The sequence below is a fragment of the Salmo salar genome, chromosome 20 (genome assembly GCF_965601325.2).
Source record: "Salmo salar chromosome 20, fSalSal1, whole genome shotgun sequence".
NCBI classification, from domain to species: Eukaryota; Metazoa; Chordata; class Actinopteri; order Salmoniformes; family Salmonidae; genus Salmo; species Salmo salar.
The window spans coordinates 78,978,639-79,091,334 of NC_138310.1; the positions used below are offsets into that span (position 1 = coordinate 78,978,639).

The 112,696-nt window shown below is 44.0% G+C and overlaps 3 protein-coding genes and 2 pseudogenes across 8 annotated transcripts; 2 read left to right on the plus strand and 3 right to left on the minus strand.

The window, feature by feature from the left end:
• Window positions 1-15,673: 15,673 nt before the first annotated feature.
• On the plus strand, window positions 15,674-21,946 carry LOC106581377 (short transient receptor potential channel 2-like; annotated as a pseudogene).
• Window positions 21,947-22,151: 205 nt separating this feature from the next.
• On the minus strand, window positions 22,152-31,238 carry si:dkey-24p1.6 (protein sel-1 homolog 3). 3 transcript variants are annotated; one of them, XM_082966751.1, is made up of 23 exons: window positions 30,922-31,238; window positions 30,301-30,772; window positions 29,896-30,022; window positions 29,663-29,784; window positions 29,454-29,569; window positions 29,303-29,364; window positions 28,889-29,012; window positions 28,662-28,797; window positions 28,437-28,577; window positions 28,099-28,310; window positions 27,791-27,970; window positions 27,561-27,680; window positions 27,334-27,474; window positions 27,161-27,223; window positions 26,889-27,062; window positions 26,656-26,783; window positions 26,485-26,568; window positions 26,304-26,394; window positions 24,715-24,802; window positions 24,509-24,618; window positions 24,268-24,395; window positions 22,608-22,713; window positions 22,152-22,534 (listed from the first exon to the last, which is right to left on the minus strand). In XM_082966751.1, the coding sequence occupies exons 1-23, from the start codon at window positions 30,973-30,975 to the stop codon at window positions 22,391-22,393; spliced, it is 3,123 nt and encodes a 1,040-aa protein (XP_082822877.1). In that variant the 5' UTR covers window positions 30,976-31,238; the 3' UTR covers window positions 22,152-22,390. The 3 variants fall into 3 exon arrangements, with proteins under 3 accessions (XP_082822877.1, XP_082822878.1, XP_014018889.1); XM_082966752.1 differs by having other exon boundaries at window positions 22,152-22,515; window positions 28,880-29,012; window positions 30,922-31,237; XM_014163414.3 differs by having other exon boundaries at window positions 28,880-29,012; window positions 30,922-31,237.
• Window positions 31,239-31,611: 373 nt separating this feature from the next.
• stim1a (stromal interaction molecule 1a) lies at window positions 31,612-78,204 on the minus strand. 3 transcript variants are annotated; one of them, XM_014163419.3, is made up of 13 exons: window positions 77,616-78,204; window positions 76,957-77,080; window positions 71,463-71,593; window positions 67,299-67,413; window positions 63,891-63,999; window positions 63,668-63,783; window positions 50,408-50,585; window positions 42,486-42,663; window positions 41,061-41,228; window positions 39,169-39,269; window positions 38,666-38,898; window positions 35,137-35,200; window positions 31,612-34,095 (listed from the first exon to the last, which is right to left on the minus strand). In XM_014163419.3, the coding sequence occupies exons 2-13, from the start codon at window positions 77,066-77,068 to the stop codon at window positions 33,561-33,563; spliced, it is 2,040 nt and encodes a 679-aa protein (XP_014018894.1). In that variant the 5' UTR covers window positions 77,069-77,080; window positions 77,616-78,204; the 3' UTR covers window positions 31,612-33,560. The 3 variants fall into 3 exon arrangements, with proteins under 3 accessions (XP_014018894.1, XP_014018893.1, XP_014018892.1); XM_014163418.3 differs by having other exon boundaries at window positions 35,077-35,200; XM_014163417.3 differs by having other exon boundaries at window positions 34,807-35,200.
• Window positions 78,205-80,331: 2,127 nt separating this feature from the next.
• rhog (Rho-related GTP-binding protein RhoG) lies at window positions 80,332-84,709 on the plus strand. Of its 2 annotated transcripts, NM_001141308.1 has the most exon segments (3): window positions 80,463-80,576; window positions 81,686-82,289; window positions 82,507-83,007. In NM_001141308.1, a coding segment is annotated over 1 exon segment (576 nt). In that variant the 5' UTR covers window positions 80,463-80,576; window positions 81,686-81,711; the 3' UTR covers window positions 82,288-82,289; window positions 82,507-83,007.
• A 5,804-nt stretch (window positions 84,710-90,513) lies between these two features.
• On the minus strand, window positions 90,514-91,569 carry LOC123729189 (acyltransferase PGAP2-like; annotated as a pseudogene).
• Window positions 91,570-112,696: the final 21,127 nt, after the last annotated feature.

A 112,696-nucleotide genomic window follows, 5' to 3' on the forward strand; every position in this document is an offset into this window, starting at 1 on the left:
TGGGTGAGACACACCACTACTCTGGCCATGGGTAAGGTGTAGAATCTACTCTGGCCATGGGTAAGACACACCACTACCCTGGCCATGGGTAAGGTGTAGAATCTACTCTGGCCATGGGTAAGACACACCACTACCCTGGCCATGGGTAAGGTGTAGAATCTACTCTGGCCATGTGTAAGACACACCACTACTCCTGCCATGGGTAAGACACACCACTACTCTGGCCATGGGTGAGACACACCACTACTCTGGCCATGGGTGAGACACACCACTACTCTGGCCATGGGTGAGACACACCACTACTCTGGCCATGGGTAGGACACACCACTACTCTGGCCATGGGTGAGACACACCCCTACTCTGGCCATGGGTGAGACACACCACTACTCCTGCCATGGGTAAGACACACCACTACTCTGGCCATGGGTGAGACACACCACTACTCTGGCCATGGGTGAGACACACCACTACTCTGGCCATGGGTAAGACACACCAGTACTCCTGCCATGGGTAAGACACACCACTAACCTGGCCATGGGTGAGACACACCACTACTCTGGCCATGGGTAAGACACACCACTACTCTGGCCATGGGTGAGACACACCACTACTCTGGCCATGGGTAAGACACACCAGTACTCCTGCCAAGGGTAAGACACACCACTAACCTGGCCATGGGTGAGACACACCACTACTCTGGCCATGGGTAAGACACACCACTACTCTGGCCATGGGTGAGACACACCACTACTCTGGCCATGGGTAAGGTGTAGAATCTACTCTGGCCATGGGTAAGACACACCACTACCCTGGCCATGGGTAAGGTGTAGAATCTACTCTGGCCATGGGTAAGACACACCACTACCCTGGCCATGGGTAAGGTGTAGAATCTACTCTGGCCATGTGTAAGACACACCACTACTCCTGCCATGGGTAAGACACACCACTACTCTGGCCATGGGTGAGACACACCACTACTCTGGCCATGGGTGAGACACACCACTACTCTGGCCATGGGTGAGACACACCACTACTCTGGCCATGGGTAGGACACACCACTACTCTGGCCATGGGTGAGACACACCCCTACTCTGGCCATGGGTGAGACACACCACTACTCCTGCCATGGGTAAGACACACCACTACTCTGGCCATGGGTGAGACACACCACTACTCTGGCCATGGGTGAGACACACCACTACTCTGGCCATGGGTAAGACACACCACTACTCTGGCCATGGGTGAGACACACCACTACTCTGGCCATGGGTAAGACACACCAGTACTCCTGCCATGGGTAAGACACACCACTAACCTGGCCATGGGTGAGACACACCACTACTCTGGCCATGGGTAAGACACACCACTACTCTGGCCATGGGTGAGACACACCACTACTCTGGCCATGGGTAAGACACACCAGTACTCCTGCCATGGGTAAGACACACCACTAACCTGGCCATGGGTGAGACACACCACTACTCTGGCCATGGGTAAGACACACCACTACTCTGGCCATGGGTGAGACACACCACTACTCTGGCCATGGGTAAGGTGTAGAATCTACTCTGGCCATGGGTAAGACACACCACTACCCTGGCCATGGGTAAGGTGTAGAATCTACTCTGGCCATGGGTAAGACACACCACTACCCTGGCCATGGGTAAGGTGTAGAATCTACTCTGGCCATGTGTAAGACACACCACTACTCCTGCCATGGGTAAGACACACCACTACTCTGGCCATGGGTGAGACACACCACTACTCTGGCCATGGGTGAGACACACCACTACTCTGGCCATGGGTGAGACACACCACTACTCTGGCCATGGGTAGGACACACCACTACTCTGGCCATGGGTGAGACACACCACTACTCTGGCCATGGGTAAGACACACCACTACTCTGGCCATGGGTAAGACACACCACTACTCCTGCCATGGGTAAGACACACCACTACCCTGGCCATGGGTGAGACACACCACTACTCTGGCCATGGGTAAGACACACCACTACTCTGGCCATGGGTGAGACACACCACTACTCTGGCCATGGGTGAGACACACCACTACTCCTGCCATGGGTAAGACACACCACTACTCTGGCCATGGGTGAGACACACCACTACTCTGGCCATGGGTAAGACACACCGTTACTCTGGCCATGGGTAAGACACACCACTACCCTGGCCATGGGTAAGACACACCACTACTCCTGCCATGGGTAAGACACACCAGTACTCCTGCCATGGGTAAGACACACCACTACCCTGGCCATGGGTAAGACACACCACTACCCTGGCCATGGGTAAGGTGTAGAACCTACTCTGGCCATGGGTAAAGTGTAGACACTACTCTGGCCATGGGCAAGGTACAGACAGCGGTGCTGTCAGACACACTGTCAAAATGCAATTATGTAGGAGCCCTCCTGTGCCACTGAGGACAAATTAAGTCTGGAACGCATACTGTTGTCACCCTATGCAAAATATTCAGCAAGCTGTCTCACACATCCAACATCGCTCACTATCTTGTGCTGAAGCACAGAATGCCATTATCAAACTAAACAGCAGGGGGCCGGAGATAAAAAAGCTTTTACAGGGTAACATTGTCACAAACCAATTATGGCTTTCTCAGTGGAGGTGAGGTGATTAAAAAGTGTTCCATGCCGTGACTAGAAATATTCCACCTCTCATTTCCTCAGTGGCCTCTTGGTATCGGCATGCCATTAAACATAGTGGGAGGCATTGCTTCAGCACCAAATTCAAGTTAGATTTTACAAAAACCATACATTGGCATTGATTATGTAATTTACCTAATAAAGGTAAGGTAAAGCCAAATAAATCACTGCTTACTGTAGAGATTAACATGGTGGTGGTGTGGGTATAGCTCTATTGGTAAAATGCATTCAGAAAGTATTCAGACCCCTTGACTTGATTGACATTTTGTTACATTACTGCCTTATTCTAAAATGTATTTAACTGTATTTTTTCCTCATCAATCTACACACAAGACCCCATAAGGCCAAAGCAAAAACAGATTTTTTTTTACAAAAAAAAATAAACACATTTACAAAAGTATTCAAACCCTTTACTCAGTACTTTGTTGAATCACCTTTGGCAGCGATTACAGCCTCGAGTCTTATTGGGTATGACGCTACAAGCTTGGCACACCTGTATTTGGGGAGTTTCTTCCATTCTTCTCTGCAGATCCTCTCAAGCTCTATCAGGTTGGATGGGGAGTGTTGCTGCACAGCTATTTTCAGGTCTCTTCAGAAATGTTCAATCGGGTTCAAGTCCGGGCTCTGGCTAGGCCACTCGTGGACATTCAGAGACTTGTCCCGAAGCCACTCCTGTGTTGTCTTGGCTGTGTGCTTAGGGTTGTTGTCCTGTTGGAAGGTAAACCTTCGCCCCAGTCTGAGGTCCTGAGCGATCTGGAGCAGGTTTTCATGAAGGATCTCTGTACTTTGCTCCGTTCATCTTTGCCTCGATCCTGACTAGTCTCCCAGTCCCTGCCGCTGAAAAACATCCCCACAGCATGATGCTGCCATCACCATACTTCACCGTAAGGATGGTGCCAGGTTTCCTCCAGACATGACGCTTGGCATTCAGGCCAAAGAGTTCAATCTTAGTTTCATCAGACCAGAGAATCTTGTTTCTCATGGTCTGAGAGTCTTTAGGTGCCTTTTTGCAAACTCCAAGCGGGCTGTCATGTGCCTTTTACTGAGGAGTGGCTTCCAGCTGGCCACTCTACCATAACGGCCTGATTGGTGGAGTGCTGCAGAGATGGTTGTCCTTCTCCTTTCTCCACAGAGGAACTGTAGGGCTCTGTCAGAGTGACCATTGGGTCCTTGGTCACATCCCTGACCAAGGCCCTTCTCCAGACTGCTCAGTTTGGCTGGGCGGCCAGCTCTAGGAAGAGTCTTGTTGGTTCCAAACTTCTTCCATTTAAGAATGACGTTGGCCACTGTGTTTTTGTGGACCTTCAATGCTGCTCTATGGACAATTCCTTCAACCTGATGGCTTGTTTTTTGCTCTGACCTGCACTGTCAACTGTGGGACCTTATATAGACAGGTGTGTGCCTTTCCAAATCATGTCCAATCAATTGAATTTACCACAGGTGGACTCCATTCAAGTTGTAAAACATCTCAAGGATGATCAATGGAAACAAGATGCAGCTGAGCTCAATTTCGAGTCTCATAGCAAAGGGTCTAAATACTTATGTAAATAAGGTATTTATGTTTTTTTTTATATATATTTAATACATTTGTAAAACCCTGTTTTCACTTTGTCATTATGGGGTATTGTATGTAGATTGCTGAGGATTTTTATTTATTTAATCCATTTTAGAATAAGGCTGTGATACAACAAAATGTGGAAAAAGTCAAGGGGTCTGAAGACTTTCCAAAGTCACTGTATCAGGTTGGACAATAAAGAACAGTCAAAATAAACTTGACTGAAATAAAGCAGAGATTATGTTTAAATTGTACAAACACAAACATATGGCAGTAACAACGACAGTCCTTACTCAAAACACTGTTGACTGATTTTGGTGCCCTAAACGGGTATTAATCAACCTAAATTCATACATCTAGCATAATATCACACACAATGTATTTATCTCCAACTGAACAGTTCTTCAATTAATCAATATCTAATTTGAGAGAAAAGCAGTGGCATTTGAGGACTGAAAGTGATTCTCGTGCTTCCAACGTTCCTACTAATACAGACCTGTCCAGAGAGGGTAACCATGAGCCTACCCTACTGTGGTAAACAAGTTATATACAGTACATCCTTACAACCACACACACACACACACACACATTTGTCTTACCTGGATCTGTGGGCTCTGTGGCACCACAGGACTGTGTCACTGCTGTATATCCCACAAGCCTGAGAGAGAATCAGGACTCTCGTTCTGCCTGACAGAGCTTGGAGTTTCTTCTCTCTGCCTCTCCTGCACACACACAACTGGTAAAGCGCTCTCCCGTTGCCCAAGTACAGCAAAGAGAGAGGGAGGGAGGGAGGTAGGCAGAGGGGGAGAGAGAGGGGAGAGAGGGAAGAAAGAGAGAGAGTGGGAGAGAAATTGCCTTGATAATGCACATTGCCATAGGAGGGTTGCATTCCTGGTAATCCAATCCAAGTGGAGTAAAAGCCTCTGTCATCTCACCAGACTTAATTAAACTGATTTGATTCTGGTCTCCCTCCATTAAACTGCATGGCTTCTTTGCCATTCATTTATTCATATTTTGGCTCCCCAGCTTTTGACCACAAATTAACCTGCCCTGCTGTGAAGTTAATGTGAGTTAAAGTCCAATTATTTCTCTCCAATATCTTCAGGTACAATACTGTCGAAATATAGCATGTGGTCTGGTGCAGCTACCGTGTACAGCACATATTGAACTTCAGTATGTCTAGTGTGACTGAAGTGTATCTTGACCGCTAACTCTGTCTGTTTGTCTGGTGGTCATTTGTGGCAGTTATGATAACACACAGACTGTGGGATGTTCCCAAGACAAAGGTTCACTGACTGCCAAATAGAACTGAATACTGTACATAGTGTAGTAGTATTGCTGTACTATTGCTGAACCTGTTGCCGTTATCTGTGCAGTAAATCTACTTCCATGACATGGCAAATGTATCCTGCTTGAGCTGTAAATTATAAGCACAGGACACAAGCATGTTTTTTGTATTATTGTATATTATCAGCAGATTTATACAGTGAATGAAATGTATACCTGTCAAAGGCTGACACAGCGTCTCTCATTTGAATTGCGAAGGTAGTGCAGCTCAGCCCGGCCAGCGTTCCAGCTTCCTCCGGGCGCTCTGGAAAGTCCACTGGAGTCCATCAGCGTAATTAATATGCCACGCTCCGGAAGACACGCGGTGTACTTCTCAAAATTAGTCTGAAAAAATGTGTCAGAAGGTCACGGTCATTTGATTAATATGGCAGCTGAAGGGAAGACAGTTGTGCCTCCTGTTTTAACAGCCAGGCTGCATACTTTTCATTGTGTCCTAAATGGTTTCTCACTGGGCCCAGCCTCCCATGGAAACTTTATCTCCAAATCTATAGGGGTTTCATTTGAGTATGCACTTTAAATTCAAACTAATAAATGTGGAAATTGCTTTTGTGACAGAGCAGTAAAATACAAGGTGCTGTTTCCTCAAATATCAATGAGGCCCGCAACATTCCTCCAATGGAATCATATTAGCAGATCTCACTGAAAAAATACTGACTCATTTTGGGCACTGGGATGTATGTCTCTCAGCACAAACCTGTCCTGCTTATTGGATTGTGTTATGGACAGTACATTAAAGGCACAGTAATAGGCTATATAATTTGTTCTCAGTCAAAAGGCAGTCACCCCACTGGGTTGTTTTGGCGTGTCTTTGGCATCATTAAAGACGGTTATTTTATCAAATCAATGCTCTGTAATTATTATTACGTGATTAAACTAATCATGTAAATTTAATTAACTAGGAAGTCAGGGGACCACGGAAAATCTTCAGATTACAAAGTTATAACTTTCCGAATATAAATCTTCCGATATTTTAATCTGATCAATTAGTCTTCTATTAATTAATTATTCTTTACCTTACGTCAGTCTCATTCCAAATGTCGTAAATTGTTGGTTATCTGCATGAACCCAGCCTAAACCATGAATCATCCATACACCAATTGGCTTAATAATTTATTTACGAACCAACTAAATAATCACAGAAATGCATAACAAACAAACAGTAGATATTGGTTACTAACAATGATAGGGAAGATTCCCTAGTGAGATAATCTGATATGACGGCTTGGTGGACAAAGGAAAGGGGTGTAGACCGATAAAGGAGCGGAAAAGACAAAATGGCTTCACTAATGGATCATTATATTCATTGAAATGCTAATTCTTTGCACATGAACACTAATTGCAACCAATATATTTACACCCATATGTCGTTGTTGTCTTCTCTGTTGGAATCGTCGGTCCGTCTGCTGGAGAGTTAGTTCATCAGAGAGTGGTTGTAGGTCTATCGGTGGCTCCTGATAGTTTCTGTTGTAATGGATATGTCAGGCGTCCATTGTTCTTAGATTAGATGTTTCGGCGGTTGTCGGTGTTCACATGCCAGGTTTACATAATTTCTAGCTGCAGACTAGTAATTAGTATCTAAGATTTGCTCTTATTCTGTAGGGATGGATAGTCTCAGAGTTGAACCATTTCCAGCCCGATGCTCCACATGGTGTGGTTTTCTAGTTTTGGGTATCAACTATTCACAGTTAACCTCTTGAGGATACCCTAGGATAGGGGGCGCCACAGCGCATTTTGAAAAAAAATCGTTCCCATTTTCAACGGCCTACTAATCAAACTCAGAAGATAGGGCATGCATATACTTATTATATATGGATAGAAAACACTCTAAAGTTTCTAAAACTGTTTGAATGGTGTCTGTGAGTATAACAGAACTCATTTGGCAGGCAAAACCCTGAGACATTTTCTGACAGGAAGTGGATACCTGATGTGTTGTATTGAGTTTAAACCTATCCCATTGAAAAACACAGGGGTTTAGGAATATTTTGGCACTTCCTATTGCTTCCACTAGATGTCGCCAGTCCTTTCACAGTGGTTTGAGCCTTATAGAGTCAAAACTCAGTGAATGACAGGAGTTTGAAATTGGTCACAGGGGATGGGCCATCACCATTATGACGCCGGCGGCCATGTCTGCCCCCACCTTTGGAAACGGTTTTAAAGGCAATGAAATCATCCCCCTCGAATCTTATTGGCTCTCTTGGTGTTAGAGGCCCTGAACATTTATTTTATACAACGTTTGACATGTTTGAACGAACCTACATGCGCGAGGATTGCTTTCAGTATGAAGTGCAGAGCTGCGTTTGGAGAGAGCCATAGGACGCGCTACCAACATCAGGCTAATGGAACGTGAAGTATGGACTTTTTGACCGAAAATACATCTGTTGTGGACCTGGGATGCTTTCTGATGAAGACAACTAAAGGTAGGCGATTATTGACAATATTATTGAAGATGAGATGGTTCATACTGTTGCGTCCAAGATGGCGCCGAGCACTGTATATTAGCTGATTTTCTGAGTATCGCATCTCCTTTTATCGCAAAGTGTGATTACCCAGTAAAGTTAATTTAAAATCTGGTATGACGGGTGTTCTCAAGAGATATTCATCTATAAATGTTAGATTGACAATATACATTTAAAAAATCGTTATAGTATAGCAATTTATTGAAACGTAGCATTGTTTACCGGGACGCTTTTGAGGGGAAATTAGGTAGTCAACGTCAGACAGAGATGTAAAATGCTGTTTTTATATATAAATATGACCTTTATTGAACAAAAGAATGCATGCATTGTATAACATGATGTCCTAGGGGTGCCATCTGATGAAGTTTGTAAAAGGTTAGTGCTACATTTAGCTGTTTATTGATAATATGTGATGGAAGTGGTTGGTCGGAAAATGGCTATGAAGCTGCTTTTTACGATGGACTCATCTAATATAATCTAATGATTTGCTTTTCCTGTAAAACCTTTTTGAAATCGGACGACGTGGGTCGATTCAGGAGAGGTGTATCTATAAAAAAAAAAAATATATATTTTTTATTTTTGTAAAAAATTATGCTAATTTTTTAATGCTAATTGGCGATATGATTTTTCGCTGGATTTTGATCCCGCTAACGGGATCAGATGCTCAAGAGGTTTTAACATCACATTACATCATTTCACAAATAGTTTCATCTTTACTCATTCACTTTATACAAGAATTAGATGCAAACCCCATAATTGAGAAATGTACACATTCAGATATATAGTTATGTGTGTTTCCTGTCCTCCATGAGGTCATTAAATGAAACACACTCAACATAACTGTCCTTTAAGTGTCCAGGGACCATTCCCACACTCTCAAAGGTGGACATATTGTTTAAAACTCCCATTTTGGGGATTTAGGAGCTTGGCCAAGTGAAATCCCTTGTTCTCTGTGTTCTCGCTCTCTGCATGACCAGGGGGAGAGAGTGTCCAGCAGGAATTTATGGCCTGAGATAACAGAACCTGGGTGTAGGAGAGAGTGAGAGATGGGGGAAGCCACGATCTACATCCAGAAAGGACCACGTCATGACAGTTTGAAGCTGGAGATGGGGCTGAATACATAACTCAACGCAAAGATGGAGATTAGGATGTAAATTAATGAATTGTAGCGAACGGAGAGGCAGGGCAGGGACCCTGGTCGCTGGCATGAAAGGCAAACACCCTATCATCAAGCCAATAGGGTTAACCCTATTGTAACCTATTGTAACCCTAATTGTAACTTTGCTCATATTACGAGGATCGCTACAGTATTAACAAGCTATAGGCTACATTATTTTTACAAGACATGGTTAAAACAATCCAATGTTTCAGATCATGATGGGGTAAGACAGGTGTAAAGTATTAAACTCATGAGTAGGCCAGGCCTAAACGTTTTCAATCCACTAAGTATTGAGATTTTACCAAAAGTAGCCTGATTGCACGAGAGGCCTACTGCAAGGACTCAACTAAGCTTTTGTTCTTTAAAAGCCATCTCTGTTGCTGAAATGAGTTTATCAAGTCGGCTGTAGTTGCTGAAGGCCAAATTGAAAATATTGCGACATTTTATATAGCTTGTTGTTTAATAAGTTTTAACGAGTATTTATACAGTCCAAATGAAAGATAGCCAGCCATTTGTAGCCATGGGGATTCTTTAAAGTCCAAAATAAGTCAGAATTGTCCAAACCAAAACGGTCACAATCAAAACAATTAACACAATAGAGATATATAGAGGCTTCATCTTTGTAGCTGTGCCATTATGGAGTCTGTGACAGCACGGGCCACGCCATTGAGGCTATCTCCAATTAAAAGTTGCATGCGCCATCATCAACCATCTGAGCCACAGAGGACCACCAGGTGGCTAGTGAACTAGTGCACACTTCAGGAAGAAATGTAGAGTATTGAGATGTATAGCCAGCAGGGGGGCTCCAACTCTCCAAGAGCCCAAACACTGACATCTGTTTTGCCAAAACATAGACGTCTATAATGTGCTATACTGTACTGTGCTGTGCTGTGCTCTACCGTACTGTACTGTGCTGTGCTGTGCTCTACCATACTGTACTGTGCTGTGCTGTGCTCTACCGTACTGTACTATGCTGTACAGTACTGTGCTTTGCTGTGCTGTACTGTACTGTCCCCTATCCTCCCGGCCGGCTCGGTCCTCCCCTCCTGCTCCGTGGCTCAACGACTCATTGCGAGCTCACAGAACAGGGCTCCGGGCAGACGAGCGGAAATGGAGGAAAACTCGCCTCCCTGCGGACCTGGCATCCTTTCACTCCCTCCTCTCTACATTTTCCTCTTCTGTCTCTGCTGCTAAAGCCACTTTCTACCACTCTAAATTCCAAGCATCTGCCTCTAACCCTAGGAAGCTCTTTGCCACCTTCTCCTCCCTCCTGAATCCTCCTCCCCCTCCCCCCCCTCCTCCCTCTCTGCGGATGACTTCATCAACCATTTTGAAAAGAAGGTCGACGACATCCGATCCTCATTTGCTAAGTCAAACGACACCGCTGGTCCTGCTCATACTGCCCTACCCTGTGCTTTGACCTCTTTCTCCCCTCTCTCTCCAGATGAAATCTCGCGTCTTGTGACGCCCGGCCGCCCAACAACCTGCCCGCTTGACCCTATCCCCTCCTCTCTTCTCCAGACCATTTCCGGAGACCTTCTCCCTTACCTCACCTTGCTCATCAACTCATCCTTGACCGCTGGCTACGTCCCTTCCGTCTTCAAGAGAGCGAGAGTTGCACCCCTTCTGAAAAAACCTACACTCGATCCCTCCGATGTCAACAACTACAGACCAGTATCCCTTCTTTCTTTTCTCTCCAAAACTCTTGAACGTGCCGTCCTTGGCCAGCTCTCCTGCTATCTCTCTCAGAATGACCTTCTTGATCCAAATCAGTCAGGTTTCAAGACTGGTCATTCAACTGAGACTGCTCTTCTCTGTGTCACGGAGGCTCTCCGCACTGCTAAAGCTAACTCTCTCTCCTCTGCTCTCATCCTTCTAGACCTATCTGCTGCCTTTGATACTGTGAACCATCAGATCCTCCTCTCCACCCTCTCCGAGTTGGGCATCTCCGGCGCGGCCCACGCTTGGATTGTGTCCTACCTGACAGGTCGCTCCTACCAGGTGGCGTGGCGAGAATCTGTCTCCGCACCACGTGCTCTCACCACTGGTGTCCCCCAGGGCTCTGTTCTAGGCCCTCTCCTATTCTCGCTATACACCAAGTCACTTGGCTCTGTCATATCCTCACATGGTCTCTCCTATCATTGTTATGCAGACGACACACAATTAATCTTCTCCTTTCCCCCTTCTGATAACCAGGTGGCGAATCGCATCTCTGCATGTCTGGCAGACATATCAGTGTGGATGACGGATCACCACCTCAAGCTGAACCTCGGCAAGACGGAGCTGCTCTTCCTCCCGGGGAAGGACTGCCCGTTCCATGATCTCGCCATCACGGTTGACAACTCCATTGTGTCCTCCTCCCAGAGTGCTAAGAACCTTGGCGTGACCCTGGACAACACCCTGTCGTTCTCTACTAACATCAAGGCGGTGACCCGATCCTGTAGGTTAATGCTCTACAACATTCGCAGAGTACGACCCTGCCTCACACAGGAAGCGGCGCAGGTCCTAATCCAGGCACTTGTCATCTCCCGTCTGGATTACTGCAACACGCTGTTGGCTGGGCTCCCTGCCTGTGCCATTAAACCCCTACAACTCATCCAGAACGCCGCAGCCCGTCTGGTGTTCAACCTTCCCAAGTTCTCTCACGTCACCCCGCTCCTCCGCTCTCTCCACTGGCTTCCTGTTGAAGCTCACATCCGCTACAAGACCATGGTGCTTGCCTACGGAGCTGTGAGGGGAACGGCACCTCCGTACCTTCAGGCTCTGATCAGGCCCTACACCCAAACAAGGGCACTGCGTTCATCCACCTCTGGCCTGCTAGCCTCCCTACCTCTGAGGAAGCACAGTTCCCGCTCAGCCCAGTCAAAACTGTTCGCTGCTCTGGCACCCCAATGGTGGAACAAGCTCCCTCACGACGCCAGGACAGCGGAGTCAATCACCACCTTCCGGAGACACCTGAAACCCCACCTCTTTAAGGAATACCTAGGGTAGGATAAAGTAATCCTTCTAACCCCCCCCCCCCCCCTTAAAAGATTTAGATGCACTATTGTAAAGTGGTTGTTCCACTGGATATCATAAGGTGAATCCACCAATTTGTAAGTCGCTCTGGATAAGAGCGTCTGCTAAATGACGTAAATGTAAATGTACCCTACTGTACTGTACCCTACTCTACAGTTCTCTACTGTACTCTACTGTACTCTACTGTACTGTGCTCTACTGTACTGTATCATACTCTACAGTTCTCTACTGTGCTGTACTCTACTGTGCTGTGCTCTACTGTACTGTACCCTAATCTACAGTTCTCTACTGTACTGTACTCTACTGTACAGTACTCTACTGTACTCTACTATAATGTATTGTACTGTACCCTACTCTACTGTACTCTACTCTACTCTACTGTGCTCTACTATAATGTATTTTACTGTACTCTTCTCTACTGTACCTACTCTACTGTACTGTGCACTACTATAATGTATTGTACTGTACCATACTCTACTGTACTCTACTGTACTGTGCTCTACCGTAATGTATTGTACTGTACCCTACTCTACTGTACCCTACTCTACTCTACTGAAGTTTACTCTACTTCAGTTTCTTTTAATTGAAGAATGGACCCATGAACTCTTGATCTAGTGGTCTTGGTCCTGCTCTGTGGACCACTCAAGACCACAAATTCATTCTTTAACCTTTTACTGCAGTGAGCTAAATCAGGGTCCTACGGAGTGTTTCTTGCTAGTCTTAAGCAAATCTACTTTGAAATAAAAGTATACACCTTACACATACATTATGGTTATGGGCTTAAAAAAAGAAGACACCTGTACCATGTCAGATATAGAGATGAAATGTATTCAATTTGGATCCCAATATTTCACTTTATACACATCACAGTAGATTAAAACATAACAAAACCGTTTTAAATAGAAACACTGGATTTTATGAAACTTTTTCAAAATAATGGCAGCTTTTTTAAAAGAATGTTTATTAATTGAGGCCACTAGGTAATTTGACTGCAGGAAAAGGTTACCTTGTCATGGTCTCAACTCGGTCTGGGTTTTAATCTTGGGACCAATGTCCTGATAAAAACCTTGGTCTTGGCTCCTGGAAATTAGCTTAGTCTTTGGTTTTTACAACATAGGCAACCCAATTTCAAGACAATGCTCTCTGGTCATTGGCAGATCCCTCCCAACCCATAGGAATGCCCACCCAGTTGACAACTTTTAAATGGTGGAAGCCCTCAATGGAAATATCTATACCAAAACAAATTATTTCCATCTAGATTCCGCTATTTATCTCTATACAACACCAAAACATCTGTTATTTTGCCAAAATAAAGACAGTTAAAGTGATAATTTAAACATCTAACATAATCAATTTGATGCATAAGTAATACAATCAATCAACAAGTTTTAGATTCACACCACCAACATTGAACATTTTACAGAGAACAATAGATATGATATTTCTCTAAATGCAAATTACATTTAAAAAATGTATTGTAATAGGTTAATTAAAATGATGCAACTTTTTCCACTATGTTTCAGTAGTGACACATTTAGTGGGGTGGGAAGGAATTCAGGTAAATATTTCAAATATGTAATACAAAGGGTGTGAGTAGTATACACTGAGTGTCACGTTCTGACCATAGAAAGCTTTTATTTTCTATGGTAGAGTAGGCCAGGGCGTGACAGGGGGTTTTGTCTAGTTTATTTATTTCTATGTTGGTTCTAGTTTCTTTTTTCTATGTTGGAGATTTTGTCTAGTTTCTGTATTTCTATGTTGTTGTTTTTTAGATGATCTCCAATTAGAGGCAGCTGGTCATCGTTGTCTCTAATTGGGGATCATATTTAAGTTGTTGGTTATCCCACTAGGTTTTGTGGGACATTATTTTGAGTAAGGGTATGTTGCACCGCTTTGTCACGTTTTATTCATTAGTTTATTTGTATGTCTTGCATAGTTTCACAGTTATAATAAAATGTGGAACGATACACACACTGCGCTTTGATCCCATTCTTCAGACAGCCTCGACACTGAGTGTAAAAAAATAAAACATTAAGAACGTCTGCTCTTTCCGTGACACATATACCAGTGCCAGTTGTAGTAAACTCCTGAAGGATAAAAGTTCAGTGTGCATAATTCATTAAAATGACAATTGAACAGTTAAAGAGATAAGCTTAGATGACTAATGCAGAAAATATATGTTTTTAACATAGAATTGGGTATAATGATTATGGATCTAGATTGCAGGAAAAAACTGTTTCAGGTGTTTGAAAATGCTAAATTGAAATGCTAAATTGCAGAGAATTGCACAACCCTCCTCCAGAAACCCCTCCGCTCTATGACGTACTTTGTGCCCCCTCTATAATAATGGCTGTATGACGCCTCTGTGTCAGACATTTCCCTCCATCAAAATGTACTAGCACAAACCGTCAAGTCTAGATGTTTGCTACAAACATTGCTATCTGACGTATCTATTCTACCGATAGTCCCATCAAAGATGATTTGTACATTATCAGTCATATAAAAGAACAAACACCAGTCTGGTTCCCAGTTATATAGAAATGTTTATATTTCTTTTGGAAAAACACCAACCTGTCTCCACTCACCACCCCTGTGAACTTGCTCCACCTCCTATGTGAGTGCTCCGGTCAAGTGCATTGCTTTTATGCACAAGATTAGCGCCTCTCAGTAATTGGTTTCTCCTGTTTTCATTGTGTATCAGAAAAATTGATGTTTATGCAAATTATGTCTTTATACTTTTTAACTTTACATTTTTCATCATTTTGCACATATCCTGTTTTTGGAGATGGTGACCTGAAATCCATGTGAATATCAGCCGATAAATCAAGCATTAGGCTATAAGCAACTTTACAAGGCCATGGGCCCTTGATGTGATCTAAAAGTTCATACGTTGTTGATACACCACAGATACTCATTTCCAGGTCTGAGTTTGGAATGAAAATTATATATAAAAATGTTTGACCAAAATTGATCACAATAAGGCGCTGTGTGATAACTGGTGAACACCTCTTGGGAGGCGTCTGTTATTGGCTCCGGTGGAAATCCGGGGGAAATTCCCAGTGCTGGTCTATGCAGAAACAGAGATAAAAGCAGAGGTAGGCAGCACAGAGGCAACAGGTCTCTGCACTGCCTGTCTGGAGCATTATGTCTCAGTCTGCCGTCCAAAAGTACAATTTAGCGACCATTATACAACAGGTGGGTCTGATCCAGAATGCTGATTGGTTAAAAGCGCATTCCAGCTGGTGTCTATTCCACAAGTTACAACCGGCTAAATCTATGACATTAAAATGCCTATTTTCTCGACTTCGTCTCGGACCTAACAACACCCGTGCCAATTTATCTTCCAAACACCGGCTTCTCTGGCATTATCACTTAATTATACGTTCCCGGTCTTACATTATGCATTACAGATGAAATAACTTACAAGGAGGACTTAATTTCTGTTTCCCCCGCTAACCAACATGGAAAATATTATGGTAAGACTTCCTATGCTCTAATATTGCTGTACCGTTTTATGTAAAGGAAACTTTTGGGTTCAAACTTTTGAATATTTCAATAACTGATTACTCTAATATAACTGGCCTACTATGACATGAAAAAGACAACTATTGAAGTTGATATGTAATAAAGATGGTGAAAGTATTCAAATCAAATCAAAGTTTATTTGTCACATGCGCCGAATACAACAGGTGTAGACCTTACAGTGAAATGCTTACTTACAGGCTCTAACGAATAGGGCAAAAAAGGTATTAGGTGAACAATAGGTAGGTAAAGAAATAAAATAACAGTAGAAAGACAGTGAAAAACAGTAGCGAGGTTATATACAGTAGCGAAGCTATAAAAGTAGCGAGGCTATATACAGTAGCGAGGTTATATACAGTAGCGAAGCTATAAAAGTAGCGAGGCTACATACAGACACCGGTTAGTCAGGCTGATTGAGGTAGTATGTACATGTAGATAAGGTTAAAGTGACTATGCATATATGATGAACAGAGAGTAGCAGTAGCGTTAAAGAGGGGTTGGCGGGTGGCGGGACACAATGCAGATAGCCCGGTTAGCCAATGTGCGGGAGCACTGGTTGGTCGGGCCAATTGAGGTAGTATGTACATATGTACATGAATGTATAGTTAAAGTGACTATGCATGTATGATAAACAGAGAGTAGCAGCAGCGTAAAAGAGGGGTTGGGGGGGCACACAATGCAAATAGTCCAGGTAGCCATTTGATTACCTGTTCAGGAGTCTTATGGCTTGGGCTAAAATCTGTTGAGAAGCCTTTTTGTCCTAGACTTGGCACTCTGGTATCGCTTGCTATGCGGTAGTAGAGAGAATAGTCTATGACTGGGGTGGCTGGGGTCTTTGACAATTTTTAGGGCCTTCCTCTGACACCGCCTGGTGTAGAGGTCCTGGATGGCAGGCAGCTTAGCCCCAGTGATGTGCTGGCCGTAAGCACTACCCTCTGTGGTGCCTTGCGGTCAGAGGCCGAGCAATTTCCGTAGCAGGCAGTGATGCAACCAGTCAGGAGGCTCTCGATGTTGCAGCTGTAGAACCTTTTGAGGATCTCAGGACCCATGCCAAATCTTTTTAGTTTCCTGAGGGGGAATAGGCTTTGTCGTGCCCTCTTCACGACTGTCTTGGTGTGTTTGGACCATTCTAGTTTGTTGGTGATGTGGACACCAAGGAACTTGAAGCTCTCAACCTGCTCCGCTACAGCCCCGTCGATGAGAATGGAAAGGAAGTCAATAACAGTATTGTGAGTAAAGATGTTCATTCATAGCAAAGCATTTTGGCAAATTGTATTAAATTACTGTACATTAAAAGATGTCATATTAAATCCCCTCTCAGCCGGACCAATGGCTGGTGATTGTGAACAAAAAGCTACATTTCCGCCTGGAGCTGATAGCAGTCATTCAGAAGGAAAACTCAATTCTGGTGGGAAGCCTGCTGTCCACAGGGGATGGCATCATCTGCCAGCTGGCTGAGTCTGAGGACCGTCTGTGGAGAGAAGCTTGAACCTGTCCATCCGCTTGGGCGACGAGGACATTGTCTCCGCTCTGATGCTGGGCGTCAGTTTGACTTCAGGCAGATCTACGTGGCGCTGCTGGTGGCTGTGGACACCAACTGGAGGAAGTGGTCAAAAGGCTCCTGGACTGCCTCGATCAGGGAAGGGCAACAAGATGGATGTGGGCTCCTTCTCCATGGCAGTATTTGACCATTACATTGATGACTCCTAGTTTGCCCCTGACTTGACCCCGATGACCCTGGCCTATCAGAAGGACCTGTATGACATCGTCACCACATTGACTAAGAAGGGCCATGCCATCCCTCTGCCTCACTCCATCTCCTGTACCTGTCTGGAGTGCAGGAATGGCCATCAGTATGATCTGCTGAAGTTCTCTCTGTCTCGTATCAACACCTACCAGGGCATGGCCAGCCGGGCATACCTCTCCATCACCGCACAGGATGCCATGCTCAGTGCCTTGAAACTCAGTTGGGAGGTATGCAATGTTTGATGTTTGTTTGATGTTTGATGTTTGATGTTGTGTGTAAATTACAACATAGTACTATATTTATTTACTGGATTTTACCAGGTAAGTTGACTGAGAAAACATTCAAGCTCACAGGAAATCAATGACAGTAGAATGTTAGATCATATGAAGTCAACTGGAGTAGAATGTTATCTCATATGAAGTTAATAACAAGTAGAATGTTAGCTCATATGAAGTCAATAATAGTAGAATGTTAGCTCATATGAAGTCAATAATAGTAGAATGTTAGCTCATATTAAGTCAATAACAGAATAATGTTAGCTCACAGGAAGTCAATAAGAGTAGAATGTTAGCTCATATGAAGTCAATAACAGTAGAATGTTAGCTCATATGAAATCAATAACAGTAAAGTGTTAGCTCATATGAAGTCAATAACAGTAGAATGTTAGCTCATGTGAAGTCAATAAGAGTAGAATGTTAGCTCATATGAAGTCAATAAGAGTAGAATTTTAGCTTATATGAAGTCAATAACAGTAGAATGTTAGCTGATATGAAATCAATAAGAGTAGAATGTTAGCTCATATGAAGTCAATAAGAGTAGAATGTTAGCTCATATGAAGTCAATAACAGTAGAATGTTAGCTCATATGAAGTCAATAAGAGTAGAATGTTAGCTCATATGAAGTCAATAAGAGTAGAATGTTAGCTCATATGAAGTCAATTAGAGTAAAGTGTTAGCTCATATGAAGTCAATAACAGTAGAATGTTAGCTCATGTGAAGTCAATAAGAGTAGAATGTTAGCTCATATGAAGTCAATAAGAGTAGAATTTTAGCTTATATGAAGTCAATAACAGTAGAATGTTAGCTGATATGAAATCAATAAGAGTAGAATGTTAGCTCATATGAAGTCAATAAGAGTAGAATGTTAGCTCATATGAAGTCAATAACAGTAGAATGTTAGCTCATATGAAGTCAATAAGAGTAGAATGTTAGCTCAAATGAAGTCAATAAGAGTAGAATGTTAGCTCATATGAAGTCAATTAGAGTAGAATGTTAGCTCATATGAAGTCAATTAGAGTAGAATGTTAGCTCAAATGAAGTCAATAAGAGTGAAATGTTAGCTCATATGAAGTCAATAAGAGTAGAATGATGGCTCATGAAGTCAATACGAGTAGAATGGTAGCTCACATGAAGTCAATAAGAGTAGAATGTTAGCTCATATGAAGTCAATAAGAGTGGAATGTTAGCTCATATGAAGTCAATAAGAGTAGAATGTTAGCTCATGAAGTCAATATGTGTAGAATGTTAGCTCATGAAGTCAATTAGAATAGAATGTTAGCTCATATGATGTCAATTAGAGTAGAATGTTATCTCATATGAAGTCAATTAGAATAGAATGTTAGCTCATATGAAGTCAATAAGAGTAGAATGATGGCTCATGAAGTCAATAAGAGTAGAATGGTAGCTCACATGAAGTCAATTAGAGTAGAATGGTAGCTCATATGAAGTCAATAAGAGTGGAATGTTAGCTCATATGAAGTCAATTAGAGTAGAATGTTAGCTCATATGAAGTCAATTAGAGTAGAATGTTAGCTCATATGAAGTCAATATGAGTAGAATGTTAGCTCATATGAAGTCAATAAGAGTAGAATGTTAGCTCATATGAAGTCAATAAGAGTAGAATGTTAGCTCATGTGAAGTCAATTAGAGTAGAATGTTAGCTCATATGAAGTCAATTAGAGTAGAATGTTAGCTCATATGAAGTCAATAAGAGTGAAATGTTAGCTCATATGAAGTCAATAAGAGTAGAATGATGGCTCATGAAGTCAGAGTAGAGGAGCCCTGAGCATGGTGGTAGCTCGAGCGAGTGGAGAGCTCGAGCATAAGAGTAGAATGTTAGCTCATGAAGTCAATTAGAATAGAATGTTAGCTCATATGAAGTCAATAAGAGTAGAATGTTAGCTCATATGAAGTCAATTAGAATAGAATGTTAGCTCATATGAAGTCAATTAGAGTAGAATGTTAGCTCATATGAAGTCAATTAGAGTAGAATGTTTGCTCATATGAAGTCAATTAGAATAGAATGTTAGCTCATATGAAGTCAATAAGAGTCTAATGTTAGCTCATATGAAGTCAATTTGAGTAGAATGTTAGCTCATATGAAGTCAATAAGAGTAGAATGTTAGCTGAAATGAAGTTAATAGAATATCTAAAGGTCTGATAATGTATGTAGTTGTTTCAATCTCTGTATGTCTCTGTTTGTGTTCCTCAGCCCCAGTACCCGAGTCTGGAAGAGCTGTGTCAGGAGTTTGCAGTGGAGATGCTGGCTATGTGTTGCAACCAGAGTGAGGTAACAAAGATCCTGAACAAATGTGATGGCGAGGATGAAGATGAACTGGACGAGCAGACCTTCGAGAAGGGGAATCCAAACCTGTCACGGTTAATTATAATCAGAAACAGGTAACAGTCTACTTTACCTACCCCATACTACCTTTATTATACTCAAACTAAATTATCTTCAAAGTAATAAAAATTGTAACTTTTAGAACTTGTGAGCATGTTATTTTCACCTCTTTCTTCTCCTCTTCTAGTTTGTGGGTCATCCCATCTGCCAGCAAGTGCTGTCATCCATTTGGTGTGGAAACATTTCGGGGTGGAGGGGCAGCAAGACGGTCTGGAAACTCACGGTGTCTCTTGGGATCTTCTTCACCATGCCTCTCCTCTGTATGGACTACTGGGTTGCTCCCAAATCCAAGGTGAGCTAAGAGTAGGGGCTGGGCTCAATCCATATCGCAGAAGTATTGCGGAAGATACACGTTTATAGCTTGATTTAAATTTAAAGGCAATGTTCCCTTTTTCGCGGAGACTACATTCGCAGTAAACGCTTCATATGCCGGCTCAATCAGAAATTGCCTTTACATTTTACATACTTCCCGTGAAACAGATTGAATCAGCCCTAGGGGAAAATACATTGCCTGACTGTTTATTTTCAGATGTGTTGTAAGGATTGTGTTTCTATTTTAGATTGGAAAGACTTTGAAAATACCTGTGGTTCATCATTTCCCTTCTAGTTTAATCTATTTTCATGGAGCTGTATATTGATGAGTTTGCATCCTGCCAGCAAACATCCTCTACAACTCTCTCCATATGATCTGGGTGGTCGTTAGGTCTATGTTATGTTGTAATTGTTTACTATCAATTTATAAACCTTTCATATCACAAACCCTTTACAAATCGTTTGTAAAGTATAGGCTACCTTTATACACTGTATACAAAACATTCCATACGGCTCTTTCCATGACACAGACTGAACAGGTGAATCCAGGGGAAAGCTGTGATCCCTTATTGATGTCACTTGTTAAATCCACTTCAATCAGTGTAGATGAAGGGGAGGAGACAGGTTAAAGAAGGATTTTTAAGCCTTGAGACATTTGAGACATGTATTGTGTATGAGTACCATTCAGAGGGTGAATGGGCAAGACAAAAGATGTAAGTATCTTTGACCAGGGTATGGTAGTAGGTGCCAGGCGCACGGGTTTGAATGTGTCAAGAGCTGCAACGCTGCTGGGTTTTTCACCTTCAACAGTTTCTCGTGTGTATCAAGAATGGTCCACCACCCAAAGGACATCCAGCCAACGTGACACAGCTGTGGGAAACATTGGCTGTACCATGGGACAGCATCCCTGTGGAATCCTTTCAACACCTTGTAGAGTCCGACAAATTGAGGCTGTTCTGAGGGCAAAAGGGAGTGCAACTCAATATTAGGAATGGGTTCCTAATGTTTTGTCCACTCAGTGTATAGCCTGCTGTAAATATTTAAAACACCTATGCTTGCTTATGTACGTTGCCAAATTCAGAGTGAAACCTACCACACTAACTTATTTTTTGTTGGACTGATTATGCATGTCATAAAAATGTAGCAATTAGCAAAAGCATGTTTATGAGTAGAAAAAACAAAATAATTGCATGAATAACCTGATCATCAGTATCATATAGTATTTACATTTACTGTACCTTAACATCTCTATACAGAGAACTCTGGTATGAGAAAACATGTGCTACACAGACAGAGTAATGTACAGCCTGCTTATGAATGTATTGCGAGATCTGACTGTGACGTTACCACAGACCACACTCTAATAACAGACAACTGACCCAGCTCATGATTCAGTCATTTCATGTTGTTTCAATTAGAAGGGTAACTAACTGTGTGCTTTCCAGTCTCCAGTTTGTCTGTGTATAGGTGACAACTTGCTGTTCACCTGCTGTTTGTGCCAGGCCTGGTGAACCTCAGGTGCATAACTAGACATTCATTACCAGGAGCCCAGAGGCCCACAGCACGGTTCTCCATGGGCCTGGAAAATGACTCTGTTCAGGGACACCACGGTGCTAGTCAATCCCCACCCCCTGGATGATCTGTTCTACACTGGAGCCCCAGTCAGTAGAAAATAATGATTTTCAAATCAGTTTGCTTTATTAATACTGCTCACTCAATAGACAGTTTTATACCATGATCATACAGAACATTGAAATAACTTTATACATTCAATTTAAGAAATTGTGCTTAATTCCAGATAAAACAAAGATAAAAACACAAAAACAATTTACCTTTAGCTATAAAAACAAAATCAGTCAAATAAAAAAAATCTGTGAAAAAAGTTTTTGCTCCCGATACAATCAAGTCGTCTTCCTCATAGTGCTGATGGGTTTCCTGGTCCTAGTGATAATAAGACATGATGCCACGCCCCCTCAGAACACGGAGGATGATGAAGAGGATTGGTGGAACTGCAACTGCCATGACCACAGTACCAGAGACCTGAGGGAGAGAAGACAGCCTAATATCAACGCTCATGGCATACTGTATCAATGTTGAATACTACAAGTTCAATGTTCAAACATCATACATACCTTGATAGTAGCACTGTAGTCCTTTTGGAAAGACTGCAGATAGGCATGGAATAGGGCAAGGCTGCAGGGTAAGTAGGACTCTGCTGTGCTGTTGGAGTCTCTGCACCTATGGAAAAGTATAGGAATTGTACAGTGAGAACAGCCTAACCAGTTGACAATAATATACCAGACTGGATAAGGGGAGGACTATCCTCCTCAGTGAATTTCATAAAAATGTAAATAGTGAAACATTATAAATGTTATCCTTTTTAGATAAAACTATACTAAATATATTATTGTCACCAAATAATTGATTAAAACACACTGTTTTGCAATGAATGTCTACAAAAGCCTCAACAGTAAGGTAGCACCATGGTGTAGCTGGAGGACAGCTGGTTTCCATCCTCCTCTGGGTACATTGACTTCAATACAAAACCAAGGTGGCTCATGGTTCTCACCCCCTTCCATAGATTTACACAGTAATTATGACAACTTCCAGAGGACGTCCTCCAACTTATCAGAGCTCTTGCAGCATGAACTGACATGTTGTCCACCCAATCAAAGGATTAGAGAATTAATCTAGTACTGAAAGCATAAGCTACAGGTAGCTAGCACTGCAGTGCATAAAAGGTGGTGAGTAGTTAACTCAAAGAGAGAGAAAGACAATAGTTTAACAGTTTTGAACAAATTCATTTATTCAAAAATGAAGGAGAAGCGCGCGAGAGAGATTTTTTTTACACTTACTTAGCTAGCAAATGCAGCTAGCTAGTTAGTTTAGCCTATTCAAACACCCAACTCAAACAGAAAGGGATGCTATGTTACCTAGCTGGCTATGGCTAACTCCTCCAAGTCAAGGTAAGCTTTTGGTTTTATTAATTTATTGCCAGCAGTGTAACCGCTAAACTGCTTTCTAACTGTACACTGTACTGCATGATAGTAGTGGATTTACTAACGCATTAGTTCTAGTAGCTATGTTGTTGACTTGACGTTAGCTAATATGGTGACAACGATGAAGGCTGTGTGTAGCGGTTAGCAGTTTTGATATAAAGGTTAAAGATTTTTTTCCCCAGTCACAGACAGCTGATATGTTGTGCACTGATGTCCACAAGTGAAGGGAAAAGGTGAGAGAGCTTGTAGATGCGAGAAGGTATTATACAATGATATGGCTGCTATGAAAGTGAACTGTGTTTACATGTGATCAGGGGTGTATTCATTCCGCCGATTCGGTTGAAAAAGGTTTCTTAAACGGAAGCAAACGGAACGAAGCGGGGATAAACATATCTGAATTCTTCCAATACAAACTCTCATTTGCAACTCTTGGACTAATGATTACACCCTATATCAGCTAGATGCAGGCAAGATTGTGTAAGGCAGTATTGAATGTTTCAATGTCTGTCACCTTGATTACTAAAATGTATCACAACTTGTGTGCACCTATGTTGTAAACTTTCATTCATAGGCTAGGTTGTAGCAACCTCATGATAGGTATGGGGAAAATTAGAATATCATGTAGTAGTCTAAACCTATCCATGTTACATTGAGCTGGGTACAGGGAATCTTAATGACAGTCATCCAATATGCTGTAACAGAAATAAGGCCAAGATCCTAAAAAAATCATATCCTCAGGTAGTGTGCATGGCATTCTCCTGTTGTTAATGGTGTACAGTACCACAGTACACACCTGCGGTAAAGTGTAGTCGCCAGCTCAGTGTTATCTGCCATGTAATGCTGTGTCAGACCCAGTTCAGACAGGACGGACAACGGTAACCCCTGTTCCTCTTGAACAAGCACACCAAGACTGTACCAGCCCTGTGAGAAAAAGCATGTAGAGACACACACACACAAGTGTTGCAGATGAGTGGGAAGGCATTTCTTTAATGAGATGGCAATGACATCACACGTATGTAACCAGGCTGGCATACCTGAGGGTCACTCCTTAGTGCTGCCTGTTTGTACATCTCTGCTGCTGCTGCCACATCTCTCGGGCTCCGCTCATGTCCTTCATACAGCAGGTCACCCATCCTGATCAGGGCTGGAGAGGATGGATGGAGGTAATATTAAAATAATCTTTCTGAGAAAAGTGCAACGACGGAGTCAATGCAGACTATTTATGTCAAAGACAATTCACCATAGGGATCAGGATCTTGTGCCTGGCTGGTCAGGTTGTAGTGTCTCCTCATACACTGCACTGCAAAAGTGGGATCCAGGAAACCTCCCTATTGGAAAGGTCAGTTATAACTACATGTGTGTCACGTATTTATATATACTGAATAAAAATATAAATGCAAAATGAAGTGTTGGTACCATGTTTCATGAGCTAAAATAAAAGATCCCCGAAATGTTCCATACGCACAAAAAGCTTATTTCTCTCAAATTGTGTGCACAAATTGTGTACATCCCTGTTTGTGAGCATTTCTCCTATGCCAAGATAATCCATCCACCTGACAGGTGTGGCATATCAAGAAGCTGATTAAACAGCATGACCTTTACCCAGGTGCACTTTGTGCTGGGGTCAACAAAAGGCCACTCTAAAATGTGCAGTTGTCACAACACAATGCCACAAATGTCTCAAGTTTTGAAGGAGCGTGAAATTAGCATGCTGACTGCAGCAATTCCCACCAGAGTTGTCGACATATAATTTAATGTTAATTTCTCTGCCATAAGCCAAGTCCAACATGTTGCAGAGAATTTAGCAGTACGTCCAACCAGCCTCACAACTGCAGCCCAGGAACTTCACAGCCAGCTTCTTCACCTGAGACAAGCCACCCGGACAGTTGATGAAAGTGTGGGTTTGCACAACTGAAGAATTTCTGCACAAACTGTCAGAAACTCTCAGAGAAGCTAATCCGCGTGCTCATCGTCCTCGCCAGGGTCTTGACCTGACTGCAGTTCAATGTCGTAAACCAACTTCAGTGGGAAAATGCTCACCTTCGAGGGCCACTGGCACGCTGGAGAAGATGAATGCTGGTTTCAACTGTGCCTTGCAAATGGCAGACAAGGGTGTATGGCATCCTGTGGGCGAGTGGTTTGCTGATGACAACGTTGTGAACAGAGTGCCCCATGGTGGTGGTGGGGTTATGGTATGGGCAGGCATAATCTACAGACAACAAATACAATTGCATTTTATTGATGGCAATTTGAAAGCACAGAGATATTGTGACGAGATGCTGAGGCCCATTGTCGTGCCATTCATCCGCCGCCATCACCTCATGTTTCAGCATGATAATGCACGGCTCCATGTCGCAAGGATCTGTACACAATTCCTGGAAACTGAAAATGTCCCAGTTCTTCCACGGCTTGCATACTCACTAGACATGTCACCCATTGAGCATGTTTGGGATGCTCTGGTTCGATGTGTAAAACAGCGTGTTCCAGTTCCCGCCAATATCCAGCAACTTCGCACAGCCATTGAAAAGGAGTGGGACAACATTCCACAGACCACAATCAAAAGCCTGATCAACTCGATGCGAAGGAGATGTGTCACGCTGTATGACGTGTCACCTTTTTTTAAGGTATCTGTAAACCCAATGCATATCTGTATTCCCAGTCATGTGAAATCCATAGACTAGGGCCTAATAAATGTATTTCAATTGACTGATTTCCTTATATTAAATATTTTCGCATGGTGCGTTTTATATTTTTGTTCAGTATAGTTATAGTTATGCATTGATATACTGTATCATCACTGTGGAAACAAGTTTCATCAATCAAACTCACAGGGTTTTGTTCACATAGGTACGCCACATTGAACTGGGCGGCTGCAAATCCTGACTCAGCTGCCATCATGTAATACAACAAGGCCATTAAGCTGTAAAACAGTAGAGACATTAGGTTCATACAATAACAAACATTAGAAATTAGTGTTATCATGTAATGTTCTAACAAGAGAGATGGTCACCTATCCCCTTTAAAATAGTAATCCAAGGCCTTCCTGAGGACCATTCCAAGGTGTCCGTTGTGCTCAGCTGCCCACTTAACCCATCTGTAGTAAAAACAGAGTGATTGGCAAGCAATGCAAAGTAATGTTTTAATCAGATTCATTAAAAAACAAATGAATTTAGAGACTAACAATACAGCATCTGCTGGACGCCTCTTGACTCGGCCAGGGATCCCTGTGGTCCACACATCAGCCAGATGAATGGAGCCATCGATGTTTCCTCTTTGGGCAGAGTTCAGGTAGTAGGTATAGGCCATGAACTGGGAGAGACAAAACACTGTTGGTTCATTATCTCAGTCCAATAGATGCCGATCAGTGTGTAAGCTACGTAGGAGACCACAGGGTATACTGACAGTCGACCTGACCTTGTCTGCAGCTTTCCCAGGATACAGGCCTTGGGAGTACATGACACCCAGATTCATAGCAGCATCTGAGCTGCCTTGTTTATCAGCCTGTTCCCACAGCTGCACTGCCCGCTGGTAGTCTTTCTCAAACTGCTCATAGTACCAGCCAAGGGCGTTGATCGCTGGCGTGAAACCCTGTGGGATCAAATGGTATGATGAGCAATTTTGAAGGTGTCATTGTAGTCCTACAGCCCATGCATAATGATAAAGTCCTGAACATAATATTGACCAACCTGCTCTACTGCTTTCTTCAGGAAAGTGACTGCCCTTGGAATGTCTTTCTTGACTCCTTGGCCCTTAAACATATTTGATGGTATTGTCAAAATAGGCTAGACATTATTATCATTGAACTTAGAATAACTATAGAGACTGACTGTGTCATCAAACTGAGTAATTGACCTCCGACCTGCATGAGGACTATGGCATAGTCATACATGGACACTGGGTCCCCCAGACGGACAGCTCCTCTCTCATAGTGTCTCACAGCAGTCTGGATGTCTGGAGACACGCCCTGCTGGCCCCAGAACAGCATACGGGCCACAGCTTGCTATAGAAGAGCAGTTCAACCATTATCACAAAAGATTTAGTGAGATTATGTTTAATACTGAAAACAATCAGACAGATGTATAGTACCTCTGCATCTGCGGCTCCATTGCGGGCCTGGAGTTTTAACCAGTGAAAGATATCATGGTTTTCATTGGTTTGGAACCTAAGCACTTCCTCGTTGTTCAGGTAAATAGATTCTACAAACATCTACAAAACAGACATACTAGATGAGGAGCAGTTTCATTAAATGACATGTTTTAGGATTGTATAATACTTGCATTGACTAAGATTATCTTGCTTCAGGCACAAAGGCCTACCTGCTGAGGTGAGGGGTTGTGATGGTCGGAGGATGTCTGCTTGGCGATGTTAGAGTAGTAGGCATAGGCCAGGTCAGAGTCTGGGGGGATGCCATGCTCACCTAGCTGGTGCAGGTGCCCCAGACGCAGCAGGGCCAGTCTCCAGTCCTTCTGGGCTGACAGCAGGGACAGTAGCCATGCCTGGAGGATGAGGGGAATAAGAGACATGCAAAGTACAAATAGGAGGTCTGGAGTTTCTCCTGACCATGAAAAACTCCTGGCCGTAGTCATGACGACATACACCTGAACACACACACTCATCCACCCACCTTATTGGGCTGCCTCTCCACTCCTACACCACTGCTGTAGAGCACTGATGAGAGGTGTAGAGCTCTGTTGTTCCCCAGACAGCCAGCTTGCAGCAGAAGGGCCATTATCTTGTTAACTACTCCAGTGGATCCTGTGCTCTCTTGACGCAGCTTACGCAGAGACAAGGAGTACAGAGCCCTTCCCACTGATGCCAGATCAACCTTTCTGCCACCTGGGTATACAGTATAAACAATAACATTAGAGAGATTGCAACATCCTCATGAAATGGTGTTAACTGGTGGGACACCGTCGGAGGTTAAAATAATTGTAGAAGAGTATTATTATGACCAGCTCTTACCATGCTTGGTGGCCAGTATCTTTGCCAGATGAATTGCATAGCGTCTTTGAGGGGCATTGGGTGCCTCCCAGGGTTCACAGTGTGGTGTCACAGCTAGACGACATTTTAATGTCCACTCATGATAAGCATCCATACAGTTCTCTGGAAAACAGAGGTAGTTTCAGTTTGGATGGAGTGATATTTTATACACCATCATGCCATCTAGTGGATATTACAAGTCATTACCAGACTCTTGTTTCTCTCTGGCTCTCAGTAAATATCCAGTCAATTTGACATGAAGCTCCAACTGAAATTCCTGACAGGACTGTAGCCATCCAGTCAAATTCAGAATCCTAATAGGGTCTGGAACAATGACTTCAGACTGTGGGAGACAAATGAATACAGGTGTAACATGTTTTGTTGAATTACAGATGGATTTGGATGTGTCTGAATGTGATTCTTACCGGCCTGACCTCAGGTATTCTGTTTCGATAGTACACCAACGGTCCATAATAACCTTCAATTCCTCTCATAAATTGACCTCCACTGACCACAAAGTAGCCCTCCGTGTCATCCAGGTGTATAGGATCTCTGAACCTGTTGGAAACCAGTTCCATATTCAAAATGATTCTGACATGCTATAGCAGGGGTGGGCAACTCCAGTCCTCGAGGGCCTGATTGGTGTCACACTTTTCCTCCATCCCTAGCAAATACAGCTGATTAATCAAATTTCATTCTAAACTGAAGATCGTGATTCGGTGATTATTGGATTGAGGTGTGTTAGCTGGGGCTGGGGCAAAACTGTGACACCAATCAGGCCCTCGAGGACTAGAATTGCACACCCCTGTGCTATAGATTTCTTTATTTTGTTCTGTGTTCATCCTTACATGTGTTTTGCAGTATGAACCAAACGTTGCTGCCCATCTATGCACACCATGGTGACATCCACCTAAAAAGAATCCAGAAGAAGAGACATTACTGGTTAGACTCCTGAAACACTGATTTCCTGTCTACTGTGGGTATGGGTTTAATACTGACCATTCTTCCACGCAGCTCCACATTGATGTGGCACCACTGGGCCAGGGGCACCTGAAACGGGCAAAGGAACGCTGAGGACCTCCCAGTCTCCCCATGCATCTGGACATGCAGCTGGCCTGCAGAAGACGTTATAACTAAGGAATAGGCATTATACTGGTATAATAATGCATCTGGCCATTTGAGAAGTGAGAATAGAAGAGCAATGTTACCTGATCTTTTAAGGAACAAATTGGGAGTGGCATAGTTATTTTGATAGTCTATGTGGTGAAAAACGGCACACAAGTTTTCCTGGCAGGATTGGGTCAGGAACACCCAGATGGAGAACATACACCTGGCAACAGGAGAGAATAAAAGTATCAAATATTATCCTATGTTAATATCCCCAACATGAAGCCCACGTCTTTTAGCATGCACATACAGACTATGTAGCTAGTGGTCTTACCATGGAAAAGAAATATCTTGGAGTCGCAAGTACTCCAGGACCTCGTTGCTATAGGCATTTAACGTCTTGGTGATGCCAAAGTTCTCTCCAGTTGAGGCATACATGGACGACAACAAATGGACTGTCTCTGAATGGGAGATTATTTTGTGATAAAATGAGAAATGCTAGGATATAAAGGTTTGTATGAAGTTTGTTATAGTTTATAGACTAAATATGTTGAAAATGAATTACTGACTGAGCTGTCTTACACTACGAGACATTGTTTGACTATGACTGCTTTTAGTGTCTCAATGCTCTACCACAACCACAATGTGGTTTTTAAAATCTTTACTTTGTATAGTCAACTATTGTATCATTGTGGACTCACATTTTTCTAAATAACTAACTCTACACTACAGTAATTACCTTGTTCCACAGGGCATTGTGAGGTGGTGGTCCTGCGGGTTAACCACAGCATCTGTGTAGCCCAGCCAGGGCAGAGTTGATGCTGCTTCATGGGGCGACTGAGAGGGGACGTGGGCTGCAAGCTGACCACCGCAGTGGCCTGGCCTGACCTGTAACCGTCCTCAGATCCCTCCTCACTGACTGAGGCACGCAGCATGCCACTGAGCACCCACTGAGTGTCAGGCACAACCCAGTCAGGCTGGTACACCAGCCAGTCAGGGAGGCTCAGTAGCAGAGTCCTAATCCGGTCTGGACCCGGCTCACAGCTCCAGTGTCTCTGGAATACCGTGGAGCTTACTCCAGTGTCATAAGACACCAGACACTCCACCAGCACCACAGCTGGTTTAGAACAGGAGTACAACACTTTCAGAGAGTAGCCAGGCACTGGCTCAGCTGGTGGGTTCAGGAACATCACATCTGAACCCCAAACCAGCTGTGTGGAGGGAGAGGAGGAAAGCCACCAAAATAGTATGTACATCGAAAGTTGATACATTTCTTTAAAATTAAGCACCTAAATTGAAACATTACTGTGTGTGCATATGACAGGTATTTTGAAAATAGATATAGTACAACATAGCCTACCTGTAAACTGAGATGAAACAGTAATAAACACTTATCCAAGTAATGCTGGTTCATGGTCCGACTGTGGGGGTGTTTAATTCCTTTAAGATGATGGCTGCTCAATAAAAAGTCGGTTTAAATGTTTTCATGCTGAGAAGCACACGAAAGACAAACACTAAAATATGTCAAATTAAAAGGTTAGCAGTAAAAACGCCAATAAAGGACCATATAGTCAAATCTAGTTTAAAAAAGGTGCGTTTGCTGTCGTTTTGACTGGAAGAAACCTGAGAAAGTTTCAATGACGAGAACCCGGACTAATATCCTGCTTTGTCCACAAGTGAAACAAGTGCTTATGTAAATATTGGAATAAATGCACACACAGCTCCACCTGTTAGCTGCGCAATCAGACGCATGACGTGACTAATAGATTGACGGGTTATTTGATATACGGAGCAGTCCAACTCGCCTAAATTCCCTCAATGTGTTACGGCATTCGGAAATGTTTACACATTTAATACATATTGCGCTTGTGTTTTACTGTGAACTAGAGGGATAATAATGTTTTAAAAAATGTACATAAAATAAATAGCAATACCCAAGTCTGTTCATTATTCAGTGCCAATTACTCCTTGCTACTGTTTTGTGTGTTAGTATCGCCACTTATAGCACACCAAACAGAGCTCTTCGTATCTGATAAACAAAGGCCATGTCTTTCATTCAAAATAGTTTATTGCTATCATGCAGGAGTGCCATAAAAGTCTAGAGAACGTCACAGAAGGTGCAACATTTTCTGTCTCTGTACAAATATATGTATTCATAAATAGAAGCTGAAAAGGAGGAGTCGGGGTTAAAGTAGGGGAGGAGAGAGTCATGACGCTCGAGCTGACCTCTGCCTCAAGCCCATTATAGACGTTAATACAGTAGCTGACATGCATCAATACAACTCAGTGCAGTATCCTGGCAACAGACAGACACTCACAGATAGACGGCATAATTCATATTACAGCTGCATCGTGCAGAAGAGGTACAAATTACACTTTAAAAAGTACCAATAGGAAGTTCATGTTTTCAACTGATCAATGAAAGAAAATAATTCCATTTTTCATCCATACCATCAATCGCACTGTGTGAGTCCTCCATTGGGGGGCGATGGCGTCGTCTGGAGAACTGCTGTGGTTATTACAGATTCAGGAGCAGTCGAGCAAGTCAATTGTTTAGGAAGTTATAGGATAGTCCCTACTACCAGAATGTATCGTGACATCCTTTTCTAAACCATGTGTGCCCTCAAAACCATTAATGCAAGTGAGTTTATAATTGTGACCAGTAGATACCATTACTGTTATTGTGTGCTTGACTTTGGATCTGTATACTGTGAATATAGGTGATCAGGGTAGTCTACAGTACAAGCTAAAGTAGCAAACACACCTCCAGAATGCTCTAAACAGCTTGGGAGTCTTTGAAATACAAACGCTGCCTGAAACTCTCTGTCACCCACATAATTTCAAGCAATGTCAAATTGATCACCTTATTTTAGTTTGGAGTCCCCAGATAAAAAAATGGAAGGCAGTGCTACTCATTCTAAAGCGGCCTCTAACGTACAGTACATATATAGCTGATGAGAAGAATAAAGGCCACTGGACCAGAGTCTTTGTTTTGGCATCTCCAACATCCACCTACAGCACTCCTAATGATTCACATGATATCTCTTACTCCTAATGATTCACATGATGTCTCTTACAACTGCAAAGTAGATTGATACAATTGGCAATTTGCAAATGTAGACATTTACTTCAATAAACATTTGACATTGATATTACATTCATATAGTTCAAGTAGTCCTTTTGAATAACTTTCCCCTCTATTAGGGAACTTAGATCGTGGACAATTACTTCTTGCACTGTGACACAGGCTACCTAGCTTTGTATGTGCTGGGGGGTCTTCGAGGGGTTTAAATCAAGCACTTCTACATCACTTCCAAAAGGTGCACCATCCTAGGGAAATGTTTGCCTAGTGTGTTGCTGTGTCTGCAGTTGTACTGGAAGAGTTCTGCCAACATTGGTTGCTAGATTTCTTGTTAGCACAATTGACTCGGGAGGTTTTTGCAAGTATTGTTCAGCCCTTTTCAGCCCCCCTCTCACAACTGACCAACACTGACTACCATTAAGTACTTAAAAGGTCCATCTGACACCATTTTCTGTCAAACACATAACAAGGTGGTTGGAGATTAACCAAAAGAAACAACTGAGTTACGTGTTGTCTGAGCAGAATAGGGATAAGAACCAAGCAAACACCTAGAAGCATTCAGAGAATATCAGTCAAACAAAGGTGAAGACATGCAAACTGATACAGGTTGAAGTAAACCAAAAGACATCCACCCAGGAGACTTGTTTCCCTTTGAGAGACTGGCACCCTTTCCTACTAAATAAATAGTGCTTTACATTCCACTATACAATACCACCCATTCCCAACATAATCAGGACAAAAATCATATAATCAGATAGCTGGTTGCTCCCACAGTTCCTCAGGGAAAGTACCTACAAATCCATAAAGCCAAAGATTTGTGCCATCGAGTGTGACCAGTGAACAACCCAAAACAACTTCTCCAAAACAGAAACAATAATAAGTGAAACCTCTTTAATAGTCTTTAGTAGCCCTCGTTATTATTTCTTCTGTTTTTTGAAGATCTTGAAGGTGTGTTTCTTACGGCTGGCGACGGAGTCTGTGTCTTCTCCCGTGGAACCACTGTCTTCCTCCAGAGGGCTCTTCTTGGAAGAGAGCTGTGGGATGCGGCTGCTGCCCTTGGTCCCTGCGACCCCAGGCTGGCCCCCCGTGGGGGAGGAGGTGTCAGCGTCAGTGGAGTTGGGGCTGAGGGAGCGGGAGGACTCTGACATAGATATACCAACGAGACCAACATTCATCTCTCCCAGGCTGGCTGACTTCTCGATGCTGTACACCTTCTTCATCAGGATGGGGCTCTCTGGGACTGGCTCGGCCAGGGCTCCTCCTTCATGGACACGGTTCCCTCCGTTAGGGGTGTGGGCATGCAGGGAGGGCTCGTCGGAGGCGGAGCGGACGGGTTGGCCATACAGGAAGGAGGTGGGTTTCACCAGGTGGCCCTTGGAGCTGTAGGCGGACAGACGATCACCGATTTGGGAGAGGGACAGGGAGGAGTCTGAGTCTGAGCGGTTCAAATCCCTGTGGAAGAACAGAAGAGAGTCGGTGGAGGAACAGAGGTACAGTGAGGCCCAGTCCAGAGACATTCTATAGCCTCTACCCCCTAGGCACTTCAAGTAGACCTGAAAGAACTGGACAGATATAAGCAATGGTAGTATCTCCATTTTCCCCTCTGATAGGCTAGGTGGATTTTTTACCATCAGATGGAACGCCTACACATTTCTAATCCTTTCAGAACTATGGGGTAGAGGCCTATGGGGTACAGGCTGTTCTGGACTGAGCCTGACTGAAAAGTGCATCCAAGCTAAACCACTGCATGCTTGAAGTAATCTATCCAATGCCTGTAAAGCCAAGGACACAGTGGGCTCTACTCGCCAACAGCAACTCCACATCCTGTTAGTAGTGCAGGCAGAGGGAAGGGTTGTTTGGGCTATCGAGAAAGACAAGAGTTGGGAGTGGATGGCAAAAACTAAAATATGAAATGATGAATTAGGCAGAAAAATGTATTTAACGAAAAAGTAATAATGCATAAGAATGTACGTAAAATGTCACAGGTTGCAAAATGGGTGAGTTATAGTTAGATGAAACAATCGTTTATGAAAATGAGAACACTGCAACCCAGATAAGAAAAGAAAAATATATATATATGAAACTATGGGGGGTGAAAACATAGGCGGAGAGAAAATCCCACGCGCATGCGGTGCGTGTGGAGGGAAGAGAGCAGAGGGGTACCCGAAGCTGCTGCTGCGCTGGAAGTCTGGGATGGTGTCCATGGGCTGAAAATAAGACGAGTGATAGACATGGGAGGAATGAGGAGCGGAGGAGTGTAAGGAGGAGGAGGAGGAGTGGAAGTGGGAGGAGTGGGGCTGACGGTAGGAAAGAGGTGGGGAGGAGGAGCAGATGATCGCGGGGTGCGAGACAGCCGAGGACAGGGGAGGCAGGGGGAGGGCCTCAAACTGTTGGAAGGACTGGCTGTGTGACTGTTGGAGGGTGGCCCTAGACCTGGATGAGTAGGAGGTACCGTCTCCCTGCTGCCCCGCCAACAGGCAGGTCTCTACCAACCTCTGGGAGCCCATGGCCAGCTGGGAGTCCATGTGGCGCTGACGCAGGGACATCATACTGGGAGCTATAGAGACAACACAGAACACCACCATTATCAACAACCACTCTCTGATTATATTACACACACAACACACACAACACAGGGTGAGGGACAAGAGTAGGCTGGAATTGGACTGGGAGGGCACTAGCAGAAGACATGGGTGTTTGAGACATTTCAGTATTGAATTAGTGTTGTTGACCTTTGTGTTGAGCAATTCAGTAATGTTCGGCTGGGAGAAATGCAAGTGATGGATGAAAAATATCTGATGTTCAAACACCTGGGCCTTAGCTATGCCAGTATTGACAAGAAAACAGGAGGGATGGCACTGTCTGGTGAGAAGTTTGTCTGGTGAGGATTCTTGCAGGGGGGACGAAAGTTAAATCTTTCATCATAACCAACCCTTCCCCCTTCATTGTAGATCATTATTTGTAAAATCAGTCAGTGGCAGTATGTTGTGAGGGGGTCTAAGAACATTAGTCACTGGTGAGTGGAAGTGTGCTCTGGGTGATGAGGAAGAAGATTGAGGATCAGGCTAAGGAAGAAGAGCAAGTCATTGGACAGCTGGAGACAGTACAGCCAGGAGTATGTGGACGCAGCATGGAGAGTTTGCCTTATCCATCTACAGGCCCTGTCCCAGGCCAGAGTGTTACAGCTATATCCATCTACAGGCCCTGTCCCAGGCCAGAGTGTTACAGCTATATCCATCTACAGGCCCTGTCCCAGGCCAGAGTGTTACAGCTATATCCATCTACAGGCCCTGTCCCAGGCCAGAGTGTTACAGCTATATCCATCTACAGGCCCTGTCCCAGGCCAGAGTGTTACAGCTATATCCATCTACAGGCCCTGTCCCAGGCCAGAGTGTTACAGCTATATCCATCTACAGGCCCTGTCCCAGGCCAGAGTGTTACAGCTATATCCATCTACAGGCCCTGTCCCAGGCCAGAGTGTTACAGCTATATCCATCTACAGGCCCTGTCCCAGGCCAGAGTGTTACAGCTATATCCATCTACAGGCCCTGTCACAGGCCAGAGTGTTACAGCTATATCCATCTACAGGCCCTGTCCCAGGCCAGAGTGTTACAGCTATATCCATCTACAGACCCTGTCCCAGGCCAGAGTGTTACAGCTATATCCATCTACAGGCCCTGTCCCAGGCCAGAGTGTTACAGCTATATCCATCTACAGGCCCTGTCCCAGGCCAGAGTGTTACAGCTATATCCATCTACAGACCCTGTCCCAGGCCAGAGTGTTACAGCTATATCCATCTACAGGCCCTGTCCCAGGCCAGAGTGTTACAGCTATATCCATCTACAGACCCTGTCCCAGGCCAGAGTGTTACAGCTATATCCATCTACAAGCCCTGTCCCAGGCCAGAGTGTTACAGCTATATCCATCTACAGACCCTGTCCCAGGCCAGAGTGTTACAGCTATATCCATCTATAAGCCATGCCCATAGTGTTACAGCTATATCCATCTACAGGCCCTGTCCCAGGCTAGTGTGTTACAGCTATATCCATCTACAGGCCCTGCCCATAGTGTTACAGCTATATCCATTTACAGGCCCTGCCCATAGTGTTACAGCTATATCCATCTACAGGCCCTGCCCATAGTGTTACAGTATGTGCTCTGTGGTTTTGACAGGGGTGGGTGACTCTAGGAGACAGAGGGTTGAGGTCAGGACGAGGGGTAGCTAAAAGGCCAACCAGAGTATTTCCTGAGGGACTGGCTGGCCGAACCCACAGACCACAGATCACTTGCTCGCTGGTCCTTGAGCCAATTGGTGTCTGGGGGTCGACCAGAGACACGGACGGCCGCCGCAGCCAAAGAGAAGTGTTGTTGGAGGGAGAGGGGTAGTGAGGGAGGAGGGGACGTCATTAGTGTGGATTAGAATACTTACTAGAGGACTGCAGTGACAGAGGTCTAGAAGGAGACTTCAGAACTAGAGCTCAGCTTACCGCTGCAGTTAGTATCAGCCCTTCACTCTAGGTCTGCTATAATCAGAACTCAGACAGTATCAGCCCTTCACTCTAGGTCTGCTATAATCAGAACTCAGACAGTATCAGCCCTTCTCTCTAGGTCTGCTATAATCAGAACTCAGACAGTATCAGCCCTTCTCTCTAGGTCTGCTATAATCAGAACTCAGACAGTATCAGCCCTTCTCTCTAGGTCTGCTATAATCAGAACTCAGACAGTATCAGCCCTTCTCTCTAGGTCTGCTATAATCAGAACTCAGACAGTATCAGCCCTTCTCTCTAGGTCTGCTATAATCAGAACTCAGACAGTATCAGCCCTTCTCTCTAGGTCTGCTATAATCAGAACTCAGACAGTATCAGCCCTTCTCTCTAGGTCTGCTATAATCAGAACTCAGTTACTGCTCAGTAGAGCTGATTACCAGGATACCATAGAACACAATGTTGACCAATTAAGTCAATAAACATGTTCCAATAAATATAATAGATTTAGGTTGCCAAGACAAGGACTAGAAATAACAACTAAAGTACGCTGTTCGCATCATAACTCCCTTTGAGATCGTAACTGGTTAATAAAAGCTGTAGTTCTCCATTTCAAAAGAAGAAACCCTGAGTAGTTCATTCCTTAGTGGCTGAAACAAGGTGATAAATGTGTACCCCCAGGGGAATGACTTGACAACAATAGAAAGCAAGGCTCTATGTAAGGAGAGAAAACTAAATGGTCTTCCAGGCAGCACTATGAGAGACTTTTAATTGAGTGCATGCACCATTGTGCCTTCCTCTTTCCCAAATTGGTCTAGATCAAAGCTAAACCTTATGAAGCTTATAGGAGGACAATGGCCTTTCATATTGCTTACTATTACTTCATGTTCAGTCCTTCATTTCAGCCGTGTCCAAACAGCACATTCCATTGGTCAGACTAGGAGACAACTGCTAAAAATAGATCAGCACAAAGATTTGGTGTCATGAAGTATGTATTTCTTCAGAGGTTCAATTTCCACAGCAATGGATATCAACATTGTGCACCTTGTTCTCATCTTACACTCCATCCCAGAAGTGAAATTCCCATATATCGAGGCACTCATTTCAAAATTGAGAGAAAATAAAAACTCCCCAACCAACTGTTAATATGTATATGAAAAATACCAAAAAAATGTGAAATTACAATTCATACATTACAGATTTACAAACACGGATCAAATTTTGGGGTATTTTATTAGGATCCCCATTAGCTGTTGCGAAAGCAGCAGCTACGCTTCCTGGGGTCCACTGTGGGGCTCTCACTGTGGGACACTCTCAATCACAGACAAAACAACCCAGACAAACACCCCGAATCCCTTCACAAACCGGGCTGCTCATTTGAATAAATTGAGATGATCGTTGATAATATTTTGTGTCTGTATGCTAATTTTCATATGAGGGTTGACTTTTGGATTTCCCCAGGAGGCCCTTGGTGTATTTAGGAGAAATTTTGCTACAGAGTACCACAGTGGGGCCGAGGGAGTCAGACCAGCCCTTACATTGCAGAGTACCGGGCGATATGATGTCCTCGTCCATGTCGTCCATGTCATCAGACATAATGAAGTGCTGGGGTGTGGCCCGGCCGCCCATGAGGCTGGGGTCAAGGTTCAGGGTGGAGGCCAGGGAGGAGAGCCCAGGGTTATTGACGATGGTGAACCCAGTCAGAATCTCAATCTGCTGCCAGCGATGCAGCCTCTCCCTCAGAGCAGCAGTCACCTCACCCAGGGCTTGTCTGGATCCGAGGAGAGGAGGGGGCAGAGGAATACAAGCACAGATTACATTTTTACATTTACATTTTAGTCATTTAGCAGACGCTCTTATCCAGAGCGACTTACAGTAGTGAATTCATACATTTAATTTCATGCATTTTTTTGTACTGGCCCCCCGTGGGAATCGAACCCACAACCCTGGCATTGCACACACCATGCTGGCGTTGAACATAGATATAGAACATATTGGCTGTAGACAAATCCTAAAATACTCTATCTGTAATTAAACTCACTTGGCTGTCAGAATTTGGTGATCTACATTGTCCAGACAGGAGCTGTGTGCCACATGGAAGGTCCCAAAGATGGTGTTCCTCTTCTTCTTGATCTTCTCTGCCTGCAGTCACACACACGATAAAACATTACTCCCAGGTTCGGTCAACTCTGTCACACTAAGGGTCCAGAGTTTCTCCTGCTCACATTGTCAGATAAATCTCCTGGCCCTACTCATACGGTATATCTAGTCCCCATACTGTATACAGTGCGTTTGGAAAGTATTCAAGCCCCTTCCCTTTTTCCACATTGTTACAGCCGTATTCTAAAATGGATTAAAAAAATGTTTTCCCTCAATCTACACACAATAACCCATAATGATAAAGAGAACAAGTTTTTAGAAAATGTTGAAAAATTATTAAAAATAAAAACAAAAATACCTTATTTGCATAAGTATTTAGAACCTTTGCTATGAGACTTGAAATTGAGCTCAGGTGCATCCTGTTTCCATTGATCATCCTTGAGATGTTTCTACAACTTGATTGGAGTCCACCTGTGGTAAATTCAATTGATTGGACATGATTTGGAAAAGCACACACACCAGTCTATAAAAAGGTCCCGCATGTCAGAGCAAAAACCAAGCCATGAGGTTGAACGAAATGTCCGCAGAGTTCCGAGACAAAATTGTGTCGAAGCACAATGGGGAAGGGTACCAAAACATTTCTGCAGCATTGAAGGTCCCCAAGATCACAGTGGCCTCGATCATTCTTAAATGGAAGAAGTTTGGAACCACCGAGACTCTTCCTAGAGCTGGCCACCCGGACAAACTGAGCAATCGGGGGAGAAGGGCCTTGGTCAGGGAGGTGACCAAGAACCCGATGGTCACTCTGACAGAGCTCTAGAGTTCCTCTGTGGAGATGGGAGAAACTTCCAGAAGGACAACCATCTCTGCAGCACACTCCACCAATCAGGCCTTTATGGTAGAGTGGGCAGACAGAAGCCACTCCTCAGTAAAAAAGGCACATGACAGCCCGTTTGCCAAAAAGCACCTAAAGGACTCAAAGACCATGAGAAACAAGATTCTCTTTTTCTGTTGAACCCAGGTTTGAACTCTTTGGCCTGAATGCCAAGCGTCACATCTGGAGGAAACCTGGCACCATCCCTATGGTGAAGCATTGTGGCAGCATCATGCCGTGGAGATGTTTTTCAGCGGCGGGGACTGGGAGACTCGGGAAAGATGAACGGAGCAAAGTACAGAGAGATCCTTGATGAAAACATTCTCCAGAGCACTCAGGACCTCAGACCGGGGAGAAGGTTCACCTTCCAACAGGACAACGACCCTAAGCACACAGCCAAGACAACGCAGGAGTGGCTTCGGGACTAGATTCTGAATTGTCCTTGAGTGGCCCAGCTAGAGCCCAAACTTGAACATCTCTGGAGATACCTGAAAATAGCTGTGCAGCAACGCTCCTCATCCAACCTGATAGAGCTAGAGAGGATCTGCAAAGAAGAATGGGAGAAACTCCCCAAATACAGGTGTGCCAAGCTTGTAGCGTCATACCCAAGAAGACTCAAGGCTGTAAATCACTAACAAAGGTGCTTCAAAGTACTGATTAAAGGGTCTGAATATTTATGTAAATGTGATATTTCATTTATTTTAATACATTTGCAAAAATGTATAAGAACCTGTTCCTGCTTTGTCATTATGGGATATTGTGTTTAGATTGATGAGGGGGGAAAAAAACAATTTCATCTATTTTAGAATAAGACTAACGTAACAAAATGTGGAAAAGGTCAAGGGGTCTGAATACTTTTCAAATGCACTGTATCTAGCCCTCATGCGGTATCGCTATCTCTAGTCTTCATGCGGTATATCCAGTCCTCATGCGGTATACCCAGTCCTGTGGCATCTCACCCCTTCTTTAGCCACCAGTAGCTGCTTCTCAGCGTTCTGCTTCTTGATGTTGTAGTACTGCACCTCCACCTCGTGGGTGAGCTGCAGCCACTTCTGGAGGGACTCTGGTGGGGACCAGCTGCAGCGAGACTCCAGCTCCTTCTCTGCCTTCTTGAGGGCCATGCGCACCTGCACACACACACACAATGTCAACATACAGCACATAACTTCTTATTGACTCCATACAGCAGCGAAAGGAACACACCAAAGCCCACACTTTAAGGTCAAAGTCCAACACACAAGTTGAGTATTCAGGACAAATGTGTCATTCCCACACTGTGACAAGTCTCTCTGGTGTGGATGTGGAGGTGGGGATGAGAGAGGGAAACGTGATCTCATTGGCTCGTGAAAGCTAGCACTCTCTTTGTCTCCTGACAGCCTCATTAAGAGCTGTGCAAATGAGCCCAGAGCCACAGAGGCATCCAGCCGCCCTTAGACTCAATCACTGCCAAGCCTTAATGGATCAGCACTGGGCCAGCCAGGGGAGCAGAGGGCCTGTAAGCCATGTGCACAGGGAGAGTTAGGGCTGTATATGGGGCCATGTGACATCAGAGTGGTTCTCCTGTCTGATCAGGCAGGCACGAGGGCTGACCTGGTTTGACCTCCACTGGGACACGACAACAAGAGAACAAACCTCCAGAGAAACCCTCCAGATGAAATGAGCATTCCAAATCCTCTGAAGAACTAGGCCATGGTTTAGGATATGGTGCAATGGGCCCTGCAGTCAGGAGCTGTGAATCTAATTGTTATGTCATATGAAAGCATTCAGAGCTGATTCAAAATATTCTCTGGCTGATTATGTGTGAAAACGGAACAAGAATATTAATGCATTTTTTGATTTTCCTGAAATTTAGCACAGTGGTTCCTTTGCAGGAAGTAGGCTAAATAAAATAAATCCTCTTCCTAGGCATGCATGATAAAAAAAGACTAAAAAGAGGGAGCTATCTCAGGCACTTTCTCTAGTCATATATTGAGAACTGAAATCAGATAAAGGAGTGACTATTGCTTCCTCCAGCAGACTGCTGGTCTCAGGAGACCATAGTGATAGTAGCAGATTGATGAGAGAGTACACATCATGAGCCCTCTGCTCACCTGCCTTGTGTGGGCTGACCGCTGCTTCCTTCCCTGAGCTAAGTGGGAGTTATGCCTACTGATCGCATTCGGCATCTAACCCACCTAAATATATAGCTGGTCCCTAGAATATAGACTGGTTAACAGGGTTCAGTCAGTTGGAGTGTCTCTCCTCTTGGGCTTTACTCTACAGGTTTCTGTTACTGGCCTCAACCACATCTCGTCTCTCAACAAGTATCCCACAAGAATAATTCCCCCTCAACCACATGCATTGGTTCTCCACCCGTCTCTCTCCAAAGTGGTACAGCCCAGTACCTGGTCCAGCTCCTCCTCGGCGTATTTCTGCCGACTCAGCTCGTTCTCGGTGCCCTCGCGGAGCTCCTTCAGCCGCTGGGCCTCCTGCTTGGCACAGTTAATCTCATCCCTCAGCTTCTGTTCCAGGTTCACCTTCTCCACCTCCACCGTACGGTGCTCCTCCTGGGCTATCTGCAGCCTGGGGGAGGGGGAGCGAGAGCAAGAGAGAAATAATCAGACAAGGAAAAGCATGAGATGTAATCTGTTATTTTCCTGAACACATGGCCTGACAAGGAAGAATTCTAGGGTCTTGTTACAGGTGCTAGTAATCAGTGACTCAGCAATGACAGGGGCAAACAATAGAAGTGCCTGTATCTTTTTACTACTAGATGCCAGGGAGACTGGCATGTCCACATAGCATCCTCCAAACAGCTGTCCTTGGACCTTGATGCTCCTGGCTATAAAGAATGACCACTATAGAGCCCAAGGAAGGCAGGGATCCATCACTGGAGAGCTAGGAGTCTCTGTCGTCCTCTGATTTATATGCTGCATGTAGTTGAGATTCCCCGGGCAGACAAAGACATGGTTTGTTTTCCAGGCAGGGTCCAGTTTCAAGAGCTAGCTACAGTAGTGGAAGTACAAGGCAACAGGCTGCTGGAGGCAGTGTAACTACATCAAACAGTTGAGCACTAGTTTGTTGTTCCGGAATGTAAGCCTATCACAGGGATTTCCACGCTTCCTTGACATTTCACACACACACACACACACACACACACACACACACACACACACACACACACACACACACACACAACTGAACAGTCATTCATGAAAAACTACAAAATAACATAAATGTATTATTCAGTGGAACTAAAGCAAGGGAGATCACAGATCATGCAGTCAAGAGAGAGAGTCTACTCACTCTGTAGACAATGCCATGAGGCTTAACACCAGCCCAGCAGTAGGCTAAGTATGTAAGTGACTGTGTGTAACGATAAAATGAGGGGCTTGCATCTTACAGTACGTGGCTGAAAACAATGGCTAACGTGTAGAGGGCAGCTGTCAGACCGCTGAATGACATCAAGGCTTGGAAAGGCCAGGCCAGGAATGGGAGCCCCAGTTGTGACAGAGCCCAGTACTCTATGGCCTTTCTGTGTTGGGATTATGGTGCCCTTCTTCTGCCACAGTAGAATGAGAATGTACTGTATTACCGTCATAAACATGTGGTCCCCAGCGCCTCAGACATTACTATATCAAGACCAACATGGAGTCCATTTGTGGGATGGCTGGCTTTGTCATGCTGGGCTAGTGCAGTGTCACGTCACACTATCCTGTGAGGTCTGTCACAAGACCACAGTTCAAACACACAGAGGGCCCACAGGGAGAGATAGGACTGTAGATATTCGTGTTATCCACAGGGAGACTGCTTTAGCTTGTACACAACCTAGGCTGCTATGTTTTAAAGAGATCACATCATATATTTCAGATTATCAATATCTGATTAGAATTGGTGCATTGAAATTATTAAGAGAATTTCAATTTATATAAACTAACCTGAATTCATGGAGTATCTATCCGCAAGAGTTACAAAATCAATGAGTAAGAGTGATAACAGGTTTTACACCACCAGAGAGCAGCCTCCTCCCACCAGAGGTAGAGGAGGTAGAGCTGCAGTCAAGAGGAGCCTGACGAATCACCCTGAATTGAATTATGCTGCTCTATTACATACATTGTCTGAATCTGCCATCCTATATGTTGTTTGTGTGACTTCATTTCAAAATGCGGGGAGTGTTATGCAAAAATTCATCAGTGATTCGATAGCCTAACAAATCTAAGTATCGAAGTTGACAACATGACCATGGAGGTTGGCTCTGGCCCAACCCATTAGTTTCTGGGGCCAATCAGAATGTGTTGCACATTGTAGAAATTGTCAGGGAGGGAGGCAAATCCAGACTGATCATGGAGAAGAAACATCTGTTGGCTGGAATGATGTGGATGGGTAGCTAGGCAACAGTGAAAGGTGATCCTGGGGTCTGAGGATGGAAAATGTGGGCAGTGGGCCCTCCCACTAATGCTCTCGACCCTGACCTCTACCATTCACTAGCCACAGCAGCAACAACGGCAGGGCAGGCAGGCACTCCACTGAGAGAAGACCAATGCGGACACTCAGCCCCACTGCACTGCACTGCAGGGTCCAACAAAGGACTTATGTACTGTACAAGCGAACATCATCAAAGCCTATTTGCAGGACCAGCTCAGTACCTACAGGCTGTAACCGGGCTGATATAGATTTGCATGAATAGCATTCCTACGAGTGAGACTAGTTTTAAATCAATGTCATTTATGAGCAACTGGAAAATGAGCAGCAGAATGCGGAGATATATATACATCTGTTTATTCAACGGGTGGGTCTAATCCTGAATGCTGATTGGTTAAAACTGCATTCCAGCCTGTCTATTCCACAAGTTACCACCAGCTAAATCTATGATGTTAAAATGCCTATTTACTCTGTTCCATCTGACTGCGCAATCCACTGTCTCATCAGCCCAGCCAGGCAATTTATACACTTGATCTCCACTATAAAAAGCATCTAGACATTATCTTACATTTCTTTTAGAGTAACATTTCGTTTTCAACAGTGGAGATTTGTATAAACCTTTGTCTCTCAAACATTTGCAACATTGTTCTAATATTCAAATTTGATCTCCAGCTGTCCCATAGTAATGAACGTTTCGGGAGTGGGGACGAGACAGACTGGCTAAGAAATGCTGCCTGTCTAAATTATGGATCAGCTGGCATCATTTTCATGGATACACTGCATTTGGAAAGTATTCAGACCACATGACAGGCTGTATTTGAGGAGTTTCTTCCATTCTTCTCTGCAGATCCTCTCAAGCTCAGGTTAGATGGGGAGCGTCGCTGCACAGCTATTTTCAGGTCTCTCCAGAGATGTTTGATCGGGTTCAAGTCCAGGCACTGGCTGGGCCACTCAAGGACATTGAGACTTGTCCCGAAGCCATTCCTGCATTGTCTTGGCTGTGTACTTAGGGTCGTTGTCCTTTGGAAGATGAACCTTCACCCCAGTCTGAGGTCCTGAGCGCTCTGGAGCAGGTTTTCATCAAGCATCTCTGTACTTTGCTCCGTTCATCTTTCTCACATTCCTGACTAGTCTCCCAGTCCCTGAAAAACATCCCCACAGCATGATGCTGCCACCACCATGCTTCACCGTAGGGATGGTATTGGCCAGGTGATGAGCGGTGTCTGGTTTCCTCCAGACGTGACGCTTGGCATTCAGGCCAAAAAGTTCAATCTTGGTTTCATCAGAACAGAGAATCTTGTTTATCATGGTCTGAGAATCTTTTAGGTGCCTTTTGGCAAACTCCAAGCAGGCTGTCTTGTGCCTTTTACCGAGGAGTGGCTTCCGTCTGGAAACTACCATAAAGGCCTGATTGGTGGAGTGCTGCAGGAATGGATGTCCTACTGGAAGGTTCTCCCATCTCCACAGCAAAAATGTATACAAACCTGTTTTCGCTTTGGCATTATGGGGTATTGTGTGTAGATTGATGAGGGAATACATTTATTTGATACATTTTAGAATAAGGCTGTAACATAACATTTTGAAAAGTTGAAGGGGTCTGAATACACACTGTATACTGTATGAGGACTAGATATACCGTATGCACTGCATACAAAGAAATGTCAATTGAAAAAAGATAAAACGAAATGGAGTGCAGCTAGTTTGCAGTCTTTCCAGCTTCAGTTTGAAGTGATTGTGTTAGCTGTGTTGTTGGCTAGCTCCTCTGAACAACAGTGTCCTGACGAGAGAGCACATTTTCTATGCCAAGCGAAATTGCACCTCATTAGCTCATTGTTATGGATGTATCCAAATAATTATCATCATTAAACAGCTTAAACAAATGCAAATGTAGCTACTTTGCTGTTATTCTGGCTGCACTATTTGACGTGACCGTAAATTAGCCAAAGTTGGTTAGCTAGCAAGCAAGGGATAAGAACGTTGCCAGTCAGTATCGCAATGGAACATATAGAACGAACGCCTGGGTCGCGTCCATAGATACAGAACAAAAAGACTGAACGAGTGGGTCGCGTCTCTGGCAACGGAACCAATAGAATGAACAACTAGGCGGTTTGGGTAGCAACCCTAGATTTGTGTTGGGACTATATCTTGGGGAAGGATGAAATAGTATGAATAAATTCCCACCCAAAAATGTAAATATGTCAATCATTATTTGAATATGTTTGTAACCCATCTCGGGCCTAACATCCGTGCCAATATGTGCTCCAAACACAGGCTTCTCTGGGATTATCACTTAAATATACCTATCAAGAGCCATATATGGGAGGTGTATAAACACAATATCCATCACCCACGTCATCTAATGATCCTGTTTAGTAGAGACGTGTCCTTGTCCTGCACACTACAGCAGACACACACTACGGCAGACCTCCGTCCACATAGGAGTGAGTAAGTGGTGGAGGTGACATGGAAAGCGTGTGAAGAGGTAATGCCTGGCACCAGCTGGTGTTGTTAAAGACACCCAGAGTACAAAACGAGGTGAAATAGGCCTACCGCTCCACGGAGAGCCCCCTCCCTCCCTACGTCCCTCCCTACATCCGTCCCTCCCTACATCCGTCCCACAGCAGTTAAAACGGAAGGCTGAGGCTCGTGGCCAGGAGACTTGATCCGGCGACGGGATCTCCCTTGAAGGTCTGGCCAGACAGCAGCTGGCAGCAGGAAGCAGGAACGGCTAAAGACACAGAGGAGATGACCCCTCTCCCCAGCTCCCCGGGAGAGCACAGGAGACATTGCCAGCCTGTCCACCCAGTCACACTGAGTCACCCTGTCTTACATGTTCTCTTCCCCTGCTTCCATTACAGGGCTCACATAGGAGACATGTTTGCCTGTCCCCTAACGTCCAGACAGTCAGTCTGTATGCTCCCATTCACTGTTACAGTAACAAGTGTTTAACAGGAGGGTAGCAGGCATCTCAATGTCAATGCTTTGGTTTGCTGTGGTATAACAACTGTAGACGAAAGTCTATAACCCCATAGGTACAAACTACAAAACAGCAACAATACAAAAACTGCATGCACATTACCTAGTACGCATGAGATATTGCAATGCCTCTGAAAAAAACAAGAATACATACATACATACATTACATACATACATACATACATACATACATACATACATACATACATACATACATACATACATACAATTGGCACGTGAAATTATTGTGATTTATAAGACACTGTCACTAGGTGTTTCAGAGAGTTGCAGCCTCATCTGAATGTCCCACAGCAGTGGGTGAGATAGGTTTAAACACAGTCAACATGGTGGCATGAGGAATGCCAGAGATGTTTTACTATCACAGTGAATGAACGGGGAGGGCATTACTAACCCCTGTTCCCAACTGACAGGATGTGATATACAAAGTTTCTGTCTGGGGAGAGAGGGACGTCGAGAGGCATAACATGTCTCTGTTCCAGGGCTGCTCTCCTCTCCTCTCAGTGCAGGACACAGCCCCGGTAAAACTCTCAGCTAGCAAGGCTATGGAACACACAGCTCGCCCATGCAGAATCAATGACCTGGTAGCAAGGACAGCAGATGGGGGCCTCTTTATGGCTAGGCTAAGTTGGTGGATCAGTAGGCCTACGTCACAGGAGGTTGGCTGGTGGACAAGCTTGTGGCAATGGCTAGAGTGGAATAAGTACAACGGTATGAAAGACATGGTTTGCAGGTGTTTGATGCCATTCCATTAGCTCTGTTCTGGACATTATTATGAGCTGTTCTCCAGTCAGCAGCCTCCTGTGGTCTACGTCAAGTAGGCCACTGTACGGAGTCAGCATGATTGAGCCATAGATGAACAAGAGGATGTGAAAATAATCCATCTCCATGCTGTCTTCAGAAAGCATGAATATAGGCAGTGCTAATGGCAGAAATTACAAGGCAAGAAACTACAGTGTTCTACACATGTTCATACTGTTTCTGTACCATACCGGGGATACGGCGTTACCAGAAGTACATACAAGAGGCACTATTTCAAATTCATATTACAAATAACAAACAGTGACACACAAAACTATTTAGGCAACAAAGATCTTGATCCTGGAGGGGATTGAATCTCTCTGCTGTGGTCCCGTGTGGCTCAGTTGGTAGAGCATGGTGTTTGCAACGCCAGGGTTGTGGATTCGATTCCCACGGGGGACCAGTACGGAAAGAAAAGAAAAAAAATGTATGAAATGTATGCATTCACTACTGTAAGTCGCTCTGGATAAGAGCGTCTGCTAAATGACTAAAATGTAAATGTAAAATGTAAGAAGCTTGATCTTGACACATAGCCACTTAGCTAGAAAGTTGGGCAAACCAAAAGCTGGATATAATTTATTTGACATATCTTAGATTTCTTATAGTTAACTTCTTGTTATAACCAGTGGCGTAGCCCTTTTTTTTTTTTAAAGGTATTGAAAATCATGTCGTCTGTATTTCTACAATATCCTGGTATAGGGTTTATCGCCCAAGCCTAGACTGCAGCTTAAAAAAGGGGAGGACAGCCAGGCAGTCTGCCTGCCAGGGGAAAGCGCTTGAGCCTCCTGGCAGGGGAAAGAGTTTGACCTTCCTGGCTTGTCCCCATGCCCTGGAATGGCGAATGAGCCTGTTGGTCTGTATTCAACAGCCACACTACACCATGCTGCAAGACATACTTTCCGCTCCCCTGTCACGATACAGAAACACCCACCCACGCACACCTCACCAAAGCAGCTGTGCGGGGTACTATAATACTAGTGACCAGGACAGAAGCCAGAGAGAGAGGGCCACAGAAGAGGAAGGGGAGTTGAGCTATAATACTAGTGACCAGGACAGAAGCCAGAGAGAGAGGGCCACAGAAGAGGAAGGGGAGTTGAGCTATAATACTAGTGACCAGGACAGAAGCCAGAGAGAGAGGGCCACAGAAGAGGAAGGGGAGTTGAGCTATAATACTAGTGACCAGGACAGAAGCCAGAGAGAGAGGGCCACAGAAGAGGAAGGGGAGTTGAGCTATAATACTAGTGACCAAGACAGAAGCCAGAGAGAGAGGGCCACAGAAGAGGAAGGGGAGTTGAGCTATAATACTAGTGACCAGGACAGAAGCCAGAGAGAGAGGGCCACAGAAGAGGAAGGGGAGTTGAGCTATATTTCCATTAGATCCCAATGGGAGAAACCAAAGACTTCAGTTTCTCTCTCCAAGTCAAACCACACGCATATGCTAACTCAGATTTCAAAAGGTGTTTGCGGAATAATCATTAAGAAAAATAATTTCCATGGACAGGTGACAACAAGTTCCTCTTGTGATCAGCTGTGAGGCTTAGTTCAGAGGATGTTCATTGCTGTTCCATAGAGGTCACCTCCACTCTGTGCAGACAGGATTTTTTGCCTCGCGTAATGACTGCACTAAAAGTTTGGACCCCAGGAAGAGTAGCCGCTTAATTGGGGATCCTAATAAATACTACATCTCTAGAATGAGGAACTCAACTGATGGCCTCAGAACAGTTAAACTTCCACCTTCTGTTTCCGTTGGATTATGGATTGGCCTTTCAACATGACAAACTTGAAAAAGCTGCTAAATCTTGACTAAATGCACACTGACTGTCCCCAAATTCCCACCACGACGTCAAGCCACCACGACATCAAGTAGGAGACGTTTTATTATGAGAACAGCAAACCAATATGATTAACCTGCTAATGAAGCAGGCCTAATAGAGAGCCTAGATTAGTACCAAAAACAACATAGCATGGAACTGTCTGATACAATGAAACACCATCAGATAAATGAGGCGCCATTAGAATTCTACAATGACATAATTCAGTCACTACTTCTATGGGCTTACATTGGCCTGCTTCCTTCTGCTACAGTGGCTGAAGGGAAAGACAAACTCACTTCTTCTGGAGATCATGCAGGCTCTGCTCAGCCCTCTGTAGGCCATCCAGGTCCGTCATCATCTTCTTCATGTGGTCCTTGGAGTAACGGTTCTGGATGTAGGCGAACCAGCAGCCTCCAATGCCGATCACTATGGACACCACCAGCATGAAGTCCTTCAGGTGGTTATGTCTGTTCACTGGGGAGAGAGAAAAGTGTTAGGTTAAATGGATACTTCAGGATTTTGGGAAAGAAGCCCTTTATTTACTTCCCCTAGCATTAGCGCAATGACTGGAAGTCTATGGTAACTGTTAGCATGCTAGTGGATACCATTGCCTTCCAGTTATTGCACTGACCCTAGTTAGCATTGGCTCGCAAAACTACCTCCAACTTCCTTTATACTGGATGCAGACACATAAAATGGTCTACATGAGTTCATCTGACTCTGGTTAAGTAGATAAAGGCCTAAATGTATCCTTTAAAAAATAGCACACATTGTATGGCGGTAACGTTTTCGGATTGTCCCTTCATCTCATTGGTGGTGAACTAATGATGTGAAAATGTGAAACAATGAATTCAAGTCATGATACTGTACTGTGGCGAGGTCAGTCCAATAGAGATGTGTGATAGTAGTGTGGGGGGGGGGGGTTGAGGAGGCACCAGGCCAAAAGACCAAGATAAAAGGCACATTAACACGCCATTTCAGTCTGCTAAAAGACGCTGAGGAACACATTGAGAACACGAGGACATGGGAGTTTACATTTACATGAGGCAACGAATCAATCCCCCGGCCCTGGCCGCCACCGTCTCACCCTTCCTGTCCTCTGAGGGATTGACTCGGCCCGGGTAGAGAGGTGTGAATGTCCTCTGTCATAATGTTGCCATCCTAAGGGATCCAGAACAGTCCCATTCCTCAGTCACCGACAGCACGCCAGCCAGGAAGGCAGCAACTAACCCTCATGTAAAATTAGCCACAACGCCTTAGACACGATCCATCATCCTTAAAGCACAGCGAGACAAAGGATTACAAAGCCCATTCTCTTAAAGCTGTGAGCCGCCGTAGGGCCTGGAAAGGGATAAGATCTACGCAAACACATAGCATAACCTATTAGCAAACACAGCGCTTATTTCCTGGAGTGAAACAAAAGAGGAAGTGGAGTGTCAGCTAAAGCCTGGGCCTGGCATCCCTCTCTATAAAGGCTCAGAGGGCATGTCAATTTACAAACAAGCCTTACACACTAAGCTCTCTCTGCTGGCTGTTACTGACATGGAACAAAGACCTCCCTCCGTCTCACAGAAAAACAACATCCCCTGACACAAGGCTCCCTTTAATGTCACCAACATAGGGTAATGTGCTCATCATTAGGCAAGCAATATTTGCTTGCCCTCCGTCATGAGTCAAGAGCTCTGTGTGGGCTCTTGTAGCCTTGCCTACACAATTCAGTACAAACACAGTTGGCCATTGACAGTGGAACTTGGCCGGATACTGGTGAATGACTAGACTGGTGTCGGGCCAAAGATACAGCAACCAGGAAAAACATACGAGGGGGAAGTAGCTTGGCTATAAAGTTCTAGGGCAGGCGTCCTCAATTACAGTCAGCTGTGGACATATTTTTCCTTGAGCGGATGGTCGGGGGGCCGGAACATAGTTATAAATAATTTGCACACTGCAAATTGACCGCAAGAAACCCAAACAGATATAGTATTTGACAAAAACAGAATCATTTCTAACCTTGACTACATTGGGATACAATCACATAAGCCTCTATTTAGGCGTGGGAATACTGTAAATTAAAAATCACTTTGCACTGACTTCCTTTTGATTTTAACATTTGTTTGTTTCTTGATTTGCTGAGAGAAATTGGGGGCAAAATAAAAATAACTTGTGGGAAAAATTTGGCCCGCGGTCTGCCTATATGGGAACAATGCACTAGGGCTTCCTACAGTAACAGTACAGCAGAGCTGTGTGTGTCTGTGGCTCTGTGGTATGACAGAGGAGAGATAGCAGGGTTCATAATATTATTAATGATCTAATATACACTACATGAACAAAAGTATGTGGACACCTGCTCGTAAAACATCTCAATCCAAAATCATGGGCATTAATATGGAGTTGGTCGCCGCTTCGCTGCTAGAACAGCTTCCACTCTTCTGTGAAGGCTTTCCACTAGATGTTGGAACATCCATTCAGCCACAAGAGCGTTAGTGAGGTCCGGCACTGATGTTGGGCGATTAAGCCTGGCTCGCAGCCGGGGGTTCCAATTCATCCCAAAGGTGGGGTTGAGGTCAGGGCTCTGTGCAGGCCAGTCAAGTTCTTCCACACCGATCTCAACAAACCATCTCTGTATGGACCTCATTTTGTGCATAGGGGCATTTTCATGCTGAAACAGGAAAAAGCCTTGCCCAAACTGTTGACACAAAGTTGGGTGCACAAAATTGTCAAGAATGTAATTGTATGCTGTAGCGTTAAGATTTCCCTTCACTGGAACTAAGGGTCCAAGCCCGAACCATGAAAAACAGCACCAGACCATTATTCCTCCTCCACCAAACTTGACTGTTGGGACTATGCATTCAGGCAGGTAGCGTTCTCCTGGCATCTGCCAAACCCAGATTCGTCTGTCGGACTGCCAGATGGTGAAACGTGATTCATCATTCCAGAGAACGCGGTTCCACTGCTCCAGAGTCAATTGGTGGCGAGCTTCACACCACTCCAGAAATTATTTTCTTTGGAGACTGCATGGCTGTGTGCTCGATTTTATATACATCAGGCCAATCATCCGTTCCCTCCCACAGGAAAATAACTCCCTCTCGCGTTGTTGTCATGACATTTCATTTCAGTGTCTTCATGCTCAATTTGCAGTGGGTCTGCAGCATTAGAATCCAACTCGTCATCTGTGGAAGACCAGACAGTGCAGAGGAATATATGATCCCTAAGGTCATACTCAACTAAATCATTTAAATCTCCTGTTGCTATAGTCCAATTACTGGTGGTTGAATACAACCATTTTAACACACACCAACATGTACAGGTAACTGCCAGCATAAAACAGGTAACTGCCAGAATAAAGGAAACACTTGAGTAAATGAGGGACACAAAGTATATGGAAAGCAGGTGCTTCCACACAGGTGTGGTTCATGACTTAATTAACATCCCATCATGCTTAGGGTCATGTGTAAAAATGCCCAGATGCCAGTTAATTCGGCTACCATGACTAGAATAGATCTCAGTGACTTTGAAAGACAAGTCTCAAAGGAGCATAGGGGGTTTAACAGGTGTGTGTGCATGTGTCTCAGTCAGCAGATCTTAACCCAATTAAACACTTAATCAAATCAAATGTTATTGGTCACATACATGGTTAGCAGATGTTAATGTGAGTGTAGTGAAATGCTTGTGCTTCTAGTTCCGACAGTGCAGTAATATCTAACAAGTAATCTAACAATTCCCCAACAACTACCTAATACACACAAATCTAAAGGGGTGAATGAGAATATGTACAAATAAGTACATGGATGAGTGATGGCCGAGTGGCATAGGCAAGGTGCAATAGATGGTATAAAATACGGTGTATACATGTGATATGGGGAGGCAGGTAGCCTAGTGGTTAGAGCGTTGGGCCGGTAACCGAAAGGTTGGTGGATCACATCCCCGAGCTGACAAGGTAAAAATCTGTCGTTCTGCCCCTGAACAAGGCAGTTAACCCACTGTTCCTCATTCACCCCTTAAGAATTTGTTCTTAACTGACTTGCCTAGTTAAAGGTTAAATAAAATAAATAAAAATGAGTAACGTAAGATACGTAAACATTATTAAAGTGGGAGATTCTGGAAGCAGCACCTGAGATGGCGTTTTCCACCAACACCAAATGATAGAATGTTGTCCCATCCCTCCAATAGAGTTCCAGACACTTGTAGAATCTATGCCAAGGCGCATTGAAGCTGTTCTGGTGGCTCGTGGTGGCCCAACGCCCTATTAAGACACTATGTTGGCGGTTCCTTTATTTTGGTGCCTTGGGAAAGTATTCAGACCCATTGACTTTTCCACATTTTGTTATGCCTTATTCTAAAACATTGAATTTTTTCCTTCAACAATCTACACACAATACCCCATAATGACAAAGCAAAAACATATTTTTGATGAAATATGACAATTACATAAGTATTCAGACTCTTTATTCAGTACTTTGGTGAAGAACCTTTGGCAGCAATTAGCCTTGAGTCTTCTTGGGTATGACACTACAAGCTTGGCACACCTGTATTTTGTGTTTCTTCTTTGCAGATCCTCTCAAGCTCTGTCAGGTTGGATGGGGAGCTTTGCTGCACAGCTATTTTTAGGTCTCTCCAGAGATGTTCGATCGGGTTCAAGTCCGGGCTCTGGCTGGGCCACTCAAGGACATTCAGAGTCTTGTCTCGAAGCCACTCCTGTGTTGTCTTGGCTGTGTGCTTAGGGTCGTTGTCCTGTTGGAAGATGAACCTTTGCCCCTGTCTGAGGTCCTGAGCAGGTTCATCAAGGATCCCTTTATACTTTGCTCCGTTCATCTTTCCCCCAATCCTGACTAGTCTCCCAGTCCCTGCCACTGAAAAGCATCCCCACAGCACGATGCTACCATCACCATGATTCACCGTTGGGGTGGTGCCAGGTTTCCTCCAGACGTGACGCTTGGAAATAAGGTCAAAGAGTTCAATCCTGGTTTCATCAGATGAGATAATCTTGTTTCTCATGGTCTTAGAGACTTTAGGTGCTTTACGACAAACTCCAAGCGGGCTGTCATGAGCCTTTTACTGAGGAGTGGCTTCCATCTGGTCACTCTACCACAAAGGCCTGATTGGTGGAGTGCTGCAGAGATGGTTGTCCTTCTGGAAGGTTCTGCCATCTCCGTAGAGGAACTCCGGAGCTCTGTCAGAGTGACCATCGGATTCTTAGTCAACTCCCTGACCAACACCCTTCTCCCCTGATTGCTCAGTTTGGCCAGGCAGCCAGCTCTAGGAAGAGTCTTGGAGGTTCCAAACTTCTTCCATTTAAGAATGATGGAGGCCACTGTGTTCTTAGGGACCTTCAATGCTGCAGAAATGTTTTGGTACCCTTCCCCAGATTTGTGCTTCAACACAATCCTGTCTCGGAGCTCTACGGACAATTCCTTCAACCTCATGGCTTGGTTTTTGCTCTGACGTGCAGAGTGATAACATAAAATGTATAAAAACCTGTTTTAACTTTGTCATTATAGGGTATTGTATGTAGATTGCTGAGGATTGTATTTATTTAATACATTTTAGAATAAGGCTGTACTGTAACAATATGTGGAAAAAGTCAAGGGGACTGAATACTTTCTGAAGACACTGTACATGTAGGTACTTTCCTCTAACACATTCCATTAGCTTTTCCTTTCTCTGAAAACACGTCGCTGATTAGCAGGAATGTTGCCTAGAAAGTCCAAAGTGACATGTTTAACTGACCATTAGACTGGGAATGACTTGGCTCCAACCTGTCTTTTTCTTTTATTCTTCAGTTGAACACTCCAGTTGCATGTAATAAGTCGTAAACAGGGCTGGGGAATGGGTCCCCTTTGGTAAATGTGTCAGCCATTAAGACAAGACAAGGAGTAGTGTCCATTTCTGACGGGGCCCATTGTGAAAGGTGTCTTAAAATGCTGCTGCTGTGCACAGACAGTCTGTGCCACTATCGGCAGGACCTGTGGCTTTCTGCCCGGGGCTGTCATGTCCAGACGGCCCCCTCTCTTCCTCCAGCTGAGACTCTTCCCTAAACAAACACAATGACACATTCCAGACACAGACCCCTAACTCTCCCTTATCCTGATGCTGCTGCAACCTTCTTATAAAACAACCCAAATTCTCCTTTATTTCCCCCCCCCGTTCTCTAGTATGGAGAGCAGAGCAGACAGAACTTCAAGGCCAGAGGAAGCCCAAGGCGACATTAATATTCTGGTTTCCTTACATAACCTGATCACAGATTCTTGTTCTACGGCCAAAAATTAAAATGTCTTAGATTTTTCACATACCAGAAAAGTGGTCTCCTGATGTGGTTTAAACATTGTTGTGCACATACACTGTTTACCAGGGGGCAGGGCTACCGACGTTAAGGCTAATCTAAAGACGGTGCTGGCTAAAGCTAAAACTGGCGAGTGTAGAGAGTATAGAGATATTGTTATCCACGTCGGCACCAACGATGTTAGGATGAAACAGTCAGAGGTCACCAAGCGCAAACATAGCTTCAGCGTGTAAATCAGCTAGAAAGATGTGTCGGCATCGATTAATTGTCTCTGGCCCCCTCCCAGTTAGGGGGAGTGATGAGCTCTACAGCAGAGTCTCACAACTCAATCGCTGGTTGAAAACTGTTTTCTGCCCCTCCCAAAAGATAGAATTTGTAGATAATTGGCCCTCTTTCTGGGACTCACCCACAAACAGGACCAAGCCTGGCCTGTTGAGGAGTGACGGACTCCATCCTAGCTGGAGGGGTGCTCTCATCTTATCTACGAACATAGACAGGGCTCCAACTCCTCTAGCTCCACAATGAAATAGGGTGCAGGCCAGGCAGCAGGCTGTTAGCCAGCCTGCCAGCTTAGTGGAGTCTGCCACTAGCACAGTCAGCGTAGTCAGCTCAGCTTTCCCCATTGAGACCGTGTCTGTGCCTCGATCTAGGTTGGGCAAAATTAAAAATGGCGGTGTTCGCTTTAGCAATCTCACTAGTATAAAGACCTCCTCCATTCCTGCCATTATTGAAAGAGATTGTGATACCTCACATCTCAAAATTGGGTTACTTAATATTAGATCCCTCACTTCCAAGGCAGTTATAGTCAATGAACTAATCACTGATAATAATCTTGATGTGATTGGCCTGACTGAAACATGGCTTAAGCCTGATGAATTTACTGTGTTAAATGAGGCCTCACCCCCTGGTTACATTAGTGACCATACCCCCCGTGCATCCGGCAAAGGCGGAGGTGTTGCTAACATTTACGATAGCAAATTTCAATTTACAAAAAAAAAAACAACAATGACGTTTTCGTCTTTTGAGCTTCTAGTCATGAAATCTATGCAGCCTACTCACTCACTTTTTATAGCTACTGTTTATAGGCCTCCTGGGCCATATGCAGTGTTCCTCACTGAGTTCCCTGAATTCCTATCGGATCTTGTAGTCATAGCAGATAATATTCTAATTTTTGGTGACTTTAACATTCACATGGAAAAGTCCACAGACCCACTCCAAAAGGCTTTCGGAGCCATCATCGACTCAGTGGGTTTTGTCCAACATGTCTCTGGACCTACTCACTGCCACAGTCATACTCTGGACCTAGTTTTGTCCCATGGAATAAATGTTGTGGATCTTAATGTTTTTCCTCATAATCCTGGACTATCGGACCACCATTTTATTACGTTTGCAATTGCAACAAATAATCTGCTCAGACCCCAACCAAGGAGCATTAAAAGTCGTGCTATAAATTCTCAGACAACCCAAAGGTTCCTTGATGCCCTTCCAGACTGCCTCTGCCTACCCAAGGACGTCAGAGGACAAAAATCAGTTAACCACCTAACCGAGGAACTCAATTTAACCTTGCGCAATACCCTAGATGCAGTTGCACCCCTAAAAACTAAAAACATCTGTCATAAGAAACTAGCTCCCTGGTATACAGAAAATACACGAGCTCTGAAGCAAGCTTCCAGAAAATTGGAACGGAAATGGCGCCACACCAAACTGGAAGTCTTCCGACTAGCTTGGAAAGACAGTACCGTGCAGTATCGAAGAGCCCTTACTGCTGCTCGATCATCCTATTTTTCCAACTTAATTGAGGAAAATAAGAACAATCCGAAATTTCTTTTTGATACTGTCGCAAAGCTAACTAAAAAGCAGCCTTCGCAAATGGAGGATGGCTTTCACTTCAGCAGTAATAAATTTATGAACTTCTTTGAGGAAAAGATCATGATCATTAGAAAGCAAATTACAGACTCCTCTTTAAATCTGGGTATTCCTCCAAAGCTCCATTGTCCTGAGTCTGCACAACTCTGCCAGGACCTAGGATCAAGGGAGATACTAAAGTGTTTTAGTACTATATCTCTTGACGCAATGATGAAAATAATCATGGCCTCCAAACCCTCAAGCTGCATACTGGACCCTATTCCAACTAAACTACTGAAAGAGCTGCTTCCTGTGCTTGGCCCTCCTATGTTGAACATAATAAACGGCTCTCTATCCACCGGATGTGTACCAAGCTCACTAAAAGTGGCAGTAATAAAGCCTCTCTTGAAAAAGCCGAATCTTGATCCAGAAATTATAAAAAACTATCGGCCTATATCGAATCTTCCATTCCTCTCAAAAAAAATTTAAAAAGCTGTTGCACAGCAACTCACTGCCTTCCTGAAGACAAACAATGTATACGAAACGCTTCAGTCTGGTTTTAGACCCCATCATAGCACTGAGACTGCACTTGTGAAGGTGGTAAATGACCTTTTAATGACGTCAGACCGAGGCTCTGCATCTGTCCTCGTGCTCCTAGATCTTAGTGCCGCTTTTGATACCATCGATCACCACATTCTTTTGGAGAGATTGGAAACCCAAATTGGTCTACATGGACAAGTTCTGGCCTGGTTTAGATCTTATCTGTCGGAAAGATATCAGTTTGTCTCTGTGAATGGTTTGTCCTCTGACAAATCAATTGTAAATTTCGGTGTTCCTCAAGGTTCCGTTTTAGGACCACTATTGTTTTCACTATATATTTTACCTCTTGGGGATGTCATTCGAAAACATAATGTTAAATTTCACTGCTATGCGGACGACACACAGCTGTACATTTCAATGAAACATGGTGAAGCCCCAAAATTGCCCTCGCTAGAAGCCTGTGTTTCAGACATAAAGAAGTGGATGGCTGCAAACTTTCTACTTTTAAACTCGGACAAAACAGAGATGCTTGTTCTAGGTCCCAAGAAACAAAGAGATCTTCTGTTGAATCTGACAATTAATCTGGATGGTTGTACAGTCGTCTCAAATAAAACTGTGAAGGACCTCGGCGTTACTCTGGACCCTGATCTCTCTTTTGAAGAACATATCAAGACTGTTTCAAGGACAGCTTTTTTCCATCTACGTAACATTGCAAAAATCAGAAATTTGTCCAAAAATGACGCAGAAAAATTAATCCATGCTTTTGTTACTTCTAGGCTGGACTACTGCAATGCTCTACTTTCCGGCTACCCGGATAAAGCACTAAATAAACTTCAGTTAGTGCTAAATACGGCTGCTAGAATCCTGACTAGAACCAAAAAATGTGATCATATTACTCCAGTGCTAGCCTCCCTACACTGGCTTCCTGTTAAGGCAAGGGCTGATTTCAAGGTTTTACTGCTAACCTACAAAGCATTACATGGGCTTGCTCCTACCTATCTTTCCGATTTGGTCCTGCCGTACATACCTACACGTACGCTACGGTCACAAGACGCAGGCCTCCTAATTGTCCCTAGAATTTCTAAGCAAACGGCTGGAGGTAGGGCTTTCTCCTATAGAGCTCCATTTTTATGGAATGGTCTGCCTACCAATGTGAGAGACGCAGACTCGGTCTCAACCTTTAAGTCTTTACTGAAGACTTCTCTCTTCAGTAGGTCCTATGATTAAGTATAGTCTGGCCCAGGAGTGTGAAGGTGAACGGAAAGGCTGGAGCAACGAACCGCCCTTGCTGTCTCTGCCTTGCCGGTTCCTCTCTTTCCACTGGGATTCTCTGCCTCTAACCCTTTTACAGGGGCTGAGTCACTGGCCTACTGGTGTTCTTCCATGCCGTCCATGGGAGGGGTGCGTCACTTGAGTGGGTTGAGTCACTGACGTGGTCTTCCTGTCTGGGTTGGCGCCCCCCCCCCTTGGGTTGTGCCATGGCGGAGATCGTTGTGGGCTATACTCGGCCTTGTCTTAGGACGGTAAGTTGGTGGTTGGAGACATCCCTCTAGTGGTGTGGGGGCTGTGCTTTGACAAAGTGGGTGGGGTTATATCCTGCCTGTTTGGCCCTGTCCGGGGGTATCATCGGATGGGGCCACAGTGTCTTCTGATCCCTCCTGTCTCAGCCTCCAGTATTTATGCTGCAGTAGTTTATGTGTCGGGGGGCTAGGGTCAGTCTGTTACATCTGGAGTATTTCTCTTGTCTTATCCGGTGTCTATTTAAATATGCTCTCTCTAATTCTCTCTTTCTCTCTTTCTGTCTTTCTCTCGGAGGACCTGAGCCCTAGGACCATGCCTCAGGACTACCTGGTATGATGACTCCTTGCTGTCCCCAGTCCACCTGGCCGTGCTGCTGCTCCAGTTTCAACTGTTCTGCCTGCGGCTATGGAACCCTGACCTGTTCACCGGACGTGCTTGTTGCACCCTCGACAACTACTATGATTATTATTATTTGACCATGCTGGTCATTTATGAACATTTTAACATTTTAACATTTTGACCATGTTCTGTTATAATATCCACCCTGCACAGCCAGAAGAGGACTGGCCACCCCTCATAGCCTGGTTCCTCTCTAGGTTTCTTCCTAGGTTTTTGGCCTTTCTAGGGAGTTTTTCCTAGGGAGTTTTTCCTAGCCACCGTGCTTCTTTCACATGTTTTGCTTGCTGTTTGGGGTTTTAGGCTGGGTTTCTGTACAGCACTTTGAGAATATCAGCTGATGTACGAAGGGCTATATAAAAATACATTTGATTTTGATTGAAGAACACAAAGAACACAATTTGATGTTCTATTTAGAAAAGTGTGATTTTGAGAGTGAAAACCACAAACGAAATTTGAATATTACAAGATTTTATAGAGCCACCACCACACTGTACACAATCTGTCTGTGGTGCAGCCCCAGAATGTGAGCCATCAGGTTCTCCCTCCCTAGTTCCCAGGAACCCTTGTCTGATGGTGACTACATCAGCAGTTTCTTTCAAGCCCCAGACCCACTGACAGGGTATGACCAACAGAATGCCATACATTTACAGTAGGAAAACAATGGGGGAAAACAGGTGTAGCTACATGACCAACCACTGACACAGCAGGAGCCCCTGGGTACTAAAGATTCATGCTGCAACAGGCTGAAATATGTAACTGTGAGACAGCTGTCAGGAACCTAGTCCTATGTTCTTCCTGTTTAACCAGGCCCAGGGTTGCTGTGGGAATGACTGATGATGCTCCACATAAATACAACTGACATGTTCTGTTTCCTATCAGGTCCTTTAACTCCATAATTGGCAGGACTTAATGCCAGGTTGGGTCCTTTAAATCCATAACTGGTAGGACAGTGCCAGGTTGGGACATGCACCTTGTTAACGCAAGTGTGCACCAGCAAGAGACCGTTGTTTGGTTAGCCATGTTCCTATAGCGCTCATGTGATTGCAGAATTTGCAAAACAAAATGGCCACTGGATTGATGAAAATAATCATGTTATCATTCTGCCAGGTAGGCATTGGCTACTTTGAGGTTAACATTTAATTGAGAAGGATTCTGGGAAAGCCTTTCCATCTCTACTAGAAGGTTATCATTAGCATCATCGCTAACGCCTACACAGTGTAGAGATACACACGCACGGCACGGACAGACGGGCATACCGGTGCCATTTCAAAACGTTGCAGGAAAATACAAATCACTGATTCATTTTGATAATATCTGATGAGTAACTTGGGAAAATGTAGGAATTTTCTAATAAGTTCAATACAATTAGTTGATTTCCTACTACGTTCAGCACATTTAATAAATTGTTGAATTCCATTTTAATCTCTGTATTCCATGATTCCATCCTCAACACAGATTTGACAGAGTTTTGGTGTGTTTGTCTCAGTGTTTATTTATTTTATTTCACCTTTATTTAACCAGGTAGGCTAGTTGAGAACAAATTCTCATTTACAACTGTGACCTGGCCAAGATAAAGCAAAGCAGTGTGACACAGACAACAACACAGAGTTACACATGGAGTAAACAATAAACAAGCCAATAACACAATAAACAAGTCAATGACACAGTAGAAAAAAAGAAAGTCTATATACAGTGTGTGCAAAAGGCATGAGGAGGTAAGCAATAAATAGGCCATAGGAGCGAATAATTACAATTTAGCAGATTAACACTGGAGTGATAAATGAGCATATGATGATGTGCAAGTAGAAATACTGGTGTGCAAAAGAGCAGAAAAGTAAATAAAATAAAAACTAAATGGGGATGAGGTAGGTAGATTGGGTGGGCAATTTACAGATGGACTATGTACAGCGATCGGTTAGCAGCTCAGGTAGCTGATGTTAAAAGTTGGTGAGGGAAATAAAAGTCTCCAACTTCAGCGATTTTTGCAATTCGTTCCAGTCACTGGCAGCAGAGAACTGGAATGAAAGGTGGCCAAATGAGGTGTTGGCTTTGGGGATGATCAGTGAGATATACCTGCTGGAACGTGTGCTACGGGTGGGTGTTGTTATCGTGACCAGTGAACTGAGATAAGGCGGAGCTTTACCTAGCATAGACTTATTGTCTTACAGTGTGCCAGAGAGGTGTGATTATATAGGGCCCTAGAGGTGTGGTGTGTTTGTCTCAGTGCGCCAGAGAGGTGTGCCTAGAATACAGAGTAGCTCAGCCTGAGCATCAACTCACCTCCTCTTTAATAGTACTGCTCTCTCTCTGCTGAGGCTGGAACAGGCTGGCTTTTGGTATGGCACACAGAGCACCACAAATTATAGCCTTCCTAAAGAGGGCTTCACTTCCTTTACGGGAAAGCTTGGTAGTTTCTGGCCTTACAGTAACCCCGGTGATACTCAGTTTGTTACTTATCAAAGGACATTGTAGCAGAATTGAAATGGGTCATACTGATTCACTGTATTCTGTGCTGCAGCAACAAGGCTGCCTGCAGGTAGTCCTAGACGATTACTGCTAAACTATAGTGGGACAAGCTTTTTAATTTTTTTCTTGTGTTTTTTTGTTCTACCTTGTTATTTTGAGTATTACATTGTTATTGATTACCGCATTGTTGGGTTTAGAGCTTGCAAGAAAGGCATTCACTGTATTTGTGGTGCATGTGACATTAAAACTAGAAACTTGATAAGAACTAGTATTTTCCAGCACTGCCAAGCTGCTGCTTGAGACTAATGAACACAGTTTGGAGTTGTGGTTTTTTAACCAACTGTCTCCCATTGGAGAGACAAACAGAGCAGACACTGTTCTTCCTCTTATAATTACATTCACAAACAGTCGCATCAGAATGCAACAGAAATTCTCCTTTATCGGTCTGGGTGAAAGATAAACTAATACTAATAGGTCATGTAATTGTAAAACATAATAATCCACTTACTGAGTGGGGCTCCGAACAGCACAGTGTCCAAGGCCTTGAGCTGCAGCTTCTGAACATGGCTTCGATCCAGCATCTTCAGAATGGACACTGTCAGAGTGGCGTTCTTCACAGCCAGCCTGAGGGAACACACAGACAGATTGAGATTTTCCAGTGCAGTCACAGGAACATTGAGGAAGAGAGCGAGAATAGGAGGGTTAGTATGAAGGAAGCTGAGTTAATTTACCTGGGCATGACAGTGCCGTTGAAGTGCATCTTGCGGAAGGCGTCCACATACTGCGGCAGCTCCACGTAGATGAGCCAATTCTCCACATCGTCCACTGTCCAGTTGCACACTGCAATACACAAACATGATATTACCTCTCTCTCTCTCTGACCGTTTCAGATGAGCCTTAGTAATCTCCATCACTGGTTGTACGCCAACTTTGAGCCAACGCCGACCCACACACAGAGAACATCTGTGATTCTGCTTTATATCTTAAGTGTCGCCGTGAGACGAGTGTATCCAAAATCCTTTAGAGGGATCCTCTATCATAACACGCTGTTAAATGTAGCTACACACGTTAGCCATCTCTCAATAAAAGACAGGGTAAGGGAAACAGGACTGGCAGGAAGTCAGCAGCAGTGTGGTGTGGGCACAGGCTGCCTAGTCGGCTGGGTGGGTTAATGTGCTGCAGTCTAGCCGGCTGGGTGGGTTAATGTGCTGCTGCCTAGCCGGCTGGGTGAGTTAATGTGCTGCTGCCTAGCTTGCTGGGTGGGTGAGTTAATGTGCTGCTGCCTAGCTAGCTAGGGTGGGTTAATGTGCTCCTGCCTAGCTAGCTAGGGTGGGATAATGTGCTCCTGCCTAGCTAGCTGTGTGGGTGGGTTAATGTGCTGCTGCCTAGCCGGCTGGGTGGGTTAATGTGCTGCTGCCTAGCCGGCTGGGTGGGTTAATGTGCTGCTGCCTAGCCGGCTGGGTGGGTTAATGTGCTGCTGCCTAGCCGGCTGGGTGGGTTAATGTGCTGCTGCCTAGCCGGCTGGGTGGGTTAATGTGCTGCTACCTAGCGGCTGGGTGGGTTAATGTGCTGCTGCCTAGCTGGCTGGGTTAATGTGCTGCTGCCTAGCTGGCTGGGTGGGTGAGTTAATGTGCTGCTGCCTAGCTTGCTGGGTGGGTGAGTTAGTTAATGTGCTGCTGCCTAGCTTGCTGGGTGGGTGAGTTTATGTGCTGCTGCCTAGCTAGCTAGCTAGGGTGGGTTAATGTGCTCCTGCCTAGCTAGCTAGGGTGGGTTAATGTGCTCCTGCCTAGCTAGCTGTGTGGGTGGGTTAATGTGCTGCCGCCTAGCTGGCTTTGTGGGTTAATGTGCTGCTGCCTAGCCAGCTAGCTGGATTAATGTGCTGCTACCTAGCCGGCTGGGTTAACATGGGTTAATGTGCTGCTGCCTAGCCGGCTGGGTGGGTTAATGTGCTGCTGCCTAGCCGGCTGGGTGGGTTAATGTGCTGCTGCCTAGCCGGCTGGGTGGGTTAATGTGCTGCTACCTAGCCGGCTGGGTGGGTTAATGTGCTGCTGCCTAGCTGGCTGGGTTAATGTGCTGCTGCCTAGCTGGCTGGGTGGGTGAGTTAATGTGCTGCTGCCTAGCTTGCTGGGTGGGTGAGTTAGTTAATGTGCTGCTGCCTAGCTTGCTGGGTGGGTAAGTTTATGTGCTGCTGCCTAGCTAGCTAGCTAGGGTGGGTTAATGTGCTCCTGCCTAGCTAGCTAGGGTGGGTTAATGTGCTCCTGCCTAGCTAGCTAGGGTGGGTTAATGTGCTCCTGCCTAGCTAGCTGTGTGGGTGGGTTAATGTGCTGCCGCCTAGCTGGCTTTGTGGGTTAATGTGCTGCTGCCTAGCCAGTTAGCTGGATTAATGTGCTGCTACCTAGCCGGCTGGGTTAACATGCCGCTGCCTAGCTAGCTAGCAGGGTGGGTTAATGTGCTGCTGCCTAGCTAGCTAGCTGGCTGGGTTAATGTGCTGCTGCCTAGCTAGCTAGCTGGCTGGGTTAATGTGCTGCTGCCTAGCTAGCTGGGTGGGTTAATGTGCTGCTGCCTAGCTAGCTGGGTGGGTTAATGTGCTGCTGCCTAGCTAGCTGGGTGGGTTAATGTGCTGCTGCCTAGCTATTTGGGTGGGTTAATGTGTTGCTGCCTAGCTAGCTAGCTGGCTGGGTTAATGTGTTGCTGCCTAGCTAGCTAGCTGGCTGGGTTAATGTGCTGCTGCCTAGCTAGCTAGCTGGCTGGGTTAATGTGCTGCTGCCTAGCTAGCTGGGTGCGTTAATGTGTTGCTGCCTAGCTAGCTGGGTGGGTTAATGTGCTGCTGCCTTGCTAGCTGGGTGGGTTAATGTGCTGCTGCCTTGCTAGCTGGGTGGGTTAATGTGCTGCTGCCTAGCTAGCTGGGTGGGTTAATGTGCTGCTGCCTACCTAGCTAGCTGGGTTAATGTGCTGCTGCTTTGCTAGTTGGGTGGGTTAATGTGCTGCTGCCTAGCTAGCTGGCTGGGTTAATGTGCTGCTGCCTACCTAGCTAGCTGGGTTAATGTGCTGCTGCTTTGCTAGTTGGGTGGGTTAATGTGCTGCTGCCTAGCTAGCTGGGTGGGTTAATGTGCTGCTGCCTAGCTAGCTGGGTGGGTTAATGTGCTGCTGCCTAACTAGCTGGGTGGGTTAATGTGCTGCTGCCAAACTAGCTGGGTGGGTTAATGTGCTGCTGCTTTGCTAGCTGGGTGGGTTAATGTGCTGCTGCCTAGCTAGCTAGCTGGGTTAATGTGCTGCTGCCTTGCTAGCTAGCTGGGTGGGTTAATGTGTTGCTGCATGCTGCTGGCCTGAGCAAAGACAGTTTCCTGGCTCCCAACCTCCACTCTGAGCCCCCTGACAGGAAGCTGCAATGCAGTGAGACTGAGACACAACCAGAAAGGGGGTTGGGTGGTTGAAAGAGATTTGGAGAAACAGGGGAAAGAGGGAAAGGTTGAATGAGAGAGGAGATGAAGAGAGCGGGAGGAAGGAGGTGAGGGACAAAGAGAAGAGAAAAGAGGAGAGGTAGATGTGAAAAGCCATGAACAGTATATAATAAACGTGACAGAGTACTGCCAGCAGGACAAGGAGGCGTAGGTGGTACGTCAGTGTGGATGGTTGCTATCTGTGTGTGTATATGTTATGATGACAGGGCCACTGATCACCCTCTGCCAGGATGCTTGAGCTGCTAAGTGGTCTGCACTTTACTTGACAAGGCTGACATACCAGCTAATAAGTTTGACTGCTGTAGCTGGGTTGGTTGGGCAGCAAGAACTCTCCCTTACCTACAGTCACCACACAAAACATCAAGCATTCAATCTAATTACTGAAGATAAAAACGTAAATACAATGCAGTACGCTAAAACAGACAAAGCACAGGGAGTCTAGCTAACACGGTGTCAGTCAGCAGTGAGACATCAAACAAGGTGGGCTGAACCGGCAGAGCTCTGAGAAGAGAACACAGTGTACCGAATGAGATTCATCGTCTGAGACTCTCTTATATGCAAACGGATGCACTGAGTGGGGCAGCGTGCCTGGAGGGGAGGGTTGTTTGTGCTGCTAGCCTGAAAAGAGCAGAGACAGAGTGGGGGGCTGTAGCAACACTGCGGTGTTAGTTCCAGCACCTTCAGAACCCTTCCAAGTATTCCACAGGTCTTCCACACTGATGAACTGGTCGTCTCCGTGGAAACTGTTGTGCTTGGCTTTGGGATCGTGGTAGTTCAGGTCCTCCCTTAGGAACTGGAGGTCACCGAGGTCACATGGGGGGGAGAGAAGGGAAGAGAGGTGTCAATCAAATCAGCCAGAAGGATTATGTGGCCTGTCACTTATAGGATGATGTCAGAGCAGAAGAATCAAACAGTTTCATCCAGGCTGAGGTAGACTTTGGAGACTGCAAAGTGTTAGCTTGCTCAGAGAATAACCAACAGAGAAGCAAGCCTTGTGCATCCCTTTGCCTGCAGTGTGCATCCGGCCTTGTAACATTATCACAGTGTTCATGACAAGCAGTAGAGGAGGCTGTGTGGAACAGCCAGGAACCCCATGCTTTACTCACACTGAGAAGGGGCTAGAAAACACATGGCCTTTTATGACTGAATGTCAATTAAGATCGAGACATTGTCTTAATAGGTGAATGTCAAAAAAGATCTTTTGGTTTGAGCATGCACATGTGTCATTTTCCACTGACGCTTTACTTGCCTGAAAACCTGTGATGTAAAGTACAAACCTATAACTCCATTGCTGAGGAATACAAAACAGGAAATCAGGTGTTCCTCTTTCTACTCTAAACACTCGACCAATATTCCAATCTAATGAGCCTACTGTAAGTAATGCCAGACACACTGAGTGTCTCCGGTTCTCTTGAGCAACAGCATAGCAGTGCAGCGACAGGGCTTAACTGACATTATGTTTCATCCATCTCTAGCCAGCCCCCATGCTGTTATCATACCGTTTCTTTGACAATGTAGCCAAATAGCTAATGTTTTAAAAATCCTAGTATGGTGTGTTCAACATGTTAAGTTGTGTCATGATGTTACAATTATTTTAGTTTGTTTTAAATGTAATTCTGTCCTTGAGCTGATCTTGTCTAGTAATGTTCTGTATTATGTCATGTTTCATGTTTTGTGTGGACCCCAGGAAGAGCAGCTGCTGCTTTCGCAACAGTTAGAGATCCGAATAAAATTCCAAAACATGATCATAAAAACCTATTATTTCTTTAAGAAGTGCCCAGGCATCAGAGCTGCTTTGGTCCGAACGCTCCACATGTTTTGTTCAGCCTTCCTCAGTGTTGGCTCTGAGCCAGGACTGGTACCAGAAATATGTGCTTAATTCACAGACTGGCTGCTTCAGGGATCATCAACCAGAGCCAGTGTCTCCTTCTCTAAAACTGCTCAGCCCCTGCAGAAGAAGAGACCTCCGGCTGCCGTACAGGCCTCTCCTCTCCAAGCCTGCCCTACTACTGGTTACAGTGGAAGAGAAGCCTGCTACGGGGACGGTAGAGGAGGGCAGGCCACATGGGAGTCATTTTAGCAGCCCTGACCTCTGACTGCAGACATTTCTTTCAATGTTTTCTTGTTCAACCTTTATTTAACTAGGCAAGTCAGTTAAGAACATATTTTTATTTACAATGACGGCCTACACCGGCCAAACCTGGACAGCGCTGGGCCTATTGTGCGCCACCCTACGGGACTCCCAATCACGGACGGTTGTGACACAGCCTGGATTCGAACCAGGGTGTCTGTAGTGACGCCTCTAGCACTGAGATGCAGTGCCTTAGACCGCCCAATGCCTGGCCAGGAAAAGCACAAATCCACCACTTACTTCAATAGCAAAATAAAGGCCATTACCAGGCAGCCATGAACTAATCTCATTATCTCTGCCCATCTTGGGAAGGAGTCCCTGCTGGTGGATGACAGGGGATTAGAGTTACTCACCCCGTCAGTCTGACAACCCATTGAGTAGGGAACCTGGTAGTATTACTCACCCAGTCAGTCTGACACGTCACATTGAGTAGGGAACCTGGTAGTATTACTCACCCCGTCAGTCTGACAACACATTGAGTAGGGAACCTGGTAGTATTACTCACCCAGTCAGTCTGACAACACATTGAGTAGGGAACCTGGTAGTATTACTCACCCAGTCAGTCTGACAACACATTGAGTAGGGAACCTGGTAGTATTACTCACCCCGTCAGTCTGACAACACATTGAGTAGGGAACCTGGTAGTATTACTCACCCCATCAGTCTGACAACACATTGAGTAGGGAACCTGGTAGTATTACTCACCCCGTCAGTCTGACAACACATTGAGTAGGGAACCTGGTAGTATTACTCACCCAGTCAGTCTGACAACACATTGAGTAGGGAACCTGGTAGTATTACTCACCCAGTCAGTCTGACAACACATTGAGTAGGGAACCTGGTAGTATTACTCACCCAGTCAGTCTGACAACACATTGAGTAGGGAACCTGGTAGTATTACTCACCCAGTCAGTCTGACAACACATTGAGTAGGGAACCTGGTAGTATTACTCACCCAGTCAGTCTGACAACACATTGAGTAGGGAACCTGGTAGTATTACTCACCCCGTCAGTCTGACAACACATTGAGTAGGGAACCTGGTAGTATTACTCACCCAGTCAGTCTGACATCACATTGAGTAGGGAACCTGGTAGTATTACTCACCCAGTCAGTCTGACAACACATTGAGTAGGGAACCTGGTAGTATTACTCACCCAGTCAGTCTGACAACACATTGAGTAGGGAACCTGGTAGTATTACTCACCCAGTCAGTCTGACAACACATTGAGTAGGGAACCTGGTAGTATTACTCACCCAGTCAGTCTGACAACACATTGAGTAGGGAACCTGGTAGTATTACTCACCCAGTCAGTCTGACAACACATTGAGTAGGGAACCTGGTAGTATTACTCACCCCATCAGTCTGACAACACATTGAGTAGGGAACCTGGTAGTATTACTCACCCAGTCAGTCTGACAACACATTGAGTAGGGAACCTGGTAGTATTACTCACCCAGTCAGTCTGACAACACATTGAGTAGGGAACCTGGTAGTATTACTCACCCAGTCAGTCTGACAACACATTGAGTAGGGAACCTGGTAGTATTACTCACCCCGTCAGTCTGACAACACATTGAGTAGGGAACCTGGTAGTATTACTCACCCAGTCAGTCTGACACGTCACATTGAGTAGGGAACCTGGTAGTATTACTCACCCCGTCAGTCTGACAACACATTGAGTAGGGAACCTGGTAGTATTACTCACCCCGTCAGTCTGACAACACATTGAGTAGGGAACCTGGTAGTATTACTCACCCCGTCAGTCTGACAACACATTGAGTAGGGAACCTGGTAGTATTACTCACCCCATCAGTCTGACAACACATTGAGTAGGGAACCTGGTAGTATTACTCACCCAGTCAGTCTGACAACACATTGAGTAGGGAACCTGGTAGTATTACTCACCCCGTCAGTCTGACAACCCATTGAGTAGGGAACCTGGTAGTATTACTCACCCAGTCAGTCTGACACGTCACATTGAGTAGGGAACCTGGTAGTATTACTCACCCAGTCAGTCTGACAACACATTGAGTAGGGAACCTGGTAGTATTACTCACCCAGTCAGTCTGACAACACATTGAGTAGGGAACCTGGTAGTATTACTCACCCCGTCAGTCTGACAACACATTGAGTAGGGAACCTGGTAGTATTACTCACCCAGTCAGTCTGACAACACATTGAGTAGGGAACCTGGTAGTATTACTCACCCAGTCAGTCTGACAACACATTGAGTAGGGAACCTGGTAGTATTACTCACCCAGTCAGTCTGACAACACATTGAGTAGGGAACCTGGTAGTATTACTCACCCAGTCAGTCTGACAACACATTGAGTAGGGAACCTGGTAGTATTACTCACCCCGTCAGTCTGACAACACATTGAGTAGGGAACCTGGTAGTATTACTCACCCCATCAGTCTGACAACACATTGAGTAGGGAACCTGGTAGTATTACTCACCCAGTCAGTCTGACATCACATTGAGTAGGGAACCTGGTAGTATTACTCACCCAGTCAGTCTGACACGTCACATTGAGTAGGGAACCTGGTAGTATTACTCACCCCATCAGTCTGACAACACATTGAGTAGGGAACCTGGTAGTATTACTCACCCCATCAGTCTGACAACACATTGAGTAGGGAACCTGGTAGTATTACTCACCCAGTCAGTCTGACAACACATTGAGTAGGGAACCTGGTAGTATTACTCACCCCATCCGTCTCTGACACGTCCACATTGCCATTAGCATCATCATCCATCTGCTTGTGGATACTGCGGATCGCCTCGAAACTGAGGATGGTATTCTCATCGTGGCACCGAGGCTCGTCGATGCGACAGAGTTCTGAGGGAGAAAAGACAAATTCAACCTGAGTCAGAGCTCGTACTGAAGTTTGAAGTGATAGCAGTTGTACAGGGCTCCCAACAACACCTGATATTTTCTCCATCATACTAGGCTAGGGCGGTAAACCGTATAACAGGGTATTTTGAGAGACCGATGGTATGACAGTTTGGGGTGCCCTAAAGCTACGCCACTGCTTATAACTGCAAGTTAACTATCCAAGATGTACCAAATAAATAATCTCCAACTCAGGGCTCCAGCTATGCATTTGGTTTGCTAACTTGCTAGCTAAGCCCTAGCATCCACATCAAGCTTCTTGGTTACAGCAGAGACAATCAACCCTCCCGGATCAAGATCCCTGCTGCCTAAATTAGTTTTGTGTGTCAAAACAAAAATACATAGTTCTTTTGGGGGGGAAATAAGCAGTGCCACATGTGTACTGTCGGTAATACCGTTTCCCCGGTATGGTACAGGAACGGTTTTAAGATATGAACATCTGGATAGAGCCCAACCCTACATCATACAGTAGGACTAGTGGCTATCGACCTGTAACACACCGCAGCTTATGGGTAGGCCAACAGCCAAAACTCTGTCCACCTTGAAACCATCCCAAGCCATTTGTTCAAATACCCATAGTAACCTGGGAGCTTTGCTGCTCACAGCAGAAAACCATAGGGATGCTAAATTTAGCTGAGCGTTAACTAAACCTAGCAAGAGGTTATTTATAACCAGGCTGTGTCCAGCTGTATGGTTACATTGGAGAATGGTGGTGAGGGTAGGAGTTTGCTTTCTTTTCAACAGTGTAACCTGAGTGTTGCCTACACTCAATGTGACAAGGGTGTTGATATGTCATCAATCCCAGTGCAACACGTGTGTAGGGAAGTAGAGTTCTAGTGAGGGAAGTCAATGACCAGGGGGAACTATGAGGGCAAAACATACAAATCATGATTCATTACTAGGCTGACGTCATTTTCCTTTCCCTAGCCTACTAGTAGGCCTATTAAATTAAGTGTCCTTTAATATAGAGCACATGGAAAAATTCTATAAAAATGTGATTCTATACATGACTTGTGAAAGTGTAAAAAATGTCCCTCGTCATGTTTTCCCGACTACGAGGAAGATTTTTACGCACTTAACCCCAACATATCTTCAAGTTTTAACCCTCATTGTAAAGCCCAAGCTATGTTCTTGCTTTGATAAATAATAATCTTCAGAAATAACTTTGTCATGTGAATAGTGATTAAGTCCGTCCCTCATTAAAGGTCAACCCTGTTACATGAACTGAACTCTGGTTTTAATATGGTGAGACAAGGCCTATTCCTTTTTTAAATGATTTTTCAAAAGAAACATTGAACATCTAATAGACAAATAACAGTGTTATTTGAGCTGGTTCTACTCTTTCTAGTGGAAAACTTGTAGAGCATAACACGTAAACCCTGTCACCAAAAACAACTTAGTCGTTTGAAAGTTGTATAAAATCGTGTTACATGCTGGGAGTATCTCTGGGTGTCGTTATGGTTCTGAAATTGTTGTGTTGCATCTAAGCCTGCCTGGCCTGCAGTCTTCCCCCCTCTCCTGGGGGATTAAAAACCCTCAGCAGATCACAGATAAGGCCTTGCTTCAAGTCACAGGAAAGCCTTGTTTGGCCTGAGCTGCTGTCTGCAGACATTCTGGGCTGTGTGCAGGAGCATGACCAAGGCTGCCTCTAAGCCACAGAGATTTTCAGTGTAGCCAAGTGTCATTTCAGAAAGCGTCAATGTTCTAAGTTTCAAGTTCACAATCTCAGGTCAAAAGAATGTACCTTCTATCTCTTTGCAATGTAGTCTACATGATGAAACAGCAGGGTAAAAAAATAATTTTTAAAAAGCATGCAAAATGGCTGAAAGAATTCATAGCATAGTCCCTAAATGGGAAAAAGCTTACCAGATAGAGCAAAGCTAAGAGTCTGCAAAATATTCCTGCTTGTATGACTGTGGGTTATCCTGCCCAGAAATCAGCCCAAAACAAAGAGTCTGCTAAATATTCCTGCTTGTATGACTGTGGGTTATCCTGCCCAGAAATCAGCCCAAAACAGAAATGAAATAGGGCATGGCCTAGATTAGTACAATGTCTTCAGTTCTCACACTAAGAAACGTGATATTAGGTTTATTCCTGTGTGGTGCAATCTATCATGAGGAAGCACACAAGAGTGCATGTGTGTGTTTATTTCCAGCTTGCTCTCCCATTTGCTGCACAAGGCAACTCGTAGTATTACAATACTAGGCATTAGGCAAGACCTACCCCGATTGGCCCATGCAGAGTGCAACTTACAGGCATGAGTCAGCATAGCATAGCACAGCACAGGACAAGGCAGCCAGGCGCTTCTCTGGCATGGAATACTGCTGCAGATTTATTTATGACAAAGACTTAATTAAGGCAGCAAGGGCTGAACAGAAAATGGCAACAAAGCCAGAAAAGTGAAGCTGTGGAATTGCACTCTATCAAGCAGCCTAGCTGTAGGCAACTACAGAAAAGTGGTCAACTGTTAAACTTGTTTGGATCCACAAAAGTCACTATACCCCGACCGGTCAAGATCTAGAGCAAGCCAGCCAGAGGCTATGACAGGTGGCCATTGTGGAATCAATTCTATAATACCCAGGCATATCAACAAGCACCACAGCTGACACCCTGTGAGGATGATGGCACATCCTCACCTAAAGACTCATACATTCCCCATTGTGTGTGTGTGTGAGACTGTTCATGTTTATTTGTTAAAGCGCCCAGTTTTGCAGTCATTTTTCATATCCTACCAGTCAAACGTATATTCTGCTACAGTTGTGTGTAATTATATGTGAGAAATGTGTTGAGTCAGGATTGGCGAATAAGATAATTGTAGCCACTCCCACCCATTTAAGTTGATTGAATACAGGTATATGTGGTTCTGAGAGGCAGTGAGAGTAGTTGAAAGCAAGAATAGAGAACATGTTATGCTCTTACCTTTTCATCCTTGTTTTAGCTCAAATCCTGATGTTAACCATAGATGTATACAACAATCTATTTTTCAAATAAATGCTCAATTTTGGAGTAAAACTGTTCCTAACTTCAAGAAGCCTTTATGTGCAGGAGGGTACGGCCAACTTAGTTACACACCCTCCCACTCTACTGGGAACTCCAACAAGAAAATAAAGAAATTAATCAAAAAGTGTAAGTAGGCTACAACAAGCTGCTAATCCATCAACTGATGTTCTGTCAGGTTGTCCATAGCTGCTTGTTAAGACATGTTAACATTCTTTGGCTGTAAAGCCTTCTCTTCAACACATACAGGCAGCAGCATATGGCACAAAAATGTGCCACTGCACTGCAGCAGAAAGTGGGGTGGAGCATTTCTGATCAAAAACAGTATTTCCTCTGCCATAACTAGGCTCTACAACTGCAATGGAAGGCACCGAATCTCAAACATCTATAGTGGCAGCTTGACTAAAGTCACACCCCTATCGGTCCCCATTTCAGGTGCAATGAGTATCCTATCTGAGCAATCTTGTGCTCGCGTACAGCCTTTAGCAAACAGAGTAACCGAAGCTAATAGGCCTACTACTTAGACAATAACAATGCAGCTCTAAATGAAAGCCTCCTGGCTAATATGGCTCCAGATTACCAAATAACAAAGCCTTTTCAGGTCAACCTGTTCTTTAATTCAACAATCTAACAGCATAAATCTTGCTGGGGGGTCCAAATCAACCCACGTAAGTCAGTATGCTGAACACAGCTAGCCTATTAGATACAAGTTTAAGTCTAAAACCCAAGGGTGTGGTGGTGCTGGTTAAAAAGTAACTTTTTGGGCTGTTGTTTTTTGTGCATTTGAAAATACCAGAGTGTCTACATTCCAGAAGTGCAACCCAGTACTTCTTCAGCAAACACGGCCATATTGAAAAACGAATGACGTTTATCACCTGCAGCTCTCACACCCCCTCTTCCTCATTTGGTTTGCAAACAAGATGGATATTAAATATTTACATACTAGACTACCTTTTCAAAGAGGTTTAAGTTATCTAACCCTCTGTGTATTCACTTGTAGAAGACTGAACACACACTTGCCCTCTGCACCACTCCACTGGTGTAATCACTGCTTCCGTCCTGACTCGAGGATGCCCAACCAGGCTTACTGTAGCAGGCAGTAGTCAACCCTCTCCAGGCCCCGAGTCTCTTCATCACACAACCCTCTCCAGGCCCCGAGTCTCTTCATCACACAAATGCCACAAGCTAGTTAAACTGTTTCTGAGCACAGACAATAGCCTATACATTATGTATGTGGGTAGCTAGGCAACGTTCACTGAATGTCTCACCACCAACAGGTCCAGCAGACCACTACAACAGTCTTCAATGTTTTACCCCAAATAAAATCTTTATTGGAGATGGGTGACTGTGACAGCCAACATGTATCACTCCATGACTGGGCCTGTCCAATTCAGCTGAAGCCTTTACACAGTCTGGCCTCATTGCATGACGTCAAATCAAAAGACCTCTCAAGTAGAGGCACAATTACTGTAAGTGGTATAGAATAGGCTAACTTTCAAAAGTCATGGCCGAGAGTTGTCTTCAAAGCTATTGTTATACATTTCTAAATGTCTCCATTTTTTAGGAATAGGCCTACAATAGTTAAGGGCTCCTTGGACAGGAAGCATAGCACTACATGATAAACTACAAATGCCACAAGTTCAACATCAACACTGTTCATGTGCAATCATAGGAGCCCTGTATAAACAGTGATGATAAAATGATGGGCAGGCACCCAATTCACCCACAGCTGTATAAATATGATATGACTTTATTATACATACGCGCCCAAAATGGAACAGAAGAGGAGACTGGTTTGGTCTAAAACTAACAATGAATAGGCTAGGTGGAGCATACTACTGTAGCCGACATGAGGCTTAGACACCTATATGATGCTCCTTACATTTTGCTAAGTCCCAAACATCTTCAGTGTCACTTTGTTTAGTTGAAATAACTTATGACAATAGTTTCACACATTCCACCTTGGAATTACATTGAATGCTGTGGCAAAACTAGTGACGATGAGTAAAATACATTTTTGACTGACTTGTCAAATCGACAAGAAAAAAAACACTACCAAGATGCACGACTCCCTGACGTGACTGTGCCCTGACCACCCGAGGACAGAGCTTAATGGAGAATGCATACCCTAACTATTCTCAGCATGGCTGCATTTAGAGCTGGCACAATTTCTTAATACAAAACTGGTACAGGAGATTCTAGTGCACTGATAATGCAACAAAAGTTGACAAGTGACCAATTTTGATCATTTTGTGTATTGTACTTGCAGGCGTGTCATAATGTTTGGACATTTCTCAATTATATTTACATACCTGACACACCATTATCAATATGATGGTGGTCTGAGCTGGCTTGGACCGTCCAACTTTCACTCAGGAGGCATAAGCATACAATCCACAAGGTCAAAGATTTGCTGAAATCCATAATGGAGGTTTGCTAGGAAGAGGGTGGAGAAGAAAAGTTTTTGTGACATCTCACATGTATAACGTTAGATACTGTACTAGCCTAGTGATTTAACTATGACTGAACTTCAGATTTCAAACCAATGACTTCAATTATTATTACAATCTAAAAGAACTAGCTAAAAAGTGTCAAATGAGAGCACATCGGAAACTTGACAAGCAAACTATCATCGGACAAGGAGGGTTGGTAGCCCATATCTGGGACATTAACTTGGCTAGTTACTCAGTATAGAAGTCACAGAGCCTGTACTATCTGCCGCCAGCCCCTAACAAAATGACCATAATACTACTAGCAAACAATTAACATGTTTAGCTATTTCAATAAAATCAGTACAAGACAATATTAGCTGGATATGGATCACAAGGAATCATAGTTAACAGCAAAAAATGGCTGGCTAACCAACCTTATCAAAACATAAATGAGTTTGACAGCCAGGCCTGAATAGCGATCATAATCGGGTCGGTTGTTTCATGATTTTCTAAGTAGGCATTCAATTGTAGTTATTTACCTTTCAAGACTTTTGCATTTGATGCTCTTATTACAACTCTCGTGGTTACAGTAGAATCAAAGGCACGTCATCAATCGTAGGTCCAAACTGTAAAGAGAAACCCCTCTGTACTCCATGGATAAAGAGCTAAATTAGTTGGCTAGCTGCATATGACAAATGATTTTCCGCTCTGTTTAGCCCGCTAATGGCAATCCAAGGCAAGGCCGAGGTGGTCGACTAACACAGACACTAGGATAAAGATAACTAAGTAACGTAATGGTTAGGGCCGCGTCTTCAGCTAGCTCACCAACGCACTTGCACAGCAGGCTTCAGATCATTGTCAGCAGCTAATCATAGCACACGAGCTATACACAATGACAGAACGCGAGCCAATCCGTCCTCTTACGTCAATTTACTGGATAAAATACACTCGAGTAAGGAGAAAAGTACTTATGATTGATTCAAACACAGAGCGGTTGTCATCCACTAACTACATGTCTGCTACAGCTGGTTCCCCCCCCCCTCACACTCAAAAAAGCTTAAACTCCTGGCTTTGGAGCTGACTCGTTCAATTCTCTGGACTGGGTTGCTTCACCTGTGAATCAAGCAATATTAGTGAATCACTTCCTGTCACGTGTTTTTAGTAATCCTTCAAAATAAGAGTACCGCCCTGTAAATGGTGTAAACGAATTATGAAGGTAAAAATATATTCACATAATACATCTTATATATATATATATATATATATGCATTGTTGTGGAAAAGTACCTAATTGTTATACTTGAGTAAACGTTTAAAAAAAAACTTACTCAAGTAAAAGGGGGTGTCAATGTAAATTGTCCGGTGGCGATTTTTATTAATTGTTCAGCTTGGGGGTAGAAGCTGTTGAAGAGCCTTTTGGTCCTAGACTTGGCGCACCGGTACCACTTGCCGTGCGGTAGCAGAGAAAACGTTTAAGTAGTACTGTTTAAGTAATACATTTATATATATGTATATATATTATATACATATATATATATATACACACACAGTACTACTTAAACGTTTTCTCTCTATATATATATATAGAGAGAGATACATATATATAGATACAAATAGCAGAGCAGGAGGGCTTTAATGCACTTTTCATGTTTTTGATTTTATTTAGTGCTACTACTTAAACGTTTTCTCTCTCTCTCTCTCTCTCTCTCTCATATATATATATATATATATATATATATATATTTATATATAAATATATAAGAAATTCATTCCGACCATTGAATCCTACATTTGTACCAATATCAACACGTAACTTTTTTTATTTTTAAGGAAATCGCATTGGCCTTATGTTGCTAGCTGCTGCTCATGCTGGCTTCAAACACATATTAGTTCGGATGTGTTTGAGCCATAGAGATAGATAGAGAGCTCTAGTGCCCAAAACTTGGTTTTAGCATGTGGGTGGGACTTTCGTATGAGATAAGGAAGGATCACATTATTCCATCCAGGTCACCAGGAGGGTTCAGCCAATGAATTATACTTGTGAGGAAACCATAACTGCAGGTGGCAGTATTTCGCCAACCTTGGCCTTATATTTGTTCAAACAAAACACTATAGACGGCAGTGTGCACCCTTTCAGTTTGTTTGCCAACTTAGAAGTTGTAAAATAAGAACACTTACTACTTCAAAATGGATATGGCCTCAATGGCAGTGCCTGTGCTCCCAAAGATGCCATATAAGAACAGATACAATGATGCGATGTCTGTCTAAGTCTATGGTTAGTGCAGTCATGATGAGCAGCGCATTGGATCCAAGGTCACGACTACAGGAAGGTCGTTTTAACGATAGCTGGAAGACTGCTGCCTATGCTGTTCACTTCTTCAATCTGATTCTGATATTATACTTCAACCTAAAGGTGTGTGGATGTAGGCTATTACAACATACGAACGGTGGAGCTCATTGACTCATCAGTTCCTCACAACTAAGCTCAAGCATGCCACCTTGAGGCTGTGGGCTACACAACGCTAACAGTAAAACAGGAGGGGAGACATGATTTTATGGGGAGGCATACCATCAGAAGGGGGGGTACATCTTCTGATGGTCTTAATGCCCGCATCAGAACAAATCTGAGCCTAACGGGGATAGCCAGTAGGCATTATCATGCTAAATCCCAACTTTTTATAATAAAGGTGTATCATACACCTTGATCTGATAATATATCATAAATGAGACATCCTCGAATTCTAAGTTTAAAGGCCCAATGCAACCATATATATATCAATATAAAATAATTTCTGGGTAACAATTAAGCACCTTACTGTAATAGTTTACCATAAAAATGTACAAAAAATAGCTTTTTAGCAACAAAAAAATTCTCAAGCAAGGTTTTGCTAGGACCGTCTGGGAGTGGTCTGAAAACTGAAAACTAGCTGTTATTGGCAGAGAGGTTCGGAACTCTCTGTTATTTGTCTATTAACCAATTTACAGACTGGTGATGTCACCATTCAAGTAGAAATCCCCACCCATGCAAACCTGCTGATTAGAAGGTCCTGTGTAGATTGTATTTTCAACCAGGAACTACATCAGGAATAACACTGATAAAAAAAATCACACGTTTGCAGTGTTAGTTTCATCAGCTGTTGTAAAAGATAATAAAAAACACAGAAAAAACTAATTTTGACTGCAATGGGCCTCTAACGACTATGTGGTTTTTCCTATTCTGTACATTTGAATGTCAAATAAGGTAATTCATTGGGTAACAATTGTATGTAAAAATGCTGTTTAATATTCTACCAGCAACGTCTATTTAAAACAATAGCTCAGGCTGTCATGGCGAGAAGACAAACTTCCTCACAGTGCTATTATTGCTCGAGCGGCTTCCTCTTCAGCGAACACTCACACTTCCTCCACTACAGCAACACTTTGCTTGACTGCTTTGACGCTCTCGGACAGATTGTAGGCTATATGTTCATACAAACCCTGCCACTGAAGATAGTATGTTTGGTGAGTCTGACTTGTTTTTAACCTTTGCATATTTTTTATGTGCTACTACTGTATAAGAGATATGTAGGCTGAGAACACAATCGTATGGAAGCACTTGAGTGACGCAACATAAAGTGAGGTAGCCTACTGCTGTTATAATTTTGGAAGGCGCTATTCTATATCAAAACACTAAAGGCCTACCATAGGCAAGCGGTGTTAAAATACACTATTGTAATACTTATTTGTGACAGTTATTTTGTGTTTCATTTAGCCCGCTCAAAGTTATAACTGTCTCTAGTGATTATATTTGGCTCTTTTTCTATGAAATGATGATGATGATGGTGAAGAACATTTACTGTAATTCATGTTGAAATATTTTCTAATTTCAGGGGTACTATTATGCCCTATTTACGCATAGCGCTTTTTTAAATTGTAGCCTAATAATCTAGGTGAATTATATTAGAAAAATATGTGATCAGAACACTATGGCCTTGTTGATGGCCTACACTGTGAAATGCACCTATCATAGATATTCAGTGGATAGGCCAATGGTATGTGGCAGTGGTGATATGAATACAAAGGTTTATTGGATTTGATATAATATCCCCAGTCAGTGTGCAGAGCAGTACATTTCAGTGCTCCCAGTCTCAGGTCCCTGTAGGCTGGGTTGAGCTATATTCACATTTTCTCCAACATTCTCAGAGAGTAGTGGGAAGAGTCCAGCTCTCCTCTCTCACAATGAATTACAATTACTGCATGTATTTCATACTATCCAGTCTCCACCCATATTTTGTAGTTTCGGTTTTCTCACTTGAATTCATGGGGAACACTTGAATTCATACTGTAACTATAAATTAAGTAGGCCCACAGATAAACATTATTTTCAAGTCGAAATGAAAGACAATAGATCAACAAAGACGGATATGGGTAGAAAGTGTCAAACTGTACTGTGATATCTAGGGTGTGAAAGTGATGTACGTATCTGATAAAGTGTCAGAGCAATTTAAACCACAAACCTTACTTTTCAACAGTTTACATTTGTTGGGCCCTAGCCAGTGTCTCTTTTGGTGTAAAGTGCATCTGAACATTGTAGCATAAAGTGCATTTCTCCCTGTGTTTCTCATGTCCAGGTGTCTGAGACAGTGAAGGGGCCAGAATGCAGAGCATCAAGTGTGTGGTGGTAGGAGACGGTGCAGTGGGGAAGACCTGCCTACTCATCTCCTACACCACCAACGCCTTCCCCAAGGAGTACATCCCCACTGTGTTTGACAACTACAGCGCCCAGGTGACTGTGGACAGCAGGACTATTAGCCTCAACCTGTGGGACACAGCAGGCCAGGAGGAGTACGACCGCCTGCGCACCCTCTCCTACCCCCAGACCAACGTGTTTGTCATCTGCTTCTCCATTGCCAGCCCCCCCTCCTTTGAGAACATCAAGCACAAGTGGCACCCAGAGGTCACCCACCACTGTCCCAATACACCCATTCTGCTGGTGGGCACCAAGAAGGACCTGCGTAATGACCCAGAGGTGTTGAAGAAGCTTAAGGATCAGAACCAGACAACCATCACCCAACAGCAGGGCACTGCCTTGGCCAGGCAGATCCAAGCCATCAAGTACCTCGAATGCTCTGCCCTCAACCAAGATGGAATCAAAGAAGTGTTCGCTGAGGGTGTGCGAGCCTTTCTCAACCCACAACCTGTCGCCACCAAGAAACCTTGTGTGCTATTGTAAAGGCAGTAGGAAACCCTGTATGCTATTATAAAGGCAGTAGGAAACCCTGTGTGCTATTATTAAGGCAGTAGGAAACCCTGTGTGCTATTATAAAGGCAGTAGGAAACCCTGTGTGCTATTATAAAGGCAGTAGGAAACCCTGTGCGCTATTGTAAAGGCAGTAGGAAACCCTGTGTGCTATTGTAAAGGCAGTAGGAAACCCTGTGTGCTATTGTAAAGGCAGTAGGAAACCCTGTGTGCTATTGTAAAGGCAGTAGGAAACCCTGTGTGCTATTGTAAAGGCAGTAGGAAACCCTATGTGCTATTGTAAAGGCAGTAGAGATACTATCACAGATACATATCCAATAGAACAATATTAATTTAATGTGTGTAAACCATTGGAATTGATTTTATCGTGAAATATGTTTTTGTTGTACTGCCAATAACACACTGCGATATCAAAACTTCATTAAGAAAAAAGGGGATCTTTGAGGCATTGGCTCAAGATGCATGCTTCAAAACTGACCCAATGTTAGGTAGGCGAGAAGGGCCTTGCTCAAACTTTGTCTGTCAGAATCTTTTATTTTGTATATCCATTATTTTACCCTCTTCCTTTAAAGCAATTGACAAACAAAACCTGAGACTTGATGGGAGATACATTCTCTCATTTATCTGTGTTCGAATAATTGTCAAATTTGGACATGTATGGCCTTTACAAAAATAATTAAATAATGCACGTGTAAAAAGATGATATCAGGAATTTAATTTACTGCAGTGGGCGAAAACAGGATCACACAGTGTTTCTTGGTAGTCTTAAACCAATCTACTTTCAAACATAAGTATAGACCTCACAAATACAGTATGGTTATGGGCTTAACAAAAGAAGACACCTGTACCATGGCAGATATAGAGTTGAAATGTATTACATTTTGAGTTTGCTTCCCAATATTACATTTTATATACATCACAGAAGACTGAATATAACAAAACCGTTTGACATAGAAACACTGGATTTTCGGCTGCTTTTTAAAAATAATGGCAACTTTAAAAAAAAAGAATGTTTATTAATTATGAAAAATATTTATATCATTCCTCCCATGAAGCCACTATGTCATTTGACTGCAGGAAAGGGCTACATACCAATTCTCCCATTATATTTGTTTTACAATGTACTGTATAGTGGGTTTAAAACATACTTTTTTTGTAAGCTAACATAGAAGAAGGTTTTTCTACACCATCATTTTTTTTGTGTGCTGTGTGTGACTATCAAGCCACCAAGATAGTGCTTGTCTACTCTGTCTGATTATGTTGAATACTGGACACAAAAGAGGAAATGCAGAGAGGTCTTTGATAAGAAATGCATAGGCTGATTTTCCTATTGCGGTCATTAGTCAGTGTGTGTTTGAGAGAGAGAGAGAGAGAGAGAGAGAGATCAAAAAAGGGAACCTGGTTGTAACTTCCCTCTGAAAGTCCATAGCTTGCCGTCTATTTTGTTATTTTGGGGTTCTGGTTGTTTTAAGATTGTGTAACTATGTTGAGAAGGCCTGGCCGTGACCCCACTCTCTGAGGGTTTCTCAGGGAGAGTTGGGATATGCAAAAAACACATTTCCAATTCACACATGCTTATTAATACAACATTTTACATGTGTGAAATAGGACAAATATAAGCACCCACCAAATGATTATTATTACATCTACTGTTATAAATGAGAGATGGAAATTGGGTACAAACTGTAGTGTAGATTAATGTGACATATCTTTATTCGTATCATAAGCAACAGCAAATAAATGTGTCTCAAATTGAAAGAAACAAACCCATTGATCAATGCATACAATTAAATTCATACTTCAAGAATACCAATACCTTTCCAAGGGAGGCATGGGATGTGATAGAACCAGCGTGCTGAACAACGATGAAGTCCCTGATTTGCCTGAGAATGATTTGGAAGTGAAATTATCCAGCTGGCTGTTACAGAGTTGTGAAAGATTTATTTCATGTGATGCCCAAACATCACTGTCCTCTCCCATACTTCAGGCCACTGGACTCATTTGACAGTGAAATAAGGCCTGTGCTCTGCATGCTGTGCTGGATAACAGACACTTCTTTGTGTGAGAACAGTAGAGGGACATACAGATAGATCTCCTTACTGTTTTAGTACAGTATATATTGTTACTGTATACAACACCCCAATCTACTAGTCTCTCTCTCTCTCTCTCTCTCTCACGCACACACCCTCTCTCTCTCTCTCTCTCTCTCTCTCTCTCTCTCTCTCTCTCTCAATCTCTCTCTCTCTACAAATGAGGAAGAACACTTATTTGTAACTTCCTTAATTTAGGTTGTGGACCTCACTGACTGACTGACTGACTCACTAAGCATGTAATGGTGGAACTCAACATTTCTGCAATAATTGTTTAATAAAGCTAAATGTTTACGCAAAATAAATCACTATTAGGCTATTATTACCTTTAAGATATCTCTCTCTGCCTATGAATATATACTGAACAAAAATATAAATGCAACATGAACTGAAATAAAAGATCCCAGAGAGGTTCCATATGCACAAAAAGCGTATTTCTCTCAAATGTTGTGAACAAATTTGTTTCCCTGTTAGTGAGAATTTCTCCTTTGGCAAGATAATCTATCCACTTGACAGGTGTGGCATATCAAGGATCTGATTAAACAGAATGATCATTACACAGGTGCATCTTGTGCTGGGGACAGTAAAAGGCCACTCCAAAATGTGCCTTTTTTAACACACGACACAATACCACAGATGTCTCAAGTTGAGGGAGTGTGCAATTGCCATGCTGACAGCAGAAATATCCACCAGAGCTGTTGCCAGAGAATTTAATGTTCAGTTCCCTACCATAAGCCGCCTCCAATGTCATTTTAGAGAATTTGGCAGTACTTCCAACTGGCCTGACAACCGTAGACGACGTGTAACCACTGTTGCGCCCCTGCCCAGTCATGTGAAATCCATAGATTAGGGCCTAATGAATTTATTTCAATTGACTGATTTCCTTATATGAACTGTAACTCAGTAAACTCATTGAAATTGTTGCATGTCGTGTTTATTTATTTTTTCAGTATACAATTTCATATTGGCATTTGTCCACAGTTCATGATGCAGGTAAAGTCCTTTCTACAAAGATCTGAAGACACTCTTCAGATCACATCATTGGCAACAGTCAGCATTTGTGACCCGTTTCAAAAAGCTAGATGTATATCGCATGTAACTACTTCACAGGAGAGGCATAAAAATAAAATCTCTGAAATTTCACAAGTGACAAGTAATAGACATGTGAGCATGACTACATATGCACATACTCATAAGTCAAGGTGATCAAGTCGAAGTGGCCCCACTGTCCCAAATCATAGAGCACTCTAAGTATGTCATTTATTATACAGTATGTTAAATATCAACATTATCAAAGTGTTGGTACAGTGGGGTTCAATTATAGGTTGCAGTCCAGATAAATAAAGTTATTATTTACAGTTATGACATCCACCATCATGTAAATACATGGGAGAAGGTGCTCTCTTCCTGCTCCTCCTCCTCAGTAACAGTGTCATCTCTGCTAGGTGTGTCCTGAGTGGTTGAACCCCTGTCACCTGACCCTCTGTTGCCCAGTCTGAAGTATTTACCCTCCTCTGGGAGATGACCACCATCTCTCTGCTCTTAAAGTCCCAGAAGGCTGTTAGGTGGAAGGCCATGTTGGAGAACACCACACAATACTTGAAGAGGGGGAAAAAAGTGTAGCCTGTAGAGGTTAGGAAAGACAGGAGACTAACACTTTAACAAAAACATATAAAAGGAAAACAGACTTTTGTATCTAATGATTATTAAATAATCTTTGTCAAGAAATTGGATGATGTTTGAAGGAAACCAGTTCAAAGTATGATCACCAAAGTATGATCATAAAGTTACTGGCCCCCTCCCCATGTCAAACACTTGGATTCATTATTAAGGGAAAAAGGTGACATCACCTTACCTCTCATTTTAATACACCAATGGTAACATGATATTCTGTTACCTAATTTAAAAAATGACCGCCTTGTAACCAACATCGGAGAAGGTGTGTTTGCAGAGGGGCGTGGTTTATATAGCTAGATAACTAGTCTACTGGTGCCAAAATGTGACTGTAGAATGTCAGCAAATATAATTAAAAGTTTACCCTATTCATCTATGGCAAAGGTACTTATATGCTTCCCATTTCATCTGTGTTTGATGTTAGCTATAGTGGCTAGCCAGGTCTTCATCTGTGTCTGGTGTTAGCTATAGTGGCTAGCCAGGTCTTCATCTGTGTCTGGTGTTAGCTATAGTGGCTAGCCAGGTCTTCATCTGTGTCTGGTGTTAGCTATAGTGGCTAGCCAGGTCTTCATCTGTGTCTGGTGTTAGCTATAGTGGCTAGTCAGGTCTTCATCTGTGTCTGGTGTTAGCTATAGTGGCTAGCCAGGTCTTCATCTGTGTCTGGTGTTAGCTATAGTGGCTAGCCAGGTCTTCATCTGTGTCTGGTGTTAGCTATAGTGGCTAGCTAGGTCTTCATCTGTGTCTGGTGTTAGCTAGTTAGTGGCTAGCTAGGTCTTCATCTGTGTCTGGTGTTAGCTAGTTAGTGGCTAGCTAGGTCTTCCACCAGCCTGGAACAAAAGGGGGGGAAGGGTTGTTCAAAACCCTGACGCAGTTGTCAAATCAACACATCTGTCAGTGATGCTGTGAACCGCATCACAAGATACATGCCAAACTGTAGGCTCAAATAAAAAAAAAGGATGTGTGAGTTGCTTTGTGTATCACCAAATTTGCTTGAGAGGATTTTATTGCAACACTGTCCGCTGGATCCAAGTTGCTTGACATGGGTGTTTCAAAGAGCTCAGTTAAGGTGAGCTAATGAATATATAGTGCCTTTGGAAAGTATTCAGACCGCTTGACTTTTTCCACTGTTCACACCACTACCATCCAGAAGGCCAGGTCAGTACAGGTGCATCAAAGCTGGGACCGAGAGACTGAAAAACAGCTTATATCTCAAGGCCATCAGACTGCTAAACATCAATCACTAACTCAGAAGGTTGCTCCCTACATTGAGACCCAATAACTGGCCACTTTAATAAATGGATCACTAGTCACTTTAAACAATGCCACTTTAAACCATGCCACTTGAGTAATGTTTACATATCTTACATTACTCATATCATATGTATATACTGTATTTTATACCATCTATTGCACCTTGCCTATGCCGCTCGGCCATCGCTAATCCATATATTTAAATGTACATATTCTCATTCACCCCTTCAGATTTGTTTGTATTAGGTAGTTGTTGGGGAATTGTTCGATTACTTGTTAGATATTACTGCACTGTCGGAACTAGAAGCACAAGGATTTCACTACACTTGCATTAACATCTGCTATGTAACCAATACAATTTGATTTGATTTGACATTTTCTTGTACCCTTCCCCAGATCTGTGCCTCGACAAAATCCTGTCTCGGAGGTCTACAGACAATTCCTTCGACCTCATGGCTTAGTTTTTGCTCGACTTAACTACAGTGTAATTGTACTATGCGATTGTAATTTCCTACTTTATAACTTGAACAATTAAAACATTTAATTTAGCTAGTATGACTTGATGAGGAACACAATGAACCTGCTTAATTAAGCCTTCTGGGAAACTGTTGAGATGAGACATCAAGTAACACATTGCAGCTGCTGTAAAAACAGTTTCAGCCACATCCTTCCACAAATACTATTTATATTGCAGAGCACTTGCAGTATGTGTAACAAGCGACATGATTTACTGGTCCTACCCTAAAATGCCCACAGTAGGTTATCATGAAAAACGATTACAAGCTCCATATCAAACTATTATCCAACTGCAATTGCCAATACAATGTGTATGACATACAGTAGTGGCAGCCTAATACTTCTGTATGAGGCTTGTAATCTCCAAACGATATCCAGCAACCCTTATGGGTACCAGTCTTTTTAGCTAACATTCCACTCCTTGCCACCTTGCCACTACATGTAATTGGGGTGGTAGGGTGGTAGGGTAGCCTAGTGGTTAGAGCATTGGACTTTTGCATTGGTTGCAAGTTCAAATCCCCAAGCTGACAAAGCACAAATCTGTCATTCTGCCCCTGAACAGACAGTTAACCCACTGTTCCTAGGCTGTCATTGAAAATAATAATTTGTTCTTAACTGACTTGCCTAGTTAAATAAAGGAAAAATAAAAAATTGCTGGAGTCCACTAGTTAACAGAGCCACACATTCAAAATGTGTTATTTCATGAAAAGAAAAATATGCTTTTGGGTCTTAATTGTAAGGTTAGGGTTAGGCATACGGTTATCGGTGTGGTTAATGTCAAGGTTAGGTTTAAAATCATATTTAAGAAGAAAATAGTAGAATTATGACTTTGTGGCTGTGGTAACTAGTGACGACCAAGAGTGCGCAATGAAGCTGGATTTCAGCAGAGTTGCTTATTGTTCGTTGGTAATAACATTCATATTTTCCATGACAACATGTGGATCCTAGAAAAAATATAATTAATCAAAAACAAACATTTAGCTGTTAGCTAGGCAAGTGTTGGGATTTTGATGCTTAAAATCAAAGCAAATAGGTTTTGTGTTTGGAATTGCAGTATGTATTTAGTTTGAAAATTCAGACGTGAGCTAGCAACTTTTGAGACTGGTTTCGTCTGGACAAAACAAAAAACTACCAACATCTTCTTTGGAAAAAAAAAGTTATGAGTTCTAATATTTGCATTGGGGGATAGCTGTGAGGGTTATCAAACAGGATCCCCTCATCTGTTCACCTTGAACTCATTAATGATAGAATGTTCATATTTGAAGATGGCAGAAAAGACAATCTCTTTGGCAATAACAACGAGTGGCAAGGAGTGGAATGTTAGCTAAAGATACTGGTCCTCAGGCTCAGCAAGAATATTCTATATGCCATAAATATGTGTCAGTGTAAGAGTGCAAGCCAAGGGCGAGCACGGTTAATGTCTTTGTGCTTGCTACAATGTGTGTGTGTGCACGTTTCGTGAACATGACAGCCTACACTCCCAGTGAATTGTGTGTGGTGTGGAGGGGTGTGTTGGTCACAGCCCCAGACTGAGTCAGGAAACAGCTGTTCCTCCAGGACAGAGGCCCAGGTCCTGACAGGGTGAACACAGCCCGAGGCTTCTTCCAAGTCTGACTCAACAGGCCCTCAGTAACGCCCTGAACCACTGATCTGGTTGGGCTAAAAAGGCTGCTCTTTCTCCTAGAGTCCTAACACAGAATAACAGTGGTCCAAGTCCATCAACAATATAGTAAGAAACTGAAAATGAAAGATTCTATAAATAAGATTGTAATTTTGTTTTTAGCTAAAATGATTGACATGGCTAAATACAACAGATTGGCAGTAGTCTGTATCAGTGTGAGTGAAAGGAAAGAAAACAGGAAGCTTCTCAATTAGGTATGTCTGTCGTCTCTCTTCGACTCCTCCATCCTCCTCTCCTCCATGACCCGCAAACGGATAGGCAGTCGCCATGTTGAAGAGAGTGTCAATTCGTTAATAGGTGAACGGGAAGAGTTTGCTCCTCTCCTACAGTCGAGGATACTCATGTGTAGTGCAAAGTGTTTTGAAATCCGCCACACCCCTTGAATCAGCTGATGTTTTCTCAAAGAAGAAACAAACATTTAAAAATGATATACTTTTTACCGTTTTATCTGTAAAATGTCCCACACAACAATGCTAAATCATTTTTGGATTCCACCCCTGTAAATGTCATTTGCAAATGATGTGCTAGTGGAGAACTCCTTCCACAGTTTAATTTCATACAAGTGCATTTGTTTCCACGTTTCCTCCCCTCCTTGATTACCTTTGACTTTTCTCAAAAGGAGATGAGGCGAGGATGGAAGAGAAGACACGAGGAGTCGAGCAAAATCATTTGAGAATCTACCACAGCTTTGAATTGCACTTGACAATGCAGTTTCATTGGGCTGCAGCAGTTGGTTTTTACTCTAGAGGGCTCTAGTGTCAACTTTGTCGACATTAGAGACAATTAAGTCACCAAAAGCCCCTCTACTAACAGGAAACTGCATCATACCACCAAATGAGCACAACCTGCAATTTTAGAGTTAGTTCACTTTGTCATTCAGTTGAATGAACAACTAACTTCACTTTACATTTCTGTCTTTCATGCACTTTCTACATTTCCTGGTCAAGTACAGGGCTGAAGGGAAGGAACGATGCCTTACCTCAGGAATCAGTGACACTTATTTATAACCAGCCACAGTCGAGAAGTTAACACCATGTGGATAACTGGCAATGAACAGGACAAAACCTTCCTTGTGGACAACTATGGGACAAAGAAGGGCATAAAAGCTAAAACCATACAAGTACAACTGTATTAGTCATAACAGTCACTGATACAGGTTTTATGGTTTATAACTAGGGTCCATAGTTTTTCCTGGTCGGGCCATGTATCCGGAAAAACTCAGGGCCCTATTTATAACAGCAAGAAACAGGAATTCTGTCATTTTTTCAAAATCCTAATTGTATATCATGCAGCAAATGAATCCATGTAAATGAGCAGCATAGTATGTTGCAGGGCAGTGGTTCCTAACCTTTTTTGTTTACTGTTCCACCAACTAAATGTTGCTCTCTCCAGGGTACCCCTGAAGTACCCCCTCATGTGTAGGCCTATGGTCTCATGAGTTTTCTCAAGTACCTCCTGTGAATAAGCCCCCTGGTTGGGAACCACTCCTGTAGGGGAGGCCTTATGCCTACTTATTTTCAGCTGACTAATTGTCAAATGTCACTCACGGTACGTCTCATTGGATGACACGTAGGTGAGCAGCAGGAGGCCAAAGTTCTCAGTGATGGCACAGATAAAGTTGAGGCAGCTGAGCAGCCACTCTAGGAACCTTGTGGAGAAGAGGCCCTTATATATAGAAGTTAAAATATGCCACTGCCACCAGGAGCCTGGGAGCAGAGTGCAGGTAAATGCAGAAACGCCAGATATGGCACTCTGGGCTCAGGCTTATGGAGGCACTAGTGGAATGTAGATCATTGGGAAACTAAAACAAAAACAAAAAGAGGGGCAGACCATGTATTTGCATGCTATGTTTTTAATAACAGGGACATGATTGATTATCTTGCTAAAGAGTGTAAGTGGAGTCTTGAAAATGGAACAAGGAGGAGATGAAGATGCAGGTAATTACGCCAAGCAGTGGCAGACTGACGTGCCCACAACACAGGAGGTAAATGATTGCCTGATCAGAGGCTTGTCATGACCCAGGACATGTGGACCCTGCAGCATCCTAGACTGGGACATCAGGGCAATATTTATCACTAAATAATAAAACTGTGAGAATGTTTAGATATTAACAAAAATATTTATAATAATGAAATAGTCTAATAGTCTGCATTTAATAAATAGGGTTGAGAGTTTGACATGCTTCCTGCAAAATCATGCTGCTGTTTTCAGTGACAATAAGGCAGGACTTTATTTAAGTTTAATCAGAAACATGGATAAAAATGATCTGAATATGATTCCATACCTCCAATTTGTAGGCTACAGCTAGGTCAATTATTTCTAGCTCTTGCATTGTCAGAGAAAGAAATGGCTTTTGTTGGCTTGAAATTGGACTGTCACTACATACGCCTGTGCATCGTCGCATATAGGCTACTGACTATGTTCAGATGTATCTTGATGAGGTATTTCACAAGTTTGTAATGTGATCTCTAATTCATTCGCGTCTGTTTATGATCTCTTCAGCACAGCACATGAACACTGAGCATCAAGAACACGATGCAGAAAACGCGTTTAACCTGAATCTTCCCCCAGCAACCATATTATAAATATCTTCAATAATGTTTGAAAATAAATGTGGTATCAATGGAATGCGAAAGATGTATTGAAGAGATCGGATAATAATGTATTTCGACACCCGGAAGAGAAAGCAAAGTACTGAGGGGGTGGGAGGAGCCTATAACAACAAATCGTGGACATATCAAGAACCAGTCATATTACGCGATTTCTTTCACTGAAAAATCATTGGTAGCTCAAGTGCCACGATGAAGTGTAAAACTGTTTGAATTCATTGATGAGACAACTTTCTACCACGGCAGGTGTCTTTGGTGCTGATCTCACCCATCACCAAAGACTGTAGTTTACTCTGACAGCCTGGCAACTCTTTGACAGCATGGCAATGCAAGTTGCCTCATGAAATAACCATAAGACATACTATACTTTGAGAAAATGTGGTTATTTGGGAAGGACTCAAATCAATGTTTTTTGTTGTTGAGGATGATTATTTTGGACAAGATGAGCCTCTGCCGTGCCTCTAACCCCAGTCATGGCACCGAGGTAAAGTCAGTTTCAGGTTGGATATTCAACGGATATTCGCGCTTTCAAACATCAATAGCTTTTAAACCACTTGAGCCACAGACTCCAACTTTGCAAAGCTTCTAAACATGTTTAAATGTGAGCAGCATTTTGTATTCCTGGTTTTATTACTTAGGGAGCGTAAACAAAGTGCAAACTGTTTTACATTTGAATTTCAATAGCTCCTTGGTCATGTGACCTACTGACTTCAAACAAGGTTCAGAATGTACACTTAGTGGGCCTACATATTGCACACCCTTTAGCTTGTCCATTTTCATCTCAGACAATTCTACATTCATTTTTTCCAAACTTAAAATTTCATTAGCTCCTTGGTCATGTGACCTACTGACCTCAAACTACTTTCAGAATGTCCACGGACTGGCGGAGATGGGCACCGCGAGGCATCCAGTGCCCCGGGGAGAGTTCTCTTTTCTTTGTGAAGGGCAGGGAGCCCTGGAATGGGTTCACCCGAGAGAGGGGCCCAAGCCCTGCAAAGCATTGCGGTTTCGGCGGTGTCTGGTGAGCTCTCCCTGGCCCTTGAAAATCTGGGGGAGAGTGTGTAAATCTCACACCGGGAAGTACCCATATCCGCAGCAGATCTCCAAGGTGAACAGCCCCTTGTATGCTATAACAATGTAGGTAAGGAAAGTTGGCAAAAAAGATCTGTAACTTCAGGATAAGGATCGGCTCTAGGGCTGGGTCGGTCAGGCTGGGGAGCGAAGTGGGGCTGGGCTCGAACCGCGGCTGGGGGAGCAGTCGCTCCGTCGCCCTGCTCTCGCCACCATTGGAAGTTCGTTGTGCGGCCCATCTCGCAAAGGCTGCATGCGGGGGTTAGTCGGGGTGGTGTCCGTTGGCGGGACGAAGGCGGACTGGTGGGTGGTTGGGTCCGGCGGTTGGTGGCCTCCACTCTGGACACACGGCGTGGCCTTCTCGCAGATCTCCCAGCTACGGCGCTTGCCGGCTCCACACATTGTAGGTGGGGAGGTCTCCTCTATGCTCACGAGACTAAATCCATTATGACTGAACGCCTCTAAGTCATAATCCCCCTAAACGTAATGATACCGTAGCTCCGCGGCAGGAGAGTAGGGCCGTTCGTGACGGGGTTGGGGTTTGGCTGGATGAGATGCTGCCCCTCTCCTGATGCACACCGGATGTTTGTGGGGAACCTGGTGCTAAATCACTCGTAGACGACCTGATTCTGGGTCAGGGTGTCATATGTCGCAGAGCAGCTCACTCGCTGCGATCTATTGAAAGTCAGCCCTCGATCTAAGCACAGAGCCTATTTCGGGTTAAAAGGTGCACAAAGCCTGTTTCGAATTACCACATGTTCAGAGCCTGTTACGGGTTACCAGGTGCACGTGGATCCTGACAGCGGGACTATAGACATCTTAGTAGTTCCAGGGAGTAAGCTATACTCTAAGGCCAAGGGAGAGGGGTGTTGACCAGGTAGGGAGAGTAGGTGTGGAGGACTGGAGGTCTGTAGTTCCAGGGAGTAAGCTATACACTCTCAGGCCCAGGGAAAGGGCAGGCAGGCAGGCAGGGAGTGTAGGTCTAGAGGCCAGGAGTCAGAGGTCACCAGGTCAATGGGGGCCTGCCTGGAGGTCAGGAAGGTCCCAGGGAGAAGGCCCTAGTGAATAGGTGTGTGAGTGACAATTTCCTTCAGGGGGAAAGAGCAGGCAAATTCATGTAAAAACGTGTGAGATGAAAATGGGCAAACTAAGGGTGTGCAATGTGTAGGCCCACTGAGTGTACATTCTGAACTGTGTTTGAAGTCAGTAGGTCACATGACCAAAGAGCTATTGAAATTAGAAAGTTAAAAAAAATGATGTAAAAACGTGTGAGATGAAAATGGACAAACTAAAGGGTGTGCAATATAGAAGGGTAGTCAGTGGACATTCTGAACCTTGTTTGAAGTCAGTAGGTCACATGACCAAGGAGCTATTGAAATTAGAAACATTGAAAAACATTGAAAATTCATGTAAAATTGCTTGAGATGAAAATGGATAAACTAAAGGGTGTGCAATGTGTAGGCCCACTGAGTGTACATTCTGAACCTTGTTTGAAGTCAGTAGGTCACATGACCAAGGAGCTATTGAAATGTGAAAGTTTGAAAAATGTATGTAAAAACGTGTGAGATAAAAATAGACAAACTAAAGGGTGTGCAATGTGTAGGCCCACTGAGTGTACATTCTGAACCTTGTTTGCAGTCAGTAGGTGACATGACCAAGGAGCTATTGAAATTCAGAAATTTACATGAATAATGTAAAATAGTGTGAGAAGTAAATCTACAAAAAAAAAAGTGTGTGCACTTTGCCATCGGGTTAGCTACAACCAATTTTGAAAGTTTTAGGATTAATGGTTAAAGAGCTATTGAAATTTGATAAATTAGATTTGTCACTATGTTGACAGTCCCTATCTGCTGTTGGTGGACGAAAGGAAAACTACAGGCAAATATCCGTTGAATATCCAACCTGAATCTGTCTTTACCTCGGTATTCATGGCACGCTAACAATCATCTTGGTCATAGCACAAGAGCAGTCTACCGCTATCCATGCTTGCAACTTCGTCATTCAAATGATCATTTGGCATATCTTTGGATCGAGATAAATGTAACCTGTAACAGCAAGATGAAACTCTGTGCAATTCGATCTTCACTGAGTTGAATTCTCTGCTTGAATATTATTCCAGGTAGGCTATAGTTTCTCTCTTTTGCTGAACTATGCACAGTTGAAAATAGTAAATTCACAATGTACATATTTAGGAATGTATATGCCAAGGTTCCCCAACTGGCGGCCCGTGGGCAGAATTTGGCACGGAGATAGTTTTATTTGGCCTCCCGAGTTTTCTGAGCAAAAAATGAAAAGAAAAAGAAAAGTGTTTTTATTTTCGTTGTTGGCCATAAAAGACTGTTTAAAACACCAGGAAATCAGCTCCAGGTGATTTCTATTTAAGAAATCTAGTCCCAAGTGTTCCCACGCATAATAAAGAGACACGTGATCATATACAAATGTAAGCAAGGTTTGAAATGATTATGTTTTCGTTAAACAATATATCTGTTTGGGCTTCTTGCTGTCAGTTTGCAATTTATTTGTAAGTACAGTATGTTCCAGCCACCTGACCATCCGCTCAAGAAAAAATCGGCCCACGGTTGAATTTAGTCAATGATCCCGAGTGGCGCAGCGGTCTAAGGCACTGCAGCTCAGTGCTAGAGGTGTCACTACAGACACCCTGGTTTGAATCTCAGAGGTATGGGACATTCATTGGGGAGGACAGGCTCGTGTTAATGACTGGAGCGGAATAGGTGGAATGGTATCAAATATATCAAACACATGGTTTCCAGGTGTTTGATGCCATTCCATTTGCTCCGTTCCCACCATTATTATGTATGGTTCTGTAAAGATACAGAAACTGAGAGATAATGAATATACACATGGAATGCAATGAGTAAAGCAGGATGAATGTATGCATATCAAAGGAGCTACAACAGAGAATAAAAATGGAACAGAACTGCAACAGCACAATAGGTGAGATCAGTATCTAATAACCAGGAATGACATAATAGTACAATAATACCAACAGCAGAGTTAATGTAAACATCTTACCAAATACCATACAGGGAGTCTATACAAATGGGCAACATAAATAGCAAGCATTACACTAAAGGTAATAGTAGCTCATACTAATACAACGTCAGCATATAACATTGTAATAGATACGCAGTGATATACAAAGCCAAGCTAAACAACAATAACAACTCACTCTGTGTTCACGCATCCCATGCACATATGTCCACCCACACTCACAGACTGGAATAACACCGCTCAGGTATGGCAATATTTAATCCCTTGGAGAGTGTGGGTCACGCTGGCTAGCCATTCAGGACCTGGAGAGACTGCGTGGCTTGAGTGTGCACAGGGGTGAGACACATGGCTATTGTCCGACTGGCTGAAACCAGATATCGATCTCTCACCTGAGGGGGATAAGTGTGAGGATGGGTGAGAGTCAGACAGCGTGGCTTCAGCCAGACATTAACAACAACACACACGCTACACATTAGTCCCACAGTGCCCTCTGGGGGGGATTCTGAAACAACACAAGGGTTACTGATGTAACTGATGTAAACTACATTATTATTGGTCTCCCGGGGGAGGTGATGGGGGGGGTCTTAGCTAACATATGGAATTATTTTAAGATGGTCATACCAAGGATAATTTAGCTTTTTGATTTTTAATTTTAAGACCCCTTTAGGTATCAAAAGAATATATAAAGAAATTATTAGAGGAAACATTGAATTTGGCATTACCGCTATTAGCCAAAAGAAACGTATTAAATAACAGATTCACTACATGGAAAAACAGATAGTCCCCTAGAAAATCTAAAGGATGTTTGTACTGAACTGTCTGTCCTCTATCTGAGAGATATACACTACATGACCAATAGTATGTGGACACCTGCTCGTCGAACATGTCATTCCCAAATAATGGGCATTAATATGGAGTTAGTCCCCTTTGCTGCTGTCACAGCATCTAATCTTCTGGGAAGGCTTTCCACTCGATGTTGGAACATTGCTGCGGGGACTTGCCTCCATTCAGCCACAAGAGCATTAGTGAGGTCTGGCACTGATGTTGGGCGATTAGGCCTGGCTCGCAGTTGGCGTTCCAATTCATCCCAAATGTCATCAGAAAGAAAGGGGCACCAAGGCACTCTTCATATAATTAATTAAAATGCCTTTATTTGTATGGAATGTTCAATAGAAACAAAGTTTTAAAAATCCGACGCGTTTCGGCTGCATGGCCTTCGTCAGGGAGTACAAAGAAATAATACAATGTCCTCGTTTGAACAGCTTTTCCAATTAGCCCTAATTGGTGCTCTTTTACCAAAGAGCACATTCTGTCTACCAAAATGGACTATTGTGTACCTTAGTAGTGCTTCCCTTCCTCCTCTTTCATCCCAAAGGTGTTCGATGGGGTTGAGGTCAGGGCTCTGTGCAGGCCAGTCAAGATCTTCCACACTAATCTCGACAAACCATTTCTGTATGGACTTAGTTTTGTGCACGGGGGCATTGTCATGCTAAAACAGGAAAGGGCCTTCCCCAAACTTTTGCCACAAAGCTGGAAGCACAGAATTGTCTAGAATTTCATTGTATGCTGTAGCTTTAATATTTCCCTTCACTAGAACTAAGGGGCCTGCCCGAATCATGAAAAACAGCCCCAGACCATTATTCCTCCTGCCCCAAACTTTACAGTTGGCACTATGCATTCGGGCAGCTAGCATTCTCCTACGGACAAACCTAGATTCGTCCGTCGGACTGACAGATGATGAAGCGTGATTCATCACTCCAGAGCACGCATTTTCACTGCCCAGAGTCCAATGGTGGCGAGCTTTACACCACTACAGCTGACGCTCGGCATTGCGCATGGTGATCTTAGGCTTGTGTGAAGCTGCTCGACCATGGAAACCCATTTAACGAAGCTCCCAACGAACATTTCTTGTGCTTAAGTTGCTTTCAGAGGCAGTTTGGAACTCGGTAGTGATTGTTGCAACTGAGGATAGACCATTTCTTACACACTAGGAGCTTCAGCACTCCGTTGTCTCGTTCTGTGAGCTTGTGTAGCCTACCACTTCGAATCTGAGCCGTTTTTGCTCCTAGATGTTTCCACTTCACAATAACAGCACTTACAGTTGCCCGGGACAGCTCTAGCAGGGCAGACATTTTACAAACTGACTTGTTAGAAAGGTGGCATCCCATGATGGTGCCACAATGAAGGTCACTGAGCTCTTCAGTCAGGCCATTCTACTGCCAATGTTTGTCTATGGAGATTGCATGGTTGAGTGCTCGATTTCATGCACCTGTCAGCAACATGTGGTGTATATATATATATACAGTGGGGGAAAAAGTATTTGATCCCCTGCTGATTTTGTACGTTTGCCCACTGACAAAGAAAGGATCAGTCTATAATTTTAATGGTAGGTTTATTTGAACAGTGAGAGACAGAATAACAACAAAAAAATCCAGAAAAACACATGCCAGAAATGTTATAAATTGATTTGCATTTTAATGAGGGAAATAAGTATTTGACCCCCTCTCAATCAGAAAGATTTCTGGCTCCCAGGTGTCTTTTATACTGGTAACGAGCTGAGATTAGGAGCACACTCTTAAAGGGAGTGCTCCTAACCGCAGCTTGTTACCTGTAAAAAAGACACCTGTCCACAGAAGCAATCAATCAATCAGATTTCAAACTCTCCACCATGGCCAACACCAAAGAGCTCTCCAAGGATGTCAGGGCCAAGATTGTAGACCTACACAAGGCTGGAATGGGCAACAAGACCATCGCCAAACAGCTTGGTGAGAAGGTGACAACATTTGGTGCGATTATTCGCAAATGGAAGAAACACAAAAGAACTGTCAATATCCCTCGGCCTGGGGCTCCATGCAAGATCTCACCTCGTGGAGTTGCAATGATCATAAGAATGGTGAGGAATCAGCCCAGAACTACACGGGAGGATCTTGTCAATGATCTCAAGGCAGCTGGGACCATAGTCCCCAAGAAAACAATTGGTAACAAACTACGCCGTGAAGGACTGAAATCCTGCAGCGCCCGCAAGGTCCCCCTGCTCAAGAATACATATACATGCCCGTCTGAAGTTTGCCAATAAACATCTGAATGACTCAGAGGACAACTGGTGAAAGTGTTGTGGTCAGATGAGACCAAAATGGAGCTCTTTGACATCAACTCAACTCGCCGTGTTTGGAGGAGGAGGAATGCTGCCTATGACCCCAAGAACACCATCTCCACCGTCAAACATGGAGGTGGAAACATTATGCTTTGGGGGTGTTTTTCTGCTAAGGGGACAGGACAACTTCAACGCATCAAAGGGACGATGGATGGGGCCATGTACCGTCAAATCTTGGGTGAGAACCTCCTTCCCTCAGCCAGGGCATTGAAAATGGGTCGTGGATGGGTATTACAGCATGACAATGACCCAAAACACATGGCAAGACAACAAAGGAGTGGCTCAAGAAGAAGCACATTAAGGTCCTGGAGTGGCCTAGCCAGTCTCCAGACCTTAATCCCATGGAAAATCTGTGGAGGGAGCTGAAGGTTCGAGTTGCCAAACGTCAGCCTTGAAACCTTAATGACTTGGAGAAGATCTGCAAAGAGGAGTGGGACAAAATCCCTCCTGAGATGTGTGCAAACCTGGTGGCCAACTACAAGAAACGTCTGACCTCTGTGATTGCCAACAAGGGTTTTGCCACCAAGTACTAAGTCATGTTTTGCAGAGGGGTCAAATACTTATTTCCCTCATTAAAATGTAAATCATTTTATAACATTTTTGACATTCGTTTTTCTGGATTTTTTTGTTGTTATTCTGTCTCTCACTGTTCAAATAAACCTACTATTAAAATGATAGACTGATCATTTCTTTGTAAGTGGACAAACGTACAAAATCAGCAGGGGATCAAATACTTTTCCCCCCACTGTGTATGTGTGTGTATGTATATATATATAGAGAGAGAGAATTTTTTTTTAACGTGTATTTATCCCCTTATTTTAGGCACTAAACAATCTCTCTATATACTTCCATTAAGTTTTTAAACTGGTACCTGAGACCTTCAGACAATGGTTTTCAGGTTTGGGCGTCCTAGAGCAAAACGGGAGTCTCATCTATTCTATAGAATGGTCATAGTAATAGTTTTTAGGCCAAACCATTCGGGTGCAACATACGATTTTGTGAGGAGACGGATTTTGTAGGTTAAGAGTTAATGATGAATCACTGTGACAGTGACTGATTATTTCCTCTATACCAGTTAGATTCTCATTAGATAACCTTCACCGCTGTTTCCCAAGTAGGAGGCAGGATCCAGTTATTTAGGGGTCGTCTTATATAATGTAATCCTGTGGCCCTTCTCTGCATCCCTCTCAAAACGGCTTTATTGAAACAGCGAAGCAGGGTAACATCTGGCTCACTCAAATCCACTGAGACCACTTTAAACAGTTGCTTCTGGCAGTGTTCCGAACTCCATTATGTTTAAGAATTGGACATTTATTCCTGGAAAAAAACATATTCTTTAACATGTGGGAATATCCTCTAATATATATATATATATATATATATTTTAAACCGGTTCAAAGACTGGAGAGAAAGTGAAATGGTCAAGTAAATTCATAGTATGCAGAGGATTTGTCCAGATGTATCTTGTTGAAAGCTCATGCAAATGTTGATAGATCTTTCTACACAAATGGGGGAATAAAAGCACAAGGATAGAGGACTTTAGGGTGGCAGGTAGCCAAGTGGTTAGAGCGTTGGCCCAGTAACCAAAAGGTTGCTACCTGAGCCGACAAGGTGAAAAAATGGTTGATTGTAGCCTTGAGCAAGGAACGTAGCCCTAGTTTGCTCCCAGGGCGCCATACTAATGGCTGACCCTGTAAAATAACACATTACGTTGCACCTATCTAGTGTGTGTGACTGCGGCCCTACAGCCATCTGCATGTTTATTAGGGTGTGTATCAACACATCTCTCCTTAAAGTCCTCAGTTGCATCTGCTGGCTCCTAATGGCAGCTTTGCTTGATCTCTTGCTATAGCATCAGTAATCTACTCCCAAATCATTGCAGTGTTCTGAATCATCTGAATCTTCACGTGTCCTTTCACATTAAGATTTTTACCCATGTACAGGTATCTGCCAGAATAAAGGAAACAATGACGGATACAAAATACTGTATATTGAAAGCAGGTGCTTCCACAAAGTACTTAACATCCCATCATGCTTAGGGTCATGTATAAAATTGCCCAGTTGCCCTTTATTTTCGCTAGAAGAAGAGATCTCAGTGACTTTGAAAGAAGGGTCTGAAAACAGCATAGGGGGTTTAAAGGGTGTGTGCATGTGTGTGTGCGTGTGTGCGTGTTTGTGTGTGTGCGTGTTTGTGTGTGTGTGTGTGTGTGCGTGTGTGTGTGTGTGTGTTTGTGTGTGTCTCAGTCACCAGACCCAATTGAACACTAATGGAAGATTCTGGAGCGGCGCCTGAAACAGTGTTTTTAACCACCATCAACTAAACACCAAATGATGGAATTACTCATGGAAGAATGGTGTCGCACTTCCTCCAGACACTTGTTCTGGTGCCTTGTGGCCCAAAGCCCTATTAAGAAACTTTATGTTGGTGTTTCCTTTATTCAGGCAGTTATCTGTATATCCCAGAGAATTTGCTCTGGATGACATCAGATTGTGACAGATTGTCATTTTGAATAAATGTATGAAAATTGTCAAGCGCTCACTAAATTACAAGTTAATGAAATGAAATGAAATGTAATTAAATTCATTGTGTTCTGGTGTGTTTAGGTGAGAACGATGTTGAACATGTTTAACATTGCTCTCCATGTTTAACATTGCTCTCCATGTTCTTTCTTATACATTTTATATGACTAATAAGTCATTTTAGTCATTTAGCAGACACTCTTCTTTCTGCCCTGTCCTAGTCTGTTGGAGTGCTCATGGGAAGTATACCAAGAAGCTGCTGAAAGATTTGTCTGAACAACACATTTCACTGCAACCAACTTCGTGTATGTGACAATAAAATGCAGAAACAAAGTGGAGGCAACCGAAGAAGTGCAAGCTCTTCTCATGAGGAGTTCCCTCTTCTTCCATTGCTTTTCTTGTGCCTTTGGCTAATCCTGTCATGCCTGGTTGCCCGTCTGTTATTCTAACAGGATAATGCATGTCCTTCTTATTTACATTGTTTGTCACTGTCTTCATATGAATGGACTTCAGCCTCTGTTGGTCTAGCACTAAACCAATACTACACAACTAGTAGAATTATCTCTCTCTCTCTCTCTCTCTCTCTCTGTCTCTCTCTCTCTCTCTCTCTCTCTCTCTCTCTCTCTCTCTCTCTCTCTCTCACTCCCTCGCTCTCTTACTCTCTCTGTATGTATTTCAGTGCTGACAGCCATTTCACAGGCTCCATGGACACTAATGTGTTTATCAGCCATGATGGCAGATCATGTGGGACTCCTCTGTCATCACCAAGAGCTCCTGAAAGGTAGACGTATCCTTCTTCCCGTTCGATGCCCAGCAGTGCAGATTCACCGATGGTTCCTGGACCTACAACAGTAACCAGATGGACCTCCAGAGGGTCCACTATTATTAGCGAAAAAACACCAAGTGAGACAGGCCCACTGGGCTAAAAATGGACCAGCCCATCTGATATTTGCCAGGTCGCAATTGTAAATGAGAACTTGTTCTCAACTTGCCTACCTGGTTAAATAAAGGTGAAATAAATAAATAAATAAATACATTTGCCCGAAATGCCCCTGAGGGTAATAATATAGCTAGTGATGAACATGTCTGTAACTCTGTAGTTGATTGAACTCAATGCACTGTCTATGCCAAGGGGAAAACAGGACCTTAAAGTGACATCAGGATAGTGTTAGTAATACATGTATCTTCCCCTGTCAACGTACCACAGGAAAGTACTACATAACCACCATGACCATGATAACAGCCTCCACGGCCTTGACCATCTTTATCACGAACATCCACCACTATGGCCCAGATGCCAAGCCTGTGCCCAAGTGGGCCAAGATCTTCATCCTGCAGTACATGGCCAGGCTGTGCTTTGTGTATGAAGTAGGGGAGAACTGCATGTCTTTCCAGCCTGAGAAACAGGACCCGTCACCTCAATCTACACCTCAGAGCAGTAACAACTACACCATGAATGGACAAGTAGTCCGAGAGGACTTGATTCTGAAGGTGGAAAAAGGTAAATACGGCATGGCCCCCAAAATAATTGAGGAGACAAGAGTATCAGTTGAAGAGCCCCACCGGCTCCATCTGGAGGAACCCCACCCACCACTACAGCGCCTAGAGAAACGTCACGTTTCTGAGCATGGACTGTGGGGACTCACCAGGGCCGGTCGCGGCCAGGAGGAGCCAGAAGTGAGCAACGGAGTAGGATGGAGTAGAGGAGAGAGGAGGTGTGTAACACCCAGTGAACCTGAAGCAGCAGAGTAGAGGGAGAGAGGAGGTGTGTAAAACCCAGTGAACCTGAAGCAGCAGAGTAGAGGAGAGAGGAGGTGTGTAACACCCAGTGAACCTGAAGCAGCAGAGTAGAGGAGAGAGGAGGTGTGTAAAACCCAGCGAACCTGAAGCAGCAGAGTAGAGGGAGAGAGGAGGTGTGTAAAACCCAGTGAACCTGAAGCAGCAGAGTAGAGGGAGAGAGGAGGTGTGTAACACCCAGTGAACCTGAAGCAGCAGCAGCTCCTCCGAAATATTGAGTACACTGTCAACTGTTACAGAGATACGAGGGCCACAGCGAAAAGGACTGGGGAGTGGAAGAAGGTGGCGAAGGTGTTGGACCGATTCTTCATGTGGATCTTTTTCTTCATGGTGTTTTCCATGAGCCTGCTCATCATGGGGAAAGCCATCTAACTTCAGACCTGGGCTGTGTTCATTAGGTACGGAACAGGAGAAAATATGTTGAACTTAAGGAGGTGTTACCTGAAATTGTGTATCAAAATGTTTTCTGTTTTACACCTATTGAGTATAACCAAAATGAGAGAACAGGTAAAGCGACGTGTGCAATAAGTTTGTAATGATCAGTTTCCACCTCCCACGTTTTTATACACGAGGGCCTAATCTGAACACAAGGATTTAATAAAGATTTCACCAGTTTTATTTAATTATTTGATATTCCAAATCCTTTTCATGTGTGTATGTTACCTAAAGATGTCGGATCTTAATTTGAGCAAGTTTGCTACAGCAGAAAAATAAATAGAATTATTATGTGGATTATAATTAATTGACATTTTTGTAGGGATTGATACATTTTTCGTTATGGAAACTCAAGTCTGAAATTTCAAAGTGGAAATTACAAACTTCAGAAGCCTTTTTAAACCTCCCATATGTAACAGTGTACGTTCCGTCCCTCTCTTCGCCCCAACCTGGGCTCGAACCAGGGACCCTTGCACACATCAACAACTGACACCCACGAAGCATCGTTACCCATCGCGCCACAAAAGCCGCGGCCCTTGCAACGCAAGGGGAAACCCTACTTCAAGTCTCAGAGCGAGTGAGGTCACTGATTGAAATGCTATTAGCGCGCACCACCGCTAACTAACTAGCCATTTCACATCGGTTACACTCACCCCCCTTTGACCTCCTCCTTTTCCGCAGCAACCAATGATCCAGGTCACGGCACCAATGTAACAGTGTAGGTTCCGTCCCTCTCTTCACCCCAACCTGGGCTCAAACCAGGGACCCTTGCACACATCAACAACTGACACCCACGAAGCATCGTTACCCATCGCGCCACAAAAGCCGCTGCCCTTGCAGCGCAAGGGGAAACCCTACTTCAAGTCTCAGAGCGAGTGACGTCACTGATTGAAATGCTATTAGCGCGCACCACCGCTAACTAACTAGCCATTTCACATCGGTTACACATACACAGTTGTAAATGTCCTGCAATTCTCCTGCAAAAGGTTGATCAAATTTAGATCCTACATCTCTACAGGTCGTGTATGTTAGAACATGGGAATTGCAATACCTTTAAATTACCATTCAGGAATGATTAAACAGAAATGAATAGTTGATTTAAGCTCTTTGAGTTCATTTATTAACATTTAATAAAACATTAAAATCCATTCTGACATTTCAAAACATTTAAATAATAAATTACAGCATCACAATATCTCACAGTACATGATCCAGTGTATGTCTGACATACTAAAAGGGACAATTTAACTTTAACATGCATGTGATAATGTTAAGAGAAACAAAGATTATCCCTTTAATTACTAGCTGTTTTGTAAACCAGGCTTTACTCTCTGTTTACGGTGGATTGAACTGTATGTCCTGATCCTGAACTCTATGTTCTGATCCTGAACTGTATGTCCTGATCCTGAACTGTATGTCCTGATCCTGAACTGTATGTCCTGATCCTGAACTCTATGTTCTGATCCTGAACTGTATGTCCTGATCCTGAACCGTATGTCCTGGTCCTGAATTATATGTCCTGATCCTGAACCGTATGTCCTGATCCTGAACTCTATGTTCTGATCCTGAACTGTATGTCCTGATCCTGAACTGTATGTCCTGATCCTGAACTGTATGTCCTGATCCTGAACTGTATGTCCTGATCCTGAACTGTATGTCCTGATCCTAAACTGTATGTCCTGATCCTGAACTGCATGTCCTGATCCTGATCTGTATGTCCTGATCCTGAACTGTATGTCCTGATCCTGAACTGTATGTCCTGATCCTAAACTGTGGGGTTCAGTTACCCGCTACCTCTCATTGCTACCGCAGTGGAATCATTTAACGGAGCGCGTTTTTTCATGAAACTGGATCTCAGGAGCGCTTACAATCTGTTGCGTATTCGGAAGGGAGACGAGTGGAAAACCGCATTTAGTACCACATCGGGCCACTATGAGTACCTCGTCATGCCGTATGGGTTGAAGAATGCTCCAGCCGTCTTTCAATCTTTTGTGGATGAGATTCTTAGGGACCTGCACGGGCAGGGAGTGATTGTGTATATCGATGATATCCTTATTTACTCCTCCACACGCGCCGAGCATGTGTCTCTAGTGCGCAAAGTGCTTGGTAGACTGCTGAAGCATGATCTATAAATCAAGGCTGAGAAATGTGAGTTCTTCAAAAAAGCAGTTTCCTTCCTGGGTTATCGCATTTCCACCTCAGGGATGGTGATGGAGTGTGATCGTGTTAAAACCGTGCGTAATTGGCCGACTCCCACCACGGTGAAGGAGGTGCAGCAGTTTTTGGGTTTTGCCAATTACTACCGGAGGTTTATCCGGGGTTTTGGCCAAGTTGCGGCTACCGTTACCTCACTTTTGAAGGGGGGACCGGTAGTTTGCGGTGGTCGGCTGAAGCGGACAGAGCCTTCAACCAGTTGAAGGCGCTGTTCACTGATGAGCCCGTGTTGGCGCACCCGGATCCCTCTTTGCCGTTCATAGTGGAAGTGGACGCATCCGAGGCTGGGGAGGGTGCCGTTCTAACACAGCGCTCGGGTGCGCCACCGAAACTCCGCCCCTGCGCTTTCTTTCTAAGAAGCTCAGTCCGGCGGAGCGTAACTATGATGTGGGGGACCGTGAGTTGTTAGCTGTGGTTAAGGCTCTGACTGTGTGGAAACATTGGCTTGAGGGGGCTAGACACCCTTTTCTCATCTGGACTGACCACCAGAACCTGGAGTATATCTGGGCAGTCTGAAGACTGAATCCGCGTCAAGCAAGGTGGGCCATGTTTTTCACCCGATTTCAGTTCAGGATGTCATATAGACCAGGCTCTATGAACACTAAGGCTGACGCGCTGTCCCACCTCTATGACACTGAGGATAGGCCCATCGATCCTACTCCCATCCTTCCAGCCTCTAAGCTGGTAGCACCAGTATTATGGGAGGTGGACGCGGACATCGAGTGGGCGTTGTAAATGAAGCCTGCGCCTTCAAATTGTCCAACCGGTCGTAAATACGTTCCGCTTGGAGTTCGTGATCGATTGATTCGATGGGCTCATACGCTACCTTCGTCAGGGTCATCCTGGGGTGGCGAGGACAGTGCAAGGCCTTAGGGGGAAGTACTGGTGGCCCACCTTGGCTAAGGACGTGAGGTTTTATGTCTCTTCCTGTTCGGTATGCGCCCAGAGCAAGGCTCCTAGGCACCTTCCTAGAGGGAAGTTACAACCCCTCCCCGTTCCACAACGGCCGTGGTCTCACCTGTCGGTGGACTTTCTTACCGATCTTCCCCCATCTCAGGGGAATACCACGGTTCTGGTAGTTGTGGATCGGTTTTCTAAGTCCTGCCGTCTCCTCCCGTTGCCCGGTCTCCCTACGGCCCTACAGACTGCGGAGGCTCTATTCACCCATGTCTTCCGGCATTACGGGGTGCCGGAGGACATCGTCTCTGATCGGGGTCCCCAGTTCACATCCCATGTATGGAGGGCGTTTATGGACCGTCTGGGGGTCTCAGTTAGCTTGACCTCCGGTTATCACCCCGAGAGCAATGGGCAGGTGGAGAGAGTGAAACAGGAGGTGGGTAGATTTCTGTGGTCATACTGCCAGGACCGGTCAGGTGAGTGGTCGAGGTATTTACCCTGGGCTGAGGTGGCGCAAAATTCACTCCGCCACTCATCCACTAATATGTCGCCTTTCCAGTGTGTGTTAGGCTACCAGCCGGTCCTGGCACCATGGCATCAGAGTCAGACCGAGGCTCCTGCGGTGGAGGATTGGGTACAGTGCTCCAAGGACACCTGGAGAGCTGTGGAGGAATCCCTTAAACAAGCAGGAGAAAGGCAAAAGAGGAGCGCTGACCGCCACCGCAGTGAGGCTCCCATATTCGCACCAGGAGACAGGGTCTGGCTCTCGACCCGAAACCTGCCCCTCCGCTTGCCCTGCCGGAAGCTGGGTCCGCAGCGTGTAGGGCCCTTCAAAGTCCTGAGGAGAATAAACGAGGTGTGTTATAGATTAAAACTCCCTTCTTATTATCGTATTAACCCCTCGTTTCATGTGTCTCTCCTCAGGCCGGTGGTAGCTGGTCCCCTACAAGACGGTGAGATGCCGGAGGTCTCTCCGCCCCCTCTGGACATCGAGGGGGGCCCGGCGTACACAGTACGCTCCATTCTGGACTCAAGACACCGGGTGGGGGGCCTGCAGTACCTCGTGGACTGGGAGGGGTACGGTCAAGGGGAGAGGTGCTTGGTCCCGGTGGGGGACATACTGGATCCATCATTGTTAGTTGATTTCCATCACCTCCATCCGGATCGCCCTGCACCTCGTCCTCTGGGTCGACCTCGAGGCCGGTGTCGGCGCGCTGCGGGAGCCGCGCGTCGGGGGGGGGGGTATTGTCACGACTACTGCCGAGGGCGGTTCCTCTCCCTGTTCGGGTGGCGCTCGGCGGTCGACGTCACCGGCCTACTAGCTGCCATCGATCCCTTTTTCATTTTTCTGTTAGTTATGTCTTTATGAGTTACACCTGTTTCCCATTAGGAATTCGTTTTATTATTTAAGCCCGCCTCTCCACCTGTTCTGTGTGCGGGCTTGTTACGTGTCGTCACTTTGTATGTTTTGTGGTACATGTATTTTGGACTTCGGGGTTATTGTTTCGCCCTGTTGTGTTTGGACATATTTCCTCGGTTTTCAGTACTTATTAAATTACATATTGTACCAAACATTTTCCTGCTTCCTGCGCCTGACTCTACACCCACGAAGCCCAAAGTGTTACAATAATGCAGCTGGCGGCGTAGCGCTTATAGGCTATGACACACAGCAGCTCCCTCTCAATGGTTTCAAATGACACATACAACTGGATGAAACACACTGAGAGATGGTTATGTCATTCCACAAACACACTGCTATCATCTTAGCGAAAACACTGGTTGATATCACAGTGTCTGTCAGTGCCAGGTTGCTGAGGAAAATGTACATGGCAGACTGCAGCTTGGGTCTGTCGCCACATGGGTAAGTATGATGAGCTTTCCATTCAGTATCCTCAGGTAGACCACCAATAGCAAGATGGCCAGCTCTGGGTAGAAGATGTTCAGCCCTCTCTCACCCCCAACAAAGAAGAAGTCAGTCACAACAGTCACATTGGCTTGAAGGCAAGAGTCACCTGGCGGTCAAGGAAGATCATTTTACAAAGGTGCACAATATCAGCATTTGCTTGAGAAAGACATAAATAGTTATCTGATTTGGTATGAGACATTATTTATGAGACAATGTTATTTGTTATGAGACACTTAGATTCTACATTGTGAAAGATGTGTTCAGGGCATTTATGCTGTAGACACTCCAGATTTGGATATTATTTGGACTGTTTCTGTGAAAAGACACATTAAAAAGTCAAACAAACATGAATCATTAATCTCTATTGCAAACACTACATTTAAAATCAACAATTTTGAATAGCCATTGATGCAAATGATGAATTGATGAATCTGGTATTGAATTAGCCCAATAACACCAATGATTGGACATGCCTGCCCACCATACAGTAACACTTACCGTCTGTGTAGTGTGCACAAAACAATGATGCTTAATACAGTTTGCAAAAAGAATTACATGAACAAGACTGCATTTACAGAAGAAAATATCAATCTCCTGAAAGTGACTTGACAATATGACTAGTTTATCTCAATGTACAGGTCATCATGTGGACTTGATCTAGACACCAAGTGTTGTGTTTCTGTTGTCCTGTCTATGTTATGGCCCTCCTGCAGTACCCAGGGGCTTCCACACACCTCCTCTAACTGCAGACTCTCTCCTAGTTCAGAACATAGTTGGTTTCCTGGGATTATTCCAGCCAATCAGCATTTCACACAACAGTAGGCCTAATAACTCCCAAGCATGCATTGATTGGTAATACGTGCATGGAATTCATGGCAAACGAGTGCAGAGCTAAAATGGATAATAATAACTACTACTCTCTACTGTGCTTCCCTTCCCATGTTGCATCATTACGTAGGCTTATGACTGGGGCAAATCGTTTCTGATTAATTATGTCCAACACATCACTTTGATCCTCTAAAATGTTTATATGCATGGATAGATGCTCAACAAACTCTTCACAAACTCCATCGGCTAGCTAGGTGTTAACTGCAAACGCTGATATGCAGCAAACAGTCTTGTGTTGCCAGCAGGGAGTTGTACACCTCTATGGAACTTAAATATGTGTGACAGTTTTAAAATCTGGAAGCTCCAGTCAATCTCAACCCGGAATGTATAGACATTGGTTTTTCCTCGCTGTGTAACCTTTTACCATTTAAAAGTAACATAATCATATTTGAGTATAATTATAAAGGGGCAGCAGGTAGCATAGTGGTTAGAGTGGTGGGCCAGTAATCGAAACGTTGCTGGATCGAACCCCCAAGCTGTCACGCTCTTCAAAATGAGTGGACCAAGGCGCAGTGTGTGTTGGGTTCCACATCTTTATTTCAGTGAAACTAGAACAAAAACAACAAAACTTACAAAGACCGTGAAGTCGTAGTGTCACATACACAAACAAACAATATCCCACAAACACAGGTAGGAAAACGGCTACCTAAATATGATCCCCAATTAGAGGCAACGATTACCAGCTGCCTCTAATTGGGAACCATACAAAAACACCAACACAGAAAATATCAACTAGAACACCCCCTAGTCACGCCCTGACCTACTACACCATAGAGAACCAAGGGCTCTCTATGGTCAGGGCGTGACACAAGATAACATGGTAAAAATCTGTTGTTCTGCCCCTGAACAAGGCAGTTAACACACTGTTCCCCAGTAGGCCATCATTGTAAATAAGAATTTGTTCTTAACTGAATTGCCTAGTTAAATAAAGGTGAAAAAATAAGTATATATATATATATATATATATATATATATATATATATATACTGCTCCAAAAAATAAAGGGAACACTTAAACAACACATCCTAGATCTGAATGAAAGAAATAATCTTATTAAATACTTTTTTCTTTACATAGTTGAATGTGCTGACAACAAAATCACACAAAAATAATCAATGGAAATCCAATTTATCAACCCATGGAGGTCTGGATTTGGAGTCACACTCAAAATTAAAGTGGAAAACCACACTACAGGCTGATCCAACTTTGATGTAATGTCCTTAAAACGAGTCAAAATGAGTCTCAGTAGTGTGTGTGGCCTCCACGTGCCTGTATGACCTCCCTACAACGCCTGGGCATGCTCCTGATGAGGTGGCGGATGGTCTCCTGAGGGATCTCCTCCCAGACCTGGACTAAAGCATCCACCAACTCCTGGACAGTATGTGGTGCAATGTGGCGTTGGTGGATGGAGCGAGACATGATGTCCCAGATGTGCTCAATTGGATTCAGGTCTGGGGAACGGGCAGGCCAGTCCATAGCATCAATGCCTTCCTCTTGCAGGAACTGCTGACACACTCCAGCCACATGAGGTCTTGCATTGTCTTGCATTAGGAGGAACCCAGGGCCAACCGCACCAGCTTATGGTCTCACAAGGGGTCTGAGGATCTCATCTCAGTACCTAATGGCAGTCAGGCTACCTCTGGCGAGCACATGGAGGGCTGTGCGGCCCCCCAAAGAAATGCCACCCCACACCATGACTGACCCACCGCCAAACCGGTCATGCTGGAGGATGTTGCAGGCAGCAGAACGTTCTCCCCGGCATCTCCAGACTCTGTCATGTCTGTCACATGTGCTCAGTGTGAACCTGCTTTCATCTGTGAAGAGCACAGGGCGCCAGTGGCGAATTTGCCAATCTTGGTGTTCTCTGGCAAATGCCAAATGGCCTGCACGGTGTTGGGCTGTAAGCACAACCCCCACCTGTGGACGTCGGGCCCTCATACCACCCTCATGGAGTCTGTTTCTGACCGTTTGAGCAGACACATGCACATTTGTGGCCTGCTGGAGGTCATTTTGCAGGGCTCTGGCAGTGCTTCTCCTGCTCCTCCTTGCACAAAGGCAGAGGTAGCGGTCCTGCTGCTGGGTTGTTGCCCTCCTACGGCCTCCTCCACGTCTCCTGATGTACTGGCCTGTCTCCTGGTAGCGCTTCCATGCTCTGGACACTACGCTGACAGACACAGCAAACCTTCTTGCCACAGCTCGCATTGATGTGCCATCCTGGACTACCTGAGCCACTTGTGTGGGTTGTAGACTCCGTCTCATGCTACCACTAGAGTGAAAGCACCGCCAGCATTCAAAAGTGACCCAAACATCAGCCAGGAAGCATAGGAACTGAGAAGTGGTCTGTGGTCCCCACCTGCAGAACCACTCCTTTATTGGTGGTGTCTTGCTAATTGCCTATAATTTCCACCTGTTGTCTATTCCATTTGCACAACAGCATGTGAAATTTATTGTCAATCAGTGTTGCTTCCTAAGTGGACAGTTTGATTTCACAGAAGTGTGATTGACTTGGAGTTACATTGTGTTGTTTAAGTGTTCCCTTTATTTTTTTGAGCAGTGTATATAAATGTGAAAACGTGATTTACCTGTGTTGTATACATATTTCCACACAATGAGGTTGGAATAATACTGTGAAATTGATAATGCCATTTTAGTATAAGAATTTTTTTT

Excerpts from the sequence above, each read along its gene's own strand:
- si:dkey-24p1.6 (XM_014163414.3), bottom strand. The coding sequence starts at position 30,975 with ATGAACCAGCATTACTTGGATAAGTGTTTATTACTGTTTCATCTCAGT. Across the intron at positions 29,365-29,453 it reads TGGAGCTGCGTGGAAGAATG|GTGGATGTCACCATGGTGTG; the intron begins GTCAGTATTAAA and ends GATTCTTTTTAG. Across the intron at positions 26,784-26,888 it reads CTGGGAAAGCTGCAGACAAG|TTCATGGCCTATACCTACTA; the intron begins GTCAGGTCGACT and ends TGTCTCTCCCAG.
- stim1a (XM_014163417.3), bottom strand. The coding sequence starts at position 77,068 with ATGGATTTCAGCAAATCTTTGACCTTGTGGATTGTATGCTTATGCCTC. Across the intron at positions 71,594-76,956 it reads TATTGATAATGGTGTGTCAG|AACTCTGTCGCATCGACGAG; the intron begins GTATGTAAATAT and ends TTTCTCCCTCAG. Across the intron at positions 39,270-41,060 it reads TACTGGTGGCTAAAGAAGGG|GCAGAGAAGATCAAGAAGAA; the intron begins GTGAGATGCCAC and ends GTGTGACTGCAG.
- rhog (XM_014163394.3), top strand. The coding sequence starts at position 81,712 with ATGCAGAGCATCAAGTGTGTGGTGGTAGGAGACGGTGCAGTGGGGAAG.